General features: G+C 43.7%; 2 protein-coding genes and 2 long non-coding RNA genes across 4 annotated transcripts in view; 2 read left to right on the top strand and 2 right to left on the bottom strand.

Annotated features, from left to right (window-relative positions):
* The window catches only part of LOC131489909 (uncharacterized), an 18,729-nt gene extending 6,628 nt beyond the window's left edge, over positions 1-12,101 (bottom strand). Inside the window, exons 1-4 of the long non-coding RNA XR_009250814.1 lie at positions 11,239-12,101; positions 5,837-5,940; positions 4,307-4,547; positions 2,786-3,618 (exon numbers count right to left, since the gene is read on the bottom strand). This is a non-coding gene — a long non-coding RNA (uncharacterized LOC131489909). The remainder of the gene's footprint in view (positions 1-2,785; positions 3,619-4,306; positions 4,548-5,836; positions 5,941-11,238) is intronic.
* Positions 12,102-18,792: 6,691 nt separating this feature from the next.
* Positions 18,793-52,064, bottom strand: C11H18orf63 (chromosome 11 C18orf63 homolog). Its single transcript, XM_058691809.1, has 14 exons — positions 51,940-52,064; positions 50,074-50,242; positions 48,216-48,294; positions 46,327-46,383; positions 44,067-44,178; positions 43,447-43,488; positions 41,803-41,879; positions 36,536-36,645; positions 35,623-35,719; positions 35,385-35,488; positions 34,047-34,230; positions 23,586-24,611; positions 23,307-23,396; positions 18,793-21,984 (listed from the first exon to the last, which is right to left on the bottom strand). Exons 2-13 carry the CDS (start codon positions 50,205-50,207, stop codon positions 23,340-23,342), a joined length of 2,079 nt encoding a protein of 692 aa, XP_058547792.1. The 5' UTR covers positions 50,208-50,242; positions 51,940-52,064; the 3' UTR covers positions 18,793-21,984; positions 23,307-23,339.
* A 112-nt stretch (positions 52,065-52,176) lies between these two features.
* LOC131489911 (uncharacterized) lies at positions 52,177-54,345 on the top strand. Its single transcript, XR_009250815.1, has 2 exons — positions 52,177-52,501; positions 53,807-54,345. It is a non-coding gene; the product is annotated as an uncharacterized LOC131489911 (long non-coding RNA).
* Positions 54,346-65,840: 11,495 nt separating this feature from the next.
* LOC131489912 (cytochrome b5) lies at positions 65,841-104,905 on the top strand. The gene is made up of 5 exons (XM_058691810.1): positions 65,841-66,096; positions 95,664-95,792; positions 97,915-97,944; positions 102,764-102,798; positions 104,533-104,905. The coding sequence occupies exons 1-5, from the start codon at positions 65,968-65,970 to the stop codon at positions 104,612-104,614; spliced, it is 405 nt and encodes a 134-aa protein (XP_058547793.1). The 5' UTR covers positions 65,841-65,967; the 3' UTR covers positions 104,615-104,905.
* The last annotated feature ends 39,274 nt before the right edge of the window (positions 104,906-144,179 follow it).

A 144,179-nucleotide genomic window follows, 5' to 3' on the forward strand; every position in this document is an offset into this window, starting at 1 on the left:
TGTTGTTCTTCTCTCAGTTTTCCTTTTTTTTGCAAAATGGTATCTTGTTCACAGTTAAAGTATTTTCCCTTGTCTCCCTGAGAATACCAAAGATAGTATTTCTGAAGTTTTCTTCTTCCTTGGTTGTCTCCTGTGTTGGTCTCTCTTTCCTGTCAGAGGGCAGATGTCTGGTATCTTCAGATTTTAAGGGTTGGGGCTGAGAAGCTGGTGGTGAGCTCTGAGTATCTGGGTGGCTTTTGTGGGTGTAGGGTTCGCCGTAGGGAGACCTGCTAAGCTCTGTAACTGGGGGGAGTCAGTGATGGCAGTATTCGTGTTTAGGAACTTCCTCTTGAGCTGGTCAGCTTCCCCAGTAATGTGCTTTTCAATCTCTTTCCCGGGAACTTAGTTCTACGAACAAGGTGGAGGAGAAGAGCTGAGGATCTCTGTGCCCATCAGGGTTCTCCAGGGAAGCAGTAACCAGTAGGATTAACCTATAAATGTTCAGAGATTTATTCTAAGGAATTGGCTTCTGTGGTTGTGGGGCTGGCAGTCCACAGGTCTGAAGTCCACAGGGCAGGCTGGCAGGCTGCACACTCAGGCAGCTTGAAGCAGGATTTCTTTTTTTCCTAGAAACCTCAGTTTTGCTCTTAAGGCCTCCAGCTGATTGGGTGAGGCCCATCCACATTCTAATCTGCTTTACTGAACGTCAACTGCTTGTAGGTGTTATAACCACATCCACACAGCATGTTCACAGCAACACTTAGTGTTTGACCAGGGACTATGGCTTAGCCACGCTGACCCATCCATAGCCATAAGTCTTCTTATCTGATAAAGTTATAATAATTCATCAATAAATAATAATTAATTCAATAAATATTTATTGAGTCGCCAGTCTATTGTCTTGGCCTTTAATCTTCTCTTCGAAATGAAGAAGAATCTGCTCTCAGCTGTGCGTGGTGCCCCGCAGGACAGCCTGTTTGTACCCTGCAGAGCACAGGAGGTCAGACTCACTGGGGAGTGGAGAGTCAGGACCTCTGGAAGGCAGAATCGGAAAGGAAGTGGGTTTGCTGGTAGACAAACCTCTTTTTTATTGCCTCACTTTGCCCCCACTCCATCCTAGGCATGCAAAGTCATATGTCACCTGCCCAGATGCTTTCCAGATTTTTAAAATCACATTACTACTGGAGTAGATCAGTAAATCAGTAAATGTTCCTCCATTCTGTGAACGCACCTGTGCTGGCTGCATAGCTAACGGTACAAGGAGACCGTGTGGCGGGTCATACCGCCAGTGGAATTAACACAAACAGTGCATGATATATCTAAACATAATGGTTACAGGATTTCTGAAGCTCTTTTAATATGTCCTCAGGTGCTGGGGGCAAAAACAATCTATTAAGAGCAGGGCCAGCCCTCCAGGAGCTGATGGCCTGGGAGGGACAGTGTATCCTGTTCCAGGGAAGTGAGTGGACATGTGGGAGGGAAAGAGGGGGGTGTAGGGGCTGGGTTTTAGTGGTGCCACGTAGAGACACACACTTCTGACCAAAGAGATAGATTCTCAAAGGTACAGGAGTGAAGAGGCAGGTATATATGACATCTAGTTACATAACTATATGTGTATTATACTATATACAATATCCATCAGATATGATCACATATGTAATACCTGCCCTGAGGTCCTAGTTCCTAAAGGCAGGGACAATGGGGCTAGAGAAAGCTCCAGGCTTCCCTGACCCTGCTGCACCAGACATCAGAGGGGCTGACGGTGTAAGGCTGCAGGGTTTCACCAGGCTTTGCTAGACACACAGGGTGGCTGGCCCGTAGCTGGCGCATCAGCTCTCCCGAGAGGCTACACCTGCAGGCAGATCCGCCAAGGTGGGTGGGGTGCTAGCCTGCCAGCCCCGCATGAGGACCCGGCTTTGTGGCTTTGTCCGGTTCCCTCTTTGTCTCTGACCCTGTCTCAGAGAGTAAGCCACGAAGGAGCAATGGGGGGAAGAGCAGAAGCTGCCCCCACTTTCCTCCTCACCCTTGCCCACCACACAAAGCATGCACACATACACACATGCATGTGCACACACGCACACACACACAAACATGCACACGCACGCATGTGCAAGCACACACATACACACATGCATCCGCACGTGTATGCACATGCATCTATCTGCACGCACGCACACACACTCAAGCACACACGCAGCCATGCACACGTGCACACATGCATCCGCACGCACACGCAATCACACACATACATGCATCCGCACGCACGCGCACACGCATGCGGACGAGCACACGCTCGCCACACTCACGCATGCACACGTGCACACGTACACGGGCCCGTGCACACACACGCACCCCGCAACCCCGCTGGGGCCACCAATCTGGCCTGCACTGTGGACGAGTAGGGCCGTGGGTCAACCGTGAGACTGACGTCTCCAAACGGTCAGGGCTGCATCTTAAAGGACCCGAAAGAAACTTGCCCGCAAGAGTGCAGGCCTGAAAGCCGGGCAGTGGACTAGGCGGCAGGAAGGAGCCTTCCAAGCGGCGCCCAGCGGAGCTGACCGCACCGTGGGCGGCCGATTTGAGGCGCATTTGTGAAGAAAGCAACAATTCGAACATGGCTCCAGAAGTGGAGGGAGAAGCTGGTGTGTCCCATCACCAGCGCTCCCAGGTGGCACGGCTGCGGGGGGGGGGACCGCCTCCCCCCTCCCGCCCGCGCCCCCCCCCCCTCCACCGACCGGCGGGACCCGCCTCACCCCACCCCCAGCCTCAGCGGACGATGCGTGGCGGCGTTTGCACCTCCTCTTACCGAGTCCCCGGAAGCCGGGCCGCGGCTGCACCTGCAGTTAGCCGCATGAGTCCTGGGGCGACGTTTCTTCCCTCCTCCTCGTTCCCTGGGTTTGGTCCCCCGCATATAAGGAAGGCGCCGCTCCTCGGTTCGTACGGTGACCTCACAGAGCAGCCGGTCCTTGCGTGGGCGCCGTGGCCGTGGCCATGTGCGTGCTTTGCGCCTCCGTCGGGAGCGCGCCCCGCTCGGCTCTGAATTTTCCCGCGGCACGGCCGCCTGCACTGACCAGTGGGCGCGCGACCCGGGGCTGGACTCGGGGTTCGGGGTTACTCGCATCCAGGGTCTGATGCGCCAACAGCTCCAGCCTGTGCTGCGTCTGTGGTCTGCAAGCTCGCAAGGAGCCGGTGGCGCGGCCTAGCGACAATGTCCCAGTAACAACCCCCTGGGGCCGGGGCTTGGCTCCCAAGCTCGGCCCCCACGGGCCCACGGCTCGCCTGTGTTCTCCAGCCACAGGCAGGGACGCCAGACTCACCTGCTCTTGTGGTGGCTCCGGGAGCTCCCCCAAGCCACAGGTGTCTTTGTTGTCAGGTTTCTCGACGTCCTGGATTGCAGGTCAGGTTCGTTTTCACCTGGCACCAGAGATTTGATTCCCTAAGGAACTAGCGTTGGAAGCCCCTGGAACACGGTAGACCCCCAGTCAGTATTTGTTGGAGGATGGAATGCGGGGTTCTGGGGACAGCAGTCCCCCGCTGGCAGCTCCCACTGTGGAAAACATCTTTATTTTCCTGCACTGCGGTCTCTTGCCGGGAGAGTGAGAAAGTCTACTTTTCGGTGTCTACAGGGAAAGCAGCAGCCTGTGAAATAGAAGCCGTAGGGGCCACATGACTGGGGTGGAGGGGAAGTTGACAGCCACGTCTTCCTTCTTCCCTTTGCCCTTGACTTTACAAAGTTACCAGGTACCCATAAAGTCCGGAGCCCCTTCAGGGCCCCCCTATTTGGACCCCAGCCCGCCTTTACACCCTCTGCCCTGCAGCGTCACCTCACCACCCCCACGCGGGTCAGCGACCGGATACACCTGTAACCTTCCGGCATCCTCTCCGTTTCCGGAGGCTTCCCTCGGGCCCCTCAACCACCCCAGGGGGAACGCCTGCACCCGTCCAGCACTGCTGGCTGGGCCACTCACTAGGCTTCACTGGGTGTGCTGAGAGTTCAAGCCTTTTCCCCGTGTGGACACACCCTGTGAAAGAGGCCCCGGGCTCTTGTGACTCTGGGTTACAGAAAGCACAGGTCTTGCAGCGCCGTCACCGCCCGGAGCCCATGGTCAGGAAGCCCCCCGTAGCTTGGCTGGCTCGGGGTCTCCCAGCCTCCACACTGTCCACATTTGGGGCGACGACTCTGCTCTCAAGGGCTGAGGAAGCGGCCGCCAGGGCGGGCCCTGTGGATGCCAATGCCTCTGCAGTAATTTCCACCACTCTTTCCGAAAAACACATTGTCTTCTCTGGATTCCTTCCAGAATAAACGGTCCAGGCTCCCGCGTCTTACCTTGCGCCGATCAAACTACCAGATCCACCTGGAGTAGAGACGAGGCTTGCTCAACACAAAGCCAGCAGAAGCTTTTAAGGCACCAGCACAGACTAAAGAACTTGCACGGTGAGGGGGTAGACAGTGACATTTAGAGAACAATCTTACTGCCGAAGTCCTCCGTGATGATGGCTGGGGCCCTGGCAGCCGTTGGTAGCTGGTGGCTCCTGGGTGGTGATGTGACAGGAGCAGGGCCGGTGGCCTAAGGACAGGGACAGATAGTCACTTGCAGAGAAGCTGACTTGTTGCCCTGGCTTGGGAGCCTCATGGGATGTGGGGGTTCCCACATTGCCACTCGAGAATGTATGACATCTTCTCTCATTAGGCTGTGGTTAAGGCAGGGCTTGTGGAATTCAAAACCGGAGCCTGATGGGGGAACTAAAATGAAACGTGAGGGTTAGCACAGCACTCAAGATGCCCACAGAGGCACACGTGATCTTCTCAGATGTGGGACAGATGTGGCTAGAAGTTTCCAGTTAAGGAGTGTGGGTGGACATCATGGTTTTTAAGTCCCCCAAGAAGAAATAACCCTCCACAGAGAATAAAAAGTGCCCTCAAGCTGGTCTCAATTAAAGTTGCTTCAGGCTACCACACAACTTCTTAACCCTCTGTTTAGACCCTGTTCTATTCCACGCCCTCTTTCAAAGTGCAATGCTCTGAATGACAGAAGAAAATCCTCCTTGCTTTCTTCCCTTTACATACTACTAAATTCCCTAGAATTCGTGACTTTAAGGAATTTGAGGAATTCAAACTACCAACTCCAGAATTTCCTCACTTATTTTATCAGTTGCTTCTTTGTACAGGGCTTCCTGAGGATGGCTTTGATCCCATTAAAGAGGATTCCATCTCTGTAATGAGAGAAATGACCAGAGTCTCGAAACTTAGCCGGACTACAGTGCTGTGACAAAGAAGTTGAACAACCACTTTCCAGATGCTATTCTGGTTAGAGAAGGGCAAAAGGTAGAGGGGTTAGGAGATGGCTTTAGATATCGAGAAGAACCCTCGTGGATTCAGAGGCCGTGCTTATGTTCTAGCTACTCACGGCAGACAAGGCAGAACCCACAATTCCCAGCTCATGTTCCCAGCTCGATACGTGATTCTCTTCCTCACTGAACAATAAAGGGTGATGCCCTGGGTGAGACCCGGTAGATACCGAGTTATATGTGCTTATCCTTAAAGAAGAGAGAATGGCAATTGTAATCCTCAAGCTCCTGCAATGTCTTAAGAGATGGGAGGTTGAATTGGTCTTTGAAGCTGAATGGTTTTTTTTTCTGGGAAGCCACCCCAGTGGGGAGAGACCCTCTTCCAGGAAGGAGATGTTTGAAACCATGTGGCTCTGGCTCCAGGGAGGCTAAACTTCCTCTGCATAATAATGTAAAGGCTGTAATTATTGTGGCCAACATCTTATTTCTGCAGACTGTGATTCTTTAGAGTAATTTTCTTTCCCAAATATAGATTTGCACTACAACGTGCCAATATTTTATTGCTTACTTTTGTGGAGTTGGTGCATAATTCCTCACAGGCAGTGTCGAGAAAAAAAATCCGCAGACGGCAGGAAATGCATCCAGGCTTGACCTTCTCTTCACTCCTATGCACTGAAGGATTGAAAAAGAAAAAGGCAAAGAAGAAGTCATGTAAGGCAAGGTAAAGTCAGATAAAAAAGGGAAGGGAATCAACTGGGTTTGGGGCCCAGTACACAGACCATATACTGGGCTACAAAACAATTCTTGGTAAATACATTTAAAATGAATGACGACAGTAGCATTGAATTAGAAAACAATGACAGAAAGAGACCTGCCAAAGCCACAAATATTTGAAAATTAGGGAGGAAGCTTCTAAATAGAATTTGAAAGTATTTTAAGCTGAATGAAGATAAAAACACAACATGTGAAAATTGTGGGATGCAGCTAAAGCAGTGCTTAGAGGGACAGGAATAGCACTGAATGCTTATATCAGAAAAGAGAAAGATTGGATGCCCGTGATCTAAGCTTCCATTATATCAGTTAACCACTAAGTCCTGGCAGCTGTACTTCCTGGATGTTTCTTAACCAGTGTATTTCTCTGCATCATGCCACTGAGTCCCTACATGATCCCCCGCCTCCAGTCTTGTGTTCCTCCCACCTAAATCTCCAGTCCCTCCTGCCCAGCTGCTCTCACTGCTCCTCCTGCCTTGCATTCCAGGCCTGCCAACCTTCTGGCTCCTTGGGGTTCTCCTGCCTTCCTCTGGGTCTTCACACACACACACACACACACACACACACACACACACACACACTAACACAGTTCCGCTGCCCACACACCTCCAGTTCACACCACTAATTCTCACCCATAGAAATATCCTAGCTTAAACTTCCCTTCTTTCTGGAAGCCACACCCCTGCTATTGCTTCCATGAAAGTTCATTGTGCTTCCTTCGTGGTAGCATTTGACGCATTCTCACAGCGTGTCGAATTTGTGTCTCTTCTCCACTGGACACAGCAACTGTGGCTTTTACATGAGATATTGCGTATCAGGCCCCTAGCGTAGCTCCTGCACATGGTAGGTGCTGAATAAATATGTGGCAAATGAATGAACTCCTATTTTAGTGGAAATATACCACTACATTTGTGGTTCCATGTTGATGAGGTCAGGATTTTTGGATTACGGCTTGTGGTCAACATCAGTTGTTTCCTGGTATCCACTTGCGCTTCCAGCTTGACGACAGCTCTAAATTCTGTTTGGGAATCTGCGTGGTTCCTGGGAAGCATATACTTAGCCTGGCTCCAGCAGTTACTGAAATATTCTCCATTGAGAAAACTGATCTGCTCTTGTGGTTTCAACTGCTGGAAGCTGCAATTTCTCAATTAAATTAGTTATTGGGGTTTCCTAAAAGGCTCTGGGGCCCTCCTATTTCTCCATCTTCATATCACTAACGTGCTGGGTGACTTCACTGGCAATATTCCTGTTATGTTTCCTGGCAGGACTATTTAGAAGTATCTGGGCGATTGCCCAGTGCTCTAGAAAGAGCATAGACAACAACTTGGCACATGTCAGAGTGAAACATGCCTAACACCATGAGGAGACGCAACAGATAAGATTAAAAAAGGAAAACCAACGTAGAATTAACCTAAATTTAAACAGTATCAGTCCTGTGATATTTTTGCACATTTCAAGCAAAAGGAAATGGCTGTCTGGCCAAAAGAGAAAATGCTGTGAGTTGCTACATCAAAATACTAACATGATTTATCTTTTTCCTAAAAATACCAGTAATTCATGTTCATTATAAACACTGGGGACATTTTAAAAAGGTATATGAAAGAGAAAGATCACCCAAAACAGTACGCAAAGTAGCCACTGGTAATGTTCCAATGCATTTTCCTTTCAGAAGTTTTCACACATGTAATACCGATGTGTATTTTCCCTTTCAAAATTTGAATGTATGTTTCTGTAGATCACTTGTGTGCACACAGGACCCCCAAGAGCGATTTGAGTAACCTTCCATTTTGCAGATCTGCTATAACTTCTAGGAAACTCTTCTCCTACTGCTGGACATGTTGGTTTCTAAGTATTTACTGTTATAAGTTATTTGGTGGTGAGCACCCTGAATATTAATCTTCACGAGACCCTCTGCTCAAATCACAGGTCAGCTTCTCCTCTTGTGTTTGGAGCCCCTCTCACTTTCTCAAGGACACTCCTGCTACCTCAGAGGTCCCCACTGGAGAACCCATGCCATCAAGGTGCAGACACTCTCTAGTACCTTCCATCTTGCACAAAGAAAAGCCCTTCTCACCCCATACCCTCCCCAGCTGCCCTCTCTGTACCCATTGCTGACCGATTCCCCTTTATCTGGTCCTAGATTTGGCCTCCACTTCCTTATCTCGTTTTTACTTGCATCTGCTCTGGGAGGGTGTGGCCCCACCCCTCAGGGAAAAGGGATTTTTGAAGGTGACCACATGTCTGTGCGCGTCTGTGCATTTCTCTGTCCTCAATTGTACTTCACCTTTTGGCACCATTCAGTGAGCATACCTTCCTTCGAGAAACAGTCCCATCTCCTGGCTCCCACAATACCAACCTTTTTGGTTCCCTTACTTCCACATTCTTTGGTGGCTCTTCTCCTTCAGTTTGTGCAAGAATGTTGGGGGTACCCTAGGGCCAGAACTCGGACCTCTTCCCTTCAACACCTTGTGTGGGTAATCTTATTTTCTCCCAGGATTTTAACTACCAGCGATAATGCTGGTGACTGCAGACATACCTCCCTAGGCCAGACCTTTCTCCAGATTCGCAGATGAACTGCCTACCTGATACTTTCCCCCAGAGGTCTTTTAGGCATCTCTAGCCTAATGCTGCTAAAACAAAAACATTTATTTTCTCCATGTCTTGAAAATATGTCTGTCCTTCCTCTGGCCTTCTGCATCTCAGTAAATCCCATGAGTTGCTGCTTTTTTAAGGAAAAAATGTAGGACTCAAGCTGACTTCTCTGTTTCTCACCTTCACATCCAACCTACTATGAAATTCATGTGTCTATGTCCAAGATATTTCTGAGTTCAGTCTGTCTCTCCGTCTCCACTCCTTTTCTTATCTAAGCCTTCGCCAGGTCTCACTTGGTGACCTAGATGACATCAGAATGACCTGATGTCTTGTCCATGTATGACCCATTCTCCGCACATCACCCTGAGTGGCCTGTTTGCCAGCCTCCCACACATCTACCTTGCCATGGTGTCTAAACCATGTGGCTTCTGCTCTCTCTTACATCTCATCTCCTACCGCTCACCCATGGCTCTCATACTCCCGCCACCTGGGCCGTCTTGCCCTTCCTCTACCACTCCACGATCTCTCACCCTAGAGCCTTTGTGTTTGTTGTTTCTCCCCCTCAGGACATTCTGCTCCCGAGCTTCACATGACCGCCTCCTTCCCACCACCCGAGACTCAACTCAAATGTCATTTTCCAATTTAAAGTTGGCTCTCCTTTCACGTGTCAACTCCAGAGCCTGAGAAACTTGCACATAGGCAAATCATACACACACACACACACACACACACAAAAAACCAAAAAAAAAAAAAAAAAAACAAACAAAGAAAAATGCCAACTGGAAAGAATCCAAAGTCCATCAATGGTGGAATGGATAGATTGTGGTATATTCATGCAATGGGATAGTACAGCAAAAGGAAAAGGAATAGACAAGAACAGGGCATCAGCCTGGTTGGACCTCAAATCATAATGACGAATGTGAGAAAGAAGTCACAGAGGATATGCACTTGGTGTTGAATCAACCCACACAACCTACAAATATATTGTATGGGGATATAGCCACATATGTGGTAAAACTATAAAGAAAAACTATAAATAAAAGATTAACAAAGTATTCAGGGGGGTGGTTACTTCCCTTCCTGGAGTACAAGTGAGGCTGTGTCTCTGAACTTGGACGGTAGGATAAGGTCTTTGCTTTATTTTTAATCTTTAAGTTGCATGTGTATACTTTATAAATGCTTTTGAGTTCAGGGTATTTCTTTATGAAAAAAAGTTTTTTTAAGTTTTTTAAGTTTAAGTTTTTTCAAGATGGGGAGGCGCCTGAGTGGCTCAGTTGGTTGGGCGTCCGACTCTTGATTTCAGCTCAGGTCATGATCTCATGGTTGTGAGACTGAATGCCACGTGGGACTCCACAATGAGCATGGAGCCTGCTTAGGATTCTCTCTCTGTCCTGCATGCATGCTCTTCCTTTAAAAAAAAAAAAAAAAAAAGAGCAAGATGGGACTGTAAAGCAACAGCATTATTTTTTCCTTATAATTATAATAATAATGTGAACTACGCTCACTCTGTGTATCTTGGTTCCCTCACTGTTGAGTGAAGGGAATGGACTGGACCTCCTTCTGTTCTTACATTCTATCATTCAGCAAAGAGCAGGCTGATTTGAAGGGACCTTGAGAGGACATCTGGTCTATCTCCATACTTTCCAGAAAATTGCCAGTTAATTAAAACCAGTCCAGGCAAAAGTGAACCAGTTTGATTTGGAAATCCCACTCTCCCTCTCCCCAGGAAGAAATTACACAGCCTTGTTATATAATTAACTTTAAATATCTGAAAATTCTTCCTTCTGACCTATACAGATGGTTTACACTCTGGGGCCTCTTTTCAAACAATGATACAATACCTTCAAAGTTGAAAAGTCTGGGGATGCTAAGTCTAAATGGAGCTGCCTATCAGAAATGTCATGGTTCCCAACACCCAGATGGAACCTATACCCGTTCCTAGAGCACAACAGCACAGAGATATGGCAGGTAGTATGCGTGTGTGGAGAGGGACACGGGGCTAATGCTCTCTTTGGCCAAATAAAATCTCTGTCAAGTTGCTGCTGCAAATACAACGTTCAGCAGTCTCTCAGAGGAGAACCTGTCTGATGCACGTCAGTGTTCTTATATGGAAGGGACACACAGACTCATGTGTTTCAATATAACTATTTTCTGATAATGTGGAAGAAGCATTCTGTTTCTCATAGCCCCCAGGATTGAACTGCACTTGAAATCAGGTTAACTAGAGCTAAATTTAATCATTGTGTGACCCGACTGGGTACATGCAACCTGGCGTATTGAATATCCTACTTTATGTTGTTTTTATTCTCAATTTCATCTGGTTAGTTCCTTAGGGACCACAGAGCAATAGTAGGCAGCAAAGTAATGAAATGTGGTAAATGTGGTTAAAGAGAAATAGGGCTAAAACTACTTTTCCTTTGTTTCATCTTAGCAGCCCCATATATAGCGTGGCTTACTTTATTTTACAAAGTCCTAACGCCAGTTCTGAGGAGGAAAAAGGCAAGCTGAATTTATTGCTGTGGGAAACCACGGAGCTTCCTCAATTTTATAACATAGGAGCTCTTTGTTTTACAGACATGCCATGAAAGTCTGGGTCATAATCATTACCTGCCATTTATACCGGGGCCCAAAGCAAGCTCGCTCAAGTTCGCAGGGACCTCTGGAGCTGGTAGATCGTGCGGGCCGCAGTCACTCTGCCAGGCCTGTGACATCATCATCATCCACAAGGCATTCGCACGGCCTGGGTGAGGTTAGCACGGAAATGTGGGAACACCAGATGGACTCATGATCTCTGAGGACACAGGCCTTTCTGCTTCTGAGAGGAGCCTACACTGGTTTCTCAAATAGCTCTCAGCGCTGTAAGCTGGGAGGATTTGGGGGTGCCGGCTTCACCCGACTAAGAGTGATTCTCAAGGGAAACAGAGGGGAGGGGAAGGATTCCTCTCCTACACCCCTCGGCTCTTGAGGGGCCTTTTCAAATGTCAAAGCTCCAGGCACCACCGCCAAACCCTCCCTCCATCTAGAGACTCACTGTGGGGGTCACACGTGTTCTAAAGGGAGCGAGTTTACACGGGGGCGGTGAGGCAGAGGACAGAGTGAGAACTACTAATTGAAGAAAGGTTTTGAAACACTGCATGTGTTTGCAGATCACGGATACTCATGGAAAGGATCACATCAGCATGTCTTCTAAATCCTTCTTTTATATCGCATGTTAAGAAAATCTTGCACGTTGTGAAGCAACGAGGTTCAGCAGAGAGATCGCTGCCCCGAGTGCTCTGATCGTCCAGGCCAGTGGATCTGGTCCCTTTGCGTCACCTGCCCCCCACGTGGCTCCAAGGTACAGGCAGGGAATGTCAGTACCCCCCCTCCCCTGCAGACGGCCAGGGAGGGGAGTCAAAGGGCCATCACAACACTGAAAAGTCCCGGGGTGCCTGGGAGGGTTGCTCACCCTGGTTTAGGGGGTCCACAGGCTTCCCCAGAGGGACAGGTGTTGGAAATACTGGCGGGCGATCACCAAGGACAAGGACCTGGCGGTCTGCCACCACTGACCGCCCCCCCCCCCCCCCCCCCCCCGCACAGTTAGATCGGTGTTTCCCACCGTGCAGCAGAGCGTGAGAAAAACACGTGTCCCAATGTGCTGGGCCATCTGACTCCAGGCCTCACAGCTCTGCGTCACTGAAATGCCCTCCTCTTGCACACATGGGGAGCACTGCAGTGAGAGCCCAGTGGCTCTGCATGGAAGTTTGCTTACATCTGTCATGTTCATGTTCTCGGTGCTTGCCTGGCAGTTTTGCTTGTGAGCCCTGTTCTTTGTCCTCATTTCCAAACTGGCCTGCTCTATGGGTCACCTCTTGCTGTGTGACACGCTAACCCTGAAACCCAGTGGCTTAAAACCACCGTGAATCTCTCTCTCTCGTGATGCGTGGGTGTCTGGGCTTCCAGACTGGCTTGGCTGTGGGAAGAGATTCCAGGGGCCACGAGCAGCAGAAGGAGAGACTCCCTGGGAGCGAGGTTCCTAATAATGCTCCTGAAATGCTGAATGAAGTCTATTTCCCACGGACTCTCCCCCTCCAACTTGTACTACTGACAGTAACTGTGAATTCTGTTCCCCCATACCCCATTCTCAAACAACGTAGCTTTGTGGTAACTATGTATTTCCTGTTTCTCTGGGTCTTCTTTGGGGGGGAAGGGCAGAGGTGGGGGCATTTCCTCTCCCTTTGAAGTTTACGTGATATGCTAGGACATGGCTATTTCTTAATAACGCTTCCTACCGCACAGTATTGTTACTTATACTTGCTTTCCACGTTAATAAAGGAATCGCTTTCTCATGCACTGTTGTTCTTTATACTTAACCCTGAAGCAAATCCACGAAATAAAAATAAGAATGCCTTAGGCTCTGGGGCGCCTGGGTGGCTCAGTCGGTTAAGCGGCCGACTTCGGCTCAGGTCATGACCTCGCGGTCCGTGAGTTCGAGCCCCGCGTCAGGCTCTGTGCTGACCGCTCAGAGCCTGGAGCCTGTTTCGGATTCTGTGTCTCCCTCTCTCTCTGACCCTCCCCCGTTCATGCTCTCTCTCTCTGTCTCAAAAATTAATAAACGTTAAAAACAAAAAAAATTAAAAAAAAAAAAAGAATGCCTTAGGCTCATATTGGTCACGCACAGCTGTCACGGAACTTCCCTCCTTGCTTTTTTCCTCGGGACCACCTCTCAGCATCCTCATTACGTGGATGTGTGTTGAATAAAACTAAGTCGGAAGCAGAGATTCTAAACGAGTTTCTAATTTCGGAACTCACATGAATTGACTTTAAAACTGAGGTCCACGAGGGAAGAACCATGCAATATGACCATTGTAGACTGAAGCTCGATTCACGGTTCATTTCACTAGCCGTGCCTAATTGGAACTTTGCCAAGTGTCTGACCTGATTCCACCACTTGGTTCCATGCTATCCTGCTGCATTTCGGGTGCCCTCTGCCATTACCTCATCCCACACACCTCTGTAAAGCAGCTCACTCTGCCATCAAGCCACAGTTACACTGAGAGTCTTGGACGTCCACCATCCTTCTGAGAACGGTCAGAAAGCGATCCTTATGACCCACAGCTCCGTATTGCTGTCTTACGGTCCCAGACGAAAGCCCCTTCAGTCCCCTGCACTGGGTGAAGGTTGTTTTCATTGTTTCCATTTTATTTTTCTCTTTAAAGAACAAAACCCTGTGTACTGTAACACACACATTGAAAAGTACATAAACATATAGGTACCGTTTAAGGAGCAACAATGAAGTCAATGCCTGTGTAACTACCACCCGGGACAAGAAATAAAACAGATGTTATCAGTATTTCAGAAGGACTGCCCTACCATCCACCTGCCCCCACTACTCTCTCTCACAGTGCACCATTATGCTGAATATTTAAGTAATCATTCCCTTGCTTTTCTTCATAACTGTTCTACTTTTCTTGTGCTTGATCTGACTTGGGTTCACTGCTCTAACAGATGATGGGTTCATTTACTACACATTAGAGTTTGGTAGGAAAACCATTTTTTAAAGCTATAATTAAATTGTTGTCGATAAACCCCTTTTTCTTTTTTCCCAAAAGAGGCATTTGTAGGCTGCAGAAACCTTTATCTTGTTTATGTGATTTCTTAAAGGATTATATGGTTGTCTGCAGAGAATTAGCACTTATATTATCAAAGATTTCTTTGTCTAATATATTTCAGCCTTTAAAAAGCATTGAAAGGAAGAATAAAATATTAATTATAGCAAAAAAAAATCCTTAAACAATATGGTTGGATTTTTCCTGTTTTTGAACTTCATACGAATGGAAGCTCATTCCCATCTCACTTCTTACCATGTTAGTAAGATTCATAAAGGCCATTTGTGGCGTGTGGGCCATTATGAAGAGTAATTGTATGAAATCTTATTTATTTACAGCCTATTTTTGGGCTCTTTTGCTTCAGTGGTTTTGTCAACCTGAATACCAATACCATATTGTTTTAGTTATTCTAGCTTTGTGGAAATCTTGCTATCTGGAGAGCAAGTTCTCTCTCTTCTTGTTTTTCTAGAAGAGTCTTTGTTTATTCTTGGCTTCTGCATGCCCGTAACAATTTTAGAATAAGCCAATCAAGTTCTAGAAATAAACATGTTGAAGTTTGGCTCAAAATCACAACTGAATCTTTCCATTATCGAGTTTCCAATCTCTGAACATATGCACAGGGCTCCATTTACTTTGATATTCTTTAATGCCATTCAAATGCCATTTAGTTTTCTCCCTAAAGTTTTTGGTATTTCTGGCACTTTTATATTTCTGATATTATTTTAAATTAAATTCGTGGTTTGGGTTCTCTTGAATCATCTTGGTGAATTTGGGCAGAGACAATGGGGCATGAGTTCCCCCTACTCTTCTCACACTACAGCAGTGCACCCCCACAGTCTCCTGGGGGTGGTGGCTGATTGGCTCACCTTAACCTTGGGCACCGTCTTCAGGGTCCCAGGAAACACGTCCACTGCCGAGTGAGGTGGGCATCTCCGTTAGGCTCCCGGGCTTTGGCAGGCACTCGTGTTTTACATATCTGTTCCCCTTACTCCTCCACATCATCAAAACACAGCTCCATTTCCATCTGGGTTATCAAATATCTTCAGAACAAAAGTGATTTTGAATTCTCTGTTTACCTTTCTCGTCTTCTCCTAGTATTTACCCTGGTAATTCTTCATGTCATTTTGGTTCTTGAATGTTTCTATGGACTCAAAAAAATTTATCCAGCATTGTTGGTTGGTTTCTGTGACAGGTTTGGTTTAAGTAACCATGTTTGAAAACAGGAACTCCAACAAGGAAGCTAGTTGTCATATTCTGACTTAGACCAGGACAAGTTCACTGAGTCCAGAACTGAAGGAGACAGAGGGTAGGGGAGGCTCTCTGCTTCATAAAAGTGCCATCTTTGTTTATCTCACTATGGCAGCATTGGTATGGAGCAAAATTCGAAATAGATTTGAAAAAAAAACACACTTTAAATAAAACTTTTAATAGTTTTAACAGCATGTTTATAAAATTCCATTATACTATTCACTTTAGTTAAATGATTATGTTGATGTATGTTCCTTCTTTTTAAAAATTTTTAATGTTTATTTATTTTTGAGAGAGACAAACAGACACAGAGTGCGACAGGGACAGGGGCAGAGAGAAAAAGGGAGACACAGAATCAGAATCAGGCTCCAGGCTCCGAGCTGTTAGTACAGAGCCCGATAAGGGCCTCGAACTCAAGAACCGTGAAATCATGACCTGAGCCGAGGTCGGACGCTTTACTGACTGAGCCACCCGGGCACCCTGACCTATGTTCCTTCTAAGTGTAGACCCAAGATTTTATTTTAAGGCAATTTAACTCATGTTTTTCAGATATTTAAATGTTTTATTCCTAAATGATTTTAGTGGTGAGATAAGTAGATATATAATAAACCATAGAACCAATTATGTTTTCCCAAGTTTCTCCTTGATTACAACTGCAGATTTCTATTTTTACGTAGGAATATAAGCTAGCAACTAGAAATAATTCCCATTGGTACTCTGGAATTCCCATTGGTACTCCACTCTGGTACTAGTGGAACAAAGTTAAAAAATATTATGCACATATTATATGTAATTTCTTTCATGGCTGAATGTCAATCGCAAAACATTCTTTGAATATTTAAATTCAGAAATTTAATAATATAATGACTATATGGTAGCAGCCAAGATGATCTTTGTAGAATACAATAAAATATTGATGCATTTTATTTTTTTGTGGGAACTAGGAACATTTTCTCTGGCAGGAAACAGAATGAAAGGTACATGCAATATTAAGAAAATCATTAATGAACAATCCTCTTAAAAACAAAAGCTAATAAGCGAAGATGATCAACTATTTATGATTTTTTTCTGTTAATATTTAGGGGCTGTAGGTTCCAGGATTTCAAAAAAATTATAGAGGAAAAGCTTAAGATGGAAAAATCCTATCACTTTGATATAATCTCACCAGCTATTTGTTCCTGGTTGTATCGAAGAGTTTTATCCTTTTGTTTCAGTGCACAAATGTCCCTTTCTTCTTGCCATCCCTTCAAGCCATCAGACACATGGTGCAGGTGTCCTTTCTGCAGAGGACCCCAGCACTTGTTTCCTCTGCACCTGACCATGCCCTCTGGGTCACCTTGGAACTGTAGCAGACACTGGGGACCTGGGAGACCACGGCCCGCTGTGTCTCACGTCTCCTCCTGGACAGGCAGGGCTGCTGACCTTGTCATGCCCACACTCCCCTTTCCTTGGCTCTGGGGCCCCTCCCCTCTTTCTGACCTTCTCCCTTCCCCCATTCCTTACACATGCTCTTCTCTTCACTTCCTACACTCTCACACAAACCTTCAGCTGATAGTTCTGTGTGGATGCTACCCCAACTACATTTCTTTGAGCTTTAATATAGTCGTCTGTTGGCTGTGGCTGTCTTTACCTGGAGCTTCTACTAACGCCGCCAGCTCAGTTCACGATGGACTGAACCCACCATCTCCCTGTTACATTTTCCCCACCACTCTTCCACTTTCCGTATTTTTAAAAGGTGACATTCTTCTTGTAGTGGTTCAGGATTGAAAATCCAGCTTCACCTCTGACCCTACCTCCAGCATTTGTCATCGACAGCCAGTTTCCCTGGTGGCCATTTCTAGGTCTGTCAGTAGTGTCTTATTTTCTATTCTCTGCTGCCCGGATTAGGCTTCTGGAACAGCCTCCAGATGATTTCACTGCCTGCCCTAAAACTCTCCTTTATCTCCCTAGCCTGGTCTGCACTCATTCTGGTCCCTGTATAAAGCACAGGCTAACCACACCAGAACCAGTATTCACTGTTCCTAAACACATGTACCTCTTTGTGCCTTTTCTCATTTGGTTTCTCTTTGGAATGCCCTTCTTTCCATTCCTTCTGTGTCCCAAATGTGTCTGGCATAACCACTGTTCATCCTTCCAGGTCCTTGGGTACTCAATGCCCGTCATTAAGAGAAACAGAAAGTTTGTGTTCAGAGATGTAAGATTATAGAGGCTGTGGGAGAATACTCTTTCAAGAAGGGGATAATCAAAGGACAGTATTGTTAAAGGTAAAAGAAAATAAGGATTCTGAGAAGTCCACTGATGACACTTGAAAGAGCCGTCTACACTCATGATTTCCAATTCTCCCTCCTCTCATCTCCCTTAAACCCAGTCAGGCTTTTGCCTCTGTCACTCCATGGAGTTGCTCATCAGCAAGGGCCTCCACATTGTGAAATGTGATGGTCAATCCCCAGTCTTCCTCCTACTCCAAAGCCTGCTCCTTTTCATCTCAAGTGAGATGTGACCAAGGCAAACACGTGAGGCATCCTCAGCACCCCCCTTTCTCTCAAACCCTAATCCAGTGGATGGTAGCTTTCACAACACACCCAGAATTAGCCACTCCTCATCTCCCCCCCGGCTGCCATGTGGCACACCTCTTCCATCTTTGCCTGGATGACGTCAACAGCGTCTGGGCTGGTCCCCCTATTTCTTCTCTTGCACTCCCCTCTGGCCTCAGTCTCTTCTAAATGCAGCAGAATGAGCCTGCTAAAACCCAGGTCAGGCCTTGTCCCCCTCTGGTCCCAACCCTATCTCAGTTAGTGTGAAAGTAACTATCCTTGCCAATACCATCAGATCTTATCTTCTGGTCTCCCCCATCTGGCTCTTTTTACTCTAGCCACTCCGGGCTCCCTGATGTCTCTTGAACATAACAGCCTGGAGAGTTCACCTCATTCACATCTTTGCTCAAGGAAGCCTACCTTAACCATATCCTTTAATTTTCTCTATTTTTCATATACTGGTCACTTTCTAATACATTACATTATTTATTTGTCATGTTTATCATCTATCTCTCTCAGTGGTCACTGATATATCCCAAGGTCAGTGTTCATGGATATATCCCAAGCATCTACAATAGTGCTTGGCACATAGCAGATACTAAATAAATATCTATTGAATGAAATGATGAAGAACTTTTGAGAATGAAACTTCTGTGAAGTGGTGATGACCTAACTAGTTTACATGGATGTGGTAGCAAATACATGTGAAGAAAGGAAACCATAAATGTAAAATAGTTTGGAATTTATCCAAGTCTTTCCATTCCTATATGCAGTCACTCCAACACATGGAAAATACGCCTATTTGAATACCTTTATTTTCTTATTTTAACTAAGACACTACGTAGGATACAACAACAATGGACATTTTAAGCACCAATAAATGACCGTGACATCTTTAAACATTTATAAATACTAACCATTGCTAAGTATCAATAACTATCAATATATTGTCAGTTCCGTCATAACACCTGATGATGTGCAATTTGAAAAAGAGAGCAAAACTGGTTCACGAACTGGTTAATAATCATTGACAAACCCGTATTTTTTACCTATTTGCTATGGTAAGCAAATACAAATAAAATGATATATAATAATGTATAATTTCAGAAATATATAATAAAAAATATAAACAGAAAAAATTCAAATATAGTAAGCAAAAAATACTGTGAAATTTAAACTATAAATCGTTCAAGAAAGGATGTTTACATTTCTATGAAGATGATTCCTTAGCATTAGTTTGGCATATTGCCACAGGTTTTTAAATGAAATGGCTAATCTTTTAAGTTTCTGTATATAGGCAAACACAAAATTATTTAAAATTGTAATGGTTCTAAAACTCACAGCTGGAATATGAAGAATGATTTGAGGGCAGGGTGGGGGTGGTGGCCATGATGCATATAAACCAAAATTTAAACAAGGAAGTACAGTTTAGTTTTCCCTAATTAGGTTTGGGATTATCCTGGCTTTCAAAATTATAATCTTTAAAATGAAACAAAATCTTCATTAATTTCTTCAGGGAGTCTGAGCCAGTAATTCTCCCTGGGACCTCTTCTCTGAACATGGAATAGTAAATAGTCAATCAATCTGTTCAAGTATCTCTATAGTAAATCATCTGTACATATATATGTTATATACATATATATCATATATATTTTTGTGGTAAGTTTTCATTAGGATAAATATTGTAAGAGCAAAAATAAACCTACTTTACACCAGAAAATAGGCTGATCCTAACACAAGCAGGTTTGTCATGTAGGTTAAATTTATCTAAATGAAATAGTATCCTATAAATTAGTTTTAGACACTAATGGAGTGCAGGAGGAGCTAGCAAGATTATTTATATAAAGAACTGGGAGATACTACACACTAAGCAGTGGATTTATCTTTTTAATTATTCCACTTAGTCTTAGAATCAAACAAGTCTTTATTACCTCAGGCATGAAGACTGGACAGCAGCAGGAGAGCGGCAGGAAGGCAGCGGGGAATGTGTGGAGCAGAGGGAAAGACTGGTTTCAAGAAAGTACATTCTGTGGATGACTGAGTGACCGAATACATATCCTTACTCATAGTATTTTCATTAACAGGTATTTTCAGCACAGCCTCACAAACACAATGATATACTACTTCTTACTGCGGTCTACTCGTTATCTACCATACCAGTTCTAGAATGAGCAAGGCACACTCAAAATGGGCTTTAAACCAGGTTGTGTTTCCCTATGAAAACGGTAAAATAATATTATAAAACAGACTCTGCAAAAAAGACATGCTTATGGTAAAAGACACACAGTAAATGAATTAGCCAGGCACAATTCCAAGAGCAAGAACTATATTTACAGTCTTCAAGTAGAGTTCGTATTCGCTTTTGCCTTTAATTGTAATGTTTGGCGAAGGAGCAAAAATAGTGAATCTCATTTTAAAAAATCAAAGTTCAAGTTATACTTGGTTCTCTGCTTATTTTTTTAAATTTAATGAAGAATTATTTTAGTGCAATATTAGTGAGGGTTTTCATTTCTTTTAAATATCTTACCACAACTATTGGATCACATTTTGTAAATTAAACATCTCAAATGTTTGAAAGCCAGAAAAACACTAATTAGGTGAGAAGCTCTGTTTCTGTTCCTCATTTCTTATACGCTCAGTAATTTTTGTAACATGGACCAAAACGTCACTGTTGCATTTGCTTCCTTACTCTCAGGCTCCTACATCTTTGCCAGGAGCCCAGGGTGGGTTGGTTGGGGACTAGACTACACAGCCAATGGCAGTTCTGTGATTGCAGGGACACGGCGCTCAGCCCACTGCCTGGCACAGATCACACACGTACAGCTGAACAAATAAATCTTCACGCCAGTGTTTTGGTTGTTTGACTGAAGGCTCTAGTTCTTCTGTGAAATAGATCGTATGTTTACTGAGGACTTCCTGTCAGTTTGCATGTTAGACTAGAGTAAAATTTAGTGAGTCAGTGAAGACACTGTAGACGGTTCACAGTACGTACACATATTTTTTTCTTTATGCTATCCCTCGTCGGGTAGAGAGCTGTATCAAGGTGTTTATGGGTGAACTTTATGCCGTACTGAATCTGTTTTAAAATAGTACAGTAAAGAGACACCTGGGTGGCTCACTCAGGTAGGCATCCGACTCTTGATTTCAGCTCAGGTCAAGATCTCATGGTTTGTGAGACTGATTCCTGTGTTGGGTTCTGCGCTGACAGTGCGGAGCCTGCTTAGGATTCACTCTTTCCCTCTCTCTCCCTGTCCCTCCCTTGCTCTCTCTCTCTCTCGAAATAAATAAATAAACATAAAAAATAATTCAGTAAGAAAAGTGAATCTGCGAGAAACAGGTGAAATATAGTGGCAAAATAATAATTATCGAAGCTGGGTGATAACTACTTTTTATACTATTTTTTAAAACTTATTTATTTGTTTATTTATTTAGAGAGCACGTGAGTGGGAGAGAAGGACAGAGCGAGCGAGAGACAATCTTAAGCAGGTTCCTCACTCAGTGCAAAGCCCAACGCAGGGTTTTGATCCCACGACCCTAGGATCATGACCTGAGCCAAAATCAAGAGTCGGACACTCAACTGACCCAGTCACCCAGGTGCCCCAGAGGCTCTTTACACTATTACCTGTACTTTGTATAGCTTGAAATCTTCAATGATGAAAATAATAAATTCAAAGAAATTTCAACAAAAATGGTTAAGGGCAAAATAAAGACATTTTCAACTAACAAAAACATTTCTATACTTGTCTATCTTTTACAAAATGGTTTATACAATATTGTAACCACAGTGAAAAGTTGGAAACAACTTAAATGTCAATCAGTAGGGACAGTTAATGTAGTAACACCCCCATGCTACAGAATGAATCCTACGTGCCCATGAGAATAATGAGTGTCAGGTGATAAAGGAGGTTCCACAGCAGTGCACAGAACCTGATTTCATGTTCATAGGAGTGTGTGAATGTCCATCCACATTCAGAGGGTTATGTCTGCAAAGAGGAATTACAGATTATTTTTTAACTTTTCTCTTGAAACTGTTTTGTATTATTCAATTTTTTACAAGGTATACATTAACTTTATATTGGGCAGAAATTATTTTCTATAATGATATCCTGTAGTTTTTCTCATTATGCTATTATTTCTAGGTGATGGAATGATTTTTTTTAACTTAAAAATTATCTTAGGTCTTGGGGTGCCTGGGTAGCTCAGTCGGTTAGGCATCCAACTTTGGCTCAGGTCATGATCTCACGGTTTGTGAGTTCGAGCCCCGCGTCGGGCTCTGTGCTGACAGCTCAGAGCCTGGAGCCTGCTTTGGATTCTGTGTCTCCCTCTCTCTCTGCTCCTTGCCCGCTCATGCTCTCTCTCTCTTTCAAAAATAAGTAAACATTAAAAAAAGTTTTAAAAATTATGTTAGTTCTTAAGTAATTCAAAGTGGGGAAGTTCTATACTTGTAAAAAATTATGAAATCTGGAATAGATTTATTTTTAAAATGAAAACATTTAAGGCATTTTAACAAACACACTTTTTTCCCTCAACCACCTACTGAGTGTATTAAAATGTAAGATGTCAGAAACTACATGAACTACATGATTTTTTTAAAAAAGAATATAATTATGTACCTTTTGGTTAATTGAAATCAGGCTGAGATTCTATTAATTACAGAAAGAAATAGCATATATAGAAGAAGAAAGTGTTTTCTATTTTGTTCATAAGGAATTTGAATTGAAAATATTCCAACAGTTCTGTGCAAAAAAAGTATTTGTGGATATTTTAGTAATACGTTTGTTCTTAGAATAAAACAGATGGCAGAATGGAATAAAATGTAATTTCCAGATGCATGGTTTTCTGAATTCGGTGACTTGGACTCAGCACTATCAGTTAAATCTCAAGTCTGTCTTTAGCCAGCGCTGCAATTTTGTGGCATACATTTTAACGACTAACATTATCTTGGGTAAAAGTCCCAAAGGTACATGTTCCAGTGGTTGTGGAATCTTGGATCTTTGGGCCATCTGCTACTGCTATGACCTCTTAGTCTGCAAAGACCATGGAGCAGAGTGGGAAGCGGCCACAGTGGGACCTCTATCCACCTCATCCCTCTGTGGGGTCATTTACGATTTGCAGCAGACCCTGTGTATGGCCCTTATTAACGGACTGCACTGTTCCCAACATTTCCTATTTCCTTGTTGATTATAAAGCTTCAAAGAATTTAAAAGTAGCTCCTTCTTACCAAGAGGTTGGAGATCCCTAAATGTGGCAATTCCAGTTCAGATAATGTAATGAAAAATAAAGGAAAATAGGTCACCTAAGTTACCTGGTAGTCATGTCCTTCCTTCACATCCATGTTCTAAGTTTTAGGAATGATGAGAGATTTCTGAACTTTTGATTTGTCCCCATCATGTATCTGTAATCAGATTGAAGAATCACACTTGGTGAAAATGAACTGTATATACTTGCAGTTGTGTTAGAGCAGATATTCTATTTCTCATTATGTTTCTAGATGATCTTGGGCAAATCACTTAAATCTTTATTTAGGGATTTTAGGGGCCCACCATATGGTAAATACCCCAGATTAAAAAAATTTTTTTTTTACCTTGCTCCTAGGAAAACTGGACTGTCCATAATGGATAGTATTGGAATGAGGTCTCTTTGAAGCTTTTGAAGATTCTTGACACAATCTTCTTTTAGTCCTCTGGGATGTTTTGCTTATCATCAATTTGTGGTCACTTACATCAGCTTTTATAGTCTGATTTATTGATTGTGGCTGCAGTAGTTGGGGATCTTCTGTTTCTGTGTCTGATTCAAAAATGTATGGTTGTTTTTTCATTTTTAGTGATTCGCGGCCTTTCCCCAAAATTTGTGTTATATATTTCCTTGTTAAATTTTCTTTTCTATTCACTTGGAAGTCAACTGCACTTTTTATTGCACCTAAACTGTTATTTGATATATGAGATACTGAACTATTAGAGAGGTGTTTACTTTCATTTAAACTCACAGTTGGTGATTCTCCATTAGAAGAGGGATATTTTGTCATATTTTCACAGGACTCAGTATTTTTTCCTTGCAGAAGTCTGGAAATCTTCTGATTTAAATTTCTAGCATTCATCTGAATGTTATGATTAGATCTTTTTTTAATAGCTGGATCTAAATTCAGCTTGTCATTTTGGATCACACTAGTTTTAAGTGAAAAGAATTTAGATTCTGTAACAACATGCTGTTCCCTTTTCAGGTTGCCAGGTTCTAAGATCTTTTTACTCATCTGCAAGGATCGATTTTTGAAAACTGGTATGAATGTAGGGGCAGTATTATTCTGGGAGCTTAAGTCTGTGCCTTGAACTTGAAGGTTTCCTGTGTTGGGCTTTGGTGCTTCCAAATGTACTTGTGGTGCCTTGTCAGATGGGGATATTTTTCCGCTCTGAACAGACTGCTGCTGGAGATGCAGTGCTGAGGACACCCAGGTTTTCTTCAGCTGGCTGCCTGGAAGCTCCATCCTGTGGTTCATGGCTCCTGAACCTGGTACAAGACACTGAGCCAGGACAGGTCTGGTGCAAGGGGCCCGAGTCAGAGAGGACCTAAACACTTGTTTAGTGGTCAGATTAGGCGCCTTGACTTTGTTTTCCTAAAAGGATAGAGATTAGGAAAAATTTTAAATGTAAAAATGTTAATGGAAAAGAAATAATATATAAAATATCATCAAAATAAGAATACCAAATAACACTACAATATATAAAATAGAAAAGAAAAACAAAAAAACAAATGAGCCTTCTTGAGGAAACATGTACACTTCTTATGGTCTGCATCCTTTTTTACATGCCAACCTTTCAAGATACTTTAAGATGAAGATAGGCTCTACATTCTATACAAATTGACTATGAAAACTACAATTAGCTGCCCATTGCCCTCCAAGTATGTCCACGCTGTTCTCACTCAGAATGTCTTTCTTTCTTATGTACACTTTTTTCCTTTTCAACTTCCCTTGTTTCTACTATCAGTATTAGGCGCGCGCGCGCGCGCACACACACACACACACACACACACACACACACACACACAAAACAGTAAAAGGTGGTGTTCGTAACTTTCAGCGTGCATGTTCCATCACCCTTTGAGGGTAGGAACCATTACTTATTTATTCTTACATACTTTACATTCTTTTATAAAAAAAATGTTTTTTTAATGAATAAGAGACAGAGACAGAGCATGAGCGGGGGAGGTGCAGAGTGAGAGAGGGAGACACAGAATCCAAAGCAGGCTCCAGGCTCTGAGCTGTGAGCACGGAGCCCGACTCGGGACTCAAACTCATGAGCTGTGAGATCACGACCTGAGTGAAGTTGGAGCTTAACCGACTGAGCCATGCAGGTGCCCCTATACTTCACATTCTTAAACCCTTCACACGGTTACTACAAAATACTTATTCCAAGAAATTAAATGAATGGAAGAGGTGGCTGCATCTATACCAGGCCTTTAGTAGGATTTTGACTGTAGGGCAGTGGCTATCATTTGTATTTTCATTGTCTAAAAAGTGCTGGTACCTGGTAGCAACTCAACAAGGATCTGTCAGACTGACTTGTCAGATACCCCAAAGAGAGCCAAGTATTTATAGTCTTTTAAAAGAAATTATGGGGGCGCCTGGGCGGCTCAGTCAGTTAAACGTCCGACTTCGGCTCAGGTCATGATCTCACGGTCCGTGAGTTCGAGCCCCGCGTCGGGCTCTGTGCGGACAGCTCAGAGCCTGGAGACTGCTTCAGATTCTGTGTCTCTCTCTCTCTCTGACCCTCCCCCATTCACGCTCTGTCTCTCTCTGTCTCAAAAATAAACATTAAAAAATTTTTTAAAGAAATTATGGTAATATAGATAAAACATAAAGTTTACCATTTTAACCATTTTTAAGTATACAATTCAGTGGCCCTGAGTGCATTCTTCATTGAACTTAAGGTGTGTAACCATCACCACTATCTGTTTCCACAACTTTTTCTTCATTACAAACAGAAACTGTGTGGTCTTCGGCAGCAATTCCTGTTCTCTCTCCTTGCAGCTCCTAGGAACCTCTATTCTCTCTATGAATTTGCCCACTCCAGGTATCCTGTATAAGTGGAATCATACAATATTTGATGACTTTTTTATGTCTGGCTTATTTCACTCTGCAAGTTTTCGAGGTTCATCCGTGTTGTAGCAGGTGTCAGAATTTCCTTTCTTTCTATGGCTGAATGATATTCCACTGCATGGAAATCCCACATTTTGTTTATCTAGCCACCTGTTAATGGGAAGTGTTCAGTCTTTTATTTTTTTAAACATTTTACTTTATTTTTTGAGAAACAGAGAGCACAAGCAGGGGAGGGGCAGAGAGAGAGGGAAACACAGAATCCAAAGCAGGCTCCAGGCTCTGAGCTGTCAGCACAGAGCCTGGCATAGGGCTCGAACCCATGAATGTGAGATAATGACCTGAGCCAAAGTTGGAAGCTCAACCAACTGAGCCACCCAGGTGCCCCTATAGTCTTTTAAAATATGTATCTATCGAGTCCTAGTGTCTGTAAAAAAGTGACGTGTGACAATAATCTGAAACATGGAATGGGAGTTCTTTTCTCACTCTCTGGCATCAAAAACCCATAAAGTCACAACTTAAAAATTTTAAAAACTTCTAGAAATAATGTGCAAACCCAGTGCAACTGACTTACCTCTCTCCACTACTGGAGATAAGCATTGGAAATAGGCAAAGAAAACGTAAGACAGCAATCCATTTATTGATTAGGCAGAATAAATCACACTAAAACTTAGTGGCTCAAAACAATACTTGTCTTCTCTCTCATGATTCTGGGAGCTGACTTGGCTTAGTTTGGAGTCTCTCATGGAGCTACAGTGAGATGACCCTGGGGCTAGCGTCACTTCTTCATTTGCGTGTGATGGTGGATCCTGGCTGTAAACTGGATTAACTTCAAGCAGCCCCTCATTTTGCCTGAGATCCCAGAGCAAGTGTCCTGAGAGAGACAGTTTCTACCTGACCTAGCCTTGGAAGCCACACAGCATCACCTCTGCCACAGTCCTGCCCAGACCCAGGAGGAGGGAACATAGACTCCACCCTGCAATAGCCTGAGTGTTGTCATTGGTCATAAGGGCATGTGAATGGACAATCTCACGGCCATGTCAAAAAGCATTCTGTCTCTGGCCAGAACCTATGTCATCCCTTACCGACTTCAAGCCTCCAATGTCACAGTACCAAAGGACTGGTACACTTTGCAATGAAGTTGCACAAAAATCTGATGCAGGCTTTAGAGAGGCTTAAAGAGGAGATATGGTGGGAGATGAAGGAACCATGGCCCAATTATGTCTCCACACCAACAAGGTGCCATAGGATATCCCCCAAGGGGCTGAGTTGCCATACAGGCCTCACAGAGATGGAAATTCCAAGTGTAAATATGGTTCTTGCTTCACTTCCACCTTTCTCATCACATGTTACCCTAAGCCAGAACTACGTAGAGACAGGAATTCAGAAAAATAGACTTCTAGCATACTTAAGTTGACATAACACAAAGTCTACATGGAGAACAATATTCATTCTCCTACCCTGGTTATTCTTGGGAGAAGTGGGAAGACTCTAAGAAAAATCTGGGGTGAGGTTTGAGTTGATGCTAAAAACAGATGAGGAGGGCTCACTTCTTGTTTGTCTGTATATTTCTCAAGTTGGAGGCTTATCCATGTCAGTAGGGCAAGATACACTTTACTTCCCCATAATTTTCAGAGGGCACCAAAGACCCAGACAGGTTTCATGACCCTGAGTGAAGGGATACAGAGGCTGACCAAGGAATAAGAGCTGGCTTATAACCCCTGCAGATTGCTACCTTGAATGAAAAAGCATGCGTCACAAAGGGGTTTGTATTAGTTTGATAGCAATGCTGTCCCTATGGATGGGGATGCCACTACCATGACTGAGTGGCTTAAGCAACAGAAATGTATTGACTCAAAGTTAAGGAGGCTAGAAGTCTGAAATCAAGGTGTTGTTAGGATTGGGGCCATGAAGAAAGTATCTGTTCCAAGCCTCTCCTCTTGACTTGTAGATGGTCATCTTCATGTTCACATGGAGGTCTCCCTGTACATGTGCCTGTCTCCAAATTTGTCTCCAAATTTCTATTTTATATAACATTACCAGTCATATTGGATTAGAGGCCCATTCTATTCCAATATGACCTGATCTTAACTAATTATATCTGCAGTGATCCTATTTTGAACAAGATAAAATCCTGAGATACTGGGGTTAGGACTTCAACACATGAATATGGGGCAAGGAGGACACAATTCAACCCATAACAGGGTGTGATGTGTCCTTCTGAAGGCCCTCTGTACAAGGGAGCTAGGAGAAAACCCTGCACACTATCTTCGTCAAGATACTTCATGAGCAGAGACCACAAACATCAGACCAATCTAGGTCAAGAAGTGAATGCCTCCCTCACCCCTGCATTACCCAGCTGTGACTGTGTGATGGGTATGGTGGACTGAAGTTCATCATCCATCCTATCCTCTGTCTAGTGTTCCTTCCTAAACCGGTGCCTGGAAATCTAAAATGGACATTTTCTCCTTTGCAGCTAGGGTTCAGAATACAATTTAGGATCAACTAATCAGACACAATCATACATTATTTGGAAGGAAGAAGTGAGATAAAACCACACTTCTGCAGTTTCTGCTGGAAAGTTCAATTATGAATGCCTTTGCTATTTTAGTTGCAGAGTTAGCAGAAGTTAAGTATCCACGCATCATTTTTGTAGGTGTCCAGAAACAGAGCTTAGGGCATTCATTCTCATGGACCATATTAAGCAAATACACCAAATGTCCTCAGCCTACACAGCCTTTTCTTGTATAGATACTACCATGAGGAAAATAAGAATTCTTAAATTTCAATGAAATTCTGCCTCAAAGAGAGCTTTTATCAGAAGTGACTGGGTCATCTTAAAATGTTTCAATATGTATATATCTCCATTTGATGAAAAAAGGGTTGAAGAACTAAGCCATTTTTTGACCCTTGGGTTTCATAAACTATAGTAACTTTTAAACAACATACCTACTACTTGAGATTACAAAAGAAAAACTTGTTCTAAGCAGATTCATATGAGAATAGATTACTTGTATTCTGACATAAAACTTACATAGAATATGTGTCTGAAATATGCTTATATTCACACCCTGTTTTGTTTTCACCTGTGTTAGGAACATACATCTGATGAAAATAACTTCCAAGGACTTGTTTTGCCCCCTAGCTTGTCAATGTATTATTTCCTCATTCTTTCAACTCCTAAAATAAATAGCCCAAAGGGTGAAACCTCTAGGTTTATATTCAAAATTTATAAAAAGACTACAAAAAAGTACTATGTAAAGAGCAGATGAGATCATAAATAATTCATAGAACTTAAAATACTTAAATGGTCAAAAACCAAAGCTTTATGAAGTCATAGCTGAACAAAAATCATATGCTTTACTACATTATTATCATTATTCTGCCAGGTATCACTGGCAAATGTGGCTAAGTTGACTTTTAACTTCTAGAACTCTACATACAATTTATATAACTTGATGCATTAACATAAAGTGTAGAGGAAAACCAAAAGCCTTAACCTATATTTAGATATGAATAGATGTCATTTAATGGAGTCCTAGAATTAAGGTCATGATTAAATGAAACTTGAGGACTGACCGAAATGACTGATCAAATGTGTTTTACTAAAATCTGGTTCTGTGTACTACACCACCTGAGTGTTTCTTGATTAAAGTTGAACCATATGAGTGAAGTCATATGATATTTGTCTTTCTCTGACTAATTTTGCTTTAAGAGACAAAACAGATGAACATAAGGGAAGGGAAACAAAAATAATATAAAAACAGGGAGGGGGACAAAACATAAGAGACTCTTAAATATGGAGAACAAACAGAGGGGTTGTGGGAGTGGGGGTGGGCTTAAATGGGAAGGGGCATTAAGGAATCTATTCCTGAAATCATTGTTGTAATATAGGTTAACTAATTTGGATGTAAGTTAAAAAAAATTTTAAAAGAAGTTGAACCAGAATTCAGTTAAGCTTAGATCTAACCACAGGCTTGTAGGAAATACGAGGTTTAGAAGAATACGTTAACTTCAAATGACATGACCTAAGAAAGCAACAGTCAGTTCCAGAATATGGTACATTCTCCAGGGCAAATGGTCCAGTTCTTCCAGCAAATAACTGACATAAATAAAAGGAAAGTGGGGAAGGGGGTTGGAATATTATAGAATAAAAGAGACTTAAGAGATAACAACCAAATGAAATTACGTGGACCTTGATTGGATTATGATTTAAACAAAACCTCTAAAATTAATCTTTGAGATTAATAGGGAATTGGAATATGGGCTGATACTACATGATACTAAAGAATTATTGGATAATTTTTTTTTTTTTTTAAATTTTTTTTTTTCAACGTTTTTTATTTATTTTTGGGACAGAGAGAGACAGAGCATGAACGGGGAGGGGCAGAGAGAGAGGGAGACACAGAATCAGAAACAGGCTCCAGGCTCCGAGCCATCAGCCCAGAGCTTGACGCGGGGCTCGAACTCACAGACCGCGAGATCGTGACCTGGCTGAAGTCGGACGCTTAACCGACTGCGCCACCCAGGCGCCCCAAGAATTATTGGATAATTTTTTAAAAGCTCCTGTCAGATAGAAATGCATACTAAAGTCTTTACAGATGAAACAACAACACATGTTGGGTTTTTTTTTTTTTAAGTTTATTTATTTATTTATTTTAAGAGATAGAGAGAAAGAGAGGGAGAGGGAGAGGGAGAGGGGGAGAAGAGAGAGAGAGAGAGAGAGAGAGAGAGAGAGAGAGAGAGATAAAGTGTGAGTTGGGGAGGGGGAGAGAGTCCCAAGCAGTCTCCACCCCGTCAGCATGGAGCCTGATGCAGAGCTTGAACCCACAAACTGTGAGATCATGACCTGAGCTGAAGTCGGATGCTTAACTGAGTCATCCAGAAGTCCCACATCTTGGGTTTCTTTTAAAATAATACTCCAGTTTACTCCCCACCCAAAAATATGATAAAGAAGGGCTAGATGCTAGACATATGAGAGTTTGTTATAGTAATTTCTTTTACCTATCTTTGAGAATTTCAATCAGTTTATTAAAAAAATCTAGTCTGGTAAAGCACTCCTGTTAATTTAATGTTTTAAAAAGTCAGCTGAGTTTTATCAAATAGTCTGATCAATTTATTTTTTACTTAAAAAAATTTTTTTAGGGGCGCCTGGGTGGCTCAGTCGGTTGAGTGTCCGACTTCAGCTCAGGTCATGATCTCACAGTTCGTGGGTTCGAGCCCCATATCAGGCTCTGTGCTGACAGCTCGGAGCCTGGAGCCTGCTTCCGATTCTGTGTCTTCCTGTCTCTCTGCCCCTCCCCTGCTCATGCTCACTCTCTCTCTCTCTCTCTCTCTCTCTCTCTCAAAAATAAACATTAAAAAAAATTAAAAAAAATTTTTTTAATGTTTATTCATTTTTGAGAGACAGAGACACAAAGTTGCAGACGTGGGGAGGGGCTGGGAAAGAGGGAGACACAGAATCAAAAGCAGGGTCCAGGCTCTGAGCTGTCAGCACAGAGTCCAAGGCAGGGCCTAAACCTATAAACTGTGAGATCATGACCTAAGCAAAGTCGGACACTTAACCGACATGGGGACTGAGCCACCTAGGTACCGCTATTTTCTATTTTTTAAACTTCCGCATTTTAGACTACCTGAATCTTAGAGCTAACATGTGGTGTAGCAATAACAGGAACTAACATTTACTGAGAGCTCACTGAGTACAAGGAACAGTTCTAGGTATTATCTGATCCTAAAGCAAAAAACAAAATACCGCAAAGTACCGTGAAGGACACGGTGACAGGTTGCTCAGATCCCCTTCACAGAAGGGCTGCTGCCCCCACTCCTGGGAGTTGGCCCCTGCATGGGCCAACCTACCTCATCACAGGACATGCCTGTCCCCGTGTGGTGCAAATCCAATGGCAGGTGGAGGAGGGGGCACAAAGGTCTGGCTATTTGGATGATAAAAAACCACCATGATGAGCTGTTTTAGCCTTCGAGTTCCTCAGAAGGTTGGCCAAGGCTACCTGCTACCTGCCTTGCCTTTGACCTTCTCCCTTGACCCCATGTTCTTCCATCCTCACTTTCTGCAAGTGTTCTAGGTTCAGCCCCAGTAAACATCACATGCACTAGACTCCAGAGTCCGCTTCCTGGAGAGCCCAATTTGCAACAAATGTTATTATCACCGCCACTACCATGCCTTGTTTTACAAGGCAACTGAGGCACAAGGAGATCAAATAACTTGCCTAAGCTTATGCACATAGTAAGGGTTCCTAGAGCCAGAGCTCTTAACCACAGATGTAAACTTTTCCCCGTTTTGTGACTAAGAATCTGCCTTTGGGGTTTCAGTTCTAATTCTGCAATGTATTTAACTGTGTGGCTTTGGTTAAATTACTTGGATGCTCTGAGCTCCAGTTTCTTCTGCAAAACTTGGAAAACAATTCTTTATTCCAAGACTGTGTTTTTATGATTAAGATGAAATAATACACATAAAAGCAGCTGGCACACAGAAGGCGCTCAATAAAACTGAGAATGATAAATTCTTACTGTCAAGAGGAATATAAAGACCAGGGTTTCCAATTAAGTGTTGTTTTACATTGAAAAAGCAAATCTGAACAAGTATACTGTCCAGATTCACTATTTCTAAAACAGACATGGGATGGAAATAATTAAGTATTCAATAAATATATCCAATAAAAACGCATTATGTATTGACGTATTTTCTTCTTAATTCCACAGATATGGACTTGGCCAGCAACTAAACTTCTAAAAATGTTACGTCTGGGCAAAACTTACGATTCGTTATCATAAGGATGTCAGTTGGAATTGGTTCACTGACGTTCTTTTCTTCAAAAATGGCCTTGGCTATTGGCCCTGACACCTAAATGGGCTGCCATGTTTTCACACCATTTACATGGGGTGTCCCTGAGGTGTCCCTGACTCAAGGGTACCAAATCCCCATGCTCACCAGGGACAGAAAGTGCAGCCTGGTCTGAAAAGATAAATGGGGACTATCAGGTACTAGCGCTGGCAAATGTTAGTTGAGGATTACAAGAGAATGACAATAGAAACAAAAACTGAAAGAATGCCACGAGCCACAGCAAGTCAATGCCATGGGAAACCTGAAATCATTGGAGCAGTGGAAACTACAATAAACAGAGGACACAGTGAACCAAGAAAAGAGATTAAGCAGACAATACAAATATTCATATAATTCATATTACAATTCAGACTACTCAAATTGTTCAAACTTTCTTCTTTCCCTTTTATGAAAACACAACTATCATTTATAAGAAAGATCATTGTTGAAATTTTTTAATGAAGTTTCCTTATATTTGTTTCTCAAAAACTTCCCTTTCAATTTTGTTATCTGTTGACAAAGAAATCATATTCTGGTGAGTGTAAAGATAGCCCAGAATACTTTCTTCATCAGTATTACTTAATTGCTGGTACTTCTTCACAAGATTTCACTTCCCGTGTCCTCTTACAATGAAAACGTTATTGATTTAATTCGATTTCTGTAAACAGAATTATACAAAGGCTTTTTTCATCAACCAGACTCAAATGAAGTGGCAATTCAAAGTAAACTTGGATTTGTATGAGGCGAATGTTTCCAAACTATAAGATCACTTATTTATTGAAAAAAAAAAAAACTTTTAATGAACATCTATTTTGTACCAGGTACTTGGTATAAGAAAATGAATATGATATTTGTCCTCCAGGAGTTCATGCTAAATTAGAATAGACCAGTAAGCAACTATTACTATATTACTATGTTAAATACAGTAATAACAATAAATGTCAGTGACAAATGATCAAGTACAATCACATCAAATAGCATTAGGGAAACACTGACCTGAGAGAAAATAATTCTAGCACAATGGGCTAGGTAGTCCCTCACAGAGAGCAAGAGATCCAAGTAAGATAGGTGCATACTAAGTCTTGGAAAACTCAGTAGGATATGAAATCTCTTACCTGTACATGAGGCTTCATTAGTTCTTGTGTGTAGTAGCATGGTTTCGTTGTCATCTTTATGGGAAAGCCACATATATGAGGCAGTTTAGATTTTAAATCTGAAAGGAAACTTTGCAGCACACCTTCCAAATCTACTCTTGGAAAGAACTGTATAGGCTGACTTCTGATGCAGCTGAGAGGGTATCTGAACAATGTTAACGAATAATAGAACAGTTTTTGTACTTAAGAGAGAGCAAATTCTATGGAATTAAAAAGTAATTACAATAGTAACTGTTAAAAGGCACACATAACTAAATCCTATTTTATACATTTCTTATTTCATATTTTCCAAAGCTAAAAGTATGTTTTATCACAGGGATCTTGATTCCTTCTATTTTAACACTCCAGACTGCTTATTGTGTCCTTATCACAGAGCTGGCAGACTAAGATATTCCAAAAATGATTTATAACAAAGACACTATGACCTTTATAGATTACAAAAATAAGTATTTATAATAAACAATATGCCGTAAAAATTCGGTACAGAGAAACAACACATACAGATTGTATTCAAGCTCCAAAAGCAGAGCTTTGAGAAAAGTGGTTACTTTTCTAATGAAAAATATTCTAAGGACTTGGAACAATGTCTTTGCATCTAATGAAAGGGAGCAGTTGATCTCTGTCAGCCTCAATTTTACATTAAGATTTGGGTTAGGAAGTGTAGAATGCAGAAAGAGAACATAATGGCTCTTCCTTCTTCCAGTCTGAAACTCTAGCAGGTCGGAATACAGAGACAGGAATGTGAAATCAGTATCAATTACAATTGAAGAGTTTCACCTGAACACATGTAATCATTATTAAATTTAAAATAATGTTAAGAAAGACATTTTCTTAAATCATTCAGGTGCATTAAGTGCAAGTGAGATCCTCTAAATTTTGCCTGTGAGATGAAATAATCTTCCAAAAAGAAAAATCTCTGTTAAAAGACAAATTCTTTTAATTCCACCCTTTCAGTAATATCCAAAATGCCACTGGAGGGAGCCCCTGACTAAGGAGAATTCTAGGGTTATTTTCTAGGATTATTTACTGTCTACTAGCAATCATGTAAACATTTTTCTAGGTACTCTGAAGTTCCTTTTGTTGCCTAAAATGTTGCAATGGCGTTTAAGAGAAAAAACATCATTAAGCTCATCCTTAATTTAAAAAAACTAAGGAAAACAAGAAACACTCAAGCAGAAGAAAAAGAAGTTAGAGGAGAAAGCAGTTTCATTTAGATGCAGAGAAGATTGAAAAGGATGATGCACATCAGGGCCAGAAGCAAGACTGGATCATGAGGCTGGCAGGGGGCTTCTGTTATACATGATGTGTAAAGGATATGTGAAGATCCTTTCTCCTATCATTTTGAAGTAGATGCTGCAGTATATTTTAATATTTCCACAATCTTCTGGAAGTTTATAGCCATACTGAAAATTAAGAACCAAGCTGAAATTCTCTCAAGAGAAAGCTAAACTTGGGTTAAATCATAAGAAGCAAAATCAAATAGCTTCTATTTGATAGAAATAGACGTTTCTATTCCTTACCAGTTTCTATTCCTTACCAGGTCATCCCAGTGCATCTGGAAATCTTCATATGAATGAAAAGGACAGTCAGGGGGTATGGTGTGAAGAATACTTATTATTTGTCCCCTTTTCATACTATGAAAAATAAGAGCTGATAAAATATTCTTGGATATCATTTAACTATGTAACTTAATTTAGGAAGTATTCAAAAAGATTTAGCAACTCTCTTTACATAAGTAAAAACTAATCATTTGCTCCTAGTTCCTAAAACACACTGTAGTAAATCTCAACAACCAGAATTGTTAGGAAAAAGTGAAATTGAATTGATAAAAACAACATGCCAGTTATAAAAACAAAATAATGACTAATAAAATGTTGCCACACAGAAGCGTGCCTATAACTGTTAGACATTAGGGAAAAGTCTATTAAGAGTTGAATGAATCAGAGTCAAACCCGTGTTCCCTATCTACCTCTTCCCTGCTTTGATGATTAAATTATCATGCATATTCTCTTAGTTAATTAAAGTTCTTTTTCCTAAGCAGGTTAAAATTTCATCCCAATAGTCCTATTTATATAAATAATAAGCCATTTTTCCCCTACAGATGGTACAATCTTAAAAAACAGCTCATGTCAAATGATAATGAATCGTTAATTATACATAAAGTTTATAAGGTTTTATTGATATTATAATAGTTGTAATTTCATAATGAGCTATCTACAAATTTTACTTTTGTAAAAATTATATTTAACAAAAATTTAAGTGTATAATAAAATTATTTTACTAATTTGATAAAGGAAATTGATGACTTCTGTAAGTATGACAACACTTTTCAAGTTGCAAGTCAGTTTCAAAAATTCCTTTATACTTTCGTACACATTGATGCCGAAGCAAAATGAGAGAGAACCACTACACCTTGGACCCACCCCAGATGCTACAAATTGAAATCTCACCTTGGCAAAACGTAGCACCAGTTGCTTAAAATTGAATGTCCTTCAATGATGGCATTCTTGTTAGTATCAAAATCCTTGATAACACTCTGAGAAATATCAAATTCTCTTAGCTTTTAATAGAAATAAGATTTAATGCATTAGTCCTCAAAAGATTTTATGAAACAAAAGGAACATTAAAAAACACATATCTCACATACATGTGCACACAATTACAAAGTTGTGTTAAAGGCTTGGTTACATTGGAGGTGCATGACACCTCACATAATGCAATCAGTGTTTCAGTTCACCCTGCTTCTCTCTATACAACACATCACGTATTTTATGCTTTCTCTCACTTTCCAACTTCAATGCCTATCTTGTACTTATTTCAAATGGTTTTCAATGTTTTGATGATGTTAGTTTATAGAAAGTTGAATTCTTTCTAAAGGAAGGTATTTACATTTTGTCAGAATAGCATCTTTACTAATTTTTTCTTTACTTTAAAAAATTTTTTTAACTGGAGAATGAGTCAGAGAGTTGTTCCTCTATTTGGTCTTTGGGAGGGAGAGCCAATACTCAACTCTCCTTCTGTATCCTTTCTCTATCTCCTGGAATGCTTTTCCTCTGGTCCTCAGGTGCCCTATCTGCAGGGTATTTAAGCTTATAGTTTGCCAAGAATTCTTCATTTACATTTCCTCACCCTCTGGGACATTTTAATACAGTGAGTCAAAGATAAGGAGGGACTTTGTTGAAGTGAAGAATAAAGTATTAATGTCCTCCTAAGAGGACACTGTATCAAGGTCAGAGAGAATGGTTCATCATTTCATAATCCCTCATCCCCTTTTTAACATATCATCATACAGCTTTTGCGAAATAATGGCCTAACTTCATTCTCTACTGCTTTTCACTAAACTTCACCTAAACAGGCCAATTTTTTTGTTGTTGCCTAGACAGGTCATAACAATACACTTGCTGAAAGCATTGCCCTTACTCTGATTTATCTGAGTTCTACCAGTAAAAGCCTTATAGGCCTAGAGCTAGACCCATCTCCTCTATGTTCAGTGATTGATCCTTCTCTGAATTCTGACAGCATTTATTAAGACTAATGGAAATGAGGAAACAGGGCAGAGCAGGAAAACATGAATGCAGGAACAGGAAGATAAGATGTGCTGGTTATGTTGTGAGGTAAGAGAGCAAAGACACTAAGAATGAATATTGTCCTGTGCACTGGAGATAAATCTTGCACTGTGACATGCTGTGTGTTAAGAGATGAGTTGTCTGATCTGTGACAGAAGAAAGGATGGTCAGTACTGGGATGGCTATGAACATCAGGAAAGACTGACTACAGGTGAATAAGTAGATTATTTGAGGGAAAACAGAACCCAAAACTGAATCCAGAGAGGATAGATATGTCCAAATGTTCACAGTTTATGGGTTCTCATATACACCCACTTACATTAGCTTGAGTTTATATTCTTCTGCCTATCTCAACACTATTCAGAGACCCAAGAAAATTGCTGCAGAGACCTCCACGGTACCAGCACTTAAGGTCTATATTGGATTTTCTCAACACAGATTTTTCTGAAGACTGGAAAACTACCCAAGTGTTCACCATACACCCCCCCCCAAAGACATTTAACCTCTTATATGTATTTACTTAACAAATATTTATAACATGTCCTTATGTGAACAGACCTTCACTAACAAGAAAGTACTCGGTAAATATCACTTCTTCCTTATAACACCAATCTAAAGAATTTGGACTTTATTTTCTCTAAGCAATGTTGAGATACTAGAGATATTTAGGTTGGGGCTGTCTGTTTTAGGAAGAAAACTCTGCTGACACTGTGAAGAATTAGAGAGTAAATAAGAGGAAAGGCTAGAAAAAAGGCCAATATGGAGACCAATTTTAATAGTTTGGGCAAACAAGAGGGCCTAAATTAGAGCAATGGAAATGGAGAGAGAGGAAGAGATTTTAGAGATCAAGGGAGGCTTTAGTGGCTGATTGGATACAGGAAGCAAGAGCCAAGGATAACTCTGAAGTCTGTAGCTGGGTAACTTATTGGCTGTTGATGCCAGTAACCAAGAATAAGTACAAAGGAAGAACACAGTTGAGGCGAGGGAGGGTGACAAATAAATAATTCAGTGTTACACATAATCAAGACTGCACATCATGAGTACACTCCTGTGACAGTTTCTGAGAGGGCAAGCTGCAACTATACGAGAGTATTAGGGAGGTACCAGTGCACCAGCTCACCACTGAACTAGTTGAACCTGCTAAGGAAAAGACAGGCATGCTGAAAATGGAACCCTAGGGAATAGTAACACTTAAAGTGTGATAAGAGAAAGAAGAACCACGAATGAATGGTACGAAATTCTGGATAAAGCAATTTCAGGGAAATCAAATTTCAGATGATTTCAAGAAGGAAAGGGTAGAAAACACTGTTCCAAAGGTTTCAAATATGAATTCCCTCAAACATCTCCTTTTTCTCTGAACTCTAAAGTCATGTAGTTCCTACGACACTTAGTTTGATACTAGATTGTCAAACATGGTTGTTTAATTGTTGTATTTTTTTTTCAATAAAGTATCCACTCCTGTCAGGCTCTATTGGACGTACAAATCTGAGTCAAGAAACCTAAGGCTAGGTGAAGGAAGTATGATGCAGTGTAGAAGAATGAACAGAGTCAAAGGAAAAACTGTAAATCCTGAATCTCTTTCTTACTACCCTTCATGACCCAGAGCAAGTTACTTAACCTCTGTCCCAATTTGCTTCCGTAAGGGGAATGAAAGTATAGAAAATAAACTAGAAAGGGGTGAGATGATAAACATCCTCCTCCTCACTTTTATTCCCCTCACCTGACCTATAACCAATACTAGATTTTGATAAAAGGAAAATTCAATGTAATTATCTTTTAGTCTACATGGGGAACAAAGACAAATAAGGCAAAACCAACACTCTCAAAGGGATTACAACTTAGAAGGAACACAGACATGTATGAAACCAATTTTTATAAAGGAATGTGAAAAATGCCATATCAAAAATTTAGGTACAGTGAGATTTAGAGGAGCTAATGATCAATTATAATTTAGGGAATCAATAGAACAAGTGTGTGTTGAATACATAATGTTGAGTAGAAGACAGAAGTACATCTTCCCCATTTCTGGTGTTTGCTTCCATGTTGAGAAAGCTCTAACACATATTCCTGATAGCTCCCTGCCCTTTCATTCATTCCTCCCTAGGGCAGATGGGGTGACTTACCTGGTTGATAAAATTGGGACAATTCCTTCTTCCTCCTCTTGGGAGCTGGCCTGCTGGCAAAGAGTAGTGTACTGCATTCTGTCATATTGGGGTTGGTGCCTGATCTCCCAAGGGAGCTCTGGGTTTCCACTACTCTCATACATAGGTGGTTCAGATAGGCTACATTCTTTAACAACTGTTTTTTTTTTTCAATAATAAACAATGTGACCATATATGAATTAAATAAAATGGAGACCAAACTTGAAAAAACCAGTTAAGCCATGCAAGTAAAACCTAATTTAGCTCATTGTATAACAAGTGAAATTTAATTTCAATTATTTCTTGTAAATACTCTAAAAATCATAAAACTTAAATTGTTTTCTAAAACAGAGTAAGATAATAACTTTTAACCAGTTACCTGTCATTTTGAAAACTCCATTACTATAACCAATTATTATAAAGACAAAATAGTTTCCACATTTTCATTATATAAGCTGTCCTGTCACAACACCCTTCTGAGCTTTATTCCCCTGTTGGCTTGAAGACTCCTGGTTCACAAATTATTCTTTTATGTGCAATAAATGCAATAAATACAATAAATACAACTTTAACTGATCTGATTTTACTTTCAACAGACTCCAGTTCATACAGGTTGGGCCAGTATTCTATTAGGTTAGTGCCCCTTTCACTCTCAAAAGTATCCATTTTGGACCATAAATTATATTCTCATCCTAATAATAAAGGTGGTATTCTGATTTCTATATGTCTTATTCTTCTTTGTCAATCTCTAATTGATTCGAAACTCGGGTATATAAAACACAAGTATAATCTATAGAAAATTCAAAGGGCAGTAAAGCATGATATTAGTCCTTAAGAAGCTTATTATAAAGTAAATTGGCAATATGAAAAATGAGTATAATTATAATAAACACACAAATAAGTATGTGAGTATGCTGCATAATAGCATGAAGGTTTAAAAGAGGCTGGGAGGTCACCATGGCTCCAGGCTTTGGGACGTTTCCTCTCAGTACAAGATATTCATGTCATGCTGTCCATTCCATTTATTTTTATGCAGGTCAGTTTCCCTATTTGCTTACACAATTCTTAAGGGCCAGAAACTAGATCTTATTTACTTTTGACTTGCCTAGTGCCTCAATATAACAGGTAATCAAAAAATTAAAGAGAAATATGAATGGAGTAGCATTGGAACTGGCTCTTAAAATATGAGTATGATCTATAACTAATCAGAGGGTCACTCTAAGCAAAGGAGGAGTCATCCGTCTCAACTTGGACACTACTGATACTTTGAGCTGGATAACTCTTTGTTAGGGTGGAGTTATAGTGATATCCCACGCACTATAGGATTTTTTAGCAGCATCCCTGACCTCAAACCACTAAACGCCAGTAGCAACACAACCCTCCCCCTTTGTCATAATCAAATTTTTCTCCAGACATTACCAAATATCTCCTGGGGAGCAAAATCATTCATTTCCTTCTCCACCCCCCCTCTACTGAGAACCACTGAAACAGAAGAAAGAAAATAATATTTATTGAGTTATTATTAATCTGTGTCTATGCTGGGTGTTACGAGAATTAGTAAAAGAAAAGACATATCCTTCTACTAGGAAGGCAAAAACCATTATAAGAAAATAGATGCAAAAAAAATGCTACTAGAACGCTAATGAGGGGATATGATATTTAGTATGAACCGAAACAGTGCTTTTAATATTTGGAGGTGAAAACAGAGGCAAGTAGTGAATGCTGAGGCAAGGGAGGGTTGTGGAGAGTCTTGAAAGTCATCTAGAGAGATTTTTTGAACAAGAAAATATGATTAAATCTGTGTTAAGCTGACAGTATGTTGTTTTCTTTGAGTAAAAGATTTAGAACAATATCAACATATTAAGCATTTAATACTATGGATATTGATAATAAAAAGCTCTTATCACTCTTCTTATTAAAAACCAAAATCTACTAGCATGTTGGTAATAATAATAGTACATTAAGTATATAATAAATCTAGTAAATTATAGAAATCAAAATATGTGGTACCTCAGGTGGTGGCAGTCTGATTGTGTAAGCTTCTATACTTAGACAAACTTGAGTTTCAGTTACATTGATGTCTAATACTGAAAATAAAATATTTAACTGTGAATTTTATAGAACTATTACCCCCATCTTATCAAGTTAACTATTTTAGTAATGAAAGAAAGGACTTTAACTTAATTTATCCACGTTAGAAACTCAGTTAAGAATATGTATTTTTTCCTCACGTGGTAAAATTTTTAAAAATCACCATATAATAATTGAGAGTCTGCAGATGAGACAGAGGCCTGAAACAACACTGATATATGGCCATGTATGTGTTGAGGGGTCATAGGGCAGGGTTACAATAAAACAGCGAGTCATCCTACAGTTGAGTGAAAAATTCAATAAATACCTTTTACAAGCCTCGTGTCTATTATTATATATTATATGTGAAAAATGGACACTGTCTTCTTAAATCAGGAGAGGTACCACGCAGAGCTCCTGACTTCATAGTCTTTTCCTAACAAATGCTTATCAATATACCAGCAGATAAAATACAGATTTCATAGAGACCCAAAGCTTCTACCTTGCTTTCTCATAATCAAAATTACTTATGTAAGTCAGAGAGTGGTTATCTTGGGAAGGGGTAGTACCTGGATGAAAGCATGAGGGGATTTCCAGGGAACTGGTTATGTTCTGTTTCTTGATCTGAGAACTGGTTATGAGGATATGTGTAGTCTGTGAAAATCCAATGAGCTATATACACTTAACAATTTGTCAGTTTTGCTGTAGAATATTACATTTGGTAAAACTAAAAGAAAAACTGTAATACAAGAGTGAGGGATTTTGCTCTCCTAAACTTTTATCTTTAATCTCTGGCAGCTATAGTCTCTTGACAGCGGGGATGAAACTGAATTTCTGTAATGAACCCATTTGTCCAGAGCTAGAGCCCAGTGACTGCCACTGTGCAACTTAAAAATGAAACCAGTGTAAGGAAGGCAAATAGGCTTCAGCCTGAAAGTTAACTCAAAGCGAATAGTTCTGGATTAGAGGTGCTAGCTCAGGATTTAAGGCGATGAACAAATTGTGGTGAAAGCTACCATGATTGATCAATGTCTCCTTGGATTTAGGATTTCCACCTCTCTGCTCTCTCTAGACTACTGTTTAGGAACAGGTCTACCTGCCCAACAGCCATGCTTATCAATAACAAATTAGACTGTACTGTAAACTGTGTATTTTAGATCATCTTTGTCTCTTTAGACAATCTTTCTTTACTCTTTTAAGGAGAAGAATTGCGTTCTCATAAGAAATAAATCTTTTCCTTACAACGATACTAACAATTTTTAATTATATGATTCTGGAAACTATACATTACAAATGCCTGTAGAATTAAATTCCTTCAGGGTCATAATTTTAACTAAGTAGAGAAATTAAAAATATAGATTTTATTCCAATTAAGAGAAGTTAACTTTTTCTCTTATAGGTAAGAACATATATTTTGACCCAGAGGTGATGTCCTGGGTAAATTGTGATTATATTAACAACCGATTCAATTATGACATAACCTAATCATTGATTGTAACAACCCAACGATCTGTAACATTGTTTTATTTAACAACTGTTGACCATATTAATGTTTTATCTATTGGCTTATACATTTTTACTTACCAACAGCACTTTGCTTTCCCATCTGAGAAAGAAATTCTCGTCCTTAAAAAAATTCATAGGATATGCTTTATTATTATAACTTATAAATCATGCTTGATAAATAAAATCTTTTTCTGTGTAATTATCAAAGCTAAGCAAAATATTTTAAAATGCAGTTTTACACAAAGGAATATCTAAAGACAGTTCAGAAAAAAATACAATCACTCAAAAAGTATCCAAGTTCAGAAATTCTTCTTTTTAATATTTATTTCCGGGCATAAAATACTTAGAAAATGGACAGACCTCAACACAAAATCCAGAAGAGCCTTTTGATTCTAACAATGTTGGTAATTTGTGTTCATTTTATCATAATTCTCCATAACTTATAGTTATTCCTTTCCAAACATCAAGTATTATATAATTTTTAAAAATTATTTGAAAAAACATCAGTGGCCTCTGGATACCATCCTAGGTAAGGAGAGGACATTTATATTGTTGTGGACTTGCCTAAGAAGGCTTAGTTGGGGTGAAACTTTAAAAACTATTCCCTAAAAATGATATATCTTGAAATTTAAAACAGATGCCCATAATAGAAATAATCTAGTTCAGAAACCCCTGATGACTGAAAGAGATAAAGTCACCTTGCACCAAGAGATGGCCAGTTTTATTCCAGGCTGGAGCAAGCCTAGCCATGAGTGAGTATGAAAGGCAGTTTTGAAGAATTACAGGGATTACTCTCTGTGGAGCCTCCACCTAAACATATTAAAGAAAAAACATGGGCAAATTCACAGCAATTGGCATGCCCCTGTAAACTCAAAGAAAATGTTTGTTTAGATCACCACCAAACAAACTGGGTTATTTTGGATATGAGTTATAGTCATCACTATAGGTAATCCTATCTTGTTCTAAAGCTAAAGAAGTGTTAAAACATATTTGCTTTGAAACCAGGAAGACTATCATGCTACAATGCCCAAATTCTCCCTCCTTATCCTGCCCCAATAAACCTAAAATTTTGAACTCCTGTGCTAGGTAGGACCTTACACTTTACTTTGTATTTTGCTTTGCACAGAGGAAACCAGCCCAGAACTATACTATAATAATTTTCCTTGTTGTTCACTTTAATTCAACATCAGAAAACAATTAAATACTTACATAGGCACACATGAAACCAGCACCCTGTCTCTACTTGTAGAGAATTTTGAAAAATCACGACTTTTACTTCTGAGTAGTAAGAAGTAATAGGCTCAGATTTATCCTCCCCCTAGAATAACTAAAAAACTGGGCAAGTTATATAAAACAATGGTTCACAAGACATTGGGCATCTAGCAATAAAGACGAGCAATCCTTAAGAGATGGGAAACCCATCTAGCAATAAAGACGAGCAATCCTTAAGAGATGGGAAACCTACAATTACCCGCTGTGTATTGATTAAGGAGGGTTTCTAGGCTGTGGTGCAGGGAAGGAGAACCCTGGAAGAGCCATGGGTTCCTTTCATTGAGGAGCCAGCTGAGAGTCCAAGAAGCCAAGTGAGCTGGTGTTGAGGGCAAAGCATTAGAGGGAGAGAACTGAACAGAGAGCAAACTCTGAGATCAGCAGAGTCCATCTTGAGTCATCAGCTAAGTACGGATTAGCACGTGCATGTAAGGAAAATACCCAGGGCTGAGGAAAGAACCAAGGTTGTTTTCTATACAAATATCCTTGCAAATATAGCCTAGAAGAAGATGCTGCCACTGCCTCTCTTAGCAAGACATGCCAAAGAGAATTGTCTCCCAAAGATTATTCACCCCTCATTTTTGTGACCTTTTGGTCTGGCGAATTTTCCCAAGATATAAGTAACTAATTTGCTGGCAAGGAAGAAGACCAAATCTGTTCAATTTGTTTCACAGATATTTTAATTAAGGATACTATCAATAGGACTTCAAGCAGCAGGATGAGGCCAACTTGCAACATTAAACTCAAACATGAACTCAGAGAAAGACCATATTTGGGGCCATAAAATAAGCCTCAATAAATTAAAAAAAGGTTCAAGTTATACAAAACATGTTCTCTAACTACAATTAAATTGGAAAACAATAATAGAAGTATCCTTGGAAAATCCCCAAATATATGGAAACTACATAACACATTTCTAACCCATAGTTCAAAGAAGAAATCAAAGGAGAATTAGAGAAAAAATAAAAACAAAACATATATTTTACAGAAAATCTGTAGCACTAAATGTCTCTATATTTTCAGAAAAGAATGTTCTCAAATCAATGACCTCAGCTTCCACCTGAAGCAACTAAAACATGAAGAGTAAACTAAATCCAAAATAAGCATAAGAAAACAAACAATGAAGACCAAAATGAATTATCAATGACATACAAAACAATAAAACAGCTGAGAAAATCTACAAAACCCAAAGCTTGTTTTTTGTAATCAACAGGCTTGCTAAGCCTCTAGGAAGACTGATTAGGGAGGGGGAAAAAAAGACACACGTTACCAGTATCAGGATGAGAGAGCTAACATCACTACAGATTCTACAGCAAAGGAAATTAAGGGAGTATTAGAAGCAACTTTATGTCAGTACAAGTGACAAGTTAGATGAAATGAACACATTCCTTGAATTAGATAACTTGAATAGTTCTATTATCTATTAATGATATTGAAATTATAGTTAAAAACCTTCCCACAAGGAAAATGCCTGACCCTGATAATCTGATTGATGCATTTTATCAAGAATGTATGGAAGAAAGAATAAAAACTCGACACAAACTTCAAAAACCAAAAAGGCAGGTTCTTTCACATGCATGGCAATAACTTATGAGAAACATACTTTAAGTTTTGTTTGATGACAAAAAGAAGTTGAATACAAAATCATTATAAATAGTATTTGGAATTATTATTCTCTTAAGAACTTACTTTAGCTCCGTGTTTTTCAATATAGGCATTAAGTTTTCCAGCTTTATAAAATGTTATCTACAACAACAAAACAACAAAAATCCACATTTATAAAAAATTACTTAAATATACTATTAATTAAAGAAACACAAAAAGAATTTAAACATTATACAGCAGAGGACACATCATCAGGCCATCATCCTAACAGTTCCTATGTGTTGGAGAAGCAAGTGATAATCATTCTCTCCCTAAAACAGAATCTGTAGGTACATTCTCAAAGTTAAGAAAGCCTTTTTGGGAGTGATACAAACCTAGAAAAGGAAAAGGCTAATACATTTCTATAATATTTAACATCTCTCTTAATACACAGTAAATTTCTAGGCATGAATAAAGAAAATGGACACAACTGTAAGAGCAAGAGAAAGTTCAAAAGGCCAAAGTGCTTTAACTAACCAATGAAAGAGACAGAAATTCAAAGAAGATACTATTTTTAACCTAACAGATTGGCAGATATGTAAAGGCTGCTAATATCTAGTGTTTATGAGGATATGGAAATATAGGTTCTCTCAATATACTCTTTATGAAAATGCCATCCAGCAGAAGCTTTTCAGAGAGTAATTTAGCATTATCTAGATTATAGTATAAAATGTATAAATGTATATAGTATAAAATGCACTGCAATCCCTCTTCTAGGAATTTGACCCATAGAAACTTCCAGACCAATAAAAATGATATAATTTCAATGATGCTTTCTGAAGCGCTATAGTAGTACAACTAGAAATTCAGATGTGCATTAGAAAATATTAACTAAATTATTATACACCAATACAATAAAATATTTCACAGCCTCAACCATGAACCAGAATAACATCCAGGAGAGGCTGTTCAAGGGGAAATGGATGGCAAGTTTAAAATAGTATGTGTAATAATTCCATTTTCTACTTTAAGTATAAAAAAAATTATGTAATATCTTTGTAAGAAAGCAAAACATATTTTTATATGCCTGCTTTCCTCTTAGTATTCTTGCCAAGATTAGGATATTTGAATTTATGAGAACTCTGAAACAATGTCCTCCTTGTTCCATAAAGATTTTCAGGTAGAAAAGAACACAAATAAGAGTTATTAGTGTTTACTTGTCTACAAACAGCTTATCCTTCTTAAAAATGATATCAAGAATGAAAAGATAAGATGAATATATAACCATATAACATAGAAGAAAAAATAAAGGAAATTATTATTCTCTTAAGAACTTACTTTAGCTTAAGTAAGTTTCTTCTATGTTACTTTATTGACAGCTTATTAATATTAATAAATGTTCATTTCACTGGATTCTGAGGAATTGAAATCTGAGAGTAAGAGGATCTTTTCTCAAAGATTTTTGACAAAAATCACAGAATAACATAATTTTTATAAAGATTTTTGGCATTTCATTATCATTCCCAGTAACATACAGCACTGGGAAAATTCATTCTAATTTTATTAAGTGTAAAAAAAAAATTTTAAATACAGTTTCCAAATTAAAAACACTGTCGATCTAAGTCCTTTAAAAACAGTTGGACATATGTTGGAATGGGAAACTTCTTCCTTTACTTTAATGGAATTCTAAGGAAAAAAATATAAGAGAAATATTAAGCCCATGCTATTTTCAAAAAATTATGCTATATTATTTTACTCATTAATAGTCTTTATCTTAGTATTTATGACAGAAAAAAAATATTAAATTAGAACCATGAAAATGAATTTTAAATATCAGGTATATCAAAGTTAAAGTTTATAATTGATTCACTCAAACTATAATACAGGTAATTTGGCTTCATAAACCACATTCAATTTGAGCTATAATTAATTCTCTTATCAATATTGCTCCCAATAATTAGTAATAACACTTCATAAAATTTTAAAATACTAACCGCCATCACTACCCAAATTTGGTTTAATATTCCAGGCACAGGTGATGTAAGAATATCTTGGTGCAAAAACAGCAATTGCCTGTGGAGATGAAATGTATTAATTGTAAAGTGGATTTGCCCACTGTCTGGTTTCACTTTATCAGAACATTTAGAAAATTGCTTAGTTCTATTCAAAAGTTTACATTTCTTCTAGGGAAGGACTGTGTTACAGACTTCTGGATCTTTCCCCACACTTAACATGGTAACTTGAATATTTAGGTATTCATCCAAGATTTAAGAATGTTAGGTTCCAAATATTGATATTAATATGAAAACATGTCCCTGCATCTGAGTTTCCCAATCTCTTTCATCTGTGAACTTAGATTCCTCATTTAAAACTCCGTTTCTGTCCAAGTATAGATTTGAAGATGTCTAAACATTGTTAAGAATCCAGCTCTTTTAACTTCTGTTTCTTCTGTTTTCCTTTTTTTAAGTGGTGATCAGGAGGCATTAGAGACAAGACTATAAGGATTCATCTATCAGTGAAGTTACCAAATACTTCACCGTTACAACTATCGACTGGATGCTTTTCCTTTAAAAAGAAAATGTTTTCCAAGCCAAAATGAAGAGGGTGGTTGTTTCAGTTTAGCATTCAACAGCCAAATGAACTCATAACAAAAATCATCACAACTCAAATTACCATCAATTTTGTTTCAAAGATCAAGGAAAAGGTGGAGAAAACACAAAAGGGACTAGAAACGGAAGAATGAAAAATTTCAAAATTCATCATCAGGAAAACAAACTTTAAAAGACATGAGTGCGTGTGGGGGGAGCGGGGAGGGGTTTCCTCAAAAAGTAAGATGGGCCAACCTGTTTGTCCTCAGAACGCGGGTGCAGAACCAAGTGCGGCAAGCACTTGAATTTGCAGTGCCTGCCTTTGTCTGACATGGTGAAGTCTCCTCTCAATCTGTTCCAGCCTCTTTGTCAGCTACTGGGACTGAGTCAAGACATCCCACTCTGTGGGCATGGTTTGAGAGTAAACAGCAGAAAATCTCAGATTTTCCACTATTTGTTTCCAAAAGGAGTCACAGGTAAATGTTCAATAGGTTTCAAATTACACCTTAGCAGGAAGGGTACAGGCTCCTGGATGCACTTGAGTGGGAGAATATACAAAGGGAAGAAGGAAAGTTTTGTAATTAAGAACAAAATGGGAGGACAACTCGCGAGTGTCTTTATTTCTGGCTCCTAGCAATATTCTGTTTGCTCCTCCCCAAGAAAGGCAGCTACAGATGTAATCTTGTCACGCTTTCTAAGAGTCCTTCTTTGAGTGCCTCAAACAAGTTAAGGGACTAATACACGCTGGGTCCTCAACAATCATGGAGTTATACTTTAGGCTTCAACCAAGCTGTTTTTCAGACTACCTTGGGTCAGATATTTCAAGATAGTTCTTGGAGAAACAGTCTTCAGAAGTGATCTTACGCTGACCCGAAAATTAAGAAAAACTGTCATCTGAAGTGTTTACAGTATCTCCTAAAGTGTCCATAAACAGTAGGTACTCAATAAATATTAATTTCTATCTCTAAGTTTTGGGGAGTCTGATCTAATTCATCAATGTCTGTAAAAAATTTAAATTAAACACATCACACAAGAAGTCACAAATACAAAAACCCAATAGTGTGATATTCCATCTCAAGTATTTTAAGTCCTTCCCCAAATGTAATCCGATATACCTGGTCGGAAGAAAACTGAATTCCTTTATTTAAAACTATATACACAGATTGAACAGAAGAGTAGTTTGCTTTAAAGGAGATACTTCTAAAACAGCGCGTATACATCTCAAAAAATTTAGAAAGCCTCAGTCATAAAGTGTACTTTTTACCTGCACATCTTCATTTGCGTACTCCTAATCTCAGTATCCGCCACCCCATTACTCAGTATTATCCTGACAGCACAGAGTTTGTGTAAATCTGGAGATGTGATGAAGAACAATGACTGCTGCCTCGAATCATTCATATTTTCCTGTTGACTGAATGTCTCAGCTACCAGGCCTTTAAAGATAAACAATAAAGCGGTAATAAATTCTCTTACCAATACGGATTTAATACCAACCCACCACAGAATATTTGATATTGTGTTGGAATAAGTCAGTAAAAACAAATGAGCAGACTTCAGCACTTAAATATCACTAACATTTTAAGAATTTTTTACCTGCTAGAACTTTTTGGTACAAGTTTCATTAAGATATAGTGCAAATAACCTCCAACGCACCTATTTATATTATACAATTCAATGGTTTTTACTATGTTTGCCGTTATGCAACCATCACAGTACACATTAGAAAATTTTCATCATTTCAAAAAGATAATCTAGAATTTTAAGCCCGAAGTTTTATATCCTAAACAATTTGAATATAATAATACGAAAACCAGCTATTTAAATGCCTCCTCTAATCTAGGTACTAGATCTATTTCTATCACATTGTCTTTATTTAATAAACTTCTCTAATGTTCCTATTTTTTTAAACATTTATTAGAGAGAGAGAGAGAGAATGACAGGTGAGGGGCAGGGAGAGAGGGAGGCACAGAATCCAAAGCAGGCTCCAGGCTCCGAGCTGTCAGCACAGAGCCTGATGCAGGCTTGAACTCAGGAGCCGTGAGACCATGACCTGAGCCGAAGTCAGATGCTGAACCGACTGAGCCACCCAGGCGCCCCTGTGTTGTGCATATTTTAAAGAAGTCCAGTCAAAGACACAGGCGAAAGTTTGTGATTCGCTACTTTTATTTCCAAAACACATTTCCCACGAAAATGACTCTGTCGTTCTTCCTTTAAACATCTTCTGGCAGATGGGGCGCCTGGGTGGCTCAGTCAGTTAAGCCTCTGACTCTTGGGTTCCACTCAGGTCACGATCTCCGGGTTTCTGAGTTCCAGCCTCGCACGGGGCTCTTTGCTGTCAGCCTGTGGGCTTCAGATCCTCTGTCCCCATCTCTCCGCCCCTCGAGCAGTCCCCCTCCTCTTCCGCCTGTCTTCCAAGACTAGCCAGAAAAAAGCACGCAGACCGCACTGCTCTGTTCAGGAGCGCGCAGAAATCTGGGTTTCGAGTTCGCGACCAGGACAAGTCGCAGATAGAGAGCGTCTTCTCTTTTCCCCCGGATACCCTGCCGCCGGCGCTCACGTGTTGTTCGGGAACCGCGGTTCCACACCGCCCTCCTGCTGCTCGGGGCGATCACCCAGCAGCAGGGGCCCGCAGGGGCCCGCCCTCGACGGCTCGCAGAGCCCACTGGCAAGCAAGCCTGGCCCCGGGGCCCGGGTCTGAGCAGCCCTCGGCCTGTGGGGCCCGCGGGCCACACTGCGGCCTGGAGGCTAGAGGACCGCGGTGAAAACATGGCCAAGGCCTTCATTCGGCTGAAATCCAGGGTGTAAGCGCCGACCCTGTGACCAACGCGTCAAAAAAGGTGCCCTGAAGATTGGAACCTGGGGCCCGTCCTCCCCCCGCCACCTCCGCCATCACCACTGGCCCACAAGGTCGGCTCGCGGCTCGCGCTGCTCCGGGCGCTGGCACGGGGTCCCCCCTCCCCCCCGCCGCCGCGGATCGCTTCCTGGCGGGGAACCACGTCCGGGAGCACGTTTGTAAAACCCGTGGAAGCCACGGCCTGCCGAGGGAGAAGCACGAGCCTTCTCCCTTCTCGCGGGAGGGGAGACGGCAGGGCCTGCAGCGGCCTCCCCGCTCCCTGCCCGGCTCCCTCACCCCGATGTCTCCCGGTCGGCCCGGGTTCGCCTTCGAGGGCCGTTCGCCTCCCGGCCTCAGGGCCCGCGCTCCTCGGCCGCCTCTCCCGCGCTCCCCTCTCTGCCCTCCCAGCGTGCCCCGCGCACCACACGCTCCCGGCGTGCCCCGAGCGTCCCGGCCTGCCGCGTGTCACGTGCGCAGCCCGCCCCCACGTATCGGGTGCTCCCGGCGTGCCCCGGGCGCCCAGCGTTTCCCGCCTACGTTGCTGACGCCGGCGCCCGCCCGGCGTCCCGGCCGGTCCGGGAGGGAAGGGCCGGGGTTGACGTCCGCGGGGCTCCGGCGCGAGGCCCGGCGGCCCCGGAGGAAGCGCACAGCCGTGTGGGCGGAGTGCGGCCGCGGGGGAGCCGCAGGCGCCGACGCCGCGCGGGCCGCTTTCCCGGCCCTCACAGAGGCAAGCGAGCCTTTTGTGTCGCCCGCAAGGCCCGCGGTGGACGCGTCGGCCCTGGCCGGAACGTTGTGCCGCGTGCCGCGGAGGGGCGGCAGGGCGCAGGCGCCTTAGGCGAGCCTCCCGTCCGTTTGACAGGTATTTATTAAGCGCCTGCCGTGTGCCCGGAGCTTTTCCAGGAGTTAGCGACGGGGCGTTAAGCAAACAGCGTTCTGTGGCGTCGTGGACCTCACACGTTGCTTGCGCCTCACAAGTTCCTATTCCTCGAGGGACAGGAAATGGGATAAAGGAGCAACATACGAGGATGGGAGATGGTGCCAGGCGCATGGGAGGAACATAACGCGGGCCGGGAAGACGGAGTGTGGGGAGAGGCGGTGACAGAGGCCAGCAGGCCTCGTGGAGAAAGCGGCACGGGAGTAAGACATGAAGGCGGTGGGAGTGGGTGGCCACTCGGATGTTAGGGGACAAGGTTGCGGGGGAGAGGAGAGCGAGGGCAAGGGCCTGAGGCGGGAGGTGACCAGGGGCGCAGTGGGTCCGGAGAGGTCGAAGCCGGAGCCGAAGCCGGACAGAGGGCATCAGGCCCAAGCTGTGCATGTTGTAATAGGCGCACCGGGCTGCTGTGCTCAGAGGGGGCTGCTGGGGACACAGGGACAGGGAGGAGAGTGGTCAGGAGGCAATGGCAGGAATCCGGGAGAGAGAGGCGATGTGCTAGGTTCAGGAGAGGGCCGACGAGGTTGGATTGGGCTGTGAAGCTACTTGAAGTTGTACCTAATTCTTTTCGGGGGTTTTTTAGGTTGATCTGGAGAGACAGAGACAGAATCGGCGGGGGGAGGGGCAGGGACAGAGAGGGAAAGAATCCTGGCAGGATGCAAACTGTCAGTGCGCAGGGCCTGATGCGGGGCTTGAGCTCAACGAACGCTGAGATCATGACCTGGGTGGGAATCAAGGGTCCAACACGTAGCCGACTGAGCCGTCCAGGCGCCCCAAGATACTTGAAGTTTAATACATTTTGGACATGGTATGATGTAGGGTCTGAGAGAGAGGAGTCAAGCTTAACTCCAAGGTTTTTGTACTAATGACTTGGGAGGATAGGGTTGCCATCATCTGAGAGGGGGATGACCGTGGGAGGAGCAAGTTTGGGGATGAAGATCAAGAGGAGTTCCGTTCTGGACATGTTGACCTTGAGAAGTGAAGAGGAGGAGGTCTGGGGAAAGATGTGGGTGTAATAGATGGTATTTAAAACCCCGAGGGCCGCCTGGGGGGCTCGGTCGGTTAAGCCTCCAGATTCGGCTCAGGTCATGATCTCACAGCTCCTGAGTTCAAGCCCCGCGTCGGGCTCTGTGCTGACAGCTCAGAGCCTGGAGCCTGCTTCCGATTCTGTGTCTGTGTCTCTCTCTGCCCCTCCCCTGCTCACGCTCGGTCTCTTTCTCTCTCAAAAATCAGCATTAAAAAAAAGCTAATCTTAAAAGAATAAAAGAAAATAGAGCCACAAGACCAGATCACCGAGAGAGTGTAGGAAGAAAAGAAGCCCTTACACTGAATCCTGGCAGACTCCAATATAAGTTCCTGGAGAAGAGGAGGAACCTCCTGTGTGGAATGCCAGGATATTTTTTATTAAGCAAAGAGCCATGTTTCAACCTCACATCTTACCAGGTTCCGGAAGTTCTATCGTGAAAGGATGAGATTTCGTTTCGTGATTGATGTTTGATCTATTGGAATCATTACTTATTTTGTATTTGTAAAATAAACTTTGGCAAAGAGGAGTCCTTTTAGGTATATTCCTAACTCAGTAAGAAAGTGCTCAATACTTAATTGTTTGGTTACTTATAACCAGCTGGGAGATCATAGTAAGTAATTAATTATCACGAGATTGATGAGCAAAATCAGCGCCCTATGACAAATGTAGTTTGCAACATTAAGTGAACAAAATAAAATCTTCTGAAACAAACATTCCAACAAATAAACTTTTTGTCCTAAACTTTTATACTCTGGTTTTATGTCAGCAATCATTGGAATTATTAAACCGCTGAAGATTACAGAAAAGCTCTTTATCCTACTTGGGATATACACATAGGGAAAAAAGCAACTGCATGAAGACAATGTCAAAAATAAATATAGATCCAGCTTACATCTAACAATAAATGCATATTTCTCCCTGGTCTTTCTTATATATTTAAATAAAGATAAACCTAGTGTTCCTCATTCTGAAAAGCACACCTGTCAAGCCTTCCTGTTCTTAATATCTCTGCTATTGAACTTACGGCCTCTGACTTCAACAATTTTAACACGGCAGAATTAAAAATATTTGAAATCACGTAACACCCAAGTACTAAATATCCAGTTCTATTCCATGAAGATGAAATACTGCTTTTTGTGAAAACATGGACAAATCTTTCAAAATGTGAATAAGTCATAAGTAGACAGTTTTATGTTTTTTTTGAAAATGCCCATCCTTGTTTACCCACCAGTCATATCTAAAAATAGAACATTACCTTCATGCATCTCCAACATTCCCCTTCATGCCTTCTCCCAGGCATTTACCCACTTCCTCCAGAAGTAATCACTGTCCCAACTGCGAAAATCGTTAAGTTAATCTTGTTAATTTTGAACATTTCTATTAATGGAAGCATACAACATGAATTCTTTTATGTCTAGCTTCGCTCATAAACATGTCCATGAGATCCATATTGTTGAGAGTAGCAGTGTCTTATTTTCATTACTTACACTTCATTTCCATTACATAATGGATAGTGTTCCATTGTGTGTATATATGCTTCATTTTATCCTTTCTGAGGTTAAATGGGCAATTAGATTGCTGCCAGTTTGGGATTATTATGAAGAATGTTGTGAAGAGAATTCTTATTAAGAAAAAAAGTCTGGGGCGCCTGGGTGGCCCAGTCAGGCGTCTGACTTCGGCTCAGGTCATGATCTCATGGTCTGTGGGTTCGAGCCCCACGTCAGGCTGTGTGCTGACAGCTCAGAACCTGGAGCCTGCTTTGGATTCTGTGTCTCCCTCTCTCTCTGCCCCTCCCCTGCTCACGTTCTGCCTGTCTCTCTCTCTCTCTCCCAAAAATAAAACATTAAAAAAAAAGAAAAAAAAAAGTCCTAGAAGGCTACATACATTGTAATCCCATTTTTGTAAAGCTCAGTAGTTCTCCAAGCAAAGCTAAACAATGGGGGCTCCTGGATGACTCAGTCGGTTAAGTGTCTGACTCCAGGTTTTGGCTTAGGTCAAGATCTCATGGTTTCATGAGTTCAAACCCCATGTTGGGCTCTGTGTTGGCAGCACAGAGGAGCCAGGTTGGGATTCTCTTTCTCCTTCTTTCTCTGCCCCTCCCCCATTCATGCTATCTCTGTCTCTCTCAAAATAAACTTAAAGCTAAACAATGAATTATTGGTATATGTGCATAACTATTTTTTCTACAAGCAAGGAAATGTTAAACACAATTCAGGATAATAATGATTTTTGGATGGCAGAAGGATGGGATATGGGAGGAACTGTAGTCCCCAAGTGAAGGGTTCACTGGTGCTCATTTATATTATTAAATTTCAAAACATATATGTACCTCCACTTATACTAAACATTAAATCATAATTTTTAATTAATAAGGCACATAATGTCATAGGACCAACCAGAATTTTTATCCTGGGAAAAACTTTGCTGACAGAATACATTTTGATGACAAGCTTGTGGACAGGCTAATTTACCAGGTATACGAGTTACTTATGTTTCTGTTTATCACTCACAGGCATTCCAGATGGGAAAGAATCCTCTTAAAGATTCCACCTCCAGCTTGACTGCATGTATCTCTTTTATGACGATTAAGGTTGTTGCATTGTATTAAATCATGTTTAAATTGTCTGGACATACAAAAATTAGGCCATTTTTTTGGGTAAGCTAGTACCACATGAAAACAAAGCCATTTATTTTTTAAAAAACAATTTTTTAATGTTTATTTTTGAGAGAGAGAGTATGTGAGCGGAGGAGGAGCAGAGAGAGAGGGAGACACAGAATCCAAAGAAGGCACCAGGCTCTGAACTGTCAGCACAGAGCCCAATGCAGGGCTCAAACTCACAAACTGTGAGATCATGACCTGAGCCAAAGTTAGACGCCCAACCAACTCAGCCACCCAGGCACCCCAGAAAATGAAGTCATTTCTAAGAAAGATTACATGAGGAAGAGTCAGGTCTTTAGTCAGGAAGCTGGCATATGATGATAAGCCCCAGGTGGGGGTTGAGGCTGTGTTTACCATGCACCTTTGCCTGGAATTTGAAGAGTTTGGATGTCTAAGATTGTATTTATGGGTAGAGCATAATCAGCTGTCCTCAAATATATGGAGGGAGCCTGGGACTTACTGGGTGTGCACCTCATAATCACTTAAGGAGATGTGAGAATTTGACGAACTTATTGAATTAACATTGCTGCTTCATTTATTAAAGATGAATAGACTATATCAGGCTCTAGGATCATAGTACGTGGTGGTAAATTATGTTTTTGCTTCCTTTAGCAAAGTTCATTTGAATATTCTGGCCCTGCTATAAGAAAGCAAAGAGAGAGCTATTTATCCATATTTCTGCCAGAGTGCCGAGGAAGAGAGGAGGGTGATGGCAGGTGGCAGGGAGTGATACAGTAATCAGTGATAGAATCAGGAAAAGAAGGATACCTAGAGACTAATCTTTACTTCCTTCTAGCATCAACCTTACAGGTCCTAAATGATATTTTTGTTCGGGTAGGTAACTTTCTGACATGGGGATTCCAGCTTGCAAGAACTCCATTGCCCTCTTCATCATTCACATTACTTGTACACTTATGCGGATGCATTGAGCACTTTGGGTAGGTCCTATATGTGCACATTTTTCATTTTAACTGTTATCATGCTGCTGCAGCAATTTTAGACTCTCTCTCTGTTTCCTAGGCTGGGAAAGAAAGAAAACAATTTTACCTTTAGTAGATGTCTCAGGAAAAGCTAGAAGACTTGGCTAGTTCTCTTGCTAGTGACAGATAAATAAATTAGTTCACGTTTTTCTGTATGGTTGTGATAAAAGTATATTTCCAGGTTCTTACATGCCATCTTCTATATCACATTTGTACCTATGTTCATTCAAAAATGCTTATGGAGCACATACTAAGTGCTAGGCCCTGTGCTGGAGACATAGCTATGACCAAACTGTACCTTCCCTCAAGGAACTCTGGGCCCAGTGAGAAAGACAGACCCGTAGAATGATGACTTAGTGAGTGTGTGATAGAGATGATCAGAGAATCAAGGAATACTGAGAGGGCACTAGTGGGAGGGAAAGTGTGATCAGCACATGCCTCCTCCATTGGTGACCCCTAGGCTGAATCAGAAAGGGTCCTGAGTCCTAGACCAAGAAAAAGGAGTTGGGAGGAAGGAGTAAGAAGGATACTCTGGTAGAGAAGGGGGCTTGAGCAAGGGTATGGAAGTGAGGAAAGGATGCTCTATCTCCAGGGATCTAAAAATAGCTCACTGTTGCTAGGCTGTAGGCTTGGGATGGAAATGGCAAATGATAAAGCTGGAGAGAGGCAGATTTTGGATGCTCTGGTAAGGAGTTGGAACTTTAGTTATTGGAAGACATTGGAATGTCTTAGGCAAGAAGTGATGCGATCGGATTTTAATTTTAGACTCACTGTTCTATGGAATATGGGACTGAGGAATTGGAGACTAGAAGGAAGAAGAACCTGTTGAGATATTGTAAGCAGGTAGTAGGCAACTAATCATGAAAGGCAGATCTGGCAAAATGGTACTAGGAATAAAAGAGAAGAGCACTCATTAGATGTTTACAAGGAAAAATCTCTGGGATGCAGTGATAGAATCAATTTTGAGGATGACCTGGATGATTCACAAGCTTCTGACTTGGGAACACCAGCAACTGAATTTCATAGAACTGTCTGGAACCCTAAACCCTTTACAAAGTTAAATAGGATATCTGGAATTTTCCTTATCTATACCATCTTACTCTTGTTCTATTTACTTGTGGTAGAGACAAAAAGAGATTTTTAAAAATAAGTTTAATATTGCAGCCATGTTCTACAATCAAATATTTACTCTCATTATTTGCCTATTCCTAAAGATGTATTTATAAGGAAAATGTGCCTAAGAATGTATTTACAATAAGATAACCTGCATATAATTAACTTGTCATTGTTTGAAGTCGGTGAGGAAAATTGCCCTACCTGTGCTTCAGACATTTGTATGAGATTTGTGGTCAGATAATACCCATTGCTCTCTACTTTTCATTTCTGCTGCTGCAGTCCAATTGATCAGAGATTCTCAATTGACATTTGGTATTATAAATATACATGGATAAAAACAACTTTAGTCATAGGTGCTTTATTTGAAAGTGAATAAAAATATACAAAATTTAGAAAATTTTAGATATTATTGTTAATAGATAGGAAATTATTGAGGGATCAACCAAATAGTCTATACATATTAGAGATTTAGATATTTTTGAAGGAAAAAGTTAACGTATGCTAATATAGTACTTAAAAGACCTGGATAGTTTTCCGGACAAACAGAAAGAAAAACTAAAGGAATTTGTGACCACTAAACCAGCCTTACAAGAAATATTAAAGGGGACTCTTTGGGGAAAAAAGGACCAAAAACAACAAAAACTAGAAAGTAACAGAGAACATCACCAGAAACACCAACTTTACACAAGGCACTATGTTAATATTTATCAATAATCACTCTGAATGTAAATGGAATAAATGCTCCAATCAAAAGACATGGGGTATCAGAATGGATAACAAAAACAAGACCCATCTATATGCTACCCAGAAGATACTCATTTTAGACCTAGAGACACCCACAGATTGAAAGTGAAGGGATGGAGAACCATCTATCATGCTACTGGATGTCAAAAGAAAGCCAGAGTAGCAATACTTATATCAGACAAACTAGATTTTAAACCAAAGACTAACAAGAGATGAAGGGCATTACATCATAATTAAGGGGTCTGTCTATCAAGAAGATCTAACAATTGTAAATATTTATGCCCCTAACTTGATAGAAACCAAATATATAAATCAATTAATCACAAACATAAACTCATTGATAATAATACAATAATAGTAGGGGACTTTAACACCCTGCTTACAGCAATGGACAGAAATTCAACAAGGAAACAATGGCTTTGAATGACACACTGGACCAGATGCACTTAGGAGGTATATTCAGAGTATTTCATCTTCAAGCAGCAGAATCACATTCTTTTCAAGTGCACATGGAATATTCTCCAGATTATATCACATATTGATTCATAAATCATCCCTCAACAAGTACAAAAAGATTGAGATCATACCTTGCATACTTTCAGACCGCAATGCTATGAAACTTGAAGTCAACCACAAGAAAAAATTTGTAAAGACCATCAGTGTATGGAGGTTAAAGAACATCCTACCAACAAATGAATGGGTTAACCAGGAAGTTAAGTAAGAAATTAAAAAGTACACGAAAGCAAATGAAAATGAAAACACAACTGTCCAAAACCTTAGGAATGAGGCAAAAACAGTCCTAAAAGGGAAGTATAATGCAATACAGGCTTACCTCAAGAAGGAAGAAAAGTCTCAAACACACAACCTAACCTAACACCTAAAGGAGCTAGCAAAGGAACGGCAAATAAAGCCTAAAGCCAGCAGAAGAAGGAAAATAATAAAGATTAGAACAGATATTAAATGACAATAGAAACAAAGATAATGGTAGAACAGATCAATGAAACTAAGAGCTGGTTCTTTGAAAGAATTAATGAAATTGATAACCCCCAGCCAGACTTATCAAAAAGAAAAGGGAAAGAACCCAAATGAATAAAGTCATGAATGGAAGAGATTACAACCAACACCATAGAAATACAAACAATTGTAAGGATATTATGAAAAATTATATGCCAACAAATTGGGCAATCTGGAAGAAATGGACAAATTCCTAGAAATGTACAAACCACCAAAACTGAAACAGGAAGAAATAGATAATTTGAACAAACCCATAACCAGCAAAGAAATTGATTTGGTAATCAAAAAATCTCCCATCAAACAGAAGTACAGAGCCAGATGGCTTCCCAGGGTAATTCTACCAGACATTTACAGAAGAGTTAATATCGATTCTTCTCAAACTGTTCCAAAAAAATAGAAATGGAAGGAAAACTTACAAACTCATTCTACGAGTCCAGCATTACCTTGATTCCCAAACCAGACAAAGACCCAACTAAAAGGGAGAATTATAGGCCAATATCCCTGATGAACATGGATGCAAAAAATTTCAACAAGGAATTAGCAAATGGAATGCAATATACATGAAAAGAATTATTCACCATGATCAGTGGGATTTATTCTTGGGCTGCAGGGGTGGTTCAATATTTGCAAATCAATCAGTGTGATACACTACATTAATAAAGGATAAGAACTATATGATCCTCTCAATAGATACAGGAAAAACATTTGACAAAATACAGCATCAATTCTTGATTAAAATCCTCAACAAAGTAGGGATAGATGGAATACACCTCAACATCATAAAAGCCATACATGAAAGACTCACAGCTAATATCCTCCTTGGGGAAAAACTAAGATTTATCTACAGTCAGGAAGAAGATAGGGAAATAAACTCTCACCATTATTGTTTAACGTAGTACTGGAAGTCTTAGCCTCAGCAATCAGACAACAAAAAGAAATAAAAGGCATCCAAGTGGGCAAGAAAGAAGTCAAACTTTCACTACTTGCAGACAACATGATACTACATAGAAAACCTGAAAGATGCCACCAAAATATTGCTACAAGTAATACACATATTCAGCAAGGTCACAGGATATAAAATAAATGTATGGAAATCTGTTGCATTTCTATATACCAATAATGAAGTAGCAGAAAAATAAATCAAGGAATCAATCCCATTTACAATTGCACCAAAACCCATAAGATACCTAGCAAGAAACCTAACAAAGAGGTAAAAGATCTGTATGCTGAAAACTATAGAACACTTATGAAAGAAACTGAAGATGACACAAGGACATGGAAAGACATTCCATGCACACGGATTGGAAGAACAAACATTGTTAAAATGTCTATACTATCCAAAGCAATCTGCACATTAATGAAGTCCCGATCAAAATAACACCAGCATTTTTTTCAGAGCTAGAACAAACAATCCTAAAATTTGTATGGAACCATGAAAGACCCTGACTAGCCAAAGCAATCCTGAAAAAGAAAAGCAAAGCAGGAGGCATCAGAATAATGTAGTTCAAGCTACATTACAAAGCTGTTATCGTCAAGACAGTATAGTATTAGCACAAAAAACAGAAACATAGATCAATAGAACAGAATAGAAAACCCAGAAATGGACCCATAACTGTATGGTCAACTAATCTTCAACAAAGCAGAAGAGAATACCCAATGGAAAAAAGACTGTCTCTTCAGCAAGTGGTGCTAGGAAACTGGACTACTTCTTTATACCATACACAAAAATAAATTCAAAATGGGTGAAAGACCTAACTGTGAGACAGAAAACTATCAAAATCCTAGAGGAGAACAGAGGTGGGCTCTTTGACCTTGGTTGCAGCAACTTCTTACTAGACATGTCACTGGAGGCAAGGGCAACAAAAGCAAAAATGACCTATTGGGACTTCAGGAAAAAGCTTCTGCACAGTGAAAGAAACCATCAACAAGACTGAAAGGCAGTGTATTGAATGGGAGAAGATATTTGTAAATGGCACATCTGATAAAGGATTACTATCCAAAACCTATAAAGAATTTATCAAACTCAACACCCTAAAAACAAATAATCCAGTTAAGAAATGGGAAGAACACGAGTAGACATTTTTCCAAAGAAGACAGCTAGATGGCTAACCAGACATATGAAAACAATGTCCACATCACTCATCAGGGAAATACAAATCAAAGTCAAGATGAGATACCACCTCACACCTGTCAGAATGGCTAAAATTAACAACACAAACAAGTGTTAGCAAGGATGCAGAGAAAGAGGAACCCTCTTTGCACTGTTGGTGGGAATGCAAACTGGTGCAGCCACTCTGGAAAACAGTATGGAGGTTCCTCAAAAAGTTAAAAGTAGAACTACCCTATGACCCAGCAATTGCACTACTAGGTATTTACCCAAAAGATACAAAAATACATATTTGGAGGGGTAATATGTACCCCAATGTTTATAGCAGCATTATCAACAATAGTCAAACTATGGAAAGAGCCCAAATGTCCATGGACTGATGAATGGATAAAGAAGATGTGTATACACAATGGAGTATTGCTCGGCCATCAAAAGGAATGAAATCTTGTCATTTGCAACAAAGTGGATGGAGCTAGAATGTATTATGCTGAGCGAAATAAGTTAGAGAAATACAAATATAGTATGATTTCACTCATATGTGGAATTTAAGAAACAAAACAGATGAACCTATGGGAAGGGGGAGAAAAAGAGGGAAACACACTGTAAGAGTCTCTTTACGATAGAGAACCACCTGAGGGTTGATGAAGGGAAGCAGGTGGTGGGGGGGGAGCGCAAAATGGGTGATGGGCATTAAGGAGGCTACTGGTTGTGATGAGCACTGGGTGTTTTAGGTAAGTGGTGAATCACTAAATCCTACTCCTGAAAACAATATTACACTATATGTTAACTAACTAGAATTTAAATAAAAATTTGAAGAAAAAAAAGACCTGGAAATAATGCAAATTATCTGTGTAGATATTGTATTTGTATTGGGATTCCATCTTTGCTGAAGTGTCCATTTGTTTGAGGGAACCAGCTCTCTATGGTTATACCTATATAATGACAAATATAATTATCAATGGGTAGGAAAAGGCTGTTCAAGCACATTTTATGCATGAGTGACAGAAAGAATTAGAAAATTAAAAATATAATCAGGATTGCTTATTTTTGCCCTACAGTGGAAGAAGACTGACTGCTTTTTATGGTGTATTTTTACCTGAGGAAATTTAGGAGTGGATTTGGCTTTTGTAAATGTTTACAAAAATGTCTTTGCCAGGGGAAGTCAGGAGGAGTTTGTGAATGTTTGTGTTCCTTCAATTTCTCAGGTTTGTTTGCAAATTTGCCTAGATTTACTTCACTTTGGAGTACCTGCCAGATAAAATGTTTCCTCATACCTGTGTTTTAGAACAAAGAAGTCTTGTTGAGTAATAATCATAGCACTAGCTAAAAATCTATTGATTGATTTCTATATGCCAAACCTTGTGGTAAGCATTTTACAAGCATTGGCTTAGAACAGTTAACTGACTAGCTCATGGATCAACTGAACAGTTATGTATCTGATAAGTCACTCAACCAGGGGCTGATCCAGATCACTATAGCTGAAGTTTTGTTTTTAACCACTTCTGGAGTTGGAACTGGGACTGAAATCTGGAACAGTATTGACGTTGTATTACAGATGTAGCCATGACCTCAAGAGGCTCATTGCTCTGCCAGAAGTCATGGGGAGAATCAGCAGTTTTGAGAACTGTTAGGGAATCTGTTAGTATAATCTGGTTTACTATTTTTAAAGTGTATAGGAAAGGTATAACACTAAATGTATACATTTGAAAAGAGAAAACATCTCAGATCAATAATTTAAACTCTTGCCCTGTAGCAACTAGAAAAAAAAAAAAAGGGAAAACAAACACAAAGCAAGCAGAAGGAATAATAAAGAACAGAAATTAATGAAACTGAAAAAAGAAAAATAGAGAAAATCAGAGACAAAAAGCTGGCTCTTTGAAAAGATCAGCAAGACTGACAAACCTCTAGTAAGGCTGACAACAAAAAAATGAGGGAAGTCACAAATTACTAGTATCAGGAATTAAACAGGATATCAATATAAACCCTGCAGACATTAAAAGGATAGTAAGGGACTATTATGAACAACAACACACATAGATTTGACAATTTAGGTGAAATGGATCAATTCCTCAAGAAGTATAAACTACCACAAGTCACCCAGTCTGAAATAGATCATTTGAATAGTCCTGGAACTGTTATGGAAATTAAATTCATGAATTAAAACCTTCTGAAAAAGAAATTTGCAAGCCCATATGGTTTCGCTGGAGAATTCTACCAAACTTTTAAAGAACAATAAGACCAATTCTACACAATCTCTTCCAGAAAAATGGAAAAAAAGGAATAAGTCATTCTATGAAGCCACTATTACTCTGATACCCAAACCAGACAAATACAATGCATGAAAGAAAACTACACACCAATATCTCTCATAAACACAGATTCAAAACCTCTTTAACAAAGTATAATTTAGCATAAACAAGTGGGGTTTATTCCAGAGATGCAAGGATGGTTCAATATGTGAAATCCAATGTATTCTGTCATATGTAAAGGCTAAAGAATGTTTGGAATGTTTGGAAAAGTGTTTCCTTCTCCATGGCCATGTATTCCTATGGAGGAGGTAAGCAGGGGGGAAGGGAACTCACATTTATGAGGCTCTAATATGGAAGAGCTGTGTTGAGTCCCTAGAACCATGACCTGGATGTGTAACTTGTGTAGGTCTTTTTGGAATGAACTATTAATGCTGAAAAGAGCCTTAATAAATGTCGGATTACTTTATCACAGGCTGGGATTTCAAGTCCCCCTCCCCCCCTTTTTTTTAATCAAACGTTTGTAAATCTTACTAGGAGTGCTCAGCTAGGGAGTTGGTATTCCAGAGTCCATTCAAAGTGCTATGGATCCTTTTGGATTTATGTAAACAATATACTGTTGAGACAAGACAGGGCATTCATGCAAGTACTCGCCTATCTGGAGCGGAGAAGTGCTTCAGATCTTTAGGAATAATTAGGACTTTTTGCTTTGTATAGAACAAATAATTCCCCCCCCCCCCCCCTTTTTTTTCCCCTGTGAGAAATGGGCAAGCCTGGGGTGCGGAGAGTGTCAAGCAAAATTACAGAGCGACGGTTCTGGCCAGCACACTGTTTGCTGAGGCGGAGTGATGGCACTAGGTGTTTTTAAGTCCCCGAGGCTAGTTAACAGTTTAATAGTTAACAGACTCGCTGCGGAGAGCCTTTGTTACACAGTGACAGCCAGGACTGACTGATCTGATCCGAGTGCGAAGTCGCAGTGATGCGCAGTGCGCTGGCCCTGGCTGACCCTCCTCCGACGGCCACCCAGCGGGGCCGGATCTTCCCGCGCACTGCTGCCCCCATCCCCGCTCCCGCCGGGCGCCTCCTACTCTCTCTCTCTCCCGCTCTGTCCGCCCCGCGTCCCGCTGCCTTCTACGCAAACGCACGGGAAGCCCCGCCCCACCCCCCCGCGCGGTCTGCCTCACTGGCCACGCCCTCAGCGCGCTCCAGCTACAGGGTTTGGGAAGGGAACCTTCTGCAGCCAGTCAACACCCGCGCGCTGGGCGGGGGCGCTCTCGGGTTGGCGGAGGTTGTCGGCCGAGGGCGGGCCCATTGAGTGACAGGAATTCCGTCCAGTCATCGGAGGCCGTGCGCCACCGCCCCCTCCGCGGCGCGGGCCGCCCCGCTCTGGACGCTGGGCCGGGGCTCCGGGAATGTCCCGGGCCCAGCTAGCTGAGACGCGCGCCCCGCTTCGCCCGGCTCGGCTGGTGTCTGCACGGCCTGAGGCCCACCGCGTTCCGAAATGGCCGAGCAGTCGGACCAGACCGTCAAGTACTACACCCTGGAAGAGATCCAGAAGCACAACCACAGCAAGAGCACCTGGTTGATCCTGCACCACAAGGTGTACGATTTGACCAAGTTTTTGGAGGAGGTGAGTTGGTGAGACGTGACGCCGCCTGGGGTTTGGGGTTTCCGTGCGGCGACCGGTCTGTCGTTCGCGGCGCGGCGGGGTTGACGCGGGCGGCAGTGTGGAGTGTGCTCGCCCGTGTGTGCGCCCGGCTCTGTACACCTGAGCGTTCCTCGCTTCTGCCCATCTGCGTGTACATACCTGTGCGTCCACACCTGGGAGCGCGCCCCCGGAGTCTGCGCACCTGTGCGCGCACACTTGGGAGCGTTCCGCGGCGCTTCAGCCAGCGTTGCCGCCGGCGAGCCCTTGTAGCAGCCCGCGGCGTGCCCACTTCGGGCAGAAACTGCCTCCCTTCGCGGGTGCGGAGGAGAGCACCACTTAGCACTTAGCGGGAAGCGAAATCGGTCTGGAGCTGTTTCCCTAGGAGAGGGCGCAGCTGCGGAAGGATTTTGAAGGGATCCTTTTATGAGTTTGCATAAACGGGGTCTCCATCGCAGACAGGGATCGTCCTATTTCTGTTATTCCGGGAGTGGATTTCCAGTAGAGAGAGGCCGGTTGGATAGCACCCATCCTGAGAACGGTGGGATCCCACAAGAGAGGACCCTGAATTCAGAGGTCGGGGTGTGGTCCGCACCGCTGTCCCCGGGCCCCCCGTCCCCCACCGTCCATGCCCACCCTGTTCCCCAGGAGGGAGCGCCGTGATTGTTAACCGTATCCAGAGAGGACTTTACAGCGAGGTAGTGCTGGACTCCGGGAACTAGGAAGTCAACCCGCGGCCTGTGGGAGGCTTTGGTGAAGAAGGAAGGAAGAAGGATAGGGTAGTGAAAACTGCCAGTGGGACTTGATCTTTAGCTTTGGAAGTTATAAAATAAGTTTGCCTAACGTAAAAGAAAACATTCCTTTGATAAGATTCTTTGCATTAGGTTATAAGTTTTGCGGCAAATTCTAAGACGCTTTTCTTTGCTACCTCTGGATTTGTTTTTGTCACTGTGCGGGGGTTTGAATCATAAATCTGAACGCAACACTCCCCCTCCTTTATCTCCCCCTGCCCAGAGAATGTTTAGTGCAGGGCATTTTTATATAGTTGGAGGGGAAAATGAAAATAGAGGCCTGGTCTTAGCTGGATCACAATTTACATCAGAGGACTTTTGCAGAAAAGATATTTTAAACTTTTGAAAAGAGTTGAAGCTGATATTTATTGATAAGACATTTTACTCCTAAATCGCCATTTGGTGCCGTGCCAGAAGATAAAATAGCGCCCCGATTTAGGAGTGGTTTAGAGTGGGGAGGCAGATCTGATCTGCCCCTTCCACTGAGCCCGGGCATGTTTGCTGCAACATAAAGTCAGGGCTTAATTGATGCCAAAGGTCTGCTTGCAACTGTTTCTTGTTCCTCTCCCATGGTATGTGTGTAATTCAAGAGTTTTACGATTCAGCGTGTGCTTTCTTTGTTTCTGTCTGTAAAAGAAAGAACATTCCGGAAAGAGTAATGGGATATTTTTTGAAGGATTTTTTCTTTTTCCTATTTTGGGCGGTTCGGTCCTGTACATTGTGTTGTACAGGTGGCTTCCCTGGCCTGCTCACCCCTCCCCACCCCCCTTGTCAGCACTCCCTGCCCCAGTTGTGACCACCAAAATGTCTCCCGTATTGTTGCCAAATGCTCCCAAATCCGCCCCAGTGGAGAATCACTGTCATAAAATGTATTCTGGATAACTTTAAGGGTAAATTTCTTGGGAGATCATAAGAAGCTGAAGAGTATTAAACTTTAAACCGCTTACATTTCATTCTGGTGAGGCAGGAAAGAGGACATTGCACAAAATTTTCTAACTTGTAAGAGACGTGCACAAGCTGTTGGGTGGGTAAGTTAGCCGGCGGCCAATTCCATGATTTCCCTGCTTTCAGTACTCTCTCTCAAAGTAGCCTGAGAATGTCTGTTTATCACTATTACTGGATAACTAACACAGTGAGATAAGGAAAAGTTACTTACAGTGCAGTAAATGAAAACGAGTATATGGTGGTTCCGGTTTCTTTTCTCAATCGTTACCTGGTAAAATGCTCCCCATTGTAGCCTGTGACCTGAGTTTGGAGCCCCGCTGCTCTCTGGTAGCTATGCTCTTGCTTTTGACCAGTAAGTTCAGTATCTTCTGGACTCTTAGAGGTACATCTCTCTCAGAAGACTACCACCTGAGAGGAAGAGACATCATTTTGTTTCCAGAAGCTTCCGTTGGCAGAAACAGGAATAGCACAGGAAAAAGCTGGGGTCACTTGAGTCTAGTTCAGCAAGGAGTGGACCCCGGGGGGGCCTTGGGCTCTGTAACAGGGCCTGAAGTCCACAGTGGCAGGCTGGAAAGGACGAGATAGGCCCACAGAGCGGGGTCTGGATCAAGGTAGCCAAGGAAGGTGGCTCACATTTTGAAGTTGGACACAGTGGCAGGACGGCAGGCCTCTCTGGGGTGATACCCCATTCTGGGATCCCTGCCTGTTGCTTCCTGCATCTTTTTTTTTTTTTAATTTTTTTTTTTTAATGTTTATTTATTTCTGAGACAGAGAGAGACAGAGCATGAGTGAGGGAGGGGCAGAGAGAGAGGGAGACACAGAATCAGAAGCAGGCTCCAGGCTCTGAGCTGCCAGCACAGAGCCCGACGAGGGGCTCGAACTCACAAACTGTGAGATCATGACCTGAGCCGAAGTCAGTCTCTCAACCGACTGAGCCACCCAGGCGCCCCAGCTTCCTGCATCTTGAACACAATTCCTCTCATTCAGAGAGCTTCCGCAGGACACTTTGCCAGGTGTAATTCTTCCTAGATCCCTCCTGTTTCCATCATTTTATTAGGCCAGTGCTGTTGATCTCCTACCTTCTTTTTTTTTTTTTTTAATTTTTTTTTTTAACGTTTATTTACTACTAAGAGACAGAGAAACAGAGCATGAGCATGGGAGGGGCGGAGAGAGGGAGAGTCACAGAATCTGAAGCAGGCTCCAGGCTCTGAGCTGTCAGCACAGAGCCCGAAGTGGGGCTCGAACCCACGAGCTGTGGGATCATGACCTGAGCCAAAGTCAGACACCCAACTGACCGAGCCACCCAGGCGCCCCTCTCCTACCTTCTTTTGACAGAGAAAGGAGACCAGGATATCTGTCTCTTCCCTCCTTGCCCTGCCCCCTTTCTTCCATCATTTAAAAAGTTCCAGATTTCAGGAAGCCTTTGTTTGCTAATTAAAGAATGTTCCGCTTTCCCTAATTTATGTATTAAGTATGAAAGGTATTTCACTATTTCGGAAGGGGAGGGGGCTTCCTACCTCTAAAGGGAACTTTCCATCATTATGGGTGAGATCTCCCTGTACTATGAATTTACACATCCATATGGATAGCAAGACTTTTCATGACTGAGTATCTTCTCCTTTCAGAATATCCTACGTTTATACGCATAGCTCCATTCATGTTGAGAAAATGTGTAGTGTGATGGGTGGAAGGGGGTACTGCTCTACTACCCACCCCCTGCCTCAGATGCCTTATTTTGAGGTGAGATGGGAGGATGATGATAGTGTCTACTTCACAGGGTTATTGTAGGAATTAAACGGCAATTCTGGTTAAACACAAAACACAATAGCTGACGTATGGGCCATGCCCGGGTAAACGCACACTCCTGTACTAGTTTGGGGCAGGGTAGGCTGGTGGCTTTTCTTCTGTAGTATCCTGTGTCGCTGAGTGTCAATAGGAGATTTTAGGTAAAGGTGTAAACCTGGCAGGTGATGTTGAAATGAGAGAGGATTATCCAAATTCTAGCCTTCCAGTCTCGAGGGCACAGGTGAAGTTTCTAAGTTGTGTAACAAGCTTTATCTCTTGAAATAATGGCCTTAAAAAACTGGTTTGTTGTTCAAGAGGAGGGTAGACACCTGACAGGGAAGACGGGCTCATTATTAATGGCAAGTTAAACAGCAGAGGTGTTCGGTTACTGTCTGATGCTGACCTACAGAATTATGAGCTTTGTTGCCTCCATTTGAACTAGGTTTTTTTTGTTTGTTTGTTTGTTTCTCAGCCCTGAGTTCTAGTTTTCGAATTTATATTTGTGAAGTTGGGTTTTTTTTTTTTTTAATTTTTTTTTTTTCAACGTTTTTAATTTATTTTTGGGACAGAGAGAGACAGAGCATGAACGGGGGAGGGGCAGAGAGAGAGGGAGACACAGAATCGGAAGCAGGCTCCAGGCTCTGAGCCATCAGCCCAGAGCCCGACGCGGGGCTCGAACTCACGGACCACGAGATCGTGACCTGGCTGAAGTCGGACGCTTAACCGACTGCGCCACCCAGGCGCCCCTGAAGTTGGGTTTTGTCATCTGATTACATCAGTCGCAGGACTAACGATTATAGAACTTTGAGGGACAGTGATTTGCAATGAAAACGTAGGCATTTGGTGCCAGGCAAAGAAAATGGTTTGCTTTTCCCTTTCTGTGATTTGGGCGGCAGTATGCGTTCCTTTTTTGAAGGAGCTGTGGGAGGCAAGAAGAAAGTATCTGATAATCGATGAAGTTCTGTTAACTTGTTTTTGGTTCCAGTCAATAGATGTTTAATTTGTGAAATCCATTTCTTCCTGAAAAATGTGGTAGAGAATAACGTCTTTGTGTCACGTTGCCCCCTTTTTGACGGGATCAAAATGGAGACTTGTTTCTACAGACCATTTTCTGGTCATCCTGGATGCTGATGCTCTGTGTCTTTGCCACGGATGTTCCTTAACAGCATTCTGCTTCACAGAGCTGTCGGCTCATTTTTGCTCAGAGACTTTTGTTTTGTGGTAGGGATTTACTTTTTGTTATTTTCTTTGAACATGGCTACGTACTTTGCAGAAATCAGTGGTTCTGGGTCTGGGGGACCTCAGTTCTCCTGGACCCAGGAAGAGAGTGTAAGTGCTTGAAATTCTGAGAAACACAGAAGATATACCCTTGATATGGGGTGATATATATTGAGCGCTAAAATCCCAAGTACCTTTCCTTTTTTCAAGGGACTTTGATAATATTCTAAATCTGGTACTGTGGTTGCAAATACGTCTTGAATGAATATAAAATGGGAACGTTATTATTTCACATACGTAGTTTGGTAAATAAAACTTAGAAAATATGAAGTCTTTAGGAGGAAAACGTAAGGGGATCCTTAGGGGTGAAGGTGGCTCGGGCGTCTTGGGGAAACAGGTGGAGAGAGCCACATCTCACAAGGCTACTTGGGGAATGTGAGTCTGGGCGCAGAGCCTCTTATATTCCTACATTTGTTGTTTTCTATTTTTTTTGTGATAACTTTTTGCTACTTTTGAGAAGAGGTTTCAAGAGTGCCCGTGAGTTACTTTATTTTGGAACAGTCAGAACAACAACAGAACAACACTTGTGAATTCTTGTTTTTTATTTATCTTTAAGGTGGATGGAAATTCCAAAGGAAGGGAGACTAGATTATGCAGGCCAGTTTGGCTAAATCAAGGGGCAAATCACGCTCCTTTCTACTTAGTGCAGCTGTCTGGTATTCCAAAAGTCCTCCCAAACCATAGAAGACCACCAGTGAAGACCTTTTACTATAATGGGGTCTGAACAACGCAGGTCCCACTAGACATCCATAGGAAGTGTTGGATGGGGGTTAAGAAAACTAGACCTGATTTGGGATGAGTCAGGTAAATTCCCTACATCATTTCTTTATTCTTAAATGGGGAACATTCTGTCTTCTGCATCAGGTTTGTGAACATTATAGAGTATGTGTGAAAACCCTTGGAAAAGTAAGTATTTTGACTAGGATAAAGTTTTCTTATAAGTTAAGCATTATAATTATTTTTTGTTGTGTGGATGGTCCAATATTTCTGGAGTAGGCACATATATCAAAGTATAATGTGAAAAGCAAAAATGGGCCCAAGTACAAATAATTCACTTGAAATATAATTTTTTTAGAAATATGTGCTAGGCCTGATGGGATATCATCTCTTTTCTGGAGCTGTTAAAAGTATGACTTTATTGCTTTTGGGGGAAAAGAACACACGATTACTGAAGGAATTGGACAGTGCGGAAAAGAGCAAGGGAAACATCAAAACTGCCCAGAGTCCCACTCCCCGAGGTGACCCCTGTGAACGTCTTGGTGAACGTTGTCCCTGCGAGCTGTGTGCACACCCACCCTTGTACATGGATTTGTTTCACACCAATGATAGAATACTCTGGGGGCTGTTTTGTAATCTGTCCCCGTCCCCCCGTGTGTGGAGGGCATCATTCTACTTCAGCAAATCCTACTTTCTGGTTGTTTCCGTCTTAACCGAAACGTGTCCTAGAACACACGTAAGCAATCCTCTTCTCGTACATCTCGTTGTCCACGTAAGTGTTTATAAGTGGGATTGCCGGGTGAAGAGTTGCACGCTTTCCACGTCTGGTTGTGTCTTCCCGAGGTGCCCGTGGTGATCACCCTCGTGGCCACAACCAGGGCTTACACACCGGGGAGACTTTGCTCCTTCCCTGGGAAGATCCCCCTCCTCCTTTCCTGTATGATTTGGGTGTGTATTTTTCTCAGAAGGGGTCATGTCTGGAAACGTGTTTTCCCCCTTTCGCGTGTACATTTTCTTAGAAATGCAGCTGTTCCGAGTAACACCTCGTTTCTCCTGGTGTTTTCAGCACATGTGCGTGTTGAAGCCCCGAGGCAAGTGGCCGGAGGAGGTAGCAGCGGGCTAAAGGAGGATTTCAGTAGCAGTGGCTCCCCGCCCTTCTCTGTGTCTTTATGAAACGCGCTGCTTTTCCGTTACCTTTGATTTAAAAATTTTTTTTTTTTTTTTTACATTCATTCCTCTTTGAGGGACAGAGACAGAGCACAAGCGGAAGAGGGGTAGAGAGAGGGAGACACAGAATCCGAAGCAGGCTCCAGGCTCCGAGCTGTCGGCACAGAGCCTGACGTGGGGCTCGAACTCACAAACCGCGAGATCGTGACCTGAGCTGAAGTCGGACGCTCAAGCGACTGAGCCACCCAGGCGCCCCATTCCCTGTTACCTTTGAACTTGGCGTGTGTATTTCTTAACTGGCTGCTTGTGTCTTTTTACTAAGCCCTGTGTGGGGACCAGGAGAGTGAGTTCAAGATGTGGGACTCAGCTCCCTCAGGGTGAGTAGAATTCGGTCTCAGCCTGTTGGTAAGCGACCTCTGGTTAGTGGCAGCTGACATCTCACGGATGACAGCAAGAAGTCAGTTTCTTGTATGCCCAGAACTGTGTCCAGGATGACGCTGAGCTGGCCCTGCTGATGCGGAGGGGCGGGATGCTCAGTGTGTGCGGGGGGGGGGGGGGGGGGGGGGGGGGGGGGGGGAGGGTGGGTGAGGAGGAGGAGGGCGGCATTAATGGCTTTGGGCTCCGTCCGGGGTCTTCTGTACTGACTTTCTAGGGGTGGCCACCTGTTGCACTTTGGCAGTAAAGGCCGAGGGAGTGTTCTTTTCGCGGTGCCTGCTGTTGCTTATCATGAACACGCTGTTCACTGAGTCTTGCACAGCTCTGCCGAAAATTGGACACAAAATATACCCAGCGCACTTTCCTCTCTTTCCTTCTTCAGAAAGTGTTTCCTAAATGTCTTTCCTACTCCCTCCCCTGGTAGAAATCCCAGTGGGCTAACGGTAAAAGGGACAGCCGTGGACACGTACCGAACGTTGATTAGCATGGAGCATGTGCTAGAGAGTCTCCTGAATGCTCTTTGTGCACAGAGCCCTCCTTCGCATTTGCACTTATAATGCTCAAGATGATCCTCCCGGGTTGGTGGTGGTGTTCTCCTTCTTAATTTTTTTAAAGTTTATTTATTTTTGAGAAAGAGATAGAGTGCAAGTGAGGGAGTGGCAGAAAGAGACGGAGCCACAGAATCCGAAGCAGGCTCCAGGCTCTGAGTTGTCAGCACAGAGCCCGACGCGGGGCTCGAAGTGACGAACTGCGAGATCATGACCTGAGCCGCGGTCGGACGCTCGACCCACCGAGCCACCCAGGCGCCCCTCTCCTTTTTAAAGATGAGAGAATTGTGGCTGGCGGAGTCAGTGTCTTGGTCCAGTCACGAGGCCAGGGAGGACAAAGCCAGGATTTAAGTCCAGGTTGCAGGACTTCCCAGCCCGCGTTCTTCAGCTGACTCCCTGACCAGGGCGTGGGGCCTAAGGTAACTGGGAGAGCCTTAGAAGACTGGAGCCGTCCATTTGGGACGCACTTGCTGTATTTGCTTTGAGATTTCCACCCGGTGTCTGGAGCTCACTGCGGGAGCCAGGGGGAAAGCAGAGAGTAGTTGGGAATGGAAATATTGAACAAAAAAGGAAAACTCTTGCAAGGTCCAAGGGCAAAAATGTGCCTTTCTTTCCGTCTTTTGGCATTTTACTATGTTGCCTTCCAGAAGGTGAAGGAAACAGGCAGCCGTTCCGGTTTCTCGCAGGAGGTGACTCTGTTCCTAACACAGATGACACCTGGATGGTCTTACAAATCCATGTCCTTCCCCCCCCCCCCACCGTGTCCTTTTAAGGAAGAGACTGCTGTTTACATTATGTTAGGTATGTGAAGAGGTTAAAGGTCGTTTTGGAAAGGCCTCTTAAGTAAGTGCCCTGGGAGGGGTTGTTCTGAATGGAAATCTGATGAGGTTACTACTCTGATAAAATCCCTGCATGGGTTCAGCTAATCCCCCCTTGCCCCTTCCGACCCCCTGGCTGATCATGGGTCCTTGTCCTTGGAGCTGTAGGTGACACCCGGCCTTGCCTTGTCTGCCTGCGTCACCCTTCCACTTAGTGTCTCAGCCACAGGAGGCCCCCCGCCCTGGGAAGGTCTCCCTCTTTCTTGCCCCTTCCCTTCGGTCTTAGGCCTTTACGGTTGCAGCTGCCACGCGGCTGCAGAATTGGCCAGAGTCTCAGCACATCCTCATGTAGCCCCCGGGATTTTACTGCTTTCACCAAATTGGCGGTTGCTTTGAGTTTTCCGTTTGAGGAACGTACGTTGTTATTTTATTAGAGGATGTCATTTCTACAAGAAAATCAAAAGCTTCGTGTTGTGTAAATAGATTGCCATTTCTCTGTTGAATTCTTTTCAATGGCTTTCTGTGGCCTTTACAATAAAATTGCATCTCTGTGTCCTGGTTTAATAAGGTCTGCATGATCTGGCCCCCACCTCAGCTGGTAACACTATCCCCCTGCCCTCCACCCCTCGCTCAGGCTCTCTGTGTCTCAGAAAAGTCAGGCTTGTTTCTGCTATAAACTTGTGTACGGCTTCCCCTCTGCGTGCTGTGTATTCCCTTGATCACTACCCTCTTGAGATCGCAGCTCAGTATCTTTTCCCAGGATGGGGAATCTTCTGTCCTCTCACCTGGCTGTGCTTCTCTGTGAATACTTCAGTCGGTATCTGCTGTTTTTCTTGTTTGCTTGTTTGTAGCCCTTCCCAGCGGACAGCAGGGCCCCTGTCCATCTCATCCTGGCACATAGTTAAGTGATCAGTAAATATTCCTTAAGTGGGTGGAGGAAGAGAGCCTGATGGAGGAGCACAGACCCATTCTCTCTACTATCTTCTTTTTTCTTTTTTCTCTTTCCATACAAATGGTACATACTAGTTTTATTATGCTGTGGACCTTTCTTGGTCCACAGATGTTTGACTGGAATTCTGTCCCGGAAGCTTAACATTTAGGAACTGGTGAGTTTTTATTAAGACCATTCAGATTATGACATAGCCTCAGAGCGTGGAGTGTAAGAATGGCCCTGAGCACCACACCTAGGAAGTAAGGAGAAGAAAGCGGAGAGTCAAAGCCGGGGGTTCGCGGCATGGTCCTGCCCAGAGCTAATGACCCCACTTCCCTCTTCAGCTGCCTGCTGCTCTTTCTTCTGCCTTAACAGCCCTCACCCCCCGGCCCACTGGGTGGTTCTCCTGGGCCGTCACACATGCTGATACTGCTGCTGTCCTAAAACACATTCCCACAGCCTGTCTTGACTCTGCTCCCCTCCTGGCCCTCCTTCTTTTCGCTCCCTTGCTTAGTAAAACCCTCTGAAAAGGTTGTTAGGCCTGCTGTCCCCAGTTCGTCTTCGCTCTTCTCTTTTAAACAATTTTCCAGAACTGTTCTTGCTAAGGTCTCCAGTGATGTCCGTTTGCAACTCTCCTCTGCTCGATTCACCTGCACCCCGTGAGCAGATGTCCCCCTCTCTTGAAGACGCCTTTTGCACGTGGCTCCGGTGCCCCTTGTCTCCTGGTTTTCCTCCCATCTGCCTCGCCCCGCTCTCTGTGTCCCCTCTGACCTCAGGATGGGAGTGCCCGCGGGCCCAGTGTTGAACCGAGCCTCCTCATTCAGTGTCCTGACTTGAAATGTGCTGGCAGCTTGTGCATTTTACCTCCAGGGCAAAAAGACCTCTCACCTAGACGTGGGGATTCTCCTACTCCCGGCCTGCTTCACATCTCCACTTAGATGCCCACTAGGCTCCTGACACCTGACGTAAAGAAAACTGAACTGACCTTCCCTCCTAAAACTGGCTCCGTTGTCACTCTTAGCCACTTCGTTCCATGACCGTTCTGTCCATTGGCTCAGGTCAAGAGCCTGGAGGTCACGTCTGACCCTTCTCTCATGTCACACCCTGCGTGAGTCCAGCAGGACATTCTGTGGGCTCCACTTTTATGATGTAGTCAGGTTTTCACTGATTTTTTCCACCTCTTCTGCTATCTCCCTGGTCTGTCTCCACTGCCCCTTGCCTGGTGTCCCTTGCTGGGACAACTTACTCTCACGATAGTAGAGTGACCGTTTATTAATTAATTTGATTATGTTTTTATTATTTTGAGAGAGAGAGAGAGAGAGAGAGAGAGAAACAGTGTGTGAGTGGGGCAGGGGCCGAGAGAGAGGGAGACACAGAATCCGAAGCAGGCTCTGGGCTCTGAGCTGTCAGCACAGAGCCCGACATGGGGCTCAAACTCGTGAACCGAGAGATCATGACCTGAGCCCAAGTCGGGTGCTCAACTGACCGAGCCACCCAGGTGCTGCTAGAGTGACCTTTTAAAATGTGAAGTCAGAGCACGTCACTTTCCTGTGTAAACCCTTCCATGGCTAATAACACCACCCTATTTAAGACTGAAGCTGTGGGGCGCCTGGGTGGCGCAGTCGGTTGAGCGTCCGACTTCAGCCAGGTCACGATCTCGCGGTCCGTGAGTTCGAGCCCCGCGTCAGGCTCTGGGCTGATGGCTCGGAGCCTGGAGCCTGTTTCCGATTCTGTGTCTCCCTCTCTCTCTGCCCCTCCCCCGTTCATGCTCTGTCTCTCTCTGTCCCCAAAATAAATAAAAAACGTTGAAAAAAAAAATTAAAAAAAAAAAAAAAAGACTGAAGCTATGGCTACAGCCATCAAAGTGCGGTCCTGCAAAAGAGATATACATAAGTAGATCAGTGGAACAGAGTAGAGAACCCAGAGAGGGACCCATGCACATACTTTCAACTGAGGTTTGACAAAGATACAAAAGCAATTTGATGGGGGAAGGACAGCCTTTTCAAGAAATGGTTTTGGAACAATTGGACGTCAGTAGTTGAAAAATAAATCCTGACTTAAATCTCACACTTGATTAAAAAAAAATAATAACCCAAATATAGATCATAGATCTAAATGTAAAGCATAAAAGATTTTGAAGAGACTTAGGCACGGTTCTTAGACATGACGGTGCAAGTGTGGTCCAAACAGGAACAAATGGATAAATGGGACTTGATGAAAATGAAGAATATTTGTTCTTTAAAAGACCTTGTTAAGTGAATGAAATGACAAGCCACTGACTGGCAGAAAATTCTTTCTAATTTCCTATCTGACAAGGGACTGAGATCCAGAATGTATAAAGAATTCTCTAAATTCAACAATAAGGAAGCAATCCAAGGCAAAAGACTTGAATAGACGTTTCTTCCAAAAAGACAGATGGATAGCAAATAAACACACGAAAAGTCGTCCATCGTCATTAGCCCCTAGGAAAATGCGAGTTAAAACCATGGTGAGATACCACCAGAAACCTGTTAGAAGGGCTGCGATAAAAAAAAAAAATACTGGTGACCCAAATGCCGACGAGGATGGGGCAGTATTGACTCCAGTGGGAATCGCTTCTGAGAATGCACACTGGCACACTCTGGAGCTCAACTTGTTTTCAAGAAGTTGAACGTAGGGGCGCCTGGGTGGCTCAGTCGGTTAAGCGTCCGATTCTTGGTTTCGGCTCAGGTCGCCATCTCACGGTTTGGGAGTTTGAGCCCCACGTGGGGCTTTGTGCTGACGGTGCAGAGCCTGCTTGGGATTCTCTCTCTCCCTCCCTTTCTCTCTGCCCTTCCCCCGCTCACTCTCTCTGTCTCTCAATAATAAAATAATAAAATAATAAAAAACGAAAAGTTAAACGTACACTCATGATGTGACCCAGAGATCACACTCCTAGGCATTTGTCCTAGAGAGATGAAAACTGTGTCCGCATGAAAGCCTGTGTACAAGTCTCAGCCACTAGAACAACGCTGGTGTGTGGAGAGGACTCGGTGTTTATGAGGTGAATAATTCGTAGTTCGCCACGGTCAACTATTGGAAAATTGATACAAAATGGCTATTGACTAGTAGCTTTATGTGAAATAGCGCCAAACTGGAAGCAACTGCAGTGTTCTTTGGTGAGCGAGGCTCCACGCGTGGAGTAGAATATGACTCCGCACTGGAGAGGGAACAGAGCAAGCTGAGCAGGTCTCAAGGGCAGTGCGCTAAGCGGAAAAAGACCGTCTCAAAAGATTGCCTACGGGGCAGTTCCATTTATGGGACCTTCTCAAAATGACCTGATTACAGAGCGAGGAACCGGTAAGTTATGGGGGTGACCAGACGGGCAGGGGGGACCCTTTGTGATGCTAGAGCCATTCTGCCTTACGTCAATGGACACGTGGCCCAGCGCTGCAGGCCGGATGCCGGCGCACCGGACCACACGAGTGCCCGCAGCAGCTCCCTGGGAGTCCGTCTGGTGGACCGTGTTCTGCCAGGAAGCCTAGGTTTTGACAATGCTCTGTAGGCCTGTAAGGTCATCCGCTGGAGAAGTCCGGGGGATGGGTTCGTGGCACCTCTCCGTGCTGTTTTCACAGCTGCTTGTGGACAAGTATTTCGATACAGTTAGAAAATACCTTCGCTGGCTCGCCATCTCTTTCGTGGGTGAAGCCAGAGTCTGCTTGATGGCTGCAAGGTCCCACGTCACTCGGTGCCGGGTTCTGTCTCTGCTCTTTCGTGCTGCTGTCTTCTTCCCGTCCTGTCCCACGCCAGGTGTGCTGATGCCCCTGTTCTTCCGTGGACATGCCGTGACCCCTCTCACCTTAAGTACCTTGTGCTGGAATTTACTCCCGCGAATACCTGCGCGGCTCACCCGTTTGCCTTCTCAGTAAGGCTTGTCTTGACCTGCCCCCCATTTAAAAGTGGAAGTCCGCCTCCACCCCCTGCCCCCCAACCCCGTCGTGCTGCATCACCTTCTGACAAGCTGTATGATTCCCTCACTGTACGTCTCGCTTATCTGCCTCCCTCTGCTAGGACGTGGGCTCTGTTGAGTCTGGTAGCACACGGTTTTCCAGCACATACAAACGACCATGTCTTTTTCTGCCTTATTCTCTGATGTTTCCCAGCAACCCGAACGGTGCTGACGACAATAGAAAGGACTCAACAAGTATTTATTGGATGAATAATTAAAAGTTTGTAAGTGTAAAATATTAGAAAATACAGCAGAGTGGCTATGGGGCTAGCTTGAATACTGTCCTGGCAGCTTGTTTTATTTCTGTCTTGCCCTCAGATCCCGCTTTGAGCCAAATTCATTCTTTTTTTTTTTTTAATTTTTTTTTTTTTTACATTTATTTCTTTTTGAGACAGAGAGAGACAGAGCATGAACGGGGGAGGGTCAGAGAGAGGGAGACACAGAATCTGTAACAGGCTCCAGGCTCTGAGCCGTCAGCACAGAGCCCGACGCGGGGCTCGAACTCACGGACCGCGAGATCGTGACCCGAGCCGAAGTCGGCCGCTTCACCGACTGAGCCGCCCAGGCGCCCCGCCAAATTCATTCTTAACGCTAGCTATGAAAGGAAAACTAGGCCAAGGATTTGAGGGAGAAAATGAGAAAACACAGAACTAACTGGTGCCTCCATCAGCTCTCCTTTCCGTCCCCCCGTTCTCGATGCAGGCTGTCCTGTCATCTCATCATTGGGCTCTTCTAACCCGAGGTGGATCACAGACCGTAGACTGAGTAACGGCCTCTTAGATCACAGCTCGCCTGCCCCTGGGCCCTCAAGTTTGGTGACTGTGCTTATTCTCATGAGGGCCATATGGGGCGCGAGGCAAGTGGTATACTGTTCCAACTCCTCTCCTGGCCTCAGTGTCCCCTGCTCTTTTTCCTTGCTCCATGTCCTGTCCCTTCCCTCTACCCCAAGGTCCTCACCTCAGAATCAGGGACTTAGGATCCTTTCAGAGATCCAAGGATTAGCTCTGTGTGTAGTTAACGTACTTGCTTTATTCTACTGCTGAGAGTTTAGTAGCGGTAGAATGAAAAGTATTGGCCACAGGGCATTCTCCTTCTTCAAGGAGAGGAAGTTTTCCCAGCATTCTATGGGATAATCGCAGGCTCACAGCTCCACCACCTATCTGTCCTCATCTTCATGACCTTTAGAATGCTTTCATGTAGGCAATGTTCATTGTCCTTGCAAATGTGGCTTCTGTTAACTCTTGTGATTTGGTTGTATGGCTTCGGACAGTGAGGCTTAGCACATCTGTGATTTAATCCGCAGAAATCTCTTGAAGGTGAAGGGCTGGGTAGAAAGAGCTGGGGGTCTTCTGGGTTTGTAAACTGGCCTTCAGCAGTTTACGGGGGCCGGGTACCATGCTAGGTTCTGGACAAGCTTCTCTGTGTCCACCTGTTACATGCCGGACATTCTTCTTGTATTGTTTGCTCTCCTGGGAAGGTATGTATGATGTGGCAATGGAAGCTCAGAAGGATCTGGCACCTTCCTGGGTCACGTCACTGAGATGTGGCAAAGCGGGACCTTGTGCGGGTGACAATACTGCCCAGACACAGAAACTGTGAAAGCTGGGGTACAAATCACAACTTCTAGAATACTGACCATGACATGGGGACCTGAGGAGTGTAAGAAGGTGGATGTTGGAGCCCACGGAGGTGGTCAGGGAGGTGTCACAAAGGTTAAGGGGCTTGCAGGGACTGAAGAGGGGTCTCATTTTGCATTTTGATAAGTGATATGGGAAGGGATTATTTATAAAGTCGATGGGAGGTGATATGTGCTTAATTCTTCTAATTGCCTCCCCCAATCCAATAACAAACACAAGTGAAAAAACTATCAAACGGGGCATCTTTGTACAGGTGAAATCGGGTTATTTTAGTGCCTGCAATCCCTCCAGGATGCCCTTGTGTTTCCTTTGCATAGAGCGTCCCTCCGGGGGGCCCCTGCGGAACAGCTCCTGAACCTTCTTCGCAGGCCTACTTCCCGCATCCCTCCTTACCTAGCGCCCTTGTTGGCCTCCAGCTCCTGGGAGGGGATCCCACCACCTGCTGTGCCGTTAGCAACGGTAGCAGGTGCTTACTGTGCTTAGCTACTGTTTGTCGACATGTCTGTTTGCTCACTTAGACTGTAGCTCCCTGAGGATGGGGGCAATCGTTTACCCATCTTGGAAGCGACAGAACTTGGCATGACACTTGGCAGATGTTTGAGTGAGTAGGATGGGTCTCAGGCTAGCGGGAGAACACAGGGATAGGCCTGGTTTTAAGTTCCATCCCGTGATCTTCGAGGGAAACCAGGAGAAATAATTCAGATGATGCTGTAAGCCTCTGGTCCCTGGGCTTTGAGGATTCAGTGAGAGCCCCTAGGCGGTGCGGAAAAACTGTCCAGAAATTACAGAAAACATATGGTTGGGCTCTTTTTTCTAAATCTTGTATAAATTGTTTACGTTCCAAACTCCTTTGAATTGTTTTCATTTTTGACTTAACTATTAAGAGCTTTAAGATTATTAAAGATAATCTCTTTAAATAAATATTTTTGCCTAGTCATTGTTTATGGACAATATGTTTATTTGACTTTTTTTTTTTTTTTTTTTTTTTTGGCAGTGTTAAGTGTTTGCATTGGAAGATCCTATTTGAAACTTTAGAACTGGTGGACTTTGGGGCCACATAACATTACATTTAAGTGGGAAGGGTTTTTTTGTTGATGGCCTTTGTTTTGCTTGTTTAAGCAAGCTCTCAGAGGGAATGACTTTGACCTGACACGTTGTGGTTCGGTAGTGCAGATCCGTGTACCCTCCTGAGTTTTTTTTGTAGGGGATAACCTCACACCGGGTAGAACCCCGCGATAGAAGCGTGTTTGTGTCTGGTGAATCTTTCTTAGTTGGTAACCCAAGAAGTCGGAGCAGGTTAACAGAATCTCTTGGGGTCTAGAAAAAGTGAGAGAGATTTTCCCCTAACTTCCCCAAACAGAAATTTATGGAGAAACTTTATTTTTAAGGGTATCTTACCTAAGGTCACTCTGATCAGAAACATAAAGACGGTCATTTAATTGGCATGTTCAAAAAAGGGCGGGGGAAGACTGAACTACAAGTCAGGCACCAGCGTCCTGGTCCCGCCTCCTCCACGATCTGTCAGCGTAATGCTGGGCTTCCTTTCTCTGGGTTCTGGTGTCCTCATCTGTGAATCTCAAGATGTGGAGTCTCTGAAGGTTCTTTCCGACTTGCACTTCTGAGATTTTAACCTTCAGTCTACTTTTTTGAGTCCAGATCTTCAGCTCAGTTTTATGCTTTTGATGCCAGGCTCACCGATAGGGTGGAGGGTGGCAGGACTTTCAGGGAGCCGAGAGAGCTTTATTATGGACGCTGGAGCTGTAACGGATTGAGGGCAGTGGGAGGCTGGAAAGGCCCACGTCTGACGGCCCAAGATGAGATGCCCTGGCTCAGCCCAATCCGTGAGGTGGAAGAAAGGGGCAGATTCCTCCTTCCCCTGTTGTTTGTTTTGTTCAAGCCCTCCGTGGATGGATGACCCACCCCCATATTAGGAGGGCAGCCTACCCTAGTCCGCTGATACGAATGCTCATCTCCTCCAGAAACACCCTCTCAGACACACCCAGAAATACCGTTTACTCCGGGCATCCCTGGACGAGTCAGGCTGACGCACAAAATGAGCCATCATCACACAGCCTTACACGTTTTGCTTTATTCAGAATGATCTCTTCACAAACCCAAGCCTGCCGTGCACATTTCAGCCAGTAAGCGTTCATTGGGATTCATACTCTTGTTAAACTTACTCATCTTTATCCACCGTTTATCCAAATTCTAACTCTTGCCTAGATTATTTTTTAGCAACCCCTGCTTTTCCAGACTTCTTTGTTCAGTCAACAGTTAATACTGTTAATCTCTTAATATTGCTCTAATTGTTTACCGTATGTGAAGATCATTGTCCTAACTTGGTTTTACGTTTCTAGACACTGGGAATACGTTTATTCACATCTTTTATATGCTTTAGGACTTTAGTGCCTGGCACATGGTATTGACAAAATGATGGATGTAGTGGTTAGAATTAATCTCAGATGAACTCCAGGGGCCCCTGGGTGACTCAGTCGGTTAAGCATCGGACTTCTGCTCGGGTCATGATCTCGCGGTCTGTGAGTTCGAGCCCCGCGTCGGGCTCTGTGCTGACGGCTCAGTGGCTGGAGCCTGCTTCAGATTCTGTGTCTCCCTCTCTCTCTGTCCCTCCCCCACTCACATCTCTCTCTCTCTCTCTCTCTCTCTCTCTCTCTCTAAATAATAAACATTAAAAAAAGTTAAAAAAAAAAAAAAAAAGAACTCCAAATAACTGTGCTTGAATAAGAAATTTATTCGTCCGTCATAAAGAAGCAAGCTTTGCAGTCCAGGCCTAGTGGGCTGGCTGTGTTCCATCAAGCCCTCACCACTATACCTCTAGTGTATTTCTGGGCCGTCCATAGGGGTCTGGTTCTCATCTGCCAGTTCAAAGGTAGCATTCCCATTCCAGACAGCAGGATGAAGAGAAAGGGCAAAGGGACACACTATTCTAAAGAGAAGACCTCTAGAAGGTGGTTCTGACACTTCCACTTCTACTCCATCAGCCAGAATTTAAGCACATGGCCTAACACAGCTGCAGGGGAGGCTGGGCGAAATCTCTATTCTGGGCGGCTGTCTCCCAGTGAAAAGTTTAAATGTAGTGGGGCGAAGAGAGAGACACAGGGAGCCGCTTTGGCCCCACGCGTGCTCGTGTAGCGGAGGACACCCCTGTGCTGGGCAGGCGTTGAGGCTTTCTTTGTTGAGATATTCAAAAGGCATTTGATTTGCCTGCAGAAATTCACCACTGTAGATTTTGGAGCGGGATACATGAAACAGTTGGTATTTGAAGATGAACATTCTAGCAGTGGTACAGAAGATGGGTAAGAATGGGAGAGGGGTTGGGGAGAGGAGGACCAGTTTGGTGGCTGGAGCCATGAACTTGATGAGAAGCCATCCCTGGTTTTATTTACAAGAATGCAAGGTTTTCCTGTCCTGTGAACAAGACCTAACTTTTGACTACAAAATTTTACAGTTTCTTTTTCCAGACTGACTAACAAATAGGAATTCTAGGAGTTAAGGTCAGAGACTAAGCAAAAATGTTATTTTGTCTCAAGCCTAAGACTGTCTCATTTATGAAATTGTTTTTATTAAGGGGGGATAGCACTAGCAAAAATAATCCCCCAAATACAATTTGTACCCATCTTAATTTTCTGGGAGGAGAATCCAAGGAACTGTAAAAACGGCTGCAGAAACAAATAGTAGACACACAAAATGGACCTAGAGAGTATTTTCGCCAGTAATTAGTTTAAGAATTAATAGTAGTCGCAGGCTGCATATTTGAATCTAGAATGATTTCGATTTTATGTTTTCTTTCTCATTCAGGTTATTGCCTTCCCAGGGGAGATGGATGGGGGGCATGAGTTAAATAGGTGGTGGGGATTAAGGAGGGCACTTGTGATGAGCGCACTTGTGGTGTTGTATGAAAATGTTGAATCACTGTACTGTGCTCCTGAAAGTAATATTACACTGTATGTTAACTAAGTAAAATTTAAATAAAAACTAAAAAAAGTTTGCAAATCACACTATGGCATAGTAAGGATATAACAGATCTTTCCACCTTAATGGAGTTTAAATAACAACAAAAGAAAAACTAATGACAATAATCATTTGAAGAATATTAAGCTATTTCTAAAAATGTTGCTATTGCATGTGATAAAAGTGGAAATTCAAATTTTAAAAAAGTACTCTTGAGAAAAAACGTAGAAAAAGAATGCCTTAAAAAAAAGATTATTGCCTTCCCAATAAGAATTTATTACTTATTGAAAACATCTGCATCAGGAGAGGCACCTAAGTTTATCTTTTTTATCTTGCCATTTTTTATAGGTCCTTTTCTTAGCATAGTATTACTATTAATTATTATTTAGTGTATTACTAAATAGGAAATAGAATTTTACTGCAATTTAAAAAATCCTCTAATTATGCATGTATTCCTTTGTTTATTAGCATTTCTCTTTGGCCTCATTCTAAAAAGGATTTGAGGCCTCGCTCTCATTATGTCGATACTAGAATTCTTGGCCTCTTAACACAAATAATCTGAGACTTGGCCTCCATTGACTGCACTTATTCTGTACCTGACCACGGATACGTGTGTCCTGTTGGGCTCTGGGGAAGCACCTTGTAGTTTGCTCTGATACTTCCCCCCCCCCTCCCCCCCCCCCCCCCCCCCCCGTGTGTGGGGAAATTAGACTTATTCTCATTTGAACAAAGTTACACGTTGTATGTGTATCTCTAGTGACTGGTTGTTACGAAGTGTAGAAGATCCAGGGGTTAGGGGATGAGGTGCAAGAAAGAAGCTGTCCTAGGACAAGCCTTCACCCCTTGAACAGTCCTGCTGTGACATCAGTGGACCATGGGAGTCTTGCCATGGGGTTTGGGTCACGTTCTTTTTTGTAATGACCTGGGGTGGAGACCATTGAGCTGCTTAGCGTTAAATAGACCACAGGTCTTCTCAGTGAGATTATTTAGACTTTGGTTATGAATGAAGCTTATCACATTTTCTGAAGGGAGGCTGTGAGTGTGGGGTTAGCCCTGATAACCTTGGTGTCCCTCCTGAGCAGAGCAGTCGAAAGAGTACTTGAGCTCCGCCTGCCCTGAGTGTTTTTCAGATTAGAGCAAATTCTTACCAGTAGGAGATATTTGGAAAGAGGAGTGGGTGGGTGGGGTCATGGCTAGGTTGGCTCTGTAGGTGAAGAGTGACAAGTTGGTCATTGGTTTTAAGTATGTGGATCTACCCTTTCTTTCTTTCTTTTCTTTCTTCTTTCTGTTTATTTATTTTGAGAGAGAAAGAATCCCAAGCAGGTGTGGAACCTGATGCAAGGCTTGATCTCAAGAACCATGAGATCATGACCTGGGCCAAAATCAAGAGTCAGATGCTCGTCAGACTGAACCACCCAGGCACCCCCACCCCCTCTTTTTTAAAATAAACTCTAGTCACAACATGAGGCTCCAACACAAGAATCCCGAGATCAAGAGTCACATGCTGTATGGACTGAGCCAGCCAGGTGCCCCAAAGCGTGTGGATTTTTCACAGCACGTGACTCAACAGTGTTTACCTGATAGTACTACCATAAGAACATTACCTGAGCCAAAATCAAGAGTCGGATGCTCATTGGACTGAATCACCCAGGTGCCCCCGCCCCCTCTTTTTAAAAATGAACTCTACCCCCAACATGGGTCTCGAACACAAGAATCCCAAGATCAAGAGTCACATGCCCTGTGGACTGAGCCAGCCAGGTGCCCCAAAGCGTGTGGATTTTTCACAGCACGTGACTCAGCAGGGTTTACCTGATAAAAATACTACCATGGTACTATTCATTTAAGATGAAACGAAAATCTGAGTTCATTTCTATTTATTAGTATTGTCCAAAGGACTGTAAATACTCATTAACTTATTATTGATACTTGGTGCCCAGGGAAGAAATACTGATCAAGTTTGTAATATTTTCTCCCTTTTTGAGCTCTTAAATTTGTAAGAAAACAGGTAATATACCTATTAGATCACTGAGTACCATACAGGCTGAGCAAATGCCATTAATGAGGGAGGGGTGACCTCACCATCCCCATTCGGCACGTGGAAGGTTCTGTTGTTGCCTGTCCTCCCTCTGGAATGGCCTACCCTTTCCTTGCATTTTGATACTTATTTAACACTGTGTTTTCTGCCTTATTCTTCTCATTTTTGTATATATTTGTGAGTCCCTTATAAATCCTCAAATTCACAAGTATAATTGCAACTGTATTTCTCATGTTAAATAGAACGTGACTGAAAGGACTGAGACCCTTAGTGATTGTAAAAGGACTGAAGCCAATAAACTGGTAATTTGTGTGAAATTAGCATAAATCAGTAAAGTAGTCTGTGTGAGCCTAGTCTTTATCACATTGTCATTATACAGACAAGAACTTCGGTATCCTTACCCTGTAGCGCCCTGGGGTTGGTAAAACAAGTCAGGCTTGATCCTACAACCTGCCAAAACCACAGAGAAGAGTTGTTGGGTCCTTGGTCGTTACCAGCTTTTGTCTTGGCCTCTCCTTCTTGGATGAATCAGTTGACAAAAGCTTTTTCTTCCAAAGCCCTTTGGTTTGTGCTGAGCCCTCGTTCTTGTCCAGAGGCTCTTGCCTATGAGCCTTCCCACCTTGAGAGGAGGTGTACTGCCACGCACATATATAATAAGAACATATCCTTCGCTGCAAATGAAACGCCTTTGCAGTTTTCACCCGGGTTGTCTCTATGTCTTGGAAAAGGTTCGTGTTGTCTGTAGCTACAGCGTCCAGTGTGGTAGTTACTGGGCATATGTGGCTATTTACACTTAAATAAATGAAATTTCCCTTCAGTTTCTCACCCCCATTTCAAGTGTTCAGTAGCCGTTTGTGAAATCTGGTAACAAAACCATTGCTTTATTATACTCCTCTTGATGTTCTCTTCACTTCCATCGCCATTATTAACCCGTGACTTTTTTTCAGAGCTGCTTGTTATGAAGAAGGCTTTTGTCACGTGACACAAATCACAGCCTTGAAAAGAAGTTGAGAATCACTGAGCTGCAGAATCACTGTGCTATGGATGCTGGGCAGTAGCTGAGTGCCTCATTTGCTCCTGACCCTCAAGGAGAATGACTCAAGTCCATGGTTAGCAGTGTTGCATATTACTGCATGTTTAGGACCTGGTGGATCATTCATGATTAGTCAGAACCATGAGGCTGTATCAATGGAGGCCAAGGGTTTTTTCTCTGTTATTTTATTTCTTGAACCTCAACTTAAGTGCATGATTCTTCAGGATCAAGTCACATTGATTTTTCTTGTACTTTTGGTGTCCCACACAATGTCTTGCTCAGAGTAGACAGTAAATATTTTGATCAAGTAAATTAGACAGCAATATTTAAATATGAACTTATATGGTTTCTGAATGGGAAGAGCTAGTATAGTTCAGGAAAAGGAGAGAGAATATTTGAAATGAAAAGTTGTCATCAACCACGTAACTGGTTACATGTAACGGTTCCAAAACTAGTGTGTCCGTGTGTAATGACCTGTGTTCATCTCCTCTAGTTATCCAACTATTACTTATAAATGTTTCTTCGTGTCTGCCACGTGCCAGGCACTGGACAAGGGTTTGGGGCAGTAGGGGTGAGTAAGATCAATTAAAGTCTCTGTACTCGTTGAATCTTACGAGGAAATTGATATAAATATAGATAGTAATAAATGGTGTGAAGGCAAGCCAGGAGGTGGGTAGAGAACAGGGTGTGTGTGGGGGCTCTTTAGATAGGGAAATCCTGGAAGGATCTGAAGAGCCGACTTGAGTATGAATGAGGGTAGATGGAGTCACATAGAAGTTGGGAGAGCAACATTCCCAGCGGAGGCAGTTGGGAGGGATCTGACATGGAGAACGAGTTCGGCAAGTCTGAGGACCTGCCCCAAGACTGGCTGGAACTGAGTGAGGGAGGACTCACTTCACCCTCACCCTCTCTGTGGGAAGATGGAAGGACTTGGGATATTTGCAAGTGTGGGCAGGATCCACTGCCTTCAGTGTGTCACTGAAGCGTGTCTGTTTCCTACCTCCCTTTTAAGTCTCCTCACTTCTGCCATGACTAACCGCCCTGGACTATCTTAATCTTCTTCTAAAAGCCCTCGTGGTGTGACAGTGTGAGGGAGCTGATTGTAGAAGGTGCGAAAGGAAGCAGACCAGCTAGGAGACCGTTGTAGATACCCACGCTTGGTGTTGGTGTGGCTGGATCCTGAGTCTGCTTTGGAGAGAGCCACCTGGGTTTGCTGCTGGATTGGAGTGGGAACGAAAGAGGAATAAAGTTTGACTGTAGCAATTGGGTGCATGGCGGCACTGTTCCCTGAGAACGGAAATTCTGTGAAGCGGCGCATTTGTTTTTACGTTGTGTTTGGGACGTGCATCAGATGCTGAGTGCACGTGTGGGGGGCGGCGACTGCAGGTGGGAGGACTCTGGAGCTCGGGAAGTCGGGTGTCATTCCACTGCACTCGCTAGGGAACGGTGATTTTCTGGGTTGGAGACCAGATGAAATCACTGGGAGAGCTGGTACAGGTAGAGAGTGGGTGGGGACCACGGCCTTGAGCCCTGGAGTGCTCCCGTGTTGAGACTTGGAGATGAAGAGATTAGAAAGTAGTGGCCAGCGGGGGTGAAGCCAGGGGTCCTGCTGTCCCAGCAGCCACGAGAAGCCAGCATTTCATGAAGAGATCCACCGTGCCACGTGTGCTGAGGGCTTTTATGCCGTGAGCCGTAGAGAGGCCTGTAATTTCAGGCCCTGGTTGCCAGTGTTACTGTCGATGCCACGGAAGTTCACCTTGACTTCCTGGAAAGTGTCCTTGGGAGTGGGGTGGGACTCTGGCCGTTAATGTCTTCTGAATTATGGCTGTGCCAGTCTTTTATCTTTTCAAATCTATTTTCCTATAAATAACCCTTCAACTATGGATGCCAAGAGCAAAAGCTAGTGCCAGTTATTTTATGGGTATTCCCTGGTTTGTACCTGGGGTTTCATATGCCGTGAGAGCGATGTGTATTTGGATAACTTGTGTGGTGGAGACTTTGCAGAGGCAGACAAGGGGGTGACTGGCTCACCAGGCACGTGGACACGGTGAGTGTGCAGAGGCACTGATGGAACCAGCCTGCCCACCGAAGCTGGTCTGCCTCCAGGATTCCTGTTCCCGGTGGTTGGCATCAACGTCCATTCGTTCGATTTTGCCAGCCCCAAATCTGTGGCCTCGCGTTGCATCTTGTCTCTCATCCACCGTCGTCATTCCACCGAGACGTCCTTCCTCTCTCGCGTTCTGTGTCTTCTAACACCTGTTCGTGTCCCTGGCTGCTACCAGCCTTCCGTAGGCTGTCTCTCACCAGATTACTGTATTGGCCTTGGCGAACTGCCTTCCCGAATCCTCTCCTGCCCTCCTACCTGTTGTTCACTCTGAAGACTAGGTTATATATATATATATTTTTTAAACGTTTATTTATTTTTGAGACAGAGAGAGACAGAGCACGAACGGGGGCGGGGCAGAGAGAGAGGGAGACACAGAATCGGAAGCGGGCTCCAGGCTCCGAGCCGTCGGCCCAGAGCCCGACGCGGGGCTCGAACCCGCAGACCGCGAGATCGTGACCTGAGCCGGAGTCGGACGCTCATCCGACTGCGCCACCCGGGCGCCCCTAGGTTATATTTTTAAAACTATGGTTATATTTAAAAAAAAAAAATTCTGCTTTTGTCACCTTCCCTTCTTAGATCTTCTCAATGGCTTCTCATCACTTGCAGGAGGAAGATCTAGAGCCCCGTGTGGCCTGCCCTCCCCGGAGCCAGCCTCTCCCTGCCGCAGAGCTCACTGTGTTCCCTCCCCCATGGGACACTTCACCCCTCTGTCTCTGCCCCTCCTCGACCCTGACTCCTGCTCTGTATCTTAGCTCAGCGGAGCCACTCCTGAGTCCATGCTGTATTCTTCATGGCGGTGTGCTCTTTTGTTTCAGAACATTGATTTTTACCTGCAGTGGTACAGTTGCAGATTATTCCTGTGAGGTCCCTATTAGTTTATAAATTCCCCAGGCAGGAGCTGGGACCTTCTCTGCTCCCCATGTCTGGTGTCTGTCGCATAGAGACATTTGTTGTGTGTTTGTTGAGTGAATTGACTTTGGCACGTAATATTGCAAGTGGAAAAAGAAATCTTCGTCTGGAAAAATGGGAGACTTTATGTCAGAAGGACCCAGCTCCGGTGGAAATGGCTGACTTTTCCATAGCTGCACCCAGTTCTGTCCTTCCTGTGTCCTCCTTACTGTCACCCCCAGTGTTCCCTCCCATCGCTCTCTCTTTGGGCTGCTGACTGCCACCACATGGTGGGATGAGTGGGAGCCCCAGTGAGTGCTGCTTTCTGAGGACAGACTTTTGTTACAGAATTCACCAGTGCTTGGCTCAGTCTTCAGGAGAGCCTCACGTCTTTTGTTCCCTCTAATCTTGCCTGTGTGTGTGACTAGGTACTTCGGTCTTTTTCATAAATCTTTCAGAAAATCTTCAGATAATTTTCATCACCTGTTAATTCTACTGTTTACCTCTTTTGAAGCCTTGCCTTTTCTTTGAGTCACTCTCCAGTTCTAGAAGCTGCCTAACAGATAGCAGTAAGTTTTCTCAGGGTTTCTGGGCAGAAACTATAGCTGTACACCATCCCTGGGAGAAACCAAGATGGCACCAATGCCAGTGTCCCCAGGTCTGTCTCTTAAGAATGCTGACAGTCTTAAAATGAGATGTGTGCAGTGAGATGTGTGTGTATTAAGACTGCAGCGTGGGGGCACCTGGGTGGCTCAGTCGGTTGAGCGTCCGACTTCGGCTCAGGTCATGATCTCACAGTCTGTGAGTTCGAGCCCCGCATCGGGCTCTGTGCTGATGGCTCAGAGCCTGGAGCCTGCTTCCGATTCTGTGTCTCCCTCTCTGCCCCTCCCCCACTCATGTTCCGTTTCCCTCTGTCTCAGAAATAAACATTAAAAAAAAATTAAAAAAAAAAAAAGACTGCAGCGTGAATCTGCTCACAAGAGTGAAGAGTGTGACACGGTGAATCACCAAGTTTCAAACCGTCGTGATTAGACTTGATTTACTTTACAAAGTGTGTGTCTCTGTGTCTCTTCCCCACATCATAAATATGTTTCAAGGAAAATATTTGATATTATAATGAGCCAGTCCTGTATCTTTTGCTGTCTTATCAAGACTTGAGTCATTTTGTTTAAAAAAAAAAATCAACTTTTGGGGCATCTGGGTGGCTCAGTCGGTTAAGCCTCTGACTTCGGCTCAGGTCATGATCCCATGGGTTCGTGGGTTTGAGCCCAGGGTCGGGCTCTGTGCTGATAGCTGGGAGTCTGGAGCCTGTTTCAGATTGTTTGTCTCCCTCTTCTCTCTCTCTCCCTCCCCTGCTTGTGCTCTGTTTCTCTCTCAAAAATAAACATAAAAAAAAATCAACTTTTAAACTTGTTTTAAAGTTTATTTATTTTGAGAGAGAGAGAGAGAGAGCAAGTAGGGGAGGGACAGAGAGAGGGAGACAGAATCCCAAGCAGACTTCATGCTTTCAGTGCAGAGCCTGATGTGGGGCTCGAACTCATGAACCCTGAGCTTACGACCTGAGCTGAAACCAAGAGGTGGATGCTTAACTGACTGAGTCACCCAGTTTGTTTTTTGTATTTGTTTACTGTTTAAAAAATCCTTAAGAGTAAGGCCAAAGGTATTTTAGTGTCTGTTTGTTGATGCTATAATTTTTCTTAAATAGTGGTCAGTGGAACCAGTGGAACGCAAGATGTTTTACTTTTTTTTTTCCCCCTGAAAAAACTACCTCACAGAGATGGTTTAGGCAGAGCTTACTTAAATCATAGCTAGATGCACGCTTATGTACATGGAGAGACATACTCTCCTGTTTCCTTGGTCAGAAATTAAGTTGAGAACTTGCCCTTTTTTTTGGGTAAGGACTGTTGTGTTGCTCTAAGAGTTTGTGTGAGTGAGCCGGGGAGGGGTGAGGGTGCGAAGAGAGAGTGAGAGACAGAGAGAGAGAGAGAGAGAGAGAGAGAGAGAGAGAGAATCTTAAGCAGGCTCCAATGCTCAGTGTGGAATCTGACGTGGAGCTCGATCCCACGACCTCGGGATCATGACCTGAGCTGAAATCAAGAGTCAGATGCTCAACCAGCTGAGCCACCCAGATGCCCCAGAATTCTCTATTTTAAAAACTTGTTTAGTTTTATGATGCTTTGTTAAAGGCCAGTCTGTGTTTTTAATCTCATGTGCAAATTTCCTTTGAAGATTATGGGTTATAACTGGAAAGTAGTGGTTCGCTCTGGGAGATTTGTCTATATTCACATATCCTTACCAGGAACCAAAAGTTAAGAAACTCATGAGTTCAGCCATCCACATGGAAAGAATATTATGTGAACTTACATAATTTGTGGGTGCTGAGTTAAATTAGTCATTTTATATCTCTTGTGTTTTGCTTCTGTACTCCTCAGTCCATGTCCAGTATTAAACAGACTGTTACAGAATCAACAGACCATGGTTTCCATTGCTACAGCCTTGGAGGTACATCAGGAAGCTTCGGATTGGCTCTCAGAGTGAGCCAGTCAGCTGCCTGTACCCCTGGTGTGGCTTCTCATGTTTGTTTATTATTATTATTATTATTATTATTATTATTATTATTATTTTAACATTTATTTATTTTTGAGACAGAGACAGAGCATGAACGGGGGAGGGTCAGAGAGAGAGGGAGGCACAGAATCCGAAGCAGGCTCCAGGCTCTGAGCGGTCAGCACAGAGCCCGACGCGGGGCTCGAACTCACGGACCGCGAGATCGTGACCTGAGCCGAAGTCGGCCACTTAACCGACTGAGCCACCCAGGCGCCCCTCATGTTTGTTTAAAGTGGACTTCTGATCTGTGCCCCCAGTAGAAGACATTTAAATAAGTTTGGAAATTCCTGCGGTACGTAGTATTACGTAGCTGTTGGAAAAGTCATGTTGAGGAAAGATGCTTGATGACATTGGGAAAATATTTCATAAAAATGCTGGGTAATGCTCACTGGTTGTATGTTATGTGCTAGGCACATATATCAACATGTTTAATCTTCAAAAACTATGAGATCAATACCATTATTTTCCTAAGTTTACATAGTATGTAACCACTAGGCAATGCTCTCAGTACCATGTATTGTAATCTGCTTTTTACCTAACAAAACAGTAAGGTAATGTACTTACTGTTTTGTAAGTAAAGTAAAATAAGATAATGATCACAGTTTTCTTGTAAAAATTATTCACACATATACCTATATGTATATCCAGCCCTATTGAGATGGCAAGACCACACGTGATTGGGTGATTTTTATTTCTTTCTTTGTGCTTTCAGTTTTTCTATAATGTAGATGGATAACTTTTACAATAGTAGAGGAAAAGAAAAGTGGTAGATTTCTATAGCAGTAGATATATTTAAACAAAGTAGGAGGAGAAATGGATTTCAAAAGAGAGTAATCATCTACCCTTCTTTGTCATGTACCTCTATGTTTTCCATCACTGGGAGAAATTAAGAACAGAGTGCAGTCAGTTATGCAAAGGAGAGTTGTTTAGTTATTGGACACGTACTTATAGATGATTTGCTTAAGGGTGGGGTAAATTTGAACTAAGGTAATACTGAGGCTCGATTTAAGAAGACATTTTTCCCGATGAAAGTATTTAGGATGCTAATAACCAAGCTCTTTCTTTTGACTTGAATGAGAACTCCTTTCCTTGCCTGAAGATCTCTGGACTTCATCTGTGTTTGTGCCTTGGCCGCTCTTGTCAGTCCCCTTGCTGCTTTGTGACCATCCTTTGTTTTAACCATTTGAAGCACCTAACTAAGAGCACTGAAATGCTTCCGTTCCACAGAGGTCTTCTTCCTGACCCCCACGTAGAGTGCTCCTCTTTCTTCCTTGTCTCCGCAGTCCCCATCAGTAATCTGTCCCTCTGGCAGCAGCTTGAGCAAGTCACTGGTGCACCTGCTTGCTTTCCTTTAACTTTCTCCTAGAAAGTTCTGCGAGAGGCAGGGGATGTGCTTGCCTGTCCAACAGGCTATCCTCTGCCTGTGCTTGGTGGGCAGACGGGGTGCTTTTTGAAGATGAATTATCACACAGTTAATCATCTAAGGAGTAGTAGCATAAGTCTACACTTAGACCGAAGAAATCAAAGGTCAGGATATAGGACTGAATTAAAATTAGGTTGGGTAAAGATTAAGAAGAATTTTGAGAGCTTTCTGGAAAAGCAAAGAAGACATTCCCAAAGGATTAAAAATATGTGTCTAATGTGTGTATTGCCATATGAATACCTGGGGAAATGGACATCTTGACTATTGGAGAAAGGTTTTTCTGTATTTCCAAGAAGGAAATTGAATACAAAAGAGTATACTGTTTTCACCCACATTATGGATGAGTTGTACTCACACATTGTCATCTATGACTTCTAAAGTAGCCTATTTGGTTAAATAAACTGACCACTTCCTTTTAACTCATTTGCTTGGAAAAAAACGTATTTTTTTTTTTGTATCTCCTTCAAACAGCATCCTGGTGGAGAAGAAGTGCTAAGGGAACAAGCTGGAGGGGATGCTACTGAAAACTTTGAGGATGTCGGGCACTCTACAGATGCTAGAGAATTGTCCAAAACGTACATCATTGGAGAGCTTCATCCGGTAAGTACCTTCTTGGGGGGCCTTTCCTTTTCTTTAAGGTTGTGAGTTGACCTTGCTCAAAACGGTAGACTTGCGTACTACGAAATCGAAGGAGTAAAGCAAAAACAGTTCCTCCTGATTTTAGAACACCATTCTTGTCGTAAATCAGCTGGAAATTTCTTTGTATTTCCCTGGCTTAGTTCTCACTGGCACTTGGAGTCAGGACTCTCTACCCCAAGGCCATGGCGCCTCTCAGACTATGAAGTGTCTCTCAGAGCAGCAGATTGATTGATTGATTGATTGATTTACCTACCTACCTCCCTACCTACCCACCCACCTACCTATCTACCATCTATCTATTTATTTATTTAACGTCTATTCATTTTTGAGAGACAGAGACAGAGCGTTAGTAGGGCAGGGGCAGAGAGTAAGGGAGACACAGAATCCGAAGCAGGCTCCAGCCTCCGAGCTGTCAGCACAGAGCCTGACGCGGGGCTCGAACTCACGAACTGTGAGATCATGACCTGAGCTGTAGTCGGATGCCCAACCGACTGAGCCACCCAGGTGCCCCTTGGAGCAGCAGATTTTAGAAAGTGGGGGGTCATTGATCCACCATGGGTTCTTTTGTTTTAGTTTTTGTTTTTTTGAGTAAAATATTTTACTTAACAAACTCCCTTCTACTTTCATTAGTCTGAGGATATTTTAATTCTAAAAAAATTAAAAAAAAAAATTTTAACCCACCTCTGTTAAATGAGTGCACTCTACCTTGTATAAAACCAACACGTTCTCCTCTTTTTTTCTCACTTTACCCCAGAACTTTGAGAATGTTACCTTTGGTGTCAGTCCATGGACTGACTTTGGCAAAATGTTGGCCTACTTCAGCTTTTATATAAACCTAGAGGGGTAATATGAGTTTTGGCCCTTCTGTGGCAGTTTCAAATGAGCATGTGAAACTCGGCTAATCTGAATGCGGCTGAACGCTTGGGAAAAAGCAGTGTCGTTCTCCAAGCAGGCAGTGGATCCTACAGTCTGCATTCAGCTGTTCTCACCTCTGGAGAGCACTGGGGTCTCTCAGCACGGTCCCCAGTCTGCTTCTCAGCTCATGCTGCCTCACCAGGAGCCATCCAGAGGGGGGCTGAGGTGCTGTTAGAAGCAGGCTAACAAGAAGCAGCATCGGCGTGTGGCCCTAGCCCAAGCAGGCACTCTGAGAGACCCCTGACAGATGAAATCCCATATGAAAAGTTTTGTTGATTGACGTTTCTTACGACGATCAGGGATGGAGGAAAGCTTAAAGTAGGCTTTTTATGGAAAGCCTGAAGATCAGAAATGTGCTGTAGAGCAATTTCAGTTGAAGGGAGAGGTGGGGTTTTTTGTTTGCTGTTTGGTGGCAGGAGGTGGTGCTCTGAAAGTGTCCCTCACTCATTCGGGGAGTTTATTCATCCACCTGTTTTCATCACCTTCATCTTCACACTTCATCAAAGTGCGGTACGTTCCCGGTAACTGGAGAGACTTCCCTTAAAATGTTTGATTCTTTCCTTTCCAGAACTTGTGGGTTTAGAGCAGGTGGGTTTTCAGGCTGTGACTACAGCATTTCTGCCTCACCTGCCTACTGGGCTCCTCTGTGGTCACCTTTAGATGCCCCTTATTTTGGACTTACTCAACCAGAGGTTTAGGAAAATTACGGCCCTGCAACTGGGAGATTGCAGGGATTCACTAAGGATATCACACAGAATTACACACACACACACACACACACACACACACACACACTCACACACACACAGACTCATTTCAGAGGATAGAAGAGAAGAATCTAATTAGACCCCAGCTGCTCTCTGAATTGAAGATCAAAATCCAAGTCTAACATATGTGCGCATCAACATAGAAATAGGATTATCATGGATGATGTTCTAAACCTTGGAACTCTAGATTGAAAACTAATCACTTAATCAGTTGTTAATTTTAGCAGTCAACTCAGATGGATCAAACTATGTGAATAACAACCTAGGTAGAGGAACGTAAATTGCTAATAATTACCGAAGAGTAAGGTTTTTTAAAACTTCTCAGTAAAAGCGAGTGCTTTGGACATGATGCTTTCGTAAACTTTCTTTCATTCCATGATGTGCTTTTTTTTCCTTTGCAGGATGACAGATCAAAGATAATCAAACCTTCGGTGAGTGCATCATCTCAGCGTCTCAGGACCGTATGTGTCTCCACTGTATTTAATGTCTGTCAAACTGGAGGACAGAGGTCTTTTACATATTGGAGGCCAGCATAGGTCTCTCTAGCTTAGATGAATATGTAACCTGTTGGCTCACGAAAATACTTCATGTGTGGATCAGCCATTGTGTTTCATTAGAACAGCTTGTGTGTTCTCTTCGTAAGACCCTCAATACGTAATTTTTTCCTCATGAATGTCAGTAGCTACCTCTTCAAGAGCCTCTTTTTTTTTTTTTTTTTTTAATTTTTTTTTTTAACGTTTTATTTATTTTTGAGACAGAGAGAGACAGAGCATGAACGGGGGAGGGTCAGAGAGAGAGGGAGACACAGAATCGGAAGCAGGCTCCAGGCTCTGAGCCATCAGCCCAGAGCCCGACGCGGGGCTCGAACTCACGGACCGTGAGATCGTGACCTGAGCTGAAGTCGGCCGCTTAACCGACTGAGCCACCCAGGCGCCCCCAAGAGCCTCTTTTTATAAGCAGCACTGTGCTTCTAATCTGAAAGATTTGACACAAACCTGGTTTTCAGAGAGTGTAAAGTCTGATTGAGGACAGATCTTAGTACTTGAACCTTGCAGAACACTACCCGTGTCGTCGTCATCTCTGTGTCCCCGGGGCACATAGTAGGTGTAAAATAAACATTGGTTGCATGGATTTAATGTTAGCCAAATTAAATAATAACTTTTGGGGGCATTTTTCCTTAGGAAAGGAAAACAGTTCTAGGCACACTAGTTTTACGTCCTGGTTCACTAGCCCTTCTCTGTGAGCTGATGATCTCACACCTCTGAAGGTAAACCCATAGTGAGAACTGATGCCAACAACCAGAATCCCTGACAAGTACGAGCAGACAGGATGGTTGCTGGCCTGTAATTAAAGGATCTGGAGGAAAGTTTTGCTTAAGCCACAGAAACAAAGGATAGTTTTTCCATTTTGGTTTCTGCTCTTGCTTTTCCTAGAGGACAACAGTGGGACTCCATGGGGCATGTATGAAGAACCAGCTGCTGTTGACGAGACATTGTCTTTAATCTATAGCAAAATCCAAGCAGTGAATCCAATAGAGCATGAAGGCCATGCTTACCTTTATACCCCAGGTAGTACAATAAAAGTCTTGCATCGTGCTGTTTCCTACACAGCACCTTCATTTATATTCTCTTCTTTCCCTATTCCAAAAGGCTTAAGTTCAATGTTGGTGATCCGAATACCTTGGGAAGATAAGAAATGGACTTCAGAATTTGAATTGCCTCTGTAACAGTTGCTGCCTCTGTAACAGTCCCTGCTGTTCATTCATACGACATTAGCAGCTTTTGGGGGGCTACTTTTGTTTGGGGCAGGTGAAATCCTGTGATGCATGTGGTTTTTGGTTTTTCTCCACAGTCTCTCAGGGAACAAATACATTTTTTTTTTCCTGTTAGGTGTTCAGTATATTAGTAATCTCGGGGCAAATCATTCAGCTGTAATAAAACAAAGGTTTGATGAGGCTCATTATATCAAGTTAGATTTAATGTAGATCCAGCCGTATCCCAAACCACGATGCCCAGAGACGGAAATTAGGGCTGAGGTGGTCAGCGGGTCCCCTACCGCGCTGCCGCATTTCTGGAAGACAGACTCTTTCCTCTCTGAGAACACACATGACATTGCTTCTATCAGCAGAAGTGGAGGAAGCGGCCGAGAACTTGCCATCTTCCTTAGAGGCCACAGGCAGATGCAGTGAAGGAAAATTTGTGACCACATTTCTGGATTTTTCTTTCTGGGGCTTCTAGTTTGCCAGGCGAGAGTCCTCAGATATTTCTGTTGTTGTGTCTCTGTGTAACCATCTGTGTGTCTCTGCAGGCTGATCAATGTAAGCTGTGCTCTGAATTTTTTCAGCGTTGCCTGTTTAAAATATCTAGTTGAATTGTAAAATAAGATGCAACAAAGATGACTAGTTTGAACCTGCCCAAAGGAAAACGTGGTGTTTAGTTGCCAAAGTAAGATATTTGTAGACAGAAATGACATGTTCCTAAACAAATTTGTACCTATCACATTTGCTTACACGGAGGATGTCAGGAGTGTCAATACCTTTTCTTGGTTGTGGTTTTCAAATCATTGCTGTTTAAATGACCTTATTTGGTTCTTGTGATGTCCCTGTGGGATCCAGAGACCTTCCAGGGAGGGTGAGAACAGTGAAGCTCAGACCTTGTTCCGAGCGTTGGCCTTGTCTAAGGTCACACGCTGCAGAACCATGGCTAGCACCCATCTCCAGCTTGGCAGGTGCGGTTTCTTGAAGCTTCTTGTGTGGGCTCTGCACGGGAAAGGCATGGGTTAGGAAAGCCTTCCACTTAGGGACTAGGCTAAGGAAGATGAATGTATAAATGAGAGGACTTTGATTCGCAAAGACCCGAGGCGCTTTGCATTATTTTATATAGAGCTTCTCTTGCACTGGTTGAATTATTGACCTTTCTATGTGAAGTTGAACTCCTCAAGGTCATGGAGTGAGCAGGTGGCAGAGCCTATAATAAAAGCCATAGTCTTTTCTGCCTGTTGGTCTTGATGTATTTGTTAGTTACACATAGAAACCCAGCTTAGGCCCCTCAGACCACTGGATCGACAAGACTGTTTCAGTTTCCTTTTTCAGCACTGTGGTAAGTGATAATTCAGACTTTTGCTGTAACTCCCAGGCACCTCTGGGTTAAGAGCCTAACAGAAAATAAACACTTGGAAATATATATAATCTCTTAAAGTACAGCTCTTTTTTTTTTTTTTTTTTTTTAATTTTTTTTTTTAACATTTATTTTTGAGACAGAGAGAGAGAGAGAGCATGAACAGGGGAGGGTCAGAGAAAGAGGGAGACACAGAATCTGAAACAGGGTCCAGGCTCTGAGATGTCAGCACAGAGCCCGACGCGGGGCTCGAACCCACAGACCATGAGATCATGACCTGAGCCGAAGTTGGACGCTCAACCGACTGAGCCACCTAGTCGCCCCAAAGTACAGCTCTTTAGAGGATCAAACACCCTAAGAGTTTTTGTTTTAGCATGAGCGTTCAGGGTAGTGTTTGGAGAGTGAGGACAGGCCAGCCTAGTTTCCATAGAGTTGTCAGCATGTTTGGTAAAATGCATGTACTTGGTACAAGCAAATAACAGATCTGTGTTCACGTTCTGTTTTACTCTTCCGGGCTTAACTTTCTATTGTGACGATAATATTTTACCTTTAATGAACTGTTGCACTCTGGTTTTCACAACTCATTGTGTCTTCTAATCGCTGAATAATAATTTTGCATAGTCCACTGACTTCTGGTAATCCTTGTTAATTTTATTCATATATACAAAATTTGAAAAGCCTTGCTGTTGTTATGAATACTTTGTGTAGTCGCTAAGATTTAACATTGCTTAAAGAGATAATAGATGTGTGAAGTTTCCTTTTTCAATGACTTATTTTTTTCCCTCCTATTGTGTCAGGAATCTTAAAGGCCATGTTTCCAGGTTTGTGGGTCTCCTAACTGTTTTGCTTGCCCTTCCCTAAAAGTTTTCTGCCTTTTCATGGGGTTTCTCTAATGCGCCCTGCTGTGTGTCGCTTTGCCTCACTGCAGACTGCTGATTGTTTTGCTACTGGCTTGTCTTGTGCTTTGGGAAACTGCGGAGATGAACTCTCTGAGGAAGCTGCCTTACTTACCTTCCTTTGAGGCACTAATACTTACGCTGGTGTGAAATTTCAAAAGAATGCTTCTTAAGTTTTCAAGCCCAGAACAGTTTATTTTTTCTTAGGCCTTAGTTATTCAGCTGTTTGGGGAAGTATGTATTGTTCCAGAGCCAAAATTAGTTCACTTTCATGGTACCGACAAGAAGAACTTCTCTCAGAAAGTTCTGGAAGGTAAATTAGGCTGCAACTGTGAAAGACCCCAGCACACGCACAGGGCGTCCTTATTTTCAGAGGGCTCTTGGCTAGTGACGGTGTGAGAGACCAGTCCCTAAGGCCTCCCGTATCTTTTTAGAGCCGTCTTGTCAGAGTTGGAGTCCAGGAAAGGTGGTGGTCCACAGTGTTACAATTAATTAATTTAATTATTTTCTTAAGTTTACTTATTTATTTTGAGAGAGAGTGTGCACACACAAGTTGGGGAGGGGCAGAGAGAGAGGGAGAGACAGAAAATCCCAAGCAGGCTCTGTACTGTCAGCGCAGAGCCTGACTGGGGGCTTGATCTCATGACCCTGAGGTCTTGACTTGAGCTGAAATCAAGTCAGACACTTAACTGCGCCAACCAGGTGCCCCCAGAGTGTTATAATTTAAATGACTGTTTTTACTTCTCTCTTTTTGCTTGACATGTCTTTTAATACAATTTGGGTAACTTTACTTCACATAAAATTTGAATGAAATAACTAATGTTTTTTATTGAATGTTTCATCAGTGCTTTTAAAAAATTAAACTGCTCTTCCTGAAGGTAGTGGTGGGGTTATGTGTATGTGTTCATGATAATCTGTTTTCAGTTTCTCCATTAAAGTATTCAGATGTGTACTGTGTACAGGATATTTTATATATAGGCTATTTTTAACATTTTCTTTCAAATTATCTAGGTTATAAGTAATTTACATACAGATGATTCTTAAAATTTTTTTCCTTCTGAAAAAATGGTGAAATTGGGCATTTTAGTGAGAAGTTTATGATGTTAATTTTCCCTTTCAATGTGTTTGGAAGAATGTACTGAGTAAAATACTGTGACCTACTTATAAAAGAAGTCCTTAGTCAATTGAATAAATGTTTAGATGTTCCCTTTACGTTTACTTTTTCTCTCGTGTTTCAGGAGACTCTCATTACTACTGTTGATTCTAATTCCAGGTACGTGATACGTGGTAGTTTTCTTTTAAAGTAATTGTGATCAGAAGGCTCATAGAGTCAGAGTGGGATTATGGGACCCTCCCCCATTTGAGGTGCAGGCGTCCACCGTGCCCCCCCCCCCCCCATCAGCAGACATCCCAGGATTGTCCCCACTTGGCACCCACATGACTCAGGACACTCCTCAGCTGTCAGCTCAGACTCGGGACCCTCTTCAGAACAACCCCGAATCTCACCCTCTGGCCATATCTACCCTATAGGACAGACTGAACAAATGGGTCTCCTTTTTTCTCCACGGTAGTCCTGTGGCCGGCACAATCTTTTACTCTCCAGGCAAACATCTCTTTCCTTTCTCATTCAGTATATGATCCGGTTTTAACATTGTAGTGATTAGGTCCCTCTAGGCATGGTTCAGTGTTCTTCCAAGTGTAACATGAGTCCCTTGTTCTAGGGACTGGATTTCTGTGGTATAGTCCAACGTTGTATTGACATTTTTGGCAGTTCTAGCATATTGACTTGTGTAATTGGGACTATATGTATCTGTGTATCTGGTAGCTAGAGATATTTGGCCCCAAGCTCAAAGCCACACATTTATGCTTATTTATTCTTTCACCCTGTCAAATGTAACCGCCCCAGTCTCTGTCGGTGTTCTAGTACATTGCCTGCCTTCAGGCAGTGGTTAGTACTCACTTCATCCTATGTTTCATGGGCAGGTCAGTTTCCTTCTAAATGAAAACTGAAAAGCCCACCAAGATGAAAATTGCATTTGTAACCCTTGTGCAGTTTAAATCTTGTTAATGAACTCCATCTTCGTATGGGTTGATGTGTGAAGTTTTACAGGGTAGAAAGTTTATGCCAGAAAATGTATGTCTTCATAGGTGATTGTCTGGCTTAATTCACATTCTACAAGCTGTATATTTTGTTTTCTAAGTAATTAAAGGTTCATATCTGAATTGAAGATCATCCTAGCTTTGTCCCTGATTTGATCTATCATCTGCCATTTATAGTAGATCAGAAGTTCTTTGCACCAGGACTGAAACAATGTGTAAGTTAGGGAGTTTTCTGGGTTTATACCTGTGGACCACAGATGAAGTCGTTTGGGCATGCTGTTTCTTCCTGCGTTAAATCTATTGTGCATTTGTACAGATTAGATTTTCAGAACAGAGTCGGAGAATGTAAAGTTGTGGTGGACATAGCAACCTTAATCATCCTGTGGTTCAAAGTCCTTAACTTCACAGTCGAGGAGATGTGCTGTTCTCCCAGTTATAGACCTGTTGATGCCTCTGCCAAAATGAGAAACTTGATTTTCTGGTTCTCGGTTTAGTACTATTTTAAATTCTTAGTGTATGTGAGTAGAATAAAACCTGTAAGGAATATTTGCTTTTATGAACTTGCGATCCGTAACTGAGAGTTCGTGTCCTTAGATAAGTCACTAGTTATCGGTAGCATCTATTGGGGGAGTGAGTGGTTCATAGCTCTTTGTATAAGTTTATAGAAATAGATTTAAGTGGAACAGGGGTGGGGCCGTTCATTTTCTTATAAAGCCGAGCAGGTGCTGGTATATTAGGGCATGTGATGTGCTCATGTCTCTTTTAACGAGTTAGTTGGTTTTTCATCCACGTACGTTAGAGAGGTAATAAAAACATGCCACAGTGGCTTTCATGGTAATCAGAAGAGCAGAGGTTTTGAGTCCTGTGTATCGAGCACCGTACAAGCATCATTGCCCTTTCTTTCCAGCTGGTGGACCAACTGGGTGATCCCCGCCATCTCAGCGCTGGTGGTAGCCCTGATGTACCATCTGTACACAAAGGAAGATTAAACACACTCTCAGAAGTCAATGAAAGAAAAGACTGCTTCGGACCAGGGAGAAAGACGCCAATGTTAACTGCTTCAGCTGACAGAAACGTTCACCCGAGATATCATTTTAGTACACCTGTTTCTCTTTTCTCTTACCTTAGAACCAAACCAAAAGGAACTCTTCTGTTCTTTCTACTCTTGAACTCTTAGAATGTGCCTTTTGTTCATCAACTTTTTTTTGATGTTCCATCACTACATAATTTACTTATTGTAGGCATGATCGTTTAAAAATATATCTGGCTTTTAAAATATACCACCACGTTTGTCTGTCTGTTTGGTACATAATTGTCTTTAACGTTTAGAATCTGATTATTCAGCAGAGTCATTTAATGCACTAGTCATTCAGACCCAAGTTGTCCCTATGGTGTGAGGAAGGGAATGTCCTTGGATCTCTCCTTGTGCTCCTCCTTATCTCACTGAACAACCAGTTCTGCCTCTTCCAGCAGAGTTTCCCTTTCGAGGGAATTAGGAAGGTCTAAAAAATGAAAGATTTCTTTTTTCTTTTAATTTTTTTAATGTTTATTTTTGAGAGAGAGAGGAGAGAGTGCAAGCGGGGGAGGGGCAGACAGAGGGAGACATAGAATTCAAAGCAGGCTCTAGCCTCTGAGCTGTCAGCACAGAGCCCCATGCGGGGCTTGAACTCAGGGACTGTGAGATCGTGACCTGAGCTGAAGCCAGATGCCTAACTGACTGAGCGACTGAACCACCCAGGCACTCCCAAAATGTAAGATTTCTAATGATTCTACTTGAAACAGACGATAAAGAGAAGGTAGCCTATAGGACCTATAAAAAAGAGACCATCTCGTCTTTGATTAAAAGAAAGAAACCTGTGAACTATAAACAATAAAACCTGTGAACCATGAGAGGACATTTTAGCCCTCCCTTCTCACAGACTGAAAATATTCCGAAGAGGTTCACAGTCATGTAGGTTCTAAAGTTTAAAAAAACTACTCTTTCAGAGGCCAAAAATGTTAATGTGCTCACGTAAGAAAATGTTCAATCCCTCCTTTGCAAAAACAAAATTTGAAAGAGGTATGGGACATTTGGAACCTGAGTTTTGAAGAAAGTTAGCTGGTGCTGATGAGCCGTGAGGAATTCTGGTATGGCTGTGTTCATTTTCTCATTCGAGTTCCAGGAGACTAATTCTGTCATCTTTGTTTATTATCCTCGGCCTCATGCCATTTTTCTTCCGAATGTGGAAACTGGAAGGACGAATTAGATTCTAAGTGCTTTGTAGTTACGTGTGACTGCAAGTTTCCATTGGCATGCTGGCCAACTGAAAAGCAACGGAGTTCTTCAGAAATAACCAAAACACGTTGGAAAGGACTTTGTAGATCACAGAGTATGATTTAAAAAGAGGCAGCAGGCCCCAAATTGTGCTAAGCCCGCATCACCAAACAAAGGCTTAATACCTGAATGGATTGCAGTTTCAGCCTCTCCCAGGAGTAGAATCTTAAGCCGGGCAGTCTGGAATTACCTGGCCAGCACTAATGACATAATCCGAGATGGATCCCTCTTCCCCGCTGCGGTCCCCTCAAGGGAAGATGGCTCTGCTGAAATAACTTCCCTGTCCCACCTCTTTCTGCCCGTAACTCTAACGTTTTCGGCAGCTCCTGGGCACTTCGTTCTACGTGCCGGGTGGGGTACCGCCCCAGTCGTGAATTGTTGAACAAAACTAATAAGATCCTTAAATGTTATTCAGGTGAATTTTGGCTTTTAACAGATTTGGTGGCAGGGATGGGATCTGAAGGAAGCCTCTCACGGCTTTGGGGGCGAGAAACACAGGCTGCGTACCCCCAAACCCTCTGTCTTTCTAGCCCTTGCGGAGGGCCATGGGTAAGTTCCTCTTGGTTCTGAGCTCTGCTCTCTCTGTGTCAAGCTCCTGACCTTGTTGGCTCTCTGAGCTGTCGTTTGCTTCCGGTCCCTGGTTCCATGTTGAGAAGTGCTGGCAGTCGGGACTGCAGTTCCCCGTCTGGTCAGAATCCTCACCCTTGCTTGAATCTCAGATTCCATGTTGGTGGTGGTTCATTCCAGAGTTCTCCATTTGTTTGGGGTCTGCTGGCTTAGTCCTGTCCCCAGTCCCATTGCTGGCAGTTGCCAACTGGAGTCAAACTAGGTGTGGCTTAAGCTGGCCTGGATCCAGTGTGTTTCGTGTAGGTAAAGGCAGTGGAAATCTTGGAAGCCAAAAGCTGCATAATTGACTTGCATGCGTTGAGCACTTAAAAACTGTTAGAATGCTTGCCACCTAACTTTATCCATAAGCTGGTCACAGAACAGGTTACGCTGATGCTAGATCACCTGCCAACCTCAAGAAAGTCTCCGTGTGGTGAGGTACAAACATCACACGATCCCCAGCCCAGCCACACATCCCCTTAGGTGTTAGTTCGGCTCCAAAAGACCCAAAGCCTTAGCTCAGAGAGTTGAACATACCACCTTTCGGCACAACTGCTACTTATCTGGTGTCTGAGAACTGTGGTCCCAGAAGCTGTAGATACTTACAATGACAAAGTCTTACTAAAAACAACCTAGAATTACAAGGGCCATTATGAGAAACATTCCTGTTAGACAAGATTTTGAAAGCAAGGGCTCCCAAACCAAACAAACAGAATGGGTCACCCCAGGTTGCAGGAGATCCTCCTCAGATGCCTTAAACTCCTGAGGCGCCGGGGTAGGTCAGTTAAGTGTCCGACTTTGGCTCACGTCATGATCGCGTGGTTCGTGAGTTCGAGCCCCGTGTCGGGTTCTGTGCTGACAGCTCAGAGCCTGGAGCCTGCTTCGGATTCGGTGTCCCCCTCTCTCTCTCTCTGCCCCTCCCCTGCTTGTGCTCGCTCGCTCTCTCTCAAAAATAAACATTAAAAAAATTTTTTTTAAAGATATCTTAAACTCCTTGGTCAAAGAGTGAACTACCATAGTAACAGAATTTCCTAAACCTAGGGAGGATCCCCAGAAGTTTCCTGAAGAATTTCATCATTACCAGGGCCAAGGACCGCAGGCTTCCAGATCTCTATGGGCTTATGCACATGCAGGTTGGCCCTGAGGAAGCCCAAACATGGAGTCAGGAAACAGATCAGCGTAAACCCAAAGATGCTCAGGATCCTCGATCTTAAACACACTTCCCTCGTGGACCAGAAACAAGTTCATAAAATAGTGATTGATCTCTTAAAAGCCATCCTTTGGAGGAGTTTTCCCTGCACGCACCATTTGGTTTATTACTGAAACATGCAAACAAAAAAGATGAATCTGTGGCAGACATTAAAGCCTGTGTGGAAGCACTCTTCCTGTGGCATTCAGGTTCCATGCAAAAAATGAGGTCACCCAACCTGCTCTAGCTGCGCTGTTTGTAAATGGATCAGTCCCTGAGATTAGTAGACTGATTAAAAATTCAACAACAACAACAACAAAAACAACAACAAAAACAGGTTGGAACTGAGCCCCCATCAGTCTGATGGAACTCATGACTGCAGCCAAGTACTTGGAAAGGACTTTGGAATAAGACTGAAAACAAAATTTGCCAACTGAGTGGCCTTATAGATGCCTCCATATCTACCCTTAAAGGAGAGCTCCCATATGGGCCCCTCCTAGAGTTGTTGGGACTCTGAGGAATTTTCTGGTAAACGGCTGTCACTCCCTTAAACAAACAAGGGAAACTACAAATGAATGAAACACTTTGCCAGGTTCTGGTAGATACTGAAGCTACACTCTTTAAGCCCTCTTGGAACCTACAGATGGGGTTTGGGGAAGACTGACAGAAGTCGGTGAAAGGTGAGGGTTCCTACCAGAGTCAGCTCTCCTGGATCTCTGTCTGCATGCCCAGTCAAGAGGAGAAAATAAAATTTCTTGAGTTGTCTCTTCCTTTCCAAACCCAACCCACTGATTCTCGACTCTTTCTGTCTCCTCCAGGGAGAGTTCTTGCCTTCTTGCTTGTCTTGTTTTGTGTCCTAAGAACCTGGCTTGGCTTTCTGCCTGCCTTGAACACAAAAGTTGTCAGTTCTTCCTTTTGGCCATACTTCAGAGTGACTCTGAATCTCGAGAAAGTAGTGTTCTTTGCCTCCTCTTAAACCCAACAAGGGTTGTTCAATACCACCAAAAATAATTTATTGTTCATCTCAGCTGAAAACTGACAAAATATTTAAAGGATTTTTGTGAAGTGGCTCGGTGGACAAAAGTTGGTGAAACTGGAAGCTGATATTCAGAGCCTGACGTAGACACTTTTCCCTAAGCTGAAATAAAACCACACACCCAGAAGGAAAGAACAACCTTCTGATGTCTGTGAAAGGATTTTGCAAAACATCCCAAAGACAAACAGGTCTGAATCCAGAACGTAGAAATCTTGGGTTTTCGTCTTAGTTGGAAATCCACTCCCTGATGTAAATTGAAGGTAATTTGGTTAGATGGACAGATCAGCCCCTTGGTATCATTAGGCTGTAATCTAATTCTTTGAGGAATTATTTTTTTTTTTTTTTTTTTTTTTTTTTTTTTTTTTTTTTTTTTTCAACGTTTTTTATTTATTTTTGGGACAGAGAGAGACTGAGCATGAACGGGGGAGGGGCAGAGAGAGAGGGAGACACAGAATCGGAAACAGGCTCCAGGCTCCGAGCCATCGGCCCAGAGCCTGACGCGGGGCTCGAACTCACAGACCGCGAGATCGTGACCTGGCTGAAGTCGGACGCTCAACCGACTGCGCCACCCAGGCGCCCCTTCTTTGAGGAATTAAAAACAACTGTTTTCATCTTACACATCTTAGCAAAACTAGAAATGTGGCTCTAGGGACAAGTCACAAGTCACAGTTCACCTATAGTTAGCAATCCTAAAACCACCTCTGTTTATCTCAAAAGATGTGTAAGTATTGTAAAAATTATTCTTTTTTAAATGTTTATTTATTTTTGAGAGAGAGAGAGACAGAGTGTGAGCGGAAAGGGGCAAAGAGGGAGAGGGAGACACAGAATCCAAAGCAGGCTCCAGGCTCTGAGCTGTCAGCACAGAGCTGGATGCGGGGCTCGAACTCATGGACCACAAGATCGTGACCTGAGCCGAAGTTGGATGCTTAACCAACTGAGCCACCCAGATGCCCCAGTATTGTAAAACTTCTGACCTTAGAACATGAAGTTTCTTCCGGGAGGAACTTGCATTTTTTTCCCCTGTGCCTTTGGCATGTAAATGTTCTACCTGGTCTCCCAAGACTTAGCTAGGCCATGTCTTTGAAATAAAAACTTCAGGGAGGTAATTCTTATCAGAAGGAAAACAAAAGGGGAAAAGGTTATTTGAAACTTAGGCAAATAAACAAATATTAGTAAAAAGCTTTAGTCACCTGAGCAGGTGACCTTTACTTATTTCATCTTCCAGACACATGATTTGGATCCAGCATCTTTCATAAACCAGTGAGTTTTGCATTATCCTACCGTCTCATCGCTAAAATTTTGAAACAAAAGCTGTAAGGTCTCTGTTTACTTCTGTCTATATGTATGTTTATATATGTGTATTGTACATGTGTGGGATTTTCCACCTCCAGATTGTATTGCCAAAATTAATTTTTTTAAAGAGCTCTGTTCAGTTGGCTTAAGGAAAAGCACTTATATGAACAAAGTGTTCATAAAATTCTCAAAAATGTAATAGAGACCTAAATGCTTTTCAGGTTCACGTGATCTGGGAAAATATTCATATTAAAGCTGATGAAAGTTCGTTGCTTTAGTCAAGACAGACATGTCTGTAGAATTATCAACATTAAATATAATGCACACATACGTCTTTTATTCTACCTGGATTTATTCATCAAATAAATTCATGTTATCACTGTAACAAAATTTGTCAGCACAGAAGATAACTTGGTTTGATGAAATTTTCATCCCACATGCTGGGAACAAGTGAACTGAATACATGTAAGTGGGGACAGAAATTTTTCGGTGAACTTTAAAAAAAATTTTTTTTAAAAATGTTTATTACTGAGAGACAGTGAGAGATAGAGCATGAACAGGGGAGGGGCAGAGAGAGGGGGAGACACACAATCTGAAGCAGGCTCCAGGCTCTGAGCTGTTAGCACAGAGCCCAACGGGGCTCAAACCCACAAACTGCGATATCATGACCTGAGCCGAAGTCGGATGCTTAACTGACTGAGCCACCCAGTCGCCCCTCGGTGAGCTTTTTAAATAGTTACCCCAAATCTTTTTGGTAACCTGAACACTTAAAGTTTTATTAAGTTAAATTAGTACTTGACTGTCTAGATCTTCTCTAAATAAAATACCAAAACGTTAATTACTGAAGATGGATAGGTTTATCTACTTTCTGACTTATTTTAACAGAGCAGTTAAAGCTATTTGAGGCTATGAGTGAACGTGTTTTGCGCCCCATGGAGAAAGCATGTGTTTCTAGAAAATATAAAATGTATTTATACATTTGCCAAGCCGTAGAATGCTAAAGTAAAAAACAGCTCGCAATTGTCAACTTCTTATTTTCATCAGAAATTAAGGCATTTTAGGGACGCCTGGGTGGCTCAGTCGCATAAGCATCTGACTCTTGATCTTGGCTCAGGTCATGATCTCAACAGTTCGTGAGATCAAGCCCCTCATCGGGCTCTGCGTTGACAGGGTGGAGCCTGCTTGGAATTCTCTCTCTCTCTCTCTCTCTCTCTCTCTCTCTCTCTCTCGCACTCTTTGTGCCCCTCCCCTATGCTCACACACGTACTCTCTCCAATAATAAACTTGTAAAAAATCATTTAGAAATTAAAATATATTAAGCATTAAAATTTTTAACATATGTAAGGTACTAGAAGTAATAAGGGACACATTTCTGTATGCAAGGAAAGTAAGATGTGTGTTTTTGGTAAGAGAAGGTACAAGGAATAAAGATGAATTATTTTTTTGAGGCAAAAGAGCATGATTTTTTCCTAAAGTGAGGCTGGTTATTTCGGAATGGGAGAGGAAAAACAGGACAACATCTGAAGGGGTGTTTAAAAAGTTGTAGAAGCTTGTGGAAAAGGAGTCTTTGCAGAAAAATTTTATGTGTGGTCAAGCTGGCTAAGATTCGAATAGATTTAAGTTTTTAAATAAATGGGTTTAATATCAAAATTAATCTGCAAAATTAATGTTTGGTGTTCTTTCTGTTAAAAGGACAAAGTTTGCTTAGACTTTTGGTCTACTCTTGGTAAGAGGTGTAAAAGAGTTTTTTTATCTTTTTAAGTAATCTGCCTAGAAAACAAAAGATTATATTTTATCAAAATAATTTCCTGTGTTTCTTGATGTGTTTATCAGGTCTTTGATTACTAAAGAGAACTGAATCTTGTCTGTTCAAAGAGCTAAGGTTTTTATACACAAATGTTTAACTTTCCGTATTTGCCTGCAGTCTTTGTCATTATGATTAAATGGGTAACTAAGCGGCGTTTCTCGGTGACCTGTGAACCTTTTTGACCAAGTGTTTTAAGGCCTTTTGATACTTTCGACAACCTTCCCCCAAGCCAAATTGTAATTGATGTCTTTTTGACCTGGAGATAACTTCGGGATTTTCTAGAGTCCCTGTAGCCTCTCCGAAGATTTGTTCTTTCTCCATACATTCTTAGAGAGGTGTTACACGAGTTAGTCTTATTTGATATGTTAGTTACATAGGAAGTAGTTCTGTCAAAAAGTAATACTGGGTGTTCTTTGTGTTCTGTAGGCGTATGTTGTACGTATTCTAGAAAATTGTGTAAGATTCCTAGAAATCTGGTATGTCCTGCTATGTTGTCAGTCATCATTTCAGTTATTATCTTAAAACGTTGTATATCACAGAATAACTACATTTCCCTTTTAAGTGAACTCTCATCAGATTTAACAATGGGGATCTTACAGTCTTGTCATGTACGCACAGTTACTGTTTTGTTCTGTTGCTTTTACAAAAATGAGACGGATGGAGAGGACCCCCTAAGGACTCTTTGGTCACCGTCACTGCTGCCAAACGACCGAGTGTGATACTTGGGTGAGTATGTCACAGCTGAAGAAGGCTCCACCAGACCCCTGGTCCTATGTGAATCCAGAGACCGCAAAGTCAAATTGACGGAAGAAATAGTCGACATTGACGTGGGCTGCTTCCACACCAGATGCCAGATCGAGACTTCATGCTTCACCTAAACATGAAGGCCTCTCCCCTTTCTTTCCTTCACTCTGACATTGGCTTGGAAAGGTAATACCCACCATCTGTGTCCCTCAGGCCTTTGCCACGGCGGGGGTGGGAGTGGGGAAGGTGACCTTTCAGACTGCTGGATTTGTCGTCAAAAACTCTGATCCGTCGTGATGCCGGAGACCCCTGGTCTTCCCTGGACCAGTCTCTCTTCTGTTCCCAATGCCTCCATAAACTACAGTCGCCCCCCTCCCACCCCCACCCCCACCCCCACCCCCGCTGCCTTAGAAGTCACAGACTCTGACTTTTATGGCCAGAACATCCAGTGCCTTGTTTTTGCCTTTCTCCAGTTGTAACTCGTCAAATACCCATGCATCCCACGTTCTTATGATTATCTCATCTGATCTGCCTCCAGTCAGGAACAGATCTCACCAGCAGTGTCCATCTTTGCAAGGAATTTAGAACGACTCTTCATTTCAGGCTAGGAGGTATGCTTTGCAGCTGTGCTGAAATGCCCCCTGGTTTGAATGGGCAAATGTGACGATCTTTGTGACTGAATCCATTATCGGTGCCACCTTTGTGGTAACGGCTTGTGCCCCGGCTGGATTTATCTCTGGGGTGACCATCATTCTCCTTGGGCCTGTGAATGTGGACGTGGCAGGCGCATAACCAGGGCTGGATCTGGTTCTCCTGGGGCTGGCCACCTTCTGCCATAGAACTTTGAGGACTTTGAAAATCCTAAATTCAAACCTAGCTTTTTAGGCCATTGGCCGATGTTAGAATTTGTAACATGAAAACACTCAGACCTACTTCCCCTGCCCCACGGATGTGAGCAGACCCTTTGATATTGTGAGGATCGCGATGAAATGACCACGTTTGCACTCCTCTCCCTGGTGCATGCGCGCAGTGAATGTTTGCACGTCCCCTGTCTGGATCTCTTAGAGAAATGATCACTTTAAATTAGGATGAGGCATTTGCTGTATGAAACCTGAGCGAAACAAATCGTAATTATGATGTTCACGGGCAACAGCCACATCGTGTCCATGTACAGAATCTGTGAGGCTGGGCCGACTGACCCAGGCTCTAAACTTCTCTTTCTGCTCCTCTGTGACGACACTGTGTTCACTGTTACCTTACCTGGAGGTACAGTTTGGTCTGGCCCCGCGTCAGCGTGGGGAGCTCTGGGACTTGGTATAGCACAGGGCCCCCCTGGAGTGATCAGGGTCCACTCCTGTGCCATCAACATTTGCAACACAAGCTTTCCTATAAGCTGAAGGGGCAGCGAGATGGTCCTTGCCCTCAGCAAGCCCTGCGGTCTTCCTGGGAGGAGTGAAGACATGGGGGCAGACAAGGCTAGGCTTCTGTATCAGCTGTGTTCAGTCCCTCGGTGTTTAGCAGGGACACCCTGGGGGAGGGGCAACAAGCGAGGATGGCGTTTCGCACAGGAAACATGGATGTCAGTCCCCGGAACTGTAGGCAGGGATACGAGGTATTTCCGTCGTGATGGATGGAGAGGAGAGGGTTCTATCAGGAGGCATATTCTGCAATGGACAAATGCTTAAGAATTTGAGAGCGATGAAATCATTACGTGAATTCTGAAACATAAGTGAGTCTTATGTTTTGTCAAATGTGAGTATTTCCATCGAGATCAAAAACAGATCCCTGCTCGTGGGTGGGGATGATGCATCTGGCCGGGAAAGTCTACAAATGGAGAACCAGGCACTGCTTCTTTACCTGCTTCTCTCTACTCTTGCCTTGGCCAGGTGTCTTCCTGGCCACGTCCTTTCTCCTGCTGAGGCTGACGACCCAAAGAACCTGCTCAGTCATGAAATTTGGAATGAACCCAAGTCTACCTGAGGTTTAGAAGTAGAACTGACAATCAAGGGCAGTTGGTCTTTCCAATTCCATAGGTGGCCTCTGCATCTGGTGGTATTGGGCGTCTCTAGGACCAGGCTGACGTTTGCTAGAAGCACTCGTACATCCTGGGGTGAGGGTGCTGTGCACCCCATCAGCACTGTTCTCCTTAAAGAAGCAAGTGAAGCAAGTGTGCCTGTGCCCACAGCTGAGGCCCCCCCAGAGAAACCAAAGCGTGTGATTGCAACTGTTTTCCCTCCAGACCAAGTAACGTAAGGAACCATGCGAATCATACACTGTCGCTTTTAGGTGAGGAAATCTGGTTTATTTTCATGTTCTTGGAGCCATGGAGAATTGTGGAAATAACTGAACAGTTAGAAGTTCTAGAAGAAAGAATATGACATTCACCTAATTTTGAGTGATGTTTGTCCTGTGGTGAACACTCAGTGATTTTGAAGGCTCTTGTTTCATCATCCTAATACTTCTCTGAACCGCATTTCGGTTCATGATAGTGCTTGTCATGTCAGTAGCTCTTTAGGAAGATCTCAGGTGAGAATTGTCAGAAAAAATTAATATTGTTTCAAAGGAAAGTAGCATTACCTTCCCATTCATTTCTTAGTTCACCGGTTCAAGAACACAGTCAGAGATCCATAATGGAAGAAGAAAACATAGACCTAAATGTTTCATTTTGGATTAGGCAGTGGTTTCCAAAAACCCAAGCTACAAAAGAATAGGTAAATTGATCTTCACCAAAATTAACCACTTTAGTACTTCAAAGGACACCATCGAGTAAGTGAACAGTGACACAGAATGGGAGAAAATACTTGCAAATGATAAATTTAATAAGGGATCCTTAAAGAACTCTTACAGCTCAATAGAGTATAACTCGGTTGAAAAATGGGTAAAAGATGTGATTATATGCATTCTCCAAAGAAGGTATACAAATGTCCATCGAGCACATGAGTTGATGTTCAGTATCACTGGTGGTCAGGGAAATGCAAATCAAAATCACAATAAGAGACCAGTTCACATCCACTAGGAAGGCTGTGGTCAAAAAGTCAGATGATAATTGTTTACAAAGACGTAGAGAAGCTGCACTCCTGGTGGGAATGCAAGATGGTGTGGCTACTATGGAAAACAGCATGGCGGGTCCTTAAAAAGTTAAACATGGAATTACACTTGACCCAACAATTCCAAGGATAGATACGTGCTTAAGAAAATTGAAAACAGGCGCTCAAAAACTTGTGTATGAATGTTCATAGCAATATTTATAGTAGCCAAAAAGTGGAAACAACCCAGACATCCATTACCAAATGAATGGATAAACAAGGTGTGTTGTGTCCATGCGATGGAATATTGTTTAACCACCAAAAGTGTGACATACATTACAACATGGCTGACCCTTGAAAACAGGATGGTAAGTGAGAGAAGCCAGTCACAAAAGACCACATATTGTACAATCCCATTTATAGGCAGTGTTACAAATCTATAGAGACGGAACGTGGTTGCCTAGGTCTGGGGAAGAGGGTTGGGGGAAATGGGGAGAGGCAGCCACTTTGTGCAGCGTTTCTCTTTGGGGCGATGAAAATGTCCTAAAGTTGATTGCGGTGATGGTATGTATCCATGAATGCCCTAAAAAACCGTGGAGTTGTAATCCAGTTTAAATGGGTGAACTCTATGGTATGGGAATTACATTTCAGTAAAGCTGTTATGTAAGAAATTCACCATGGTCCCAGTAGACTCATTCTCTTAAGAAGTAGTTGTCCTCTCGTTTGTTATCTCAGGAGCATCTATCCAGGTCATGTCCTAAATGGGAAGTCACATGCTGCTCCCCCTCAGTGTTGCTTCCTAAAACCAGCCATCTGTTAAAAGTGGCCTCCTGTGACCTATGGGATGTGAACCTACAGGAGGGGCTCATTATATTTTGTCCTGTTACACAGTTTGAGTGAAAATGTTTGACTTTGGGGGACACCTGCGTAGCTCAGTCAGTTAAGCGACCGACTCTTGGTTTTGGCTCGGGTCATGATCTCACGGTTTCTGAGTTCAAGCCCTGCGTTGGGCTCTGCACGGAGCCCGCTTAGGATTCTCTCTCTCCCTCTCTGCCCCTCCACTGATGTGCATGTGCTCTCTCTCTCTCTTTCAAAATAAATAAATAAATAAATAAATAAGAAAGAAAATGCTTGACTTTTGCAATTGATAGTAAGAAATAGCTGGCATGATTGATCTGTTCGAATAACGCATTTCCCTTCTCTACCTCACATGTCACCACCTTAGTTTCGGCCTTCAGCTCTTCCGATTTGTTGCTGTAAGTGCTCCCTGGCTTCTCCCACATGGGTCTGGCCCTGCTATCACATGCTATTATTTTGTTCCATGCTGTGTCCTTAGAGCCTCTTCCAATTCCTGGAACAAAGGAGGTGTTGACTGAATGACTAAGTTAATGAGTGAAGTCCCTTGGCTGCTACCCCATCCCCCTCTCTCTTTCTCATCTCTTGTCCCCGTCGCCATCAGATGATTCTTACAAAGACACTACTTTGATAACCACTGTTGCCCCAAAGCCTTGGCAATGTCACCAAGTCCAAGGCAGTGCAGAAGGCACTTGACCAACTCCTCCTCAGCCTTTAAAGGTAGTGATTTTTCAGAACTGCAGCCAGAAGGCTGAATGTTGTCTATTGGAGCACAGGTGCATTTAGATTCCAGTAGTTTCTCAGCATGGCACGGGGCGGAGAAAGATGTCAGCCGACAAAGCTCTGATATCCTTAACTTGCTGGATGGATCCTGTTGGCTGGTGAAACCCAACGGATGGCCTAGATCTTGGAGCCTGTCCAAAAGATGGAGGACGAGGGAGGGCGGAAGGTTATCAGTCGCAAACAGGAGGGAGGGCAAGGCTGCCTGTGTACCCAAGGGTCAGGGAAGTTCAGTGCTCCTGGACCTGAATTTGATTAGCTTATGCTAAAGTACACTTATCGCTGCCAGCTGCAGTATCTCATGACTTCAGCAAACCTGCCCCAGACCTGAGTCTGTGGACTCTTCCAGGCTGGTAAAGTTTACTTGATGGCAAACCCAGTACCTAAAAGCCTTCCTTTTAACTAAAACCTGTTGGTTGGCAGGGCTTCGAGTGACGCTCTCCTCCTCGGAGAACTGATTATTTCAGCATTCAAGACTTACTACTGTTTCTCTTTCCTCTGGGTGTGAGCCTGGTCACTGGTTTATCCCCAGACACTGAATAACTCGAAGGAGATACTGAATAATTCAGTGGATAGGATTTAAAGCAACTCTGTGTTTTTGGTTGAAGTCTTCATAAATTAGAGAAAACAAAATCCTTTCAGGGAAATCACGGACTGTATCTTTGCTCTTGTCTCCAGTGCTTGTCACTGTTAATTATTTTTCAGAATCATCCCTGCTGAGCACTATGCCCATTCTTGCCTGGTTCCTGCATTTTTCAAGTTCAAACTGGATTCCACAGCCCTTTCCTCCGCATCCTCTGGAAGCTCTTGTCACCAGAGCAAATGCTTAGCCTGTGGCTCTCATCTATGGCCCTCTTCAGTGTCATACTAGCTCTCCTCAAGTGTTCCTGAAGACCTATTCTTTGTCAGTTTGTGGAGTCAGGCCAGGGGAAGAACAAAACTGTTCCGATGCATTGCATCTTTATAGAAATTAATTCCATTATGCTTATAGGGTTTCTGAAGGATTTCAGGTTGGCCACCTCCCTATTGTTAGAACATAGTTGAAGCCCCTTTAACTACGTTTGGGTGGTTGATTACTCAAAGTCAGGTAAAGTGGAAAATCATTTTATTTTAACTTATTTTAAGTTTATTCAAGTGGTTTATTTATTTGTCAAGAGCTTTTCTTTGAGTGTGGGTCTACTAATTGTATCAATAATGCATCATTTAAATTTCCCTTACCGTTGCCAAGGCAGCTTCCATCACTCTTCTGGTACCATAGCATTCCTTAGAGTTTTAGAATTTTCTGCCTGGTCTTTATGGTGTCTTGTCCACCCCTAACCAGCCCTTTTAACAATTCCTCAGTCAAAGGGGCACGTGGGTGGCTGAGTTGGTTAAGCCTCCGACTTTGGCTCAGGTCATGACCTTGCAGTTGGTGAGTTCGAGACCCTCATGGGGCTCTGTGCTGACAGTTCAGAACCTGGAGCCTGCCTCGGATTCTGTGTCTCCCTCTCTCTCTGCCCCTCCCCCCCCAAAAATAAATAAACATTAAAAAAAAAAGTTTTCCAACGCATTCAACTTAGTCTTTGCAGTCTTTATAGGAACATCTCTTCTTTTGTACCGTATTTTTTTTCCAAGTTACTTTGTATTGAATTAAATAGTGTGATTGCAGATATAGATACACTAATATAAATAGACTAGAAACAGATACAGCCGAGAAACACCCTGCTAGTTAGAGGGAGGCGTGTAGGCACTCAGGAAGGCCGGCTCTTGATTGAGCATATCAGTGTGTCGTGGGCATTGGATGTGATATATTTCAGGGGACATGGAGAGAGACAGCTAATCCGGTGATTAGACCAGGTGGAGATGGACCGTAGAGCTGCTATAATTTATTCTGCTGACTCGACTGATTTGTTCTCACCCGTCTCAAGCTTTTCAGATTGTAAATGGAAACCCACAATTCGTGCTGGCGTTTGGGCTCTCTCTGACAGCAGTCGCGACCTCTCTACCAGTAGGAGAAACCCCAAAGAAAGATCTTTCTGGTAACTTTTGCTACAGCTGAGTAGCAAATTGGGCTTAAATGAGTGACACCTATAGCTTGGGCAGCAGATCCCAGATTAGAAAGTAGCTCCAGGAGGTCATTAGAAGCCCAGAAATTACATGAAACGTTTGGCTCATATGCATATTTTTCTCAGAAAGGTATTAGTAACTGTCCTTAAATTCTTAGGGGGCCTGTTCTTCCCTGAAGATCAAGTGTAGCTGTAAGTGTAAGAATGAAGGAAAAGTCATCCCTTTTCAGGTCACAACTGTCCCTAGAATTTATCCTCCAACTGTGCATTGAGTGCCTGCTTTGAGCCAGGAGCCCTCTTGGCCTGGAGACACAGCCCTGAACACGAAGCCACAGTCTCCACGCTCAGGAAGCTGCACCCACGGGAAAATAAGAGACCTGTGTGGGCACCAGTCAGTGAACAGTGTTCTGAAAAGGGTCAAGTGGGGTAGGCAGTGTGGAGGGAAGAGGGGTGTGATTCTAAGGGGATCGGGAAATCTGCTGTGAGTTGGAGACATGTGGGTGCGGATGTGCGTGAAGTGAGGGAATGAGTCATGCAGGTGTCTGTTAGCATTTTCCGAGCAGGACAGCAAGTGCAAAGGCCCTCCGGCAGCCGTGTGCCTGGCATATCTGAAGAAGAACCAGGAGGCCAGCCTGGCCTCGCAGCCGTGATCTGATTTGCATTTTGAGGGATCTATTTTCAGATTATAGACTATGGGTGCCCAAGAGCAGGTGCCTAGGCCTAGAAATAATACATGTATTTATAAATATGTTTTTCTATATTAAGACTTTTCAAAGTGGCAATTTTTAAATTACTATAGAGTTCTTATTTTACACATATTTATAGAAAAAAGGAAACAAGACATATAAAATCAGTAATCTATGAAAAGAAAATTTACAGTGGTGGCCACTTAAAAATAACTACAATTGGGGCGCCTGGGTGGCGCAGTCGGTTAAGCGTCCGACTTCAGCCAGGTCACGATCTCGCGGTCCGTGAGTTCGAGCCCCGCGTCAGGCTCTGGGCTGATGGCTCAGAGCCTGGAGCCTGTTTCCGATTCTGTGTCTCCCTCTCTCTCTGCCCCTCCCCCGTTCATGCTCTGTCTCTCTCTGTCCCAAAAATAAATAAAAAACGTTGAAAAAAAAAAATAACTACAATTAACATTTCAATATATATCCTCCCAGAAGTCTCGTATTCCTTTAGAAAAGTGCAATCACATGGAGAGATTGGTTTTCACGTCACAATAAATAGCAGAGATCTGTCTCTATCAAAAAACACACGGCTGCGTCACTGCTGAATGTAATCCATTAGGAACTCTTTCTGTTTTTATTGTAGTAAAATATTCGTGAAATCACTTTCAAAGGAAACTGGCGAGGCCTGCACCCTGGCTACTCAACGTGTGTCCTCAGACCAGCAGTGTCCGAGAGTTTATTACACGGTGAAGGGTCTCAGGCCCCACCCCGAAGATTTTGAAGCCCTGGCCTCAGCAGTGTCCCTCAGGGGCCCTTGGAAGAGCAGCCCTCCCGCGCTTGTCCCTCAGGCTCTGTCCTGTGCCATCTGCTCTCCCCTATTGATGCCACTTGGAGGAAGTCAGTTGTTACGACCTCAAGCATCACCTTGTGACTCCGTATTCTCAGTCTGACTCCCCTAACCAGAGACCTTCCGTCCATCCATTCAGCCTACTGAGAAGCTTCCATAGGTCAGTTTTTGTAGAAAGCCCTGGAGGAAAAGCCAGTCAAGGCATAGAGCAAGTGGGAGAAGTTCCGGGAGGCTGGCTTGGGCATCTGGGAGGTGGCGATGCCCTGCCATCCGGGTTGGAGACACAGGCGTGGAGGCATCAACCCCCTGGACGGGGAAACCTGGGAGGGAGGCTGAGCATTGAGGTAGGGGCGAGGCCAGGGGCGTGCAGGGCTCGGAGCCACAGGGAGCAGTGTCCCTGGGTGGGGCGGGCGGTCACGGATAGCAGCAGGTGCTGCCTCAGGAGCACTGGCGGGGTTTGTGGCACCAGGCACGCTTTGATGGGTGTTACATTTATGACCTCATCTAATCCTCCTCACAGACAGGAGGTGGAGACGTGCTATAATCTCCGTGTTAAAGATGAAACAACAGACGCAGAGAGAGGCACAGAGAACCCATCCAAGGTCACCAACAGTGACAGCTGGGCTCGACTCCTATCGGGCTGGCTCTGAAGTCTGTGCTCCGAACTCATGTGCTCGGATTAGACTGGAAACTTCCCCTAGGTTAGTGGTGGTCAGGGGCTTGAGGGCTTGGCAGAAGGGGCTGACTGGGGACCACAGGTCCCTGGGCTGAAAGGACCGAGGAAGCCAGAATGTTCCCGAGGAGCCGGAAAGAGGAGAAAGGGAAAGTGGAATCCACGAGTCTTGTGTGAGGGGAAGGTAGGGGAGGAGAGGTGCCTGGGCAGTGGCAAGATGCCTGCTGGACCATGCATGTGGGGGGCTTGGTGTCCCCAGCGAGGAACAAACCACTGTCCAGGGTCCGCTCAGACATCTGCTTGAGGCCCCGCATGCCTCCATTGGCAGGAAGGAAGTTCGTCTGACCCCACAGCCTTTCTCCCCTGAGGCGGCTGCTGACGCCCTGGGGTGCTTACTCAGCATAGGGCCTTTTCTGGTCACGCTCACCAAAGTGCTAGCCACCTGCCCTGGACATGTCCTCTGCCACCAACTGTCCATTCCCATCTGGTCACAGCACCCAGATTTGACTGGCAGGAGACCAGCCTCCCTTACTCTCAGCTCTGTGATATGGGTGGGATTGACTTTACTCCTAACCCCAGGATGAGCCCTGATTAGCTTGAGCTAAAAATAAATTCCTGTCTCCTGGCCGTAGCAAAAAAATATTTCACTCTGTGAGAATCAAGTGGGAAGGTGTTTGTGGGAAGGTGGACTCCTTCCTTCTGTGTGTGCTTCCAAAGAGACCATTTCTCCCCTCCTGGATGATAGGATGTAAAGATGTTGTGTGTTTGGAGTGTTGCAGCCCTTTTGACACCGTGAGGTACCTTGGGTCCTGCTGGGGTGAGGACTCATGAGGTCTGAGACAAGCCTATCCCTGTAGAGGGCAGACTGGAAAGAATGGGAAATCTGTGCCCTTGAAGGCTCTTGCTAAGCTGCTGGAGCATGCCTTTCCTGAAACTACCATGATCGATCGTGGGGCTTTTTATAAAGCTTGGAAGCATATAATACTGCTGGTAATTTGACAAATGTCGACCTACAAGAATGGCAGTTTCTTTCGAGTCAACCTGAGAGTTGAAATTCATAAATCCCCTTGATTATCTAAGTTAGTTTTAGCTGGGTTTTTTATCACTTGCTACTGAAAAGACATGTATGGAGCTTAGAACTGTGGCCTAAGGAAGGGGAGGCTCCCCACTAAGCTGATTGCTCAAAACCCTCTCTGTGCTGCTGTTGCTGGTGCCTGGGTGGTGCCAGTGATGCAAAGGTTTGCACCTGTGGTGGCAAGCCCACAGGAGACAGGTGTGGGCGCTCTTGGCTTCACTGAACCTCACATCTGTCAGTCCCAGCCTGGAAGAGTTACCATTCAGAGCAAATCGCAGCTCAGGTTAGCACTCAGGATCCCCCTTCATGTGGGGACCATCCACATTCAGGGGGTGGGGGGTGGACACATTTCTTTGGGGGGCATCTGCTGTCTCTGTCGTGGATGGTCCCTCAAACATTAGCATGGCCCAAAACAAGGGGTTCTCAAGGTGCACAAAGATGCTTGAGTTTTTTAACTTTGAGTGAATATCCGGGAATAGCTGGAGGGATTTGTGTGAGGTGGCGTTAAGTCAGACCCAAGCCCCTTTGGCAGCTGAAGGAAGAGTTTCTAGGTTAGACTGTGTCCTCTGTAGACCAGAGAGTTTCCTGCTAATGTTGATGTTGCTCTGATGAACTGCAGGCTTAATGAAAAGCCATAATTAATTAGCATACAGTCATTATGTTTCATCAGGTAATGGGCATTTCCATATTTGGGAGAAGACAAACCCTAAGTCAGATGGTATGTGAGCTTGTCCTCTACAAAATGTGTCTAACTGCTCCTTTATTGTGCGGAATGGGGGACAGAGCCCCAGGAGCTCCTGGGCATTTGGGGATGTGCTTGGGGAGGGGCCCTTTGCCCCCCCCATCTCACCGCCACCCTGGTGGCCCCTACTGGGATAGGAGCTGGTCCCCAGGAGGGACAATACTTGCTTCATAAGCCAAAGAAGGCAGAGCTGGCTTTTCCCAGCTCACCAAAGGTAATGCGTCCGGCACATCCTGGTTTCCCAGCCATCAGAGAAGTTCGGCACCGCGATCTGGAGGCACACATTGCCCAAACCTGTCAAATCAAAGGCCCAGTTCTTCTCTTAAGGCAGGGAGATTTAACTGAGCTTTGTTTATTCGTGAAACACGGTCCCCCCGATTTGTCATTTTCAAACCCTGTCCCCAGAGAGAGGAGGACACGCTCCTTATTGAGCCCAAGTGTATGCAGGACAGCTCAACCGTTGCTACACCCAGTGAGGTCATCACGTCCGCTGCCGGGGCTGAAGTTCAAGCAGCTATTACAACCCATACACCTTCTTTCTAAGGGGTTGAAATGAAGAATTGCATGAGATTTTATTTTAATTAATTAATGAGTTTATTTATTGTATTTTAGAGAGAGAGCATGAGCAGGGGAGAAGGGCAGAGGGAGAGAGGGAGGAAGGGAGAGAATCTCAAGCAGACTCCATGCTCAGCATGGAGCCTGATGCGGGCCTTGATCCCATGACCCTGGGATCATGACCGGAGCCGAATCAAGTCGGATGCTCAACTGACTGAGCCACCTAGGTGCCCCATGCATGAGATTTGAATAGTGAGAATCAGATTCCAAGCATCTCTTGTCATTTGCCCTTCTGATATGGGGATTTCAGTCCCCAGAATTGTGGCAGTGTTCAATATTTGGATGAGGAAAATATTCTCATTGTAACCACTTCCCCTTAGAGGCTAAAGTCTGAACCAGTGCCCTGCCTTGCACTGTTCTAGCTGCCTTTAACTCTTGTGTGGGCAGGAGAAAAGAACGAAGATAATATTTCATATCTTGTATGTATGCCTGCCATTAAGAGTGGGTCTTAAGTATAGCCAAACAATTAACTGATAAATAGGATTTATATTACAGTTTTGCATATGATACCATTGAATTATAATTATATAATTTCAGGAGACATAAACCTTTCAGCTTTTACTTTTCAGGAAATAAGTGAGCTCTCCTTTGAGGAAACAGGCCAGGAAGGTCTTTCTGGAAACCTTTTCTAAGATCATGCAAGCGAGAAGGGCAAACTGGAAGCGAATTTCCTAATCACCATGACTCACTAGTACAATAAAACATACAATAATCCAACAACTAGTAGATAACAAAACCTCTGCTACAAACCAGAAGTTCAGAGGCAGGTTATTCTGGGGCAGATTCAAGGCTGAGCCACCTTCTAGTCAACTTTTATGGAAGAGGCCAAGAACTGAGGAGGAGTGGGAGGGAAGCACCTGACATTGTACCTGTTTGATTTGGACACCAGTTAGGTGGCAAATATTCTGTTCCATTGGTTTGACCGGTTCAGAGTTGGAGGTCCGTGTGACTTCCAGTACGACTTCTACTGGCCGTGTCTTCATCATTTCTGCTCAAAACACACCAGATGGGCCCACTGGGAATGCCAGGGATATTCCTGAGAAAGAGTCCGGTTTGGATGAGCCGGGCCCATAGGTGCAGTTTCTGAGAGACCAAGCATTTCTATTCCTTTGAAGTAAAAACAGTTAGCTATGGTGATGAGAAATGACTCTCCTTATGGATTTTACATATTACATACGAATAATTGGTTCTAATTTGTTAGATGGCCAGTATTTACATTCAAAAATCAATGTCAATAAACGTGTTCGTGCGCTAGGGCTGCCTTAACAAAATACCACAGGTGGGCAGCTTAGATAGGAATTTGTCTCCGTTCTGGAGCTGGAAGGGCAAGATCAAGGAGTCAGCAGGACTGACTTCGCCTGAGGCTGGGAGGGAGAATGTGCTTCAGGCCTGTCTCCTGGCTTCTGGTGCTTTGCTGGCCATCTGTGGTGTCCCTTGGCTGCTGCTCTGTGCCACCAATCTTTGCCTTTGTTCCCCTTCTGTGTCTCTGTCTTCACATTTTGTAAGGACCCCGGTCATATTGGATTAGGGTCCACCCCACTCCAGTGTGACTTCCTCTTGACGCATTACATCTGCAATGACCCTGTTTCCAAATAAGGCTCTGCTCTGAGGCGCTGGAGTTCAGGACTTCCCACATATGAATTTGGGAGGAGAAATTCAACCCCTAATAGTCAGGAAACCTCATACTGGAGCAGAATTTTAGGGCGAATGTGGCCCAGGACCCATTTTTTAATTAACTTAAATTTTTTTAAAACATTTATTCAGTTTTGAGAGATAGAGACAGAGCAGGAGCGGGGGGAAGGGCAGAGAGAGAGAGGGAGACACAGAATCCGAAGCAGGCTCCAGACTCCGAGCCATCAGCACAGAGCCCAGTGCAGGGCTGGAACCCATGAACCGCGAGATCAAGACCTGAGGCGGAGTCAGATGCTTAACCGACTGAGCCACCCAGGCACTCCTTAATTCGTGATCTTTTAAAGCAGAAAAATACTGCACCAGCAATTGGTGATACTATCTTGGGGGTGGGGGGAGGGTAGGAATGCGACAATGAAACAACCACTGGATCCAGAATGACGTGAAAAAATGGCGTCGTGCCAACAATCTGGTGGCCGCCCATGCGGGGAGTGCTGCCTGAAGCTTGGCTGGCCTGGACGTCATCTGCGGAGCCCCTTGGGCTCACAAACCTAGGTGAGCGAGAGCAAGACTGGCAGAAGGGAGAAGCAAGTAAAACAGACCTTGCTGTGGTGCAGAACACAGCTGCCGTGCGTGCTCTACAAATCGGAGAGCTGCTGGACTGGACGGAGCGGAACACAGAACAAAGTTCCACGTGCCTGTGTTGACAAATCTGATCATCACAGGCGGTTTGGGCAACAGGTGGTTTTATCAGGCTCTGCTGTTCCTTCTAAGTTGAAAACATGACCTGACTGGCAGTACCCATGCCAATGACTCAGCACTTTGCCAGGAGCAGAGTTTGGCCAAAAGTTGACGCGAGGCTAATGCGCAGAATCAACCTGGGCTTACTGGGGTGCTTTTTCCCCGGTGCACGCGTTGGGGGGGGGTGTCAAGGGGCTCCACCCCTAAGGTCACTAGTGGTTGACTACGATTTTCAGTCCTTAACTGGGGAGGAACGGGCATTTGCCATGACGCGGTGTTCTCTATTTTTGCCTAACGCTCTTTATTGAGTTCGTGAGTGAGGAAACACTGAAAATTACACCTCCTCACCACCTAGTTCTCACCTTCCCGTTAACATCACTTCTCATGCCAGCAAAGGAGTAGACTTCTTTAGCTTAACAAAAATACACCTCATCCAAACTTTCTTTTCACTGCACTATTAGGACTGTGTTGATTTTCAGGCACGGAAGTTGAGTTAGGACATCTTAGAGGAAAGGTAGGACGGCATAAGGTTCTCAGGGATGAGACTGAACCTGGAAACCATCAGGGTCTGAGCCACCTCCAGAGACGAGTGTCTCCCTGTTTCTCTGTCATGTTCTCTTTCTTGTAGCGGTACTTTCCCAGTGAGTTCGCTCTTTCCCCCTTCCTTTTCTTTACTTCTAGCTGGCCAGTGTTCTCTGCATCTTGTGGTGCACGTGCTGGGAGGAGCTAGCTTTCTGAGTCGGCTAAGTTTTGCCAAAGCCTCTGCACCCCATGGATGCGTCCCCTTGGGTCTGGGGATCTCTGTGGTCCAGTCCGTGGCCCCAGTGCTTCTCCGTGGGGATGGTACTTTCGGGGTAGTGTGTAAATGTGTGGGGACCTTTGTCTTCTGTCATAACCGTACCCAATCATTTACGTGTTGAAATAAATATTATTCATTACGAATGGCTTTCATTTTGTTGTTTTCTTTGTGTTAGACTTAGGTCATTATGATCATTCTTTCTGAAAATATGTGTAAGTTGTATCACCTAGGAGTCGTCAGATAAAGATAGCATTAAAAAATACTGGTTTTAAGTGGGTTGGTGGGGGCTCTGATAGGTCAAGAACCTGTAAATGCCATGTCTCATAATATGAATATGAGTTACTTTCTTCCAAAGAATGATTGCATCTTTTCTCATATTTCTGATGTGACCCCTAGCTTTTTACAAACCTACAGAATTTGGGGGAGGGCGTCAATACCTACCACTCTCTGAGCAGCACCCCGTCATCAAACCTACCCTCTCCACCGCCCTGGCAGCTGAGCTCCGTCACCCACAGAGGAGGCAGAAACCCGGCCACACTTGAGAAGACCGCTCAGCAGTGCAGGCCCGCGCAGTGGGTCCACAAGTCTGAGTCTCTGAGTCCACGAGTCTGTGCTCTGGGGTCTTGGCCTTGCTCTCTGAACTGTTTCCCCCATCTGGTGCCAGCATCTTATGCTTCCTCACAACTGCCAATCCAGCCCAGCTGAGAGGAGCTCATACGCTTATCCTGTACAGACAATTGAAGGTCCATGTGCTACTTTCTAGACTAGTGGCATCGGATACGACCTCAAGATAATGGTGGCCTGTAGAATTTCCTGAATCAGTCCGGATAAAGCAGACATGTTATTTATTTATTTATTTATTTATTTATTTATTTATTTATTTAGAGCGAGGGGGGGAGGGGTAGAGAGAGGGAGAGAGAGAGAGAGAGAGAGAGAGAGAAAATCCTAAACAGGTTCTGCTCTGTCAGCACAGGGCTGGACGTGGGTCTCGAACTCAGGAACCGAAATGTGAGATCATGACCTGAGCCATGATCAAGAGTCAGATGCTTAACCGACTGACCCACCCAAGCTCCCCAAGGCAGACATCTTAAGTTGAGGGGAGGTTGATAGTCTGTACTTTATTTGGAGCTACGTATGTATGCTTCAGTTATGCTGAATTCGTACGTGGAAGACGATGTCGAGGGTTGAATTACGTCTCCCCCCAAGAGACATGAAGGAATCCAAACCCCTGGCACCTGAGGATCGGATTATTTGGAAATAGGGCGGCTGCATATGTGATGAGTTACGATGAGGTCAAGTGGAGAAGGGTGGACCCGTAATTCAGCATGTCGTCATGAGCAGATGGCTGTGTGAAGACAGGGACACATGTGGAGAATGCCTCGTGCTGATGAGGGATGAGGTACAAGTGATCCAGCCAGAAGCCAAGGAACAGCAAGGACTGCCAGCAGCCACCACAAGCTGGAAGAGGCAGGAGGGATCCCCCCCTGCACGTCTCACACCTTGGGTTTGGACCTTTGGCCTCCAGAACTATGCGAGAATACATTTCTGTCGTTTTAAGCCGCCTGGTCTATGGTGTTGCTCTGGCAGCCCCAGGAAATAATCGGGGAAGAAACTGGGAAGTGTCCTATTCAAGGCAGCGGGTCAGGGAGCTCCAAGCAGCCCGCATATTCCTGTATGATAACCAGTCAGGGGTCTCTCTGTACCCCTGGATCTTGGCCTCATAACATAGCCAGATATTGACACAAACAAAAGATTAAGGTAAAGGTGTCAGTGAAATAAAAATAAAAGGACAGCGATTTTGAGGAATGTTTTGTTTTGTTTGGAAAGCTGTAAGATGAACTGAGACGTGTTTAAAATTTTCGAGGCTAATGTGATGTTTCTGGGGATCTGAACCACCGTGGTGAGAGTGGTTTGTCAGAAATCAGTGCTGGCTGCACACAGTGGATGCCTTGGAGAGACTTGGTGCCTTCCTTCCACAGCTTTGAAAAAGAGGACTTTGCTTGTCCTGTGATCAGTGTGTCCCAGCCTGTTGTTACCAGAGCACCAACTACCTTTGAGGGCCAAGCTCTTTTGGACAAGCTGTGTCATAATTCCTGAGGGGTGCCCTTAGTCAGAAATGTCTCTTTGGATTTTTGTCACCCACTAGATGGCACCCGGGCCTGTACCCTTTCTCCCTTATTCTCATCACCACGTCATCCACCAGGTTTCTGTCTCCCTGGGTCTGGAATTTTTCTCCTTGTATGTTAAGGGCTGATTTGACCACCAGCCACATGCAGGATGAGAAATCCTATCAGGACTCAGGGTCTTCAACAAGTAAGTGGCATTAAAAATGGAGGAGGAATTATTGGTTAAACTACTCTTAAGAACTAGACCCATCAAGGGGCGCCTGGGTGGCTCAGTCGGTTGAGCGTCCGACTTCGGCTCAGGTCGTGATCTCGCGGTCTGTGAGTTTGAGCCCTGCGTCGGAGCTCGCTTCCAATTCTGTGTCTCCTTCTCTGCCCCTCCTCTGCTCACACTCTATCTCTCTCTTAAACATTAAAAAAAGATGGGGCTTGTCAGGAAACTGAAGCCAACTTGGCTGGGCTCCCGTGGGCCAAATCTAGCCCACCCTGAGCAGGCAGACAACTAAGTACAGTAATGACCTACAAACCATTAGAAAAAATAGGAATCCTTGAATCCGTAATGCTAAGTAAAGGATAAATAAATGGTAGAGAAAGGTAGAGAAAGATCCATTTCTTGAGTGCTGGGGGCGAAAGATCTGCAGTCCTCAAAGCGAACACTGGCTCTGGCAAGAATCACTATGGATGCCGAGCGTAAGCGGGGTATTTCATGAGGATCAACGTATGTGTTGGTCATCGTGTGTGTCTGCGTAGACTGCTTACTCATTGCAACGGAAGCGACGGTAACTTTGCAGTGGGGAAAGCGGGCAATGCCTTGATGGGGTGCTCAAAATTAGCATTAGCAGTGAGGGGCTGACGAACTGCCTGCGTCCACGCAGGGTGCCCTGAGAGGGACGCGGCCTCGCTCGCGTGGTTCACTGGCCAGGCCCGCGTCAAACCCTCACTGAGGACTGACTGTTCCACGGAAGGGGAGAGGAGATTACTCTTCAGAAATGTGATGTCACAGGAGATGAAGAAAAGCTGTGGGAGTATTCTGCACTGAAGGTGACTACAGAGATGAGACAAATGGACGGAGGGTCAGACCCTGTACTGGAGGAACACGTGCTACAAGGACTATCAGGGGCAGTTGGCAGGACTGGAATACAGACGGTCCCCTCGCTGGGGACGATGACGGGAAGCGGCTGGGATGCTCCCCCGATGGCTATGGCGTGTCCTGGGAGCCCCGGCCAGTGCAGTGTGGGCTGGACCCAGTTCACCGCGTCTGCTGCACACGGTTCTGGGAGCTGCCCCTCGGGAACCAGGGCGCTCCTGCCCTGCTGCTCCCGACCCCTCCTCCTGTCACCCAAGCACAGGCCAGGCCTTCTCTCCTCCTCCTAGGTTTCCCGGAAGTGCCAGAAGGTGCAAACAGCTCATTCTAACTTTGTAGGTGGGCTACCAATTCATAATCTAAAACCTATTTGTTTTGCGGTATGTTTGACATTATTTTAGCAAATAGTTAAGGAATACCTTCTTTTTTTTTTTTTTTTAAGAGTGAGCCTCTTCTTTTGGTGTCTTGGGTTCTCCGTATAATTATTTCTGCAATGACATTTCTGATAAAGAAGGATACATAATTGGAACACATTAGTAAACACGTGGTATTTCGAAATCATTGTCCCATAATGGGACTATGGTCACACACCACACCTCACCTTGGTGAGCCGTCCCTGGGAGGTCATCTTCTTCAGGTTCTAGAGAAGAACCCAGCGCTGCAGGGGACATTCACCTGTTGGGAGGGCTCAGTGGTACCTAAGTTCATGTAGGTCGCTCAGGCAGAGCGGACCCTGTCACGGCCCCACCCGTGTCCTTCCAGCCTGCCCAGGAAGTAGCTGTGGGGCAGCTCTCATGGGAGCCATTGCCTTCCTGTGTCTGTCTGCCTGGGGCACTCTCTGGCTCTGCCTGGGACTGTGGCTGGCCTGCTCGTGGGCAGGCGTGACGTGTCAGGGAGGCAATGTCCCAGGGTCGACTTTCAGGGGACACCCCATCTGAGACACACAGACTTTTCTGATAACAACTCAACCTCACTAGCCTAGGTCCCATCAAATCTGTATTGCACACAGGTTATATTTCCCTTTCCTACTTAGAAATCATTTTCTGTAGGGGTGCCTGGGTGGCTCAGTCACCTGACTCTTGACATCAACTCTGGGCATGATCTCACGGTTTGCGAGTTCGAGCCCTGTGTGGGGCTCTGCGCTGACATCGCGGAGCCTGCTTGGGAATCTCTGTCGCCCTCTCTCTCTGCCCCCCCGCCCCCAATAAATAAACATTAAAAAAAAAAGAAACCATTTTTTGTATAAATCTTTCAATAAAATCTTAAATTAAAAAAGATATTAAAAGGGCATGTTAACATACAAAACATTTCTCAGTTAGAAGCAAGAACGTTCATATCAGCACTTTGTGTAATACTAATGGTACATAATACTATTGCATGATAATAAACTACCCGTAAATATTCTCCCAATAGGCATTTTAGGAATTACTCGTCAGCTCTTGGTTTGCTGGGTGTCCTTGTGGAGGACTGTTGATCTAATGTGTTACTGCTTCACGTAGATTGCCTGGTTGATGGAACACGTCAGCAGAATACGTACATCATCTTTACAGCTATAGGAACTCCTGTTTCCACACAGTGTGATGATTGGTCATTGCATTTTACTGATTCACGCGTTCATTTTTTGAGCAAATAGTTAGGGAGTGCTACCAAGTGCTGGAACAGTGAGTGGAGATACAGGGCTGCAAGCACGTAGCACCTGGACGGCAGTCGTCAGGAGGAAACAATGGGGTGGGGCATGCGCTGTGACCTTCTCAGAGAGCCTGGAGTGACAGGCAGACAAAACATAAAGAAAGTGTACTTGAGGGGTAGTATTAGCAGTAGAACATGCTTTCTTTCCAAATGAGCATCAGAGCTGTGCAGTCTGGCTTTCCCTCAAACAAAGTTTTCGTTTGCAGTACGTCCTGTTGCAATTTCGATCGATATTTCAGGCTGTGTTGCAACCCAGGCTGGATTGGCACAGCGGGAGCAGACCCTCAGGGGCCGTTTGGGAAGGCAGTGCCCTACTGCTGCCTCCAGTTCCCCGGGCCACCACTGAGAGCGCATCCCTTGTTCTTGGCCGCCGCCACCGGTTGAAATGGAAGGAGCCCTGAGTTAGGGCGTGGCAGAAGCGGGTCTTAAGTTTGGGTGTTGCCTTTGGCTGACTGTGACCTTGAGCAACAAGTCATGCTGCTTCTTTGAGCCCAGGTTTCTTCAAGTGTGAAAGAATGGGCCAGTGGCGAGCAGCATTTTGTCACGCAGAAGCCAGCTCAAGAAGAGCATGGTTGACAATTCTATTTTAAACAAGGAGAGCAGTGGTAACTTCCAAAATCAGGAGTTGCAGTCTTGGGTCTGCCTGGTATCTGTGACTTCTTTCTCCTGAAATTAGATCGTGTGTTTCACGCGGGTGGCCTCGAAGACCTCTCGCGGCTTTACGGGCTTAGCGATCACTATCATGGAGTGGCTAGGGTTCAGTTTGACATCTTTCGAGGTACTTGGTATGTCTTGAAAATGATACGTACAGGGTTGCCAAAGAGGTGTTTTAAATCTGTGACCCACGTTTACCCTCGTATAGTTCTGAATACGCCTGTGAACTTGGAGATGTCTCGGGTGTGAGGGTGGGTGGGCCATTGTCCTGGCCCCCATTCCGACAACACAGAGTAAGTGATTGGTGTCTCCATTCCGTAGTAAAGGGACCCACTGTGCCCACAACATTGCGTTGGGCATGACGAACTCCTTATCAGACAGAAGTATGTGGCTGTTTGATTTTTCCAAGTCTGCGATGCAGGTCGCTGCTGGTCCTTGGCAGGTTTTACACTTGGATCGATTCCTCACCTGTCCCCTGCCCTGCCCATGACCTGTTTCACAAGAGCACCCGTACCGCGTGCGCTTTCCTGGTTCTGGACGCACCAGCTCTGGTTGAGCTCGGTTGGCTCGGCACCAGGCAAGAGAGCAGGGGAGGGGCAGGGGCATCAGGCAGGAGAGCAGGGCAGGGGCAGGACCTGTGATCTTTGCTCTGCCTCGGGGCGGCATTGGAGTGGCTCTAACTCTTCTGGCAAGGCCGATAGTGATTCCGGTTCCGGTTAGGCCTGTAACTCCCCCACCTTCCTTCCGTTCTTTCCTCTGTCAGCTTGCGTGCGCTGTCTTGCCTCCCTCACCCCTGCATGGCTTTTTGGTTCTTTAATCAACAGCTTAGCAAATTCACCAGCACTGATTTTGTTCTCAGATATTTTGCCTGTTTTCTGCTCTCCTGGCTGGACCTTGACTGATGCTGGAGAGAGGAGGGAGATGGTGGGGGTCGGGGGTGGGTGGGATTACAGCCTTATTCTACAGCTGAAGAAACAAAGGCAGGGATCGCATAGTTAATTAAGGTGCAAGGAAAGTCAAATCCAGGCTTCAGACCCCAGTGTCAGAGATACCCTGTAGACCAGACCACCTCAAGCCCAATAGAATTGCAAGTTGGACGGGAACCATTCAATGTTCACATTGTCCCATAATATTAGAACTACCGATGTATTGGTTTAGACACATAGAAAGATTTTTTTTTTAAGTCAAGTTGAAAGGAATGCAGAAAGTAAATTGTTTTAGATATATTTTTGGCACATATCCCTCATTATCAATGAAAGCTAGCTTTGAAAGCATATTTCTGAAAAGGTCGCAGGGGATGATGAAATGCACACAGGCTGTGAGATATAATTACTTCCTGACGTAGAAGTGTAACTTTTGAACATTTCATCTCGTCCCATCCTTCATTCTGGGGGCAAGGTCATGGTTGCCCCCACCCCTACCCTGGCAGCTTCCTGTCCAGGGCTGGGCTGTCCCACAGTGGGTGGCCAGTGGTTTCTAAAATGATCATTTCTTCACTGACCAGGACTTTCAGTAATACCACTAGTGAGAACCATGATGCTCCTTTTAAGTTTTTCAATCCTTTTTGCTCACTGTTTGGTTAAGATACTAGAGATCAATTTAATGGCCAAAAGTATTTGTAGGTTAAGTATTAACAATCATATCACTTTATACAAGAGAAAAGAGCTTTGCTAAATTAAAGTTCCAGAGCAAGAGATGGAGAGTAGATCCAGAAGAAAAGAAGGTGTTTCCTTGTTGATGTGTGTGTATGTGTTGTGTGCGGGATGTGTGTGTCTATGTGCGTGGGTGCCTGTATGCATGTATTTTAAATACAGTCTGTAGATGTAGCTAAAAGGCCTGTGTCTTGTTAAATTCTACTGGCAAGAAAGTTGACTTTGTCCTCTGTCTTTGTGGTATTTGCGGCCTTCTTTATTGGCAATGAAATAGTTTCTGTGTGGGTGGATAAGATTACAGAAGCATCCCATGTGTTCCAGAATTCAGGTCTTAGAAGTTCATTTCACTGTTATCTTTACAAACCTTTTATTTTATATGGCAGCATTTCAGATTTTGTTTTTGGTGACCTAAAAGCTTTGAAGTTGGGGTAATGCTACATTTTGACCACTTATGGGGAAATGTTGAAATTGGGTAAACTGTTAATAAATCTTAGTGTGAAAAGATTTGAATGTAAAGGAGAAAACGAGAATTCAGTGCAGCAGCAGGACTTGAGCAGAAGTGGGGAAGGAGGCATTTTGTTTTGTTTTGTTTTAATTGATTTTTGTTGTTTTTTTTTTTAAAAATGTTTTTCTTAATGTTTTTATTTATTTTTGAGACAGAGAGAGACAGAGCATGAGCAGGGAAGGGGCAGAGAGAGAGAGGGAGACACAGAATCGGAAGCAGGCTCCAGGCTCTGAGCCATCAGCACAGAGCCTGATGTGGGGCTCGAACTCACAGACTGTGAGATCATGACCTGAGCTCAAGTGGGACGCTTAACCGACTGAGCCACCCAGGTGCCGCGATTTTTGTTGTTGTACATTATGATTTTGAAAGAGGTTCAGGGCTAGATAGGGCTCTCTCTACCCGGCAAACATCTGTGGATCTTTTGGGGCCCAGCCCAGTAACCTCTCTAGAAAAAGTTTTCACCCATCACAGAGACACATGACAGGACCCTGTGAATTACCCAACATAGTAGGAGTGCCAACAGAGAAGGGGGGAGTGCCATCAGAGAAGAATGCAGAGAGTTAACCTCTTGAATCACTCTCTGGGGGCCAGAAAAGGGAGGGAACAGGCCCCGGGGGAGCGTTGACAGTGACAAATGGAGGACCCTCTGATCCAGGCAGCCTATGGTAGGGCCAGTCTGGCACCTGCCATCAGTCTGTCCTGCCTTGTTTCCATGTTGCCTTCAGAATCCCTGGTCTGAATTCACCCCTTCAGATGGCTCTGACCCACATCAACCCTGGAAGGAGGGAAGTTCTTGGAGTCCCCAGGGCTATAGATGTTGTGATAGTCATGCTGGGCGGTATCCTCGGGGTCCTGTGGGACGACCCCAGCATTTCACAGCTGCTCCATTCCAGGGCCTCTTATTCTGACTTCCTTCCAGTTCAATGTCTTTCCATGGCATTTTCATGGAGGTTTGAAAGGGAGAATGGCGATAGAGAGATGTGGCCAGAGGCCCACAGAGGGGCCTCCACGTGGGCTCTGATTGGTGACAGAGCCCACTCAGGCACTGGCATCTGGTTCTGTCCTAGCCTACACTACTGTCCTAACCTACACCACTGTTGGGTGTCTGCTCTTGGCAACCATACTGCTTGAGCTCGGATGCTGGCTCTGTCCCCCACCACCTGGGCGAACTTCCGCAATTTGCACAAATTGTTTGTGTCTTACCTTCCTCCTTCATGTAATAAAGTAATGGCACCCACATTTTAAGATCATTGTGAGAAATCAGTGAGTTTATGAAAAGTGTTTGGGGCATTTCATGGTACTTAGTAAATGTTCGATAAATGCTAGCTATTCTCGGGGATTTGGTAGTAAGGTAATTTTTGTCTAGGCACATGTTCTGTGCTGGAATTTTAACATATTTATACTGGCAAAGCCTAAATAGTGAGCCAGAGTTTCAGGAACATTCTTTGAAGGTATCCATGCTGTATCTGCAATTGGTCACGCCTCATGTTGTTGTTCAACAGCTTTATTGAGATATAGTTCACATACCAGCACATGCTCTATTTCGAGAGTGGAAAGTATTCTAAATTTGGAATTTGGACCAAAACTGAAATGATATGACCATTATTGGACACATAAATCTAAAAATAAGATTTCTTTTATAGATTATTTCCCACAGTTAGAGATATGTCTAGAATTAGAGATATGTCTAGAATTGCATTTTCAAAAGTAATGTGAATTGCACAGCAAGCACTAGTTAAAATTAAACATTATGTAATAATTCTATTATTTCGACTCGAGTCTCTTCTATGCAGATGTTTCATTCTGAGCCTAATACAATTCTATCACCTTACTGATGAGTGTTTACAAGGAACTAAGTAAAAATTATTGTGAAGTATCCAGCATTTTTATTATCAAATGTGGGTGTTTGTTTTCCTAAGCTGCTCTGGCGTCTAAGCACTGACTTGAATTGAGCAGGCATGAACAGAGCAATTCCAGTGTCCCCTGGTCACTGAATCAAACAAATGGGCATCGTCTCTTTCAGGGTTTTAAATTCCTCTTGTTGGAATGACGTGGTCTTCTCTTTTGATGATGTGTCGTGGGCTTGGAAATAATATTTCCGTATCACGCAAATAGGATAGTTTTTCTAGTAGAATGTTACTTTTCCTTCTTCGCACCGATTTGGTTTTGGGTGACAACACTCAAGATCTTCTAGCATCTACTCTTTGGAAAAGAGAAGGTGAATGTCTCAACCTGACCCCTGCTGATATGCCTTGGGGGAAAATCTGCACAAAACACGACTGTCTACTACATTCTCTCCCACCACCCCCCATCACTGCTGCCCTATATGCAGTCGAATTTTCTAGAAGGGATTCCTGGGTTGCGAAGGCATAGTCAATGAAAGACAAAATTCCTACTAATTTCATGGCTCTGAGACAAAGTGAGTTGCTCATTCCAGGTCACACAAGTATGTCGGCTTTTCATCTCACAGAAGTTCAAAAATGCTCGTAAAACCTGACGACCGTGACCAATGACTTCTCAAGTTTTGACTAAAAAAAAATAACATATCAGCTTGTCAAAGTCTACCTCTTTGCACCTCATGTGGAGTTTCTTATGCCTGAATGACATTATTCACATTAAAAAAAAACTGGAAAAGATTTTAAATCTCATTTAAAACCCTCTTTTCTTAGACTTCGTTTCCAAAGGCTACTTTTCCTTGTCCTACTATTTTTACTGGAAGTCTCTAATTATTCAAAATGATTGAGGCATGGTATTTTTTTTTAATGTTTATTTACTTTTGAGAGAGAGAGAGAGAGAGAGAGAGAGAGAACGAACATGAGCTGGGGAGGGGCAGAGAGAGGGAGAGGAGACACAGAATCTGAAGCAGGGTCCAGGCTCTGAGCTGTCAGCACAGAGCCCAACATGGGGCTTGACCCCTTGAACTGCAAGATCATGACATGAGTCGAAGTCGGATGCTCAACCGACTGAGCCACCCAGGTGCCCCGAGGCATGGTATTTTTGATAAACTATTGGCTAATTTAATTAGAACTGAGACTGTCCCAAATGGTCAAACACATTTCCAATGTTATTTGAAATTGAAACAACTATTATTATAAACTCAATTATTGTGGAAAACTGGAAGTAAACAGTCCTTCCCATAATTGGATTTCTGAAATGACAAAAAATCAGAGTAACCCCTGTTTAACATCAGGGAGTTAATAGAACAGAGCTATCTCGGATGTCCTAGAGGGTGGTGAGTGCTATACTATGTCTCCTTATTGCTGTGGGGAAACTAGGTGTTTATTACCTCAATTATTCTAAACTGGGGTTCTGACAGGCTAAGTCATTCGCTCAGGGACAGTGTAAGAAGTCTCCCGAAGAAAGCCCAGGTTTTTCTGATCACCCGGTCCTTAGCACTTGTCACAACACCTGAAATACACTAGGCATGTTTTCAGTAGCTGTTGAGGGAAGGGTGTTTTTGCGGACCTGCTCTCAAGGTAGAGTAGTCTTGATTATGTCGTATAGAAGACTGAGTTATGTATTTTGTGGTCCCAGGATGTTGTTTTAAAAAACCCCAAACCTCTCAAATCAGCTTACTTGTCATTTGGGTGCTGAATAAACACTGAGTTTCTCATACTTTTAGTGCTGAAGTGAAATTGGGAGAATATGATCCTGTTCTGGTTGTAATGTGATGGGCAAGATTCCAAGCTGTTTTGGGCAGCCTCGGTGATAAGATTCCTTCACAGTTTTATCCTTATCCAGGGTCTAAATCTTTAGTACGTAAGGCCCGTGGCTTCACTAACTGGTTCTTGGGAGCTGATTACACCTTGGTGATGCGATTCCTACTCCCAGCTCCCCGTGTGATGGGTGTTTGTGCATTGCTTAGTAAGAACGACTTCCCTTCCTCTTTGCACCCCCCACCCCCCACCCACTAACTTGCCACTTGTCTAGGGGAGGGCTCCCCCTGCCCCTGTCAGTCCTGACTCCAACCACATGGCTCTGGTGGGATCACTGCCCTTCTACTAAGACCACTGTTGGTGGTCTGGGGGTGGCTGTTTCCTAGGACTTTCTGCAGTCCAGCTGAGGAGGAACCATTGCCTGAGCATGGAGGCCGTGGGCCGAGAGGCCAGAGCATTGCAGCTATTTCTGGGAAGGGGAGGGAGGCAGTTGCATTGAGAGCAAACAAAACCAAGTTGCAGAGAGATTCCCGGAGGTGTCAAGGCCTGGATCTGGATATCCTTGAGGCTGACCTGCATCTGTGGCCTTCCTAACATTTGGCTCTTTCAACCTTATTTTGGATTCCAGGGGCTGTTAAATTTATTTTATGATGAAACTTGCCTGCCCTGGTTTCTGACGTTAGACACTTGATAAAAGGCCTGACCCACGTGAGATTAGTTTCTCAGGCACAATGTCGGTTTATTGCTGATTAGCATCCAGACACTGGAGAAAATGAGTTAGAAGGTGAGTAGGTATCCGTGAGAACGAATCTGGCTGCTTGGCGGCCGGGGGCGGGGTGGGGTACAGCGGGGCTTCAGGTGACCTCGTTCTCACGCCGGCACTCCGAGGGTGACACAGTCTCGCCTTCCTCTTCTCCGTCCTCTAGAATCTGTGCAGCTCACCACCCCCCACCCCCCAACCCGACACATTTCTTAGTGTAACAACAGCCTTCTTCGTTTAGATGTATTTGAAAAACAACTTTGTTAAATTTCAGCTTTCTTGAGGCAAAATTGACATATAAAATTATAAGATATTTGGAGTGTCCATCATGGGGATTTGATATACATACACATTGTGAAAGGGGTCCCCATCTAGCCAACATCACCTCACATGTTTATAGTTTGTTTTTTTGGTGAGAACACTAAAGTGTTCTTAGCAAATTTCAATTATGCATTACAGTGTTATTCGCCATAGTCACCTTGTTTTATGTCAGGCCCTCAGACCTTATTCATCTTATAGCTGAAAGTTTGTGCCTTTTTACCAAGCCCTCTCTCCCTATTTCCCCAGCCCTCAGCCCCTGGCAACCACTTTTCTGCTCTCTGTTCCTTTCAATTTTTAAAGATTCCGCATCTAAGTGATATTATGCAGTATTTGTCTTTCTCTGTCTGGCATAACGCCCTCTATGTCCATCCATGTTATTGCCAATGCAATGCATGAAAAGATGCTCGACATCGCTTATCAGGGAAATGCAAATCAAAACCACAAGGAGATATCACCTCATACCTGTCAGGATGGCTAAAATCAAAAACACAAGAAACAACAAGTGTTAGCAAAGATGTGGAGAAAAAGGAACCCTTGTGCACTATTGGTGGGAATGTAAATTGGTGGGAAATCAATATGGAGTTTCCTAAAAAATTAAACATAGGAAAACCATATGATCCAGCAACCCCATTTCTGGAACATTCCCAAAGGAAATGAAAACAGAATATGGAAGGGATACCTGTACTCCGTGTTCATTGCTGCTCTACTCACAGTAACCAAGATATGGAAACAACCTAACATCCGTTAATGGATGAATGGATGAGAAAGATGTGCAGCCGTGAGAAAGAAGGAAATTCTGCCATTTGGAAAAACACTTATTTTTATACTCATCAACTATGCAAGATGCGTTGATTATTTTCTTAAGACAGCAGTTTAAACTTCCCTTTCTTGAAGAGTTCACTTTTAGAAATATTCTCAGAATGCACTTGATCTTTTCCCTGATATGTAGATTCATGCTAACGTTCTTCTCAGACTGATAGTTGATTAAACCAAAGCTTAGAGGGACCTGGGGCATATAGCCGGCTTAGTCAGTTGAGCATGTGACTCCTTATCCCAGGGTGGTGAGTTCAAGCCCCACACTGGGCATAGAGCCTACTTAAAAACAAACAAATCTAAAAAAAAAAAATATATATATATATATGTATATATATATACATATATATATATAATTATAAATAAATATTTTTATATTTTATATCATATCTCATATCTCAGTGTCTCAAAGCTTCGAGGGACCTAAAATTCCAACTTATTTGGGTATACTCTATTTTTTAATAAAAACTCAATGTAAGGACTCTTTCCCCTCAGCAGTGCATGGACTCCATAAAGCGAAGGTGCTCCAATAAGGAATATGTCTGTTGTCTGAATTTTGGTGACTGAATCATGCATTACTCTCATGACTCTTGTTATGAGAGAAACTCTTTTTGGGAGCCTCCCACCGTTATAGGTGATTTATCTGTTCAATTATAACAAACTATAATTTTTCCCTGACACATTAATTTGCTTTCACTAGTACCTCCTATATTTGGGTATGTTTGCGTTTTAAAACAATTTGGGTACTTTTCTCTCAGAACTTGGGGGACAATGCAGATGACTCTTGAGCATCCTGTGATAGAGTGACAGAAGTTTGTGCACTAATATTGAGTTAAAGTAAATGCTATAAACCGAGTTCTTGAAGCAAAACTTTCACTGGGGAGCTCTCCCTGTTTTGCGGGTATAGTGTACCCCATATTTGTCCAGCCACACCAGCAGTGGTGATCAGCTTTTCTCTGGGCTCTGTCTCCTGCAGCCTCCAGCCCCTCTTTTTGAGCAAGGTGTTCCCATTGCCGCCACTCAGATCCTGCCACACAGTTTATATGGCTCCCACGTGGGGCTCTCCTGTGCCTTAGGCCTTCCCCAGCGTTGACAGGTTAGAAGCATTTGTCGTGACTTTGCTCAACGTGTGGGGCATGGTGTTAGATGCTTTCTGTACAACACCACTCGCAACAACCCCATTTGAGAGTGTTGGCAGGAATGCACAGAGGCCAGGTGTAGAGCTCCCTGTGTGGCAGGGCCTGGGTTGGAACCTGGCTGGTGGTCACACCAGGGCCACCTGGTTTTGCTTCCTGGGCCATGACTAACCTACGGATTCCTTCTACCACTGCAAAAGCCCCCAACCTCTGTTTTGCTGCTGGGAACACAACGGTGTGGCTCTTGCTGGGACTTGGCCAGAGAAGTTGAGACGTCCTCCAGTCCCACGGCTGTGAGTGTGCATGGAGCCTGTGGGTCACCAGCCACAGTGTCCCCAGATCTCACATACTCTGGGCCCAGGTCCTGCTCTTGTGCCAGCATGATCGAGGTGACGTTGTATTCGCTCCCTGGGGCTGCTGGAACAAAGAATCTCAGACTGGGCGCCTCAGACAACAAGAATCCCTTCTCTCGTGGTCCTGGAGGCCAGAAACCTGAGAGAAAGGTGTTGGCAGGACTGGTTCCTTCCAAGCACCGTGAGGGAGAATGTGTCTGCCTCTCCCCAGCCTCCAGGGTTTGCTGACGGTCTCTGGAGTTCCTTGGTTCCAGCATCACCCCGATCTCTGCCTTCAGGTTCTCATGGCTTCCTCCGTGTGTGTGTGTGTGTGTGTGTGTGTGTGTGTGTGTGTGTGTCCACACGGGCGCACCCCACTTCAACAACCCTATTTCCAAATACAGTCGCATCCTGGGTGCCCCCCACATGAATTTGGGGGACATACAATTCAACCCCTAACACGTTCCCTAGCCCTGGAACTCTGCCCAAGGTCAGATGCATGCTCAGAATCACTGCTTCTGTCCACGGTGACCTGTCGCCTTTGAACTGATTTCCTGCCTTTGATCTTCCCTCTCTTAGGATGGACTTCTGTGTTCTGGAGTCTTCTTATCTCCCCCAGCAGCCAGACCCCCATCCCTGTTCAGGGCTTTGTTCCAGCTGGGCTGTGAGCTGGACCGATACGGACAGGGGCCCACGGGAAGGGACAGGAAAGCTCTGGAAAGGCCTTCTCCCTCCGTCTGTTCAAACCTTGACTTCATTTCTGATAGACTGGAGCCGCAGGGTCAATGGATCTTCCACGAACAGAGTAAATGATTTTCAGCAAATGAGGAAGTCTCACGACCACAGATTTCATAGAATCGAGTGTCAAATATAAATATGGTTTTGAGGTGTCCTTGTCGAAACAGCACGACCTTTAAGGTGCCACCACCTTGGGGCTGGTCTTTTGGGGTCGCTGACCCGACGTCATGGAGTTTAGGAAGCCAGAGTTGGGAGGGCACTTGGAGACTGTCTGGCCTGTGTCAGTCACTGGAGGACTAGAAGGGGGCTGGCAGGTCTCTCTGTCACCCCAGGTCAGGACGCCAGCTTCGCTGCTGCCTTCTGCTCGTCACCAGACTTCGGGGCAAGCTGGCCGGCATGTACCCCAGTAGAGGCATCCAGCCCCAGCTCAGACCTGGAATCTTCCCTGTGAGGCAAGATGTAGGGGAGAAACAGGCTGTGGCCACGTGGAGTTGGGCCGTGCATTTAAAATCAGACTGACCAGGGGCGCCTGGGTGGCTCAGTCGGTTAAGCGTCCGACTTCGGCTCAGGTCATGATCTCGTGGTCCGTGGGTTCGAGCCCCGCGTCGGGCTCTGGGCTGATGGCTCAGAGCCTGGAGCCTGCTTCCGGTTCTCTGTCTCCCTCTCTCTCTGCCCCTCCCCCATTCATGCTCTGTCTCTCTCTGTCTCAAAAATAAATAAACGTTAAAAAAAATTTTTTTTAAATAAAAAAAAATAAAATCAGACTGACCAATGCCCAGTAGCACCCACCTTTGGGTTCTCAGATGACAGCACGGCTATCAAACCCTTTCCTGAATTCACTTCTATGCCCAGTCCCCGGGGAAGAGGAAGGGAAGGGATGGTGCCTAACACTTAATAATTAATAAGCAGTTACTTACATAACCTCATCGAATTCCCACAACCAGCCCGTGAACCAGGTTTTATGACTGTGTGAGTTTCTCAGGGCCACCATTACAAAATGTCCCAGATAAGCCGTTAAAACAGCAGAGATTCATTCTGTCACAGCTCCTGAGGCCACGATCCCCCAACCAAGGTGTCAGCAGGGCCCGGCTCCCTCTGAAGGCTCTGCGGGGAGGATCCTTCCTTGCTTCTTCCAGCTCCTGGGGTTGCCAGAGCCCCTGTGCGCTTCTCGGCTTGCGGACACATGCCTCCAACCTGCGTCCCTTCTTCTCCGTGCCTCCTTTCCTCACAGGGACACGAGTCAGACATGACGCAGTCTGCCTATGTTAATTTACATATGAATTACGTCCGCCAAGACCCTATGTCCAAATAAGACCATAGTTGCATATCTTTGGGGGGACAGAACTAACCCTCAACAATCAGCATCATCTCACAAGCGAGTAAGCCGAAGTTTCGAGCGGCAAAGTCCGTTTTCAGGTTCTAGTTTGTAAGACGGCAGTGCCGGGACTCGAAACCCACGCTGGCCTAGGTAGAGCAAGTAGCCTCCGGTGTGGCACGGCAGGTGGCTGGCACCAGCCCACCTGCACTACCTCTGTCCACGCAGCACGCTTGGGATAGCATCCACGGCGCCCTGTTGCCGGCACACCCTCCCTGGGAGAGCCAAGCCC

Source organism: Neofelis nebulosa, chromosome 11, assembly GCF_028018385.1.
Source record: "Neofelis nebulosa isolate mNeoNeb1 chromosome 11, mNeoNeb1.pri, whole genome shotgun sequence".
In the NCBI taxonomy this organism is placed as follows: Eukaryota; Metazoa; Chordata; class Mammalia; order Carnivora; family Felidae; genus Neofelis; species Neofelis nebulosa.

Bases quoted from the DNA above. Each gene is read 5' to 3' on its own strand.
- C11H18orf63 (XM_058691809.1), bottom strand. From the start codon at position 50,207: ATGAATGATTCGAGGCAGCAGTCATTGTTCTTCATCACATCTCCAGAT. The intron at 46,384-48,215 runs GTTAGTATTTTA...TTGTTGTTGTAG, and splicing joins AAATTTGGGTAGTGATGGCG to ATAACATTTTATAAAGCTGG. The intron at 23,397-23,585 runs GTAAAAAAAAAA...ATCTGATTACAG, and splicing joins CCAGTTTTCCTAGGAGCAAG to ATACATGATGGGGACAAATC.
- LOC131489912 (XM_058691810.1), top strand. From the start codon at position 65,968: ATGGCCGAGCAGTCGGACCAGACCGTCAAGTACTACACCCTGGAAGAG. The intron at 97,945-102,763 runs GTGAGTGCATCA...CTCGTGTTTCAG, and splicing joins CAAAGATAATCAAACCTTCG to GAGACTCTCATTACTACTGT. The intron at 102,799-104,532 runs GTACGTGATACG...CTTTCTTTCCAG, and splicing joins ACTGTTGATTCTAATTCCAG to CTGGTGGACCAACTGGGTGA.